The 105,317-nt window shown below is 44.8% G+C and overlaps 2 protein-coding genes across 2 annotated transcripts; one reads left to right on the top strand and one right to left on the bottom strand.

The window, feature by feature from the left end:
* Positions 1–12,839: 12,839 nt before the first annotated feature.
* LOC144112361 (TATA-box-binding protein-like) lies at positions 12,840–50,623 on the bottom strand. Its single transcript, XM_077645210.1, has 6 exons — positions 50,545–50,623; positions 42,603–42,782; positions 38,929–38,992; positions 35,859–35,962; positions 14,245–14,339; positions 12,840–13,305 (listed from the first exon to the last, which is right to left on the bottom strand). Coding segments are annotated over exons 1-6 (522 nt in total). The 5' UTR covers positions 50,547–50,623; the 3' UTR covers positions 12,840–13,228.
* Positions 50,624–80,959: 30,336 nt separating this feature from the next.
* Positions 80,960–96,565, top strand: LOC144131809 (uncharacterized). The gene is made up of 4 exons (XM_077664464.1): positions 80,960–81,011; positions 88,009–88,086; positions 91,116–91,257; positions 94,650–96,565. The coding sequence occupies exons 3-4, from the start codon at positions 91,130–91,132 to the stop codon at positions 95,044–95,046; spliced, it is 525 nt and encodes a 174-aa protein (XP_077520590.1). The 5' UTR covers positions 80,960–81,011; positions 88,009–88,086; positions 91,116–91,129; the 3' UTR covers positions 95,047–96,565.
* The last annotated feature ends 8,752 nt before the right edge of the window (positions 96,566–105,317 follow it).

Genomic DNA, 105,317 nt, shown 5'->3' on the forward strand with positions numbered 1-105,317 from the left:
TTGTATATTTCAAACGCGTTGCCTTCCGGTGCCGTCCTCATAAACCTAAGCCTCCCACCTGCACCCGTTGTCTCACTCTAGGCCACCGCGCCCACCAATGCCCCCAGCACAGCGTTCCGGCAAAGTGCCGTCGCTGTGCTGCTCCTCTACCCGCTGACCCTTCCACTCATGTGTGTGCCCAGCCCTGGTGCGTTCATTGCCAGGTGAACACCCACCCCTCCCTCGACCCCACTTGCCCCTTCCTCCTTGCTAAACAACGCGAGTGTGCTAAAGCTGCATACCTCCGACGCCTAGCTTTGCGCCGGGCCACTCAACCCACCACCCCCTCCTCCTCCTCCTCCTCCTCTAATCATGAATATCCATCAGCTCCGATCACGTCACCACTAGGCTCCTTCGCCGCCATAGTTAAAGGATCCTCGGTGCCAGCGTCCCTCTCTTCCACTACACCACCCTCTCCATCCTTGACTGACGCGAGCCGCTCCTTCGACCTCCGGCTCGCAATGCTGGAACGCCAGCAGCGAGAGCAGCAGCGCATTTCCCACGATCTACAACAGCAGATACATGCCTTGACTCAAACCCTCCAGACAACCACCTCCTCTCTTACCTCCCAGCTTAGCAAGCTAAATGAGCACCTTGCCACGTTCCCCACTCCCTCCTCCAGCGCCCAGGTCGCCCCTTTGGCTGACCTTGTCGAAACCACCACACAGGCACATCACACTCGCTTGGTTCAGCTGGAAACTTCGGTTCTCCAGATTCTTACCACCCTCCAAGCACAATCAAAGCAATTGGAATCTTTCACATCTATGCTCCAATCCGTCCATGAGTCACTGCCCCCGGCAAAAAAGAAGGAACGCGTACCATCGCGTTCCTCTCCACTCTCATAATGGCGTTTGGCGAGGACCTCGAAATTGTGCAGTGGAACTGCCGAAATCTTTGCCACAATAAGACCCCCCTCCACCAGTACCTACTCACCCGCCCCTCTCTGCCTCATTTTCTCCTTCTCCAGGAGACACGGACGGCCCGCAATGTCCCAGGCTACCGCGCCTACCATGCCACTACGGCCACGCCACTTGCGTCTATTTATGTACGCAGTGACGTGCTCGTAGAGCAAATTGACATCCCCTCCACCCTCCTTAAATATTTAGTTTGTGTGGTTTATTACCACCCTTCTTCCCGCATCTCACTCGTCCTTTTGTCTTTTTACAACCCCACTGTCACTTCCTCTTTATTCTCTGCTCTGGGCAAATTCCTTCACTCTCTTCCTTCTACCTCCCATCTCCTCTTTGGTGGTGACTTTAATGCCCCTCACACACTCTGGGGCTACCCACAAACCCTCAAACCCGGCCGCCTCCTCCATTGTCTGGCCCAGGAACGCCACCTCACCCTTCTTAATACTCCTGGCTCTCCTACTCGAGCGGGCATTGCCTCACAACGCCCCACGACACCCGACCTCACTTTCTCTCGGGGTTCACTTTCCTTTCACTGGCAGTTGACAGCCGAAACTCTTCTAAGTGACCACTTTCTCATCCATATCACCACCTCTCTTTCCCACATCCCTCGCTGTCATCCGGTTATTCACACTGACTGGCATGCTTTTCGCACTAATCTCGCCTCCGACTCCTTTCAATCCTACGACGACTGGACGTCGCGCATCTCGGCAGCGCTCACGTCCAGTAGCCGTCGCGTTCGCTCTCGTTACCCAATCCAGGACCCAGATCCACACCTTATCCGTTTATGGCGTCGCCGTAAACGTCTTCAACGCTCCTTTCGCTCCCAACCACACAATGCCCAACTTTCCTCCCGGATCACTGCTCTGCGGGCTGAGATCGTCGCCCACTGCGCCTCCCTCGAGCACTCTCGTTGGAGTGCTCTTTGTGATGGCCTTGATTCTGCATTGCACTCGCGATCCGCATGGTCTCTCTTTAAATCCCTCCTTGGCAATAAGCCTGCCCTTGCTCCCACTCTAGCTAAAGCCCTCACTCAGGGGACTCCCTCCGAAGTTTTTGATCAACTCGCCTCTCTCTACCTCCCGCCCCCTCTGGCACCCTCCTACCCGGTGTACTCAGGTGGACCTAACCCCGATCTGGACCAATGCTTCACTCTCCGGGAGCTCGAATCTGCTCTGGCCGCTAATTCTACACGCTCGGCTCCCGGTGAGGATGCCATTACATACACCACACTTCGTAACCTTCCTGACTGCGCCAAAGAATTCCTCCTTCAAACCTACAATGAGGCCTGGGAGAGCGGCTGCTTGCCAAGCTTCTGGACATCCTCCCTTATTTCTATGATTCCAAAGCCGGGCAAACCTCCCTCTCTCTCTAACCTCCGCCCAATCTCCCTGACGTCGTGCGTTGGTAAGACCCTTGAGCGAATGGCTCTGACTCGCCTCTCTGATTTTCTTGAGGCACGGGAGTTCTTCCCCCATTCTCTCATTGGCTTCCGACGCCGCGTCTGTGCACAGGACATGTTTCTGATTCTCCAGCAAACGTTCCTGTCCCCTACACCCACTCAAATTTACGCACTTGTGACTGTCGATGTTCGCAAGGCCTTTGACGGTGTTTGCCACGATCACATCCTTTCTCAACTCGCCTCTTTGGATTGCGGCTCCCGCATGTACTCCTATATCCGCTCATTCCTCTCTAAACGTGTGGCTCGCTTTCGAGTAGATACCCACTTGTCTAACCCACACCACCTCACCCGTGGCACTCCTCAAGGTGCTGTTCTCTCTCCTACCCTTTTCAATCTCGCTATGGCCCCTCTCGCCTCCCAGCTAGCTGAAATTCCCGACCTGCATCATATATTTTACGCCGATGACATCACTCTCTGGTGTTCATCTGGCTCTCCCGGTCACGTACAGGACACCCTGCAACGTGGCCTAGATCTCATCGACTCCTTTCTCACCACCGCTGGCCTCTCTCCTGCTCCTGAGAAATCCGAGCTTCTCCTTCTCAACCATTCCTCCTACCAGCGCTCACACAACCACTTCGTCTCTCTCCACACAGTGCAAAGTTCTTGGCTTCCCTTTGCATGCGGCTAAGAATGTGCAAGCCCTCCACCGCGCTGTCACCACCTGCCACTCTGTAACTCACCTCCTGCGGCGCGTGGTCACTCGACGCTCAGGTCTCCACGAGGCTCACGCGTGCCGCGTTGCCCACGCGCTGGCCCTCAACAAAGTCTTGTACTTTGCACCCTACGCTTCCTTCAATCAGACTCAACTTAACGCTCTCGAGACTGCCCTTGTGGGCCTCTACAAGGCAGCTCTCAACCTCCCTATCACTACCTCTACCACTAAGCTCTTTGCCACAGGCCTCTTCCATCCTCTTCGTTCTCTTCTCAGTCTCCATCGTGACTCGCAACTTGCCCGGCTTTCCCTTACCCGTCAGGGTCAGTGGTTATTGACTCAAGCGGGTATCTCGCCCATTCCAATCTCCCCGTTTACCTCTCCTATTCCCACCCCGCTCCCAATCTTCGTATCCTTCCCCTCCCGACCAACATGTCCCCCGTCCTGCACGCCGGACGTCGTCATGCGGCCGCACAGCACCATTCCCCTCTCTTTGATACGCAGGGTGTAGCTTACACGGATGCCTCCTTCGTGGCTCCTCGAGGTTCCTGCGGCTACGCCCTGTACCTTCCACACCTCCCTGCTCCTGAAACCCACACCAGCGGGCCGTATCTACACCCTCCAGACGCATTGTCCCTCGAGGTCCTCGCCATTGCGCATGCCCTCCAGTCATTTGCCCTCCTTCCCTCTCTCCAAGAGTACACAGTCTATTCAGACTCACAAGCCGCTATACACCACATACAGAAACGCACCCTGACCCCTTCTCTCCAACAGGAGGTCGAACGAGCGGTCTCCGCACTGCAGCCTTCCATCGTTTTCCTCCGCTGGGTCCCTGGGCATTCAGGGATTGACGGCAATGAGCTGGCCCATCAGCTCGCCCGCGACACACTTTTCCGGGCACCGTTGATCCCCTGGCCCAAGCCCTCGGAGGACGGTGGGAGGCTCACCCTTCGCCGCACCATAAAAGAGGTCTACCTTGAGCTCCGCCTCGACAAACGCCTTTACCCTCTTCCTCATCCATAACTCACGGTGCCGGAGTCTCGCCTTCTTCGGCACATTCAGATGAATGCAGTTATCACCCCGTCCCGCCTCTTCCTCTATCGCTATCGATCGGACCCTTCCTGTCCCAACTGCCCCTGCATCTATGCGGACCTGGCCCATTGCCTCTTCTATTGCCCGGCTGCTCAGCAGTCGGGTTCCTTCCCCCCACCCTTTCTATCCATCACCACCTGGCTCGACTGGCTTGGCGCTGAAGGGGAAGAAGAACAGCGGCTTCTGGTCGCCCAGGCGGTCGACATGCTCGGCCTATAAATTATGGTCGAATAAAAGTCTTTACTACTACTACTGTGATGCGCAGTCGCAACTTTGTGAGTTGAACTGTATTATTGATTCTCAGTCTCGAGCGATCAAGCTTCTTTGAGAAAAGCGCTTACATTAAACTGAGTGTGGGCCAAATTTTAAAGACTTTCGATATTCGGGTGGTTTAGGGGGATCAGATCTTTTATGGATAAGGGATGAAGTTTCTATTCAAAATTTGCTGGCTTTGACACACCACCGCTTATCGTACAACGTGGCAGTCTGTCCTTGGCGACCTCAGATGTGACGGGGACGCTCGCTTTGAGCCTAGATTCGGGCAAAATTTACAAATCATTATTGTCGACCAGGATTTTGTTTGGCATTAGAAGGAAGCCTGCTAGGTCTTGAGTGAATTCCGGGCGCTTGCGCGTGGGGCAGTGCTTTGTTGTTTGGAACTTCCTGTCAATGCTTTCCTTTGTTAGTGGTTTGGTGCTTTCGTTTTGCCTTTGGAGTTGACATTGCAAGCCAGGAAGTCAACGTGGACGCAAGCCAATCTCTTCATGTCCAGCGGTTAGGAACGCTGGCCAGTTGAGATTTTCCGGGCCGTGGAGGTACTGTTCCATTCGGGCGTCCGCCAGTCTGTATTAGCGGCGTCGTCGGCAAGGCTCACCTGTTGGAAACCAACACTAAGCTTCTTCGCGATGGTTCCGAGCCAGGCGATAAGAATCGCTCCCACGTTCCCGACCCGAGTACCGGAGAGCCTCGCCCGGGTGGATTCCGGGAACCAAGTAAGCGAAACGGAAGCGCCACACAGCGAACCAGCGGCAACTATTGTTCCCAAATGCCCGTGACTAAGCTGAGGGAACTAATGTGGCCTCATTCCTGGTAAAAGACGTTCAGCGTGCGGATACGGCAGCGAGCTGGAGGTCGCCGTGCGCTAATCTTCGCAGGCATGGCAAATGACGAAGCGACTCCTTCCGGCTTCTTGACCCGACTGTGCGATCTTGCCCGGCGCGAGGGCTGACATCTAAAGAACGGGTGTTGGCGGTGCATGGGATCTTTCGGCTGGCTACGAGGTCATCCGCTCAGCAGTTGGAGTGGACCCGCGGGCATCCTCCTTTCTACCTGACTCGACACCCGACGAGGGCGTGTCTCTGTGTGCGGTGGAGCCTGTTTGTACGCGATAATACGTTTTAGGCCACTCCCACCCTGGCGGAGACGTCCTCTGCCTGGGGAATCTAAGGACGGAGAACTATATAAAAAATGGATGGCGAGAGCAGTGAATCATGCTTCCCTTGTGTGCTCCTTCTGGATGCTCCATCATGCTCTATTTTGGGGTCCTCCATTATGATCCTACCTTGAGATCCTCTCTTCGGAGAGCTGTTCATTTTGATCTCTATCTAGTAAATAAATGTAAATAAACCCTCTCGTAACCTTCCTCCCATCATCCAACTCCTTTAACTCGTCGGCAGCCCTGTCCTGGAGGCGGTGGCGGTGTTCGGAGCAAGCGTCGTTTCTGACCTGTGGTTCCGTCTAGAGCGACTCCGAATCCCTCATCCAACACCGGACTGATAGTGTCAGCGTGATCAGCTGACGAATAGCCTGTACTTTCGTTTACTGATGAGTAATGTTCCCATAGTTTTCTAAGCAGTTACCCTAGTAAATACCTCGTAGGCAGCGTTCAGTAAGCTGATCGGTCTGTAATTTACTACGTCCTTGACGTCTCTTTCCATTGTTAATGTGAGCTTTCTTCCAAGATCTCGATACGCTCCAGGTCGTGGGACACTGCCTATACAGAGTGGCTAGTTCTTCTAGCACAACCTCCTCGCTACCCTTCAACGTATCTGCAGTTACCTGATCCTCAGCAGCCGCTTTCCTTCGTTTCATTTCTTGTAAGGCTTTGCTTACTTGCTCTTTCGCTACCAGCGGAATGTACAGTTCATCTGTACCACTGCTTATGTCATGTCATCCTTATTATTTCGGGTACTGAAAAGATCTCTTTAGAGTTCCTCGGCCATTTTTATTCTCTGAAACATATAATAGCCTTGCCCTGTTTGTCAATTTTTGATATATTTGATTTTTTTACTGCCTATAGCCTCAACTTGACAGCTTTTATGCTACTTACGGCACATAGAGCATGCCAGCTTCTCTTTGCATTTAACTTTCTCACTCAGTTGCTTCATGTTTACAGATTTCTTTCGTCAGTTAAGTTCCATGTACGTGTCTAACGGTCTCATAACTTGCAGTTTCTAAAATGCATAATTTGCCCTCCTTTCTGAGCGCTTACCACTACCCTAACTACCCCAGCGCTTACTTCTTTTGCACGCTGCGTAATATTTGCAATATTATAATGTTTCGCTTGCAAAGGCCCTCGTCCCTGGTTAAAGAGGAATACCTCTTCTGCAGTACCATTGTGCTGTCCACTGCATTTTCTCTGACCCCTAACTCATAAATGTTATTCTTATTAGCTTCTTCCCCTCTCCAAACCCAGGCCAATTCCAGAAAGCTCCCTCCTTTGGCTGCCTATTAAAGCCCGGCACCGTACTCACCGACGAAGCACAAACTCTCTCTGCCCTACAGGTGTCACCCACATGCCCAATCCAGGCGCCAACCGCCATGAAGCTGCCGCAGAAATGCGCCCTCCCCTCTCAGTTGCCCTCCCGGCGGGCGCGAGTCCTGCCGCAGATACAGAATGGCTGGTGCTGTGCCGGAGCATCCTTTTGTCAGAAATTCCAGCCGATGCAAGAAACAATGCTGTCATGCTGCCACGGGCATAAAACAAGCCCGAAAGAAAGGAGCCGAGAGAGCAAAGCATTGAAAGGGTCTTCATCGATCGTTACCGAGAGAGCCCCTTCTGATGAAGCCGTAATGCTGTCGGGCTCAGTTCCGAGCACTTGTACTTTAATGTTAAAAGTACTCTGCATATAGCTGTTTCGTGTGCATTGCCGTAGGTTTCTTCGGCTTGTGTGCCTCTGCGTGGGAGCTGCGCCAACTGCCAGAAGGCTCGACCGCACTACTGTGATGACACATCGCCTATCACTTGTGTGTACCAAGTTTTTCCCTTACGAATTGCGGATTCCACTTCCTTGTAGAGCTTTTCGACTATCTCATGCATGAATGCACAACATTCAGCTTGTTGCTCTTATTCAGCATAAGTACGATACTTGCCACTCTGTCGTTAATGCTGCAGAATTCCTCTACCTTGACAGTTATATCTTTATGGAACAGGAGCCCCCATCCAGCTGACTCCTGGCCACTAAAGCACCCAACTGATACCTTAGATTTATTTGGCAGAAAGGTATGTGAATGATATAGTCAGTCTAATAGGATGGTCCAGAAGACCCATATTATTACCAATTACATTTTTGCTGTCAGTTTTCATGTAGTTAAGGAACGTAACTGCAGTGGTACATCAAAATAGTGAGAACATAACAGATAGAAATATAATAGTACTCATACCTTTGCTTCGTCTGTCGCGTTCTCATTTGTTGTTTTTTTTAGGCGGGTGGTGAATGCGCGGTACTATATTGTCGCGCTACTACGCAGAGCAGAAAAACGTGATATCTCTTCTTTCTCCCAGTTGCTGATAGTTCGCTGCAGGAGCCATTCAAATTTGGCTATCAGTATCTTCACTTTTGTGTATTACAAGAGTATTTAGCACTTTAATGAGCAAAAACTGCTACAATATTTTTCTAGTGCAATTCATGGGAAGAACTGCACGCACAAGTGCGTCATGGACACAAGAGAAGTGAGTCTGAATGAGCGTTTGGGCACAGCGGCTGGAGTTGTTCTTCCCGACGTGATATTTCGCACACTAATGTCGCTATCACATCGGAAACCATACTGTCACTCTAATCAAAAGGCATTAGATGCACCTGATGTTATTACACCTCTTTTGGTGCTGCTCAGTAAAAAAATGTAATTCTGAAACGATAGCAATGATGATCAAAGAAACAAAACTATACAGTCAAGAGCATTAGTGCTCTCAATAGGTGTTCAAAATTGTTCAGTAGCATTTTTAATGCAGGAAAAAACATTTCTGTGCAATATCATAGGTGTAAAATAATATTTCTGGCCATGCTGCAGCCTTTTTGTCACCACAACAATGTAAAAAGTCGACCTAAAATTGCATAAATGTAAACAAACAATATTGCTGACACGGTGGAGAAGCACCAAGCATGAAACTTCGAAAAGTTGAAGTGCATAGTTAGTTTTAAATATTTGCGAGCTTAACACACGTGGAACGCCAAACAGCAAGAAACGCAGAACCCAAAATATTCTATGGCAGCGGTCAGGGTCGTGCTTCATGCTCGGCCGCTGCCTTCAGTTTGCTGCTAAGCTGATAACAGCAATCTACGACAGCCTCCATTGCGAATAGTTTCACAACTATAACATTTTTATACCGCAACTCAATAGTTAAAGCTTCATACCTTCGCCAGACCCACTGCCTTTTTTGTGTTGCTTGTTTCTTGTGCACATCTGGTGTCCACAGTGCACATTCGGTTCGAGCTCGAATACAAATGACTTCCCTAAACTCACTCGGTGGCGAAAGTCATTAGAACCTAACCACATAATATGGTCCTGTGTATGAGACGGTTACAGAGGTTAGATGGCAGTGCCATTTGATTCAAAAGAGAGATAAAATTGCCTAGTGTGAGGGCATAAGTAGACTCCATCGAGCAAGCCGCCCCGAGGGATCCTTCAGGTTCGCCAACCAACAGAGTGAATGGTGGTCGCTCACGACCCGAAACGGGCGGCCATACAAGTACGGACGAAATTTCGTAACGGCCCACAGCACAGCTAGACATTCCTTTTCCGTTGTGGAATAATTGACTTCTTAACGGCACAAAGTGCGACTGGCGTAAGCAATCACGCGTTCTAGACCATCCTGCCGCTGAACAAGGACCGCGCAGAGGCCAACGTTACTAGCATCAGTGTGCAGTTCAGTGTCGGCCTCTTCGTCGAAGTGGCCAAGCACAGGCGTACACTGCAGACGGGACTTGAGTTCTGTGAAGGCGCTGTCCTGGTCTTGGCCCCAGATGAAGGGTTCAGAATCCTTCGTCAGGCGGGTCAAAGGCTCTGCTAGCCGGGAGAAATTGGGAACAAACCGGCGATAGTACGCGCAGAGGCCCAAGAAACGACGCAGGCTCCGTTTGTCTGTTGGCTTAGGGAAGGCAGCTACGGCGGCCGTCTTTTCGGGATCTGGACTAACACCTCGTGCGCTGACAATGTGACCAAGAAACTTCAGCTCTTGAAATGCAAAGTGACATTTCTCTGGCTTGAGAGAGAGACCAGCGGAACGTATGGCCTCGAAAACAGCACGCAAGCGTTTCAGGTGCTCATCAAACGTGTCAGAGAAGATCACGACATCGTCAAGATATACGAGGCATGTCTGCCACTTCAGACCGGACAGCACGGTGTCCATCATTCGTTGGAACGTGGCAGGGGCCGAGCACAAGCCAAATGGGAGTACCTTAAACTCGTATAAACCGTCAGGCGTAATAAAGGCGGTCTTCTCTCAGTCGCGTTCGTCGACCTCTATTTGCCAATACCCACTGCGGAGGTCAAGGGATGAAAAGAAGGTGGCATGGCGCAGGCGGTCTAGGGAATCATCAATGCGGTGCAGAGGGTGCACATCTTTTTTCGTGACGGTATTCAGGCGCCTGTAATCGACGCAGAATCTGAGGGTGCCATCTTTCTTCGTGACGAGAACAACAGGCGATGCCCAGGGGCTCGTGGAAGGTTGGATGACGTCGTCCTGGAGCATCTGTGTAACTTGGCGGCGGATGGCATTGCGTTCTTTGGAAGACACGCGATAAGGGCGCTGGCAAATTGGTCTTTGGTCGTCAGCAACGACAATTCGATGCTTGGTAAGCGGCGTCTGTCGGACCTTGGAAGTTTCCGCAAAACAGTCGCGGAAGGAATAGATTAGGCTTTGCACGCAGTTTTTCTGACTGGCCGAGAGGTGCGGGTTCACGTCAGTCAGAATGGCTGTAGCCGTCGCGTCGGCGAGGTCTGACGTGGTGGATAAAGAGCACTGCCTCGTACACTCTCCAAGCTCGTCAAAATAAGCGACGACTTCTGACTTCGTCAAATGTTGCGGTTCACGGGTAAAGTTCGTGACTAAGATTTCGGTACGACCATTGGCAAGGTCTACTAGGCCTCGGGCGGCACAAACTTGCCGAGCGAGTAGCAGGGACATGTTCGCTTCAGCAATGCCAAGAGCGCCGGTGCTGTCAGTACACTCGACTGTGACGAACTTGCTGGCTCGCGGAGGGATTGTTATGTGGTCGTCGCATATGCGCAGCATTACTTTACAGGGCTCGGTGGTTGTGTTAACGGCTCACTGGGCGGAAAAAGATACCATGAGTTCCTGAAGGTTTATGATCGCACCATACTCGTGAAGGAAATCCATGCCCAGTATGAGGTCCTTTGAACAGTCAGCTAACACGGCAAAGGAGCCGGTGAAAGTAAGACCACGGATTTGGATGCGGCAAGTGCAGACGCCGATTGGTGTCACGACATGGCCACCGGCAGTGCGGATCACGGGTCCACACCAAGGCGTCAGAACCTTACGGAGTGTCATGGCTAGCTCCCTGCTCATCACAGAAAAATCAGCGCCGGTATCGACGAGTGCGGTCAGTTCATAACTGTCGACGGTTACTAAAATTTCAGCGGAAACTAATCGTTCGCAGCACGTCGGTGAGGTCGTCGGATCGGGTCGTTGACGCTCGGGCCGTCGCGTCCAATCGTCGGGTGGAGGCTGTTGACTTCGTGCAGCGGCGGCGGCCCTACCCCCGGAGGACGCCGTCTTCAGTTTTCCCGCCGAGGGGACGTGCCTCCGAACTGACCGGAGGTTGAGGGCCGACTGGGCGTAGCAAAGAGCCTCGGGGATGGCGATCGCGACTGTCGCCGCTGTGAGGTCGGGGGCGGCACTTGAGAGTTCAGGTACTCCTCTATGTCCCGCGGTCTTTCACCATAGCGCGGTCGAGGCGCGTCCGGTGGGAATCCTCTGACCCGGTACGGGCAATTCCGCAGAACATGGCCGGGCTCCCCGCAGTGGTAGCAGAGCGGACGATCGTTGGACGTTCGCCACACGTACGCTTTGCGGAATGGAGGGCACGGGTCCTGCTGCTGCTCGATGGGACGCACGTAACGATGGGGTGGTGGTTGTTCGGCAACGGGCGAAACGCTTGCGGCGCCGAGGCAGGTCGGCGCAGGGCATCGCTGTAGGACATTACGTGCGGCTCCGAAAGGGGTGCTGGGGGTGGCTGCACCGCTCGCCGGATTTCGTCACGGAGAACATCGCCTGTCGAAGGTACGCTTTCTGACGGAGCACTCAAGTGGAGGTGTCGCAGTTCTTCGCGGACAATGCTCCGCACAAGCGCTCGCAGCGCCTCATCCCCGGGGCCTGGCAAGGACGCGCAGTACTGAGCGGCCGCTACATTTGCCTGACGGCCGTATTGGGCACTCCGTTCCTGCAAGGAACGTTCTATGGTCGTCGCTTCCTTGGCAAAGGCGGCGACAGTTCTCGGAGGGTCGCGCATGAGGCCAGCGAACAGCTGCTCCTTTACCCCACGCATAAGGTGCCTCACCTTTGTAGCTTCGGGCATGGCTGGGTCGGCCCGATTGAAGAGGCGGGTCATGTCCTCAATAAACATGGCCACGCTCTCGTTGGACTGCTGTGACCTGGAGCGAAGGGCAAGTTCGGCATTCTCCTTTCGTTCGCTCGAACTGAACGTGGCGAGCACCTCGCGGCGAAAAGCTGCCCAGTTAGAGAAGGACGCCTCGTGGTTCTCGAACCACGTTTTCGCCGAGTCTTGCAGTGCGAAGTACACGTTCAGCAGCTTTCGCTCGTCGTCCCATTGGTTGAACGCGGCCACACGGTCAAAACCGGCCAACCAATCTTCTACATCCTCGAACCGGTCGCCGTGGAAGGATGGTGGCGACCGAGGTGCAAGAAAGACGAACGGCAGGGCACTGCCGAAGGACTGACCTGTCTGGCTGCCAGTGGCGGAAGTCATGGCCCGAGCAGGAATCGTGAGTGGCTCAAATTCGGGTTGCAGGCCTCGCAGGCGACGGCTCGCTTTGTGGACAGGTGTGGCGTCTGCTCGTCGGGGAGAAGCGTCAGGGCTATCGTCCCGGTCAGCGTACATGGGATGATACCCAGCGCCTCCACCAAAAATGTCACCGGCGAAAATACAGAGAACAAAGCTGTTCACTCGGGCGAGGTTTGCCAACACCGCCGCGCTCGTTCTGGACAAAAAAAGACGTTCGGCCACGCGCTCGGGAACACAGTTCGACCTCCAGGTGGCGCCGGCAGAAAGTCAGCAGCGTGGCAATATAATGAGATTTAAGCGTTATTCTGCAAGTCCCCAACATCACATAGTATAAGTTTAAAAATTATCAACTCTTTGTACGTGCTCTTCATCGGAAAGTTCACTACAGTAGTACATCAAAAAATAGCTCAGAGGAGCATGTCTAAAGGTTGATGAACACGTTTATTAGGGTGAAAAAACACAATAGAGTCACACACATAGCACATTTTTCGTTAAAGTAAACAAAGTTTTTTAAATTCGACAGTGCATGTTTCATTGCAACTTGCAACAATCATGACATGGAACATGAAGGAGATTACCAAGGCAATTATGCGTACAGGTTGAACACTGAGCACACAAAAAATTAGCTGATGAAACAAAGAGTTTGACGAAAACTTGTCTGGTCGGGGTGAATCACAAAACTTGACATTCCGGCCAGAAACTTCACATAGAGGATGCCATTGATTTTACCATGCGACGGGCCACACCAAGTGCGTTGGAATTGAGCTGCCGTGACACTCCTCATGATAGTGTGGGCTCACAACTCGCAATCTCAACCAATGCGACATGTCTGCAGAATTGGGTAAATGTCCTTGAAAGCTTCAATAACTTCTTCCTCTGTTTTGCTGCCTGCATGAAAAACAAGGTTTAGTCAGCAGTGATCACCTTGCGGCCTGCAATTATATTCAGCGGTGCTGGCAAGTGGGCACGCAATGCAATGCAATATTTTGTTATAGCCGCTATGTCGTTATGTGCTCTCTCGCTAAAACTTGTGTGTCACAAAAATCGCCTAAAACAATGAGGCGACTATCCTGCGGCTTTCTAAACTATACTTGCCGCCATATAATGAAAGCTTCCACAAAATGATATAAGCCCCCTTACTTGCCCGTCTTGAAAATGTGCTCCACGAAAAACACGCCCAATAACGTCACTACACTTGAATTCAGGTATATTGAACTCAAAGCAGATCGCGAAACAGTTTGATATATGATAATTCGATGCATAAAAGCGGCAATAAACATGTGTATCTGTAAACTACAAGCAACAATACACTGCACAAAACTAGTGAGGTGTTTCTAACAGCGACGTGCGGCCCACCAGCATGCGGGAAGTGCACTGCTCCGTAGGCGTTGCTAGGCCTAACCTGCTGCACATCGAAGTCGCAGCAGACGGCGCTTTGCAACAAGCCATTGCCTTTCAGAGGTTGTCTGACCCTCTTAGCAGTAAACGATAAACAGAATATTTTCATCGCAAGAATGGTATAGTTCGTTCCAGCAACACCTTCGCCAACCAGGAGACCGAAGCTTTCTTAGGTTGTCTTAACCGCATGAAAGCACGGTGATAGAAGAGGTCCATTAGTAGAAGCACCACTCGCCACGCGTTCGATAAATGCGCAAAACAGTGGTACATTTTTGCACGGGGCTTTCAAAGCATTGTCCTAACTGTTCAATATGCAGAATAACGCATTATTTCCTCAATACTGTTTGTTACCTTATTACAAAAGTGCATATGATCGCAACCTCAAGGGTATAAAAAGCAGAGCGAAAAAGTACAGGACGGAGGCCTCACCTGTGAACACTATTTTGCAGGAAGGAAATAGGAGAAGAGTGACGCGGGGGTGCTCTGGGCGGTAGGTCAGTCCCGGAGAAAGTTCAGGCTCGTAACTGAAAAGACAAAGTGCACTCTATTGCTGAACCGCCCCAAACACGAAGACAGATTTCAATACCAAGCACAATATCATTGAAAATCCTCACTTCCATGCGCTCCGAGAGCGTTGTTGGAACCAACGAAACACTTGCGCAAAGCACCTACAAAAACAAAACTTTACTCAGCCTCTAAAAAGCCCCTGCCCTGTCTGCAAAAAAACTCACCCCTCCTCATCCCCCCGTCTAACCATTCCTGAGTATGCCGAGTGCTTCGAAAATGATCCTGGTTACGCAGTCCCGGTGCTAAAATTTAAGTGTATTTGAAGAGCCGAGCACAGCCACAGTCAGCCACAATGTTTGACAACCTTATGTTACTTAGCGCCCAGTCTGAACGACATGATTCTATGGAAAAACAGGCCTCATGAAGAAATCGTTTCTGACACGAGCAAAATTTAATCGTGCGATCAATAGTGCAGCACCCGCTACCTCGACGCTAATCACAATCACCGCGGTCTTCCCACCACCGCGCCAAAAAAATATGACGAAAATGCAAAACCAACACCGCTTTCCATTCCCTTATTCTTATGGAAGTGTTGCGGTGATTTAGTGCAATAAAAATAGTTATTTAGAGAAGAATGAATATTTCGGCACAACAAAGCAATCCGATCATCTAACCACCCGGAGGCTCTTTCACTGCCAATTGGGTGAAACACAATGGAAACAAGAATTTTGAACGGCTGGTTTCAGTACAAACAAAACCATATCCATCTCCACCACATCTTGTGCGCTAATTGAAACACAAGAATTCGGTCAACCTAGGCTAATACCATCAAACCGCATGCTCGTTCGGCAAATACACCAGTTGTTTCAGTACAAACAAAACCATATCCACCTCCACCACACCTTGCGCGCTAACTGAAATACAACAAGAATTCGGTCAACCTAGGCTAATATAATCAAACCGCATGCTCGTTCGGCAAATCCACCAGTATATCCCCGAATAATTATTCGCATTTGTTTTCTTGTCTAGTTCAGATGAAAACTCTCTCTCTCTGGAGTGCGTGTGCTAGGGACCACGTAATTTCGGACAGACAAATGACTCAGTTTGCTGGGTCACTTCTTATCCCGCCATATACATGCAGTAACTGCACAGCGCTTGAGCAGGAAGAGAAAGGAGCAACGATTTGCTGTGTAATAAGGCGATTCGTAGGATATAGAGCTCAGCAAAATACAAGGCAATAGGTCGAATCATGGAAACAATGATGTAAACACCTGTCACCAAAAATATTACGCTTGTTGCGCAACTAGACACTGAGCTGTGCATAGCCATATATTTTACGTGGTTAAGCGATGCGCCACTGACCTGTGATGACAGGTGCTGCCACCGGTCCCGAGCAACCTCTCGCAAGCAATCATTAATTTAACTGCCACCTGAAATGGTGGGCAGTTTGCTCACAATCCGGTGGACATTGCAATAAGACCGCACAGCCTAGGCGGCCTACCTTGGTTCCTTCTGTGAGCATTGTTCGATGGATTTCTCGCTAATGTTATGGGACGTTAGCATTAACACAGGCTTTTCTGGACACGGCCTCCTTAATGCCATCGAGTTAAAATCGCATTGATGGTGGCACCAGCTTCTTCACTAGGTAATGTTGATAATACGTTTTTGAGCGTGCAAGATACATAAGTGTTTTGAGGAGGCCGTTGGGACGTTGAAAGGGGAATGGGCAGCTAGGATTAAAGAACTCCAAAGGGACCTGAAGGTAGAGCGAGAAGAACGGATTAAGCTAGAAACTCAGGTTGCCGAGTCACTTAAGAGGGAGGAGGCTAATGCCGACCTGTTGGAGCGAATTGTGGACGAGCTGAAAGAGGAACGGGAAAAGCGGGCCAAGCTAGAAGAGCAGGTAGAAGCACTCAGGTCGCGGCCGGCAGGGTACTCCGGTTTGGAGCAGTGTCAGGTGGGGGACGAGGCTCGCCGATCCTACAGTGCTGTAGCGCAGCAGGCTTTGAGTGGGGAAGACAGAGAGATAAAAATGGGCACGGAGACTCGCGACAGTAGCGTACAGTGGCGGGAAACATCTAGTGCGATCCGGAGGGCAACTGTCGCAGTTAGGAAGCGAACGGTAAGAGCGCAGGAGGATTCTGGTAGTCGGTGACTCAAGCGTAGCGAGGGAGGTATTTTGACGACAGTGAAGGCAGACAGGCGGGTGCAGGTGGAGGCCCCATCAGGGAAGTGCATGGTAGACGCAATGGCCAAAGCCTAGGAGGTGATGGGGGCAACATGGATGGCAAACACCTTGCCGTTATCCATGCTGGTCTCAATGATATCCTGAAAGGGAGGAGCCAGAATATCGAGAAGCAGTTAGAAGTGGGGATGCGTAGCCTAAGAGGCCTCTGAGGGTTTGCATGTGGCCATATGCACAATCCCAGAGGTCCAGAGGGAGGCTAGCGAAACGGAAAGGAGGATCGTTGAGGCTAACCGTGTAATTAGGTTAATGAGTCGACGACTAACATACGGGGTAATGAAAGTTAACAGGGAAGTGTACGAGGTCAGGCCCCACCCTTTTGCACAGGATGGCATTTACTACGGTGGTGCCACTGGAAAGAGGGTGGGTGGTAGGATAGGTCACCAGGCAACAGCTTTTTTGGGGGGACCCAGAGCTCTGAGGGAACCAGTGTAGAGAAGGAAGAACCAAGATCGAAGGGACAATGGAACCATAGGAGAAGAAATAGACACAAGCGCCAGGGCCAAGTTAATTCAGATATGTTGCATTAACATGCAAGGTGGCAGGAATAGACTGAAATGGGAGGAAATAGAACTTAAAAGGGTAGATGTGTAGGCCAGTTGGTGAGACATGAAGGAGCTAGACACCACAGCGGACACGGGACAGAGAAAGAAGACGACACCGCCCTGTGTCGTCTTCTTTCTCTGTCCCGTGTCCGCTGCGGTGTCTAGCTCCTTCAGGAAATAGAAGAACAGTTAAGGTGGGAGGAAATAGTGGTATATGGTTTAGTGGAAACACATCTTAGGAGACATGGAGCAACCACCCTGTAACCCAGACTACGCATGGGAATATTGCAATAGAACAGAGGGCACCAGAAAGAAGGGGTGGAATTAGGGCATTCATTCATAAAAGTATGAATTTTCAAAGGGTTAAACTGGGATGCAAGGAACATTTATGGCTAAAAGTAAAAGTGGCAGGGGAGCAAACACTCCTTGGGTTTGTATACCTGTGGACAGGAGCTAATGCAAAAGAGGAAAACAGGAACATGTTAGAATGTATTGCAAGCGACATTGATGAGCTAGAAGGACAGGGCGATATAATTATATTAGGCGGCATGAATGCATATACAGAAAACCTGGATGGGTACACGGATTCGACAGGAAGCATGCTGCTGGATGTGTGTGACATGCATGATTTTGTTCTATGGAACAATACTGAGAAGTGTGAAGGGCTTATAACATGGGAGGCAGGGAGTTTGCACTCGACGATAGATTATGCACTGATTTCACAGATGATGTATTATAGATTACATGTAATGAGCATAGATGAACATGCTTCCAAAAGTCTAGGTAGTGACCACATACGTATCAAGTTAAGTTTCAGAAGAGAAACCAATGTAGGACTGAAGCAACATGATCCATCAGAGGGGAATTTTTATTCAGAAAAGCAAGTGGAAGCAGCAGCCAAATAAATTGAGAAAGTAATTTTTGAGGATAATTAAACAGAATGGACTTATACTAAATGAACTCGATTAATTGAGCTAGAGCTAGCTAAAGTGCGAGTAAAGCAAAAATGGAAAAGGCGCAAACCCAAGGGTCGGTGTGATGAGGAGGTCAAGAGGGCGATATAGAAACGTCGGGAAACGTGCAGGGAACACAGATATTCCAAGAAGAGAGGAGAACCAGAAGTTGAAGTAGACAAAAAAATGGGATACCTTCATAAAGTTTAGAATGCAAACATCCTATATGATTAATGAGAAAATTAGAAGAAAGGGTGCCCAATGGATGTCAAAAGTAAATAAAAAGGATAGAAAAGCAGCTCAAAATTTCTGGAAACATCTAAATGCAATGAATAACAAGACTAGACTGGAGCAAATGTTTATTGTTACAGATCAGGGTATTTACATAGAAAGGGATGAACCAATGAAACCCATAGGAACAAGGATGACAGAAAAATTTTAAGAAATGTTGCACATAATTTATCAAAGCAGAATGAACCAGTTACTGCAATTGCTTCACTTGAGCAAAGAGAGTGGGAAAGGGCACAGAAAAAGGTTCCTAGTGGCACGTCAACAGGAGCAGATGGTATTCTGATTATGTTAATAAAGAAGCTAGGACCAAAAGCCAAGCAAACATTAATACAGGCAGTGAATAAAATGGTAGTGGATGGCAAAGTCCCCGATGAATGGCAATTAAGTAGAATGAACATGATATATAAGGGAAAGGGGGACAAAGCTGACTAAGTAACTATCGTCCCATAACAGTGACATCTGTGGTTTACAGAGTGGTGATGCAGATGATAAAGGAGAGACTGCAGGCTTGGGTGAAGAATGAGGGGGTGCTAAGGGAGCTACAAAATGGGTTCCGGAAACAAAGGAATTGGAGGACAATCTGTTTTCAATGACGCAGTGTATAGAGATTTCTGAAAAGGAACACAGGCCCCTGTGGCTAGCATTTCTGGATATTAGGGGAGCCTACGACAACGTTATTCAAGAGTATTTGTGGGACATACTGGGCACATTGGATGTGGAAGATGGAGTAATTAATCTTTTAAAAGATATATATAAAGGTAACAGAGTGCTTATAAAATGGGGAAAAATGTATCAGGGCCTATAGAGATACAGCGGGGCTTAGGCAAGGATGTCCTCTGTCTCCTTTGTTGTTCATGTTGTACCTGCAAGGGTTAGACACCAAGCTAGAGAAGAGCGGACTAGGCTTCAACCTTTCTTTTTTCAAGGAAGGGGAATGAATTAAATAGTCATTACCGGGACTAATATATGCGGATGATATAGTGCTAATGGCTGGCAGCAAGGATGATTTGCAGAAGTTGATAGACATAGGCGGTACACAGGGAGATAGAATAGGTTTCAAGTTTAGTAAGGAAAAATCTGCAGTCATGATATTTAATGATGAGGGCGTCGAGCATAGAATAAAAGAGTTCACGCTAGAAGTAGTGGATGAGTACAAGTATCTTTGGGTGTGGATAAATAACAGTGCTGAGTATCTGACAGAGCATAAAAAATATGTAATGAATAAAGCTACTAGGAATGCAGCTGACATGAAAAAAAGGGCACTGTGGAATTACAATGGGTATGAAGTGGTAAGAGGGATCTGGAAAGGGGTGATGGTTCCTAGCCTGACTTTCGGTAATGCGGTTCTGTGCATGAGACCAGATGTTCAAGCAAGGTTAGAAGTCAAACAATGCAGCGTAGGGAGGCTAGCTTTGGGAGCACATGGCAACACACCAAATCAGGGAATACAGAGTGATATGGGATGGGCGTTGTTTGAGAGCAGAGAAGCTAGCAGTAAGATAGCATTTGAGGAGTGATTGAGAAAAGTGGGGGAAAAGCAGTGGGCTAGGAAAGTTTTCAGATACCTGTACATAAGGAATGTTGACACGAAATAGAGAAAGCCAACTAGAAAATTGGCAAGCAAATATATGGACAGCAGTAGGGGGGGGGGGGGCAAATCAGCAATTATCGGTTAAGAAAAAGGTTAAAGAAAGAGAGAGAGCTCTGTGGAAAACAGAGATGCTGACGAAATCGGCACTTAGAACATACAGGATCATTAAGCAGGAAGTTGCCAAAGAAAATACCTATTATAATTGTAAGGGAAGCTCTTTGTTGTTTGAGGCCAGGACGCGAGTTTTGCGGACTAAGACACATAGTCAGGTACCACGAGATAGACACGTTGTGTGTTGCGTGCGAAGAGAAGGAAACAGCTGAACACTTGGTACTTTTCTGTAAAGGGCTTCACCCTACAGTGGAGAACAGCGGGGCTTATTTATCCAAGGCATTGAGGTCTAAGGACAGAGAAGAGAAAGTATATTTTAAGCGGATAGAAGTAACGAAGCAAAGGTTATCTGATTGGTGGCTAAAATCAAGACAAGCGTAAAATTTCATAAGTCATGGATAGGTGGCTTGAGCCACCGCCCGATTTTAATGGTTCAGACTTATCTATCCATCCATCCATGAACATCCAAACAACTACTCAGTACCACAAAGCGCCTTCTGTTGAATCATGTCTACAGTAACTCACCCTGCACGACAAACAACCTGTAAGAATGTTCCACGAGGAATCTGAGAATATATAGGCGATGCACCTGGTTATGGAGGGTTCATCTGTTCGGTCTGCCACAGTAATGATTGTGGAAACTTGTAGCCATCAGGCTTCACAATGAATATTTCGAGTCGTGCTAAAGTGAACTCTAGTTGTGTTTTGTTCGGACAGCATTATCCATCACTGCGCGAGTTAGTTTTGCTGGTTGTTGGCTACGCTCTCAAGCGCGGAAACCGTGCTTCGTGCAATGGATGAAGTAGTTATTCCTGAAATCAGCCAGCTTTTGTAGCGTTTTCCACAGCTTTAAACAATTAAGAAAATTTAACCCACTTTTAAAGAATGCCATAATCATCATCATCAGCCTGACTACACCCACTGCAGGGCAAATGCTTCTCCCATGTCTCTCCAATTAACCCTGTCCTTTGCCAGCTGCGCACACACTATGCCTGCAAAGTTCTTAATCTCATCTGCCCAATAACCTTCTGCCGCCCCCTGCTACCAAATTTCAAGAAACTTTCTGGGAAAATAAACTGTGTTAAGTCGGCAAGTACATACGATAGCACTTCCTGTGAGAGCTAAAACTCTTAAGGGCCAAAATTCTCTATTGCAGCATCCTGAAATCTTGAAGGTGCTTCACTGCATTCATGGAGACGTTATAATGATGAAACGAGTTTCTTTTCTTAAATGAGCCAAAGTTTGCAGTAATAGAAAGTTCAAACATAGGTTCTACTTTAAAAAAAAAACTGTGAGAGCCAAGCAAAAGGTTAAGCCTCAAAAATCTGAGCACAAATCCTTGTTTGAATAAAAAAATGAGGCAGATCCTCCTGATGCACCGAATAAAATGATGATGCACTGATCAAAATTTTGACGCACTTAACAAAATGCTCTGGAAAAAAACCACTCAGAAGACGGAACACAGCGAAGAGACGAGGCACACACACGACGAATGGACTAGCAACTGCGCTTTATTGAACGAAACAGTCTCACGGAAAAGGTGGCAAATCTTGCCCAGCTCAGTCAAACAATCTACATCTAAAGATAAGCTGTTCTCCAGCTCCGTTGCGAAAGGAAGCTCAGTTCCTTCTGCATAAGGTAGAAAGAAGGATTCCTGATGCAATCATCCCCTCGCATACTAATGAGGAACGCTTCGAGAATTTCGCGCTCAACTTTTCCCTTGCCTCTGCCAACAATACTAACATTTGAAAACAGCGTGTAGCAGCCGCATTCCAGGCAATGTCGAGGCAAGTTAGCGCCGTCAGTAGAAGAAAGAGTGTTGTGGTGCTCTCTCAATCTTTTACCGGCCTGTTTGGCCAATGTATACTTTTTCGCAGGCCAGCGGAATTCTGTATACCACACCTATGGCACAGGTGACGTAGCGGTTTTCATGCTGCGTTGAACAGACCGGATGATAAGTCCTGCCACATCCAACACGTGAGAACCGGCGTGAGAGCTTGCAGGGTGCAGAAAACACAACATTAATGCCCTGCTTTCCAGTGACCTTTTTTATGCTATGGGATACTTTATGCACATAAGGCATGACTTCAATATTTCTTCAACTGTCATTCGGTCCACCTCTTAACGTCTTTAACCTTGATCTTTTGCAACAGCATTTCTGACACTGCCCTCAAGAGCTCTTTCCGAAAACCTGCCGCCTCCAAGCGTTCAAACTGGTTATCGACACTTGCCTTCACGCTGTGGTGGCAACTCTTTTGCAATGCATTACGAAAGCAGATCATAGCAATCCCTCTCTTGACAATCTTGGAGTGAGCTAACAAGTACGGTAATAAGGACTTCTTAGTTCTAGGCATGAAGCACCAGAAAACATGGCCATCATCACGAAATTTTATTCGAAGTTCTAATAATCTAATCCAGTGGTTAGTGGGTAGTTCATATGTAAAACTAAGGGCACTCGAGCAAGCTTTAGAAGCTGTCAAAATCTGGTTTTCATCCATGTGCAATGAGGCACTGGGCAAAAGATTCAATAGAATCAGGAAATCATCAACATATCTAAAAATTCTGCTCACACGTTTCTCAAAAAGAATGCCTTGCAATGTGTTGTCAAACTTTGCTATAAATATCTGGCACAATACTGGTAGTACGCTTGCCAAAATACAGATTCCTTTTTTCTGAACGTACATGACATCCTTAAAATTAACAACAGTGGAAGAAAGTTGTTAACATCTCAAGGAACGTATGCAGAGAAACGCCGCATGCATTTTGAAAGGAAACTTGGCCCTCCTGTTCAATCAGCTCACTCACCGCAACAAATAGATCGCCACGGGGAATGCTGTAAAACAAGTCCTCAGTGTCGTCGCACTGTTGGCTCCAGGGATGCCTTTCTCGAAAATGTCAATCACTGCAGCCGCGCTCGCAACACAGTAACAGTCCTGAACAGTAATGGACTAGATGTCGCTGCAAATACTGGTCCACTAACTTCTGCCAAGTGTCTGCCTCTGTCACAATGGCTCTCAATGGGCAGTCAGCCTTGTGAGTTTTTGCAGCGAAAAGCACCTGGAGTCAATTCCCTTTGCTATTCTTCACCCTTTGAGACAGGTTATCCATGTTGTTGGCCGAAAGTAGTCTCCCAGCTGCGCACTTCAATTTTGAGGGGTTGCGCTTCACAGGCTTGAAGTTCTTGTCAACGGCTACCCACGTGTTCTCCCCAAACGCACTCGTGGGAAGAACCAAAACTTTGCCTTCTTTATCCGCCTGAAGAAGTGTCAACTCGGTTTCTGTGAACTCGGTGAAGAATGTGGTTGTAGAGAATATGGCGGTATACAGAATTCCGCTTACCTGCGAAAAAGTATACATTGGCCAAACAGGCCAGTGTATTAATGAAAGATTAAGAGAGCACCACAACTCTGTCTCCTACTGACGGTGCTAACTTGCCTCGACATTGCCAGGAATGTGGCTGCTACCCGCTCTTTTCAAATGTTAGTATTGCTGGCAGAGGCAAGGGAAACGTTCAGTGCGAAATTCTTGAAGCGTTCCTCATTAGAACGCAAGGAGATGATTGCATCAGCAATCCTTCTATGTACCTTACGCAGAAGGAACTAAGCTTCCTTTTGCAACGGCACTAGATCGGAGCTTATCTTTAGATGTAGGTTGTTTGCCTGAGCTGCGCAAGCTTTGCCACCTTTTCCTGTGAGACTGTTTCCTTCAATAAAGCACAGTTGCTAGTCCAGACGTCGTGCGTGTGCCTCATCTCTTCGCTGTGTTCCTTCTTTTGACTGTTTTTTTTTTCCTGGACATGTACCAACTGACCTAGATTTCAACTCTGCTGCAATGCCTTTTTTCTTCGCTGGATATCTTTCTAAGTGTGCATGGTCCCGAGAAACAGGCAACGGTTTGTGTCAGCGCAATTGCCATCACTTGCCCAACGCGTACTCTGTCCCATTCCCTCGGGGCGAATTCGGCGCCAAAAGAGCTCGTCGCTTTCTTCGGCTTCCTGGAGCCATCTTCGGGGAATTGGAAGCGGATAGCCAAGATATAGAAATTCGAGTGTTGGAGGCAGGTGAGACTACTGCGTGACTGGCTCCGAGTTTTGTTCTTCACTGAACGTGGTGAACTCCCTAGCGTTTGCTGCCTTCAGGAACACCGACGCTTGGCTGCCCAGGCAACTGAGGCTTACTGGAATCTGGTACGGTGGCACTTGCCTAAAAAAGAACGGCCTAAGGTGCACAGAGGTCCTGTCGCTTATCTCACTGGAGCATCAGTGCCCGAAGAAATCGATCACCTCCTACAGAAAGGGCCAGAGTACAGTTTGGAACCAAGTGTCAGCAGCCATGAACTTCTTGCTACTGTACGTCGTGTAGCAGAGAAAGCCGACAAAGATGAGAAGCAGAGCTGCCTTTCTGAATGTATAGACGCCGTTTGCAATGCAGATGGGAAGCAGGAATGGCACAGAAACCACATTCTTCACTGAGTTGTGGACTACTTCACAAAAAATGACTTGACACTTCTTCACGTTGATAAAGAAGGCGGGTTTGTGGTTCTTCCCACAAGCGTGTTTGTTGAGAAGGCCTCGGCAGCCGTTCTCAAGAACTTCAAGCCTGCAAAGTGCAACCCCTGGAAATTGAAGTCTGCAGCTGTGAGACTACTGTCGGCCAACAATCTGCATAACCTTTCTCAAAGGGTGAAGAATAGCAAAGGGAATCGACTTCAGGTGTTTTTCTCTGCAAAAATGCACAAAGCTGACTGCCCTTTGAGAGCCATTGTGACAGAGGCAGGCACTTAGCAGAAGTTAGTGGACGAGTATTTGCAGCGACATCTACAGTACATTACCGTCCAGGACCCTTACTGTGTTGCGAGCGCGGCTGCAGTGATTGACATTTTCGACAAAGGCATCCCTGGAGCCAACAGTGTGTCGACATTGAGGACTTGTTTTAAAGCATTCCTCGTGGCAATCTATTTGTTGCGGTGAGTGAGCTGATTGAACAGCAGGGCCAAGTTTCCTTTCAAAATGCATGCGGCGTTTCATTGGATATGTTCCTTGAGCTGTTAACAATTTATCTTTCATTCATTGTTGTTGATTTTAAGGATATCATGTATGTTCAGAAAAAAGGAATCTGTATTTTGGCAAGTGTAGCACCAGTATTGTGCAAGATATTTATAGCAAAGTATGACAACACATTGCAAGGCGTTCTTTTTGAGAAACGTGTGAGCAGAATTTTTAGATATGTTGATGATTTCACGATTCTATTGAATCTTTCACCCAGTGCCTCATTGCACGTGGACGAAAACCAGATTTTGACAGCTTCTAAAGCTTTCTCGAGTGCCCTTAGTTTTCCATACGAACTACCCACTAACCACTCGATTAGATTTTTAGAACTTCGAATAACATTTCGTGACGATGGCCATGTTTGCTCGTGCTTCATGCCTAAAACTAAGAAGTCCTTATTATCGTACTCGTTAGCTCACTCCAAGATTGTCAAGAGAGGGATTGCTACGAACTGCTTTCGTAATACAATGCAAAAGAGTTGCCACCACAGCGTGAAGTCAAGCGTCGATAACCAGTTTGAACGCTTGGAAGCAGCCGGTTTTCCGAAAGAGCTTTTGAGGGCAGAAACTCTGTTGTAAGAGATCAAAGTTCGAGACGTTAAAATCGTTGACCCAAAGACAGTTGAAAAAAGAAACCTTTCGAAAGCGCTGCGACAGGGGACACCAAGAGAAAGAGATGAAGGACAAGCGCTACTATCAACTGAAGTTTATTGAAAAAATCACAAGGTTAAATAGCTCACACAAGGCAGCCAGCAGCACATGTCCCTACCCCCAAAATGACAAAACAAATCACCGTGTTGAATTAAAATACCGAATTTCACAATCATGGATTACAACAGATGGTGCACTGATGCACATGTCGGAGTTTTTGTAAATATGATATGCCTCAGATAATTCCCTTGTTAGCTGATTGGAATGCCTAAACAGAATTTTTGTGCTATTGCACAGAGGTACACATGCATTTTTGTCCAGCAGGTTAGAACTTTTAAGTTCGCAGTCTCTGTAATGCAGGGCCAAATTAGAAATAACTCTTGCCGCATGTGAACGGTACATCATATACCACTCCCTCGGCACAAGGGAATCAGCTAACAATCAGCTAACAAGGAAATTATCTGAGGCATACCATATTCACAAAAACTCCGACATGTGCGTCAGCACACCATCTGTTGTAATGCATGATTGTGAAATTCGGTATCTTAATTCAACACATTGATTCGTTTTGTCCTTTGGGGGGTAGGCTCATGCGCTGCTAGCTGCCTTGTGTGAGCTATTTAACCTTGTGTTTTTTCCAATAAACTTCAGTTGATAGTAGCGCTTGGCCTTCGTGTCTTTCTCTTGGTGTCCCTTGTCGCAGAACTTTCGAAAGTTTTCAAAGGTGTACCAACTAGCTCAATTGTCTATGTTACTCAAATTTATTGAAAAAAGAAATAGTGAAGTCATGCCTTATGTGCATAAAGAATCCCACACCTCCAAAATGTTGCTGGAAAGCAGGGCGTCAATGTTGTGCTTTCTGCACCCTGCAAGCTTTCACGCTTATGCTCACGTGTTGCATGTAGCAGGACTTATCCTCCGGTCTGTTCGACGCACCATGAAAACCGCTACGTCACCTGTGCCACAGTTGTGGTATACAGAATAACGCTGACTTGTGAAAAATTATACATTGGCCAAACAGGCCGGTGTGTTAATGAAAGAATGAGAGAGCACCACAACTCTCTGTCCCCTTTTGACGGCGCTAACTTGCCTCGACATTGCCGGAAATGCGGCTGCTACCCGCTGTTTTCAAATGTTAGTATTGTTGGCAGAGGCAAGGGAAACGTTCAGCGCGAAATTCTCGAAGCGTTCCTCATTAGAATGCAAGAGGATGATCGCATCATCAATCCTTCTATCTACCTTATGCAGAAGAAACTAAGCTTCCTTTCGCTATGGCGCTAGATTACAGCTTATATTTAGATGTAGACTGACTGAACTGCGCAAGCTTTGCAACATTTTCCTGTGAGACCGTTTCCCTCAATAAAGCACAGTTGTTAGTCCAGTCGTGTGTGTGCCTCGTCTCTTCGCTCTGTTCCGTCTTTTGACTGTTTTTCCTGATCACGTGCCAACTGACCCAGATTTCAACTCTACTACTCGTGTCAAAATGCATCGTGATGTAGAGTTGCTCTAACATGTAATGCTTATATGAACTGGGATAGCACTGCAGTATGTGCCAATAACAGACATGCATTTTTCACGGTTTGTGTTCAGGTTAGTTTGGCTGGTTTCGGATAAAAGCTCATTGTGCATCAGAGCAGGAAAGTAATGAGACCCATAAGCAAAACCACTATGCTCCTAGGCCGATGTCCAGAATTGCTGATCCTGACCCGCAGCAGGAGCTTCCAGTGTACGTGCTCTACAGGGAACATGTAGTCGAAGTGACCAATGAGTGGACATGTGCACTGTGGTCTGGGCTGAATGACTGCAGACCCAAATGTTCAGGCGTCGGATGCTTTATGGCAGCTGCACACTTTTGCTTGTTACGTCATCTTTGCTGAATCTCTTCACTAGCTATTGCATCTGCGACTGAGGCAGAACTGGGAATGTTGCGAAACATAGGCCGTGAATGCTTACCATTTATATTCTAGGACGAAAAGCATTTAAAACAGACACCTAGGGCTGCGTTTGGTGTTAAGAAGGTGCATACTTCCGCGCCATTAACTCTTTCCTTACCGCACTTAATCAAGTCACTAAGTTTGGATGATTACGCCAAATGGCCCATTCTGCACCACCTGAGCCACTTCGGGGCAAGTAACGCTACTCAGTATGAAGAAAAAATTGTAGTCCTATGTGAATTATGTTTTTCGTTGGCCATATCAGCGATTATTAAAATTCCCGCGAAACAACTCAACATGGGGAGATCACGGCGAGCATGGCATTCAAAGTGCCCTTCTTGCCCCTCGCCGACACTGTTCAGCAACGGCCATGTTCTCACCATGGTGTAGCGCTCACACGTGACTTTGTAGACGCGACCGAAGCTTTGTTCTAAAATATGGCGTCCATTTGTCTGATTTCAATCTGGACAAAGGCGACTGCTCCGCCCAGCCTGGGCTATCGAGAGGTGCCCGTCTGTAATTTCTGTTTTCAGCACTGCTGAGGAGATTCGCTGCTAGGAAGGTGCTGTACATTTTGTGAACGATTCCGTACCACCAGCAGCGTATGAGACCGAGTTTTCACAAAGAATACCTGCAGTTTAACTTTCCACTGCACTCCAGTGCAGCCCAATGAGCTTCGCACGAGAAACTGATAATTCTTTTTTAATTATTGGAAAGGCTGCCATGAAGAGTGCTGTAACACTGAATACTCCTGATTGAATATATACTGACATTATAAAGTACGAAACGCATATCTACATTTTTTCTGCCCCAATTCTAACTGAATATCACATTTTTTTTATGTCTGTGTGAGTGTCTCATGTAATGCCCAAGTTTGTTTTCTTTGTAAACTATACATATCCTCTTTTTTTTTTAGATCATTAAAAAGAGAGCTCAATTAGCTACACTGCGAAGTGCTGCAAAAAAAAGACATTCTTCATATCGACAGACAAATATTCGTTACGCAGACCACGCTGCGAACACCAGTTATCCCGCAGTAAGAAAGACTTAGCGCTATCCGAGCTGGTAGCAGCGGCTCCTGGGTATGTCTATGCCGACACTTAGAGGAATATGCGTCCAAAGGTAAACATGTGGATGGTCATATACTCAATAAAACTATAGACATATGATGCACCGCTAAATCGCCATACAGCACAAGGTGTTCATAGCTCGTTCTTCGAAAATGCGGCGTCAACAGCCATGGTAATCTGCGGCCCAAAACGCCAAATTTTCTGCATTAAAATGACATCACGCGTGACGGTAATCTGCGTAGACAAATCAGCGCGTCAGCGCATGCAGCATGTCAACCCGTACAATAAAATAAAACCCGAGCATTTTCAGTAAAGACGAGGACAAAACATTCTGGAAAAAAACGACCAAAGTCGGGCAACTGCCGTGGGCAATTCGGCTTTCTATGATCTAGAAAACGGCTCACGTCCTCTCGTAACTTACATTCAATAGTTATGTCGCCTAGAGAAGCTATTCAAGTGGTTAAATTAATTGCCATAGTTCTGCAAAAGCGGTTCTCGTCTTTACTACCTTTGCCACAAATGTTTGCGCCAGTGGCACCAAATAATTGTCTCTAAAGTTAATCTATCGGAGCTTTCACAAGTTGTTCAGAGGTTGCCAGCTGCTGCTCCCAGTCCTGATGGTTTCACTACAAACATAACCAAGACTCTCTGAGGAGTCTCCAGAGTCCTTATAACACATGGTAAGCTGTTCTATCAAACACGCTTGGATACCTTCCGAGTGGAAGCTGGCCAAGGTGATCCCTTTACTTAAAAATCAGGATGGGGGCTATGAATAGGGTAATATTAGGCCTGTTTAGTTAACATGAAACGTGGTAAAATTAATAGAAAGGGTGTTACTAATTCGGGGTTCAGCATTCGTGGACCATAGAACTCTTCTCAGCCCGTGTAAACTCGGTTTCCGACTACGATGTTCAATATCGAATGCACAAGCTGACCTTGAGAGCCGAATTATCTTTGCTCGTCGTGAACACCTGAACGCTGCTTTTATTACACTAGCAGTCTCCAAAACTTATGACAGCGTAGAACACTCCATCCTAACACATACTTTACAGTCTCTTCAGTTTCCAGATTATTTAGTAGCTTGGTTATCTGCATTTCTCTATAACAGTAAATTCTGTTACGTCCATAATGGTGTTCATTCAAAGTACAAACAAACGACAGGCGTACCGCAAGGAGCTGTTCTATCTCCAGTGCTGTTTAATATTCGGCTGAGCTCCATTACTCTCCATCGCCATGTTCACACTTGCGTCCATGCAGAAGATGCTGTGTTTTTTGAGGCTGCACCTGATATACATTCCCTCTATGATCAGTTGTAATCATATTTGAGCACTCATGAGCATGGTTGAGCAGCTTGCACCTGAAGTTAAATGTTAACAAGTGCACAGTCTTTGTTTTCCCTCTACAGGATCCTGTAGTGGTCTCTCTTACATGTCAATTACAGCCAATACCTCAGGTTCAATCCCTAAAATATCTAGGAGGCATTTATGATGAGAAACTCGCCTGATGGCCCCACAATGACCATGTCGCAGTGAAACGGGCTTGTACCACAGGCATGTTCCCCAGATTGTGCTGTCACCAGGATAGCATGCGCAGATGCGCTATTAATGATTTGCATATTATACATCAGGCCCATTTCAGAATTCAGATCTGTGTTGTTTTCAGGCTCAGCTACATACAAACTTCGTCCTCTTGTCTTTCTGAGGGGGAAGCGCTTCGAATGTGCCTTGGCCCCCACAAATTTGTGGCTACCAATGTGGTGCACCTTGAAGTCTGCATTCCTCCTCTCTTATCTAGACTTCACTTTCTAACTGTGCAGACTTACATAGGATTCTAGGAAAAGGCAGGTGTGGGAATATTCTATTCGCGTTGACACTGGTCCTTTTCTCTGCGCCTTCCAGGTTTCACTCCTATTTTTCAAGCAGGTTATGGCAGTATTACTTGTTCTATGGAAGCTAGACCCCTAATTACGACAGTAGCAGTCATTACCTATTCTTTACCTTTGTGTTCGTTCCTCGCAGCACATGTTGACGCTCCCACTTAAAACACGTTAAACCTGCTTCCTTCACATTTGAGCCTTGTTTATTTATTATGGGTTTCCAGTCACAGCAGTGTGACAGTAAATGAGATACCTGATAACCTCGCAAAGCTTCCCTAAGTGGCTCTAGGTTGCCTATCCTCCTGGCTACAGCCTATATCACAGCATCTGGGTTTTGGCGACGTGCGTTATTAAGCGCACAAGACACAGCACTTTTAGCATCGGCGGATTATCAGCACCTGAGGTATTGTTGAAGCAGCAAAGTTTGCCATTCTTGGCAGCTTAAGTATCAGTTACGAGACCGCGCTGCCGTATCTCAGCTCTAAATTTCTATCCACACAGGTTTGGTTTGGCGCTATCTCTCTGCATTTTGCCACGAGCCTGAATCTTCATTTTTGGCTCTATGGTCGCCGTTTCACCTCTCTGAGAAGATGGTTGCTGGAGGAGCCCTTGCAGCATATTGACCTTAGTTTGAGCAGCCCGCTCTAGCTACCATTTGGCACCACCATACGTGTTTTCAGCCACAAATCTGTTAGTACCGCTGTTCAAAATTTCTTGCTAGTCTCATCGACTGCCATGGCAAGTGTTACAATATTTTCTTTTCCGTGCATTATTACAGTTTGACTTACTTATTCTTTTTTAATACCACTATCTTTTTTATTCCAAACTCTTATCCCTGCTCAGGCTATGCCCTTCTTGAGGTAGAATTCACCAGTGTTGCTTTCCTACGTGCTCTTCTTTTGCCTATATTGAGTACAGGTGAATAGCAACCTCTGCCTCCTGATTCTTGGCCGATCCCCCAGTGAAGGTATGTGCCATCTTTTGAAAGGCTAACGACAACATCCAACATGCACATAAAGTTATTGTCCCGTCTTCAATCTCCTAGTTAACAGGTCCCATCATTTCGGCATCCAATCTGTCAGCCTATGCCCTATTACTACTATTTTCCCCTCTAAACACTCCTATTCCCAGCAATTCATTGACTGTGTCTTCGCCCCGTAGTGAGTATCTGCAATCTTTATTTGAGGCCAACCAACCAACACGACCACACGCTACCTTGCTGCAGTGTCTCTGACGATCCTTGCTGAAATGACAGAGAAAGCAAGATCTTCAGTGCCTCTAATTAGGGACCTGGAAAACTTGAGATCCAGACTGAAAATGCCTAGCCCACTAAAACAATCCAGCCTTATGCACATCCCATGCAGATGGCAGGAAAGCGACGTAACAGAGAAGACTCAAAATCTCTGGTAGCAGAAGAAAAAACAAATGCAACTAAGGCACGATGACTCTGTTGTTATTGTTGCTCTAGTTACGTAGCACATACCCACGACGGGGGTTAGGCCAGGGTTCAGTAAAGAGGGCCAAGAAAAAAAGGTAAACTGGTGCCAGGCTATTGGTTGTTCCTTGGGTAATAAGTCAGAGGTTAAAGTGGAAATTAAAAAATGGGAAACAAGATCACAGAATTTAGTACATTAAAATTACTGAAAGAGTTTTAAATTAGGAAATTTTGCATACAATCAGCAAGGGAATCTACCAGAAGCTCTTAAGTAATTGTGGAGGTATCAGAAAACTTGATGCAATGCAAAACCTTCGGCTCTCGCACCGAAGGAAAGCAGAAGCGGGACCGACAAAGTAAATCCCAACTTTGTAATGGGAATTTCTTGATGGGTCCTTCTCTGATGCGTGAACCTCCGGCAAGATGGTAGGAATTGTTCCAATATTTCTACTTCCCCACAAGTCATGCAAAGGTTTGTGGGAGACTGAGCCCGCATCTACATAAGTAAAGATTTAAGCGGGGGATCCTGCATTGCATGAGAGTCATCGCTACCTCACACTGCCGGGATTTACACGCACGAGCCTTCCACGGGTACATGAGATGTAGGCAGTCAGAGGTAAAGAGCAAGGGATCGTTGCACGTGGCTTCTATATACAGAAAAGTCTGAATATGAGACATTCCGAACAGAATGAGATTAGGAATGCTACAGGCAACAGGTGCATTCAGGGCTGAGTTTGCCAAGAATTCTGCTGCATCATTTTGAAATATATCACAGTGACCTGGAATCCAAACGAAGCGCACCTCTTTCACACATCACGGAATAAAAGACCTTGTGAGCGGCTAAAAAGAGTGTTCCTTGTGGACACCAGTGCCAACAAAACAGAGAGACAATCTGAGACGAATATCACCTGGGAAACATTGGAGAGAATTTTCAAAGCAGCCAGCCCAAGAGCCATAAACTCCACTAGAAATATGGGCGCGTAATCCGGGACTCGAACTGAAAAGCTCAAAAAAAAAGATTTTCAAGATACCAACCACTGCCTTCTGGCCAGCCCTAGACGCATCTGTAGCAATCCCAGTGTGACGTGGAAAATTCTCAAGGTGATCAGAGTGGAGACCAGTTAGTGCCCTGGCAGACAGATGCTTTGCATTAGGTGGGAAAATAAAACCAAAACCAATATCCACAGGGGACGTTGCGCAAACAACTCTACATACAAATTTCAGATCCACACCAATGTTCGATAATAGGTTCTGAGTAAAAACAACGTGAGGGAGGCTGAAGCTTGGCCAATGGTGAGTGCGAAAGAGAGCTGTGTGGGAGACAAAAATAGGTGTAGCCATACCAGGAGCAGACTCAAATGCCTGCAAAAAAGTCCTGACTGTTGAAAGGTGGAAACGGGAGTTAAGGTCGGGATTACGAGCCTCCAGGTACAGAACTGCGGTAGAAACTGAGTAAGGGCGACCTAGGCAGAGGCGCAGTGCGCACCTTTCTGACAGCAGCAACGGATGAAGCTTATATTTAGGAGATCTAGAAAAGAGCATGCAGCCAAATTCCAAATTAGATGCATTTGTAAAAAGAAGCGTGCCCCGGCGCATGCCAAGAGAGTGAGAGAATGATGAATGGAAAGGCAGGGAGGTTAACAAGGTGACGCCCAGTATGCTACCCTACATGTGGAAAGGGGAACGGAGGGAGAGACAGAAAAAGAAGAGAAGAAAGGGAGATCACTTTTCCACACCGTTGGCCATTACTACAAGGCCAAATTCTTATTACTTGTTCACAGTAGCCTACAGAGTGCATGCTCACCTTTCTCAACATTAGTCTTGATGTGGGGCCGCCATTCCATATTAGCATCATAAGCAATGCCTAGCTACATCAAAGGTTCCACCTGTGGTATGTTGTTCGAGTGATAGTGTAACAAGATATATAAAGGCATGTTGGACTGAAAATTGAAAAACTAGCACGCAACTTTTGCGCACATTTAATACCAAATTAATGTTATCCAGCCAAACCTTGCGTGCACTGAGATAAGCCTGGGGAGAAAGATATAGGGCATGAATGTCTGTTGCAGACGCAAAGAAAGCTGTGTCGTCTGCGTAAACATTAACTGTAACGTCAGGGTGTACAGGACTCTCGCACATCATTATATAGAAAATAAGTGCACAGAACTTTGTGGCACACCTCTGGTCTGGGCATAGGTGTCTGAGTTGAAGCAGCCATCAGTGCAAAGGAACTGCCGTCCTGTTAAGAATTCCTAGATCCATGCATACATGTAGAACGGCGGGTGTATCAATGATAATTTGGTGAGAAGCATAGAATGTTCAACACTGCCGTATGCTTTAGCAATGTCAAGCGTCAATAACGCTTATACTTCGTTGTTGCGCATAGCAAGACGGATTCTGCTCTCTAAATTGACATGGGCAGACTATATTGAGTATCCGCAATGAAAGCCATTCTGGGCAGAGCTCAATGCATGTTTTGATAGGCGACTGTGCAGAAGTATTTCTATGAGCTTTACCAAATTGGATGTTATAGCTATTCTACGAATATTATCAATATGAAAATCTTTCATTGAATCTTTTAGGAGTAATATTATTTTCACCACCTTCCAGGACTGCGGCACCAATGTTTCCAATGATTCATTGACCAGATCGAGGAGTTCGTGAGTGAACTCTTGGGCTAAGATTTTCAGCCCACCGACAGAGTCAGAAGCGAGGTGACGGAACCAGCAAGCCAAGGCAGCAGTCCATAACGAGGCTCCAACAAGGCATTCACGAAATAGATTCAGGACAACCTGCTCGGCTACAGCTCCTCGATATGGGACTGGTTGTGGCTTGAGAACCTCTCTGCTGTGCTTGCGTCTCAGCAGCCGATGTTCTTGTTGCAGCTTCCAGACAGCAATCTCTCGGCGATAACTTTCGACCATATGCGTTACAACAGTCGTAACCATCCTCTGAGTTTTTAACATGATAGGACTAAGGCTCCCGTTGCAGAAAACTCACATCAGGGGTGTATGTCAGGATTGAAAATAAGTGAAAACAGTACTTGTAATGTAAATTAGAGGTACTTGATTTTAATGCAAAGTAAAAGTGCAAAATTTCATTCAGTTTTTGAAAACATGGCCCTTGGGTCGCTAGCCACGCTACGGACTCTGTCACGTTGGACTGTCCATTTGCCTGAGATACAGCGACGGGTGATGTGTGGTAGTGGTGACTTAATTTGAACCTTTTTAATATTGTAATTAGTGGAACAAACTAGAGACGTGAAACTTGCTTAGATACGAATTAAAGTAAGAATATATGCACACAATGCAGTGTGGAAGAGTTCAAAGACAAGAATAGGGAAACTGCGTTATCTGTAATAAATGTGTGAATGTGAACAAAGAACAGTAACTGTGTGTAAACAGAAACCGCTGTTAAAGCTGTCGCGTCATACCCTTAAATGCGCAGTTTAAGTGTCTTCCTAATTTTTCTACACTGGACTATCCATGAACACGAAATACCTCTGCGTTTAAGAAAAAAAAGTTTTGGTTGGAGACATCTCAGAGACGTATAAGGAACTGACAACTGCTTGCTGCACTCCACTGAAATGGATCTGATTGTTAGGCGCTACTCCAAAATATTTGCATCAAGAATTCTTTCTAAAAAGGTTTTAACGGAATAAAATTAACAACATGCACACGATCACACACACACAGCACCTAAAAAGCTGCTCAATGCAATAAGATGCTGTACTTTTCATAGATTTCATGGCATTTTAGGACAAGGTAATAGAAAGCAAAAAATCGTACCTCGCGAGCCCTCTTCTCGCCAGGAGGAGGCCTTCAAGACGTATCATAAATCCAACGTCACAGGATGCCACAATATTCACAATCTTGAAGTTGAGGAAATGTGCCTGCAATGTTGTCAACAAGCATAGATCGCCGGTCACCAGCAAAATACAAAGCGGTACAGCCACAGTTCTCTCATACTTTAAATGATAGTGAAACTCAAGCTGAAGTTGTCCGGAGTTAAACAATTACAGGATTGCACTCAGGTCTGCTTAAGAGCGCAAATGCGAAAGCCTTTCCCTGTCCTCATTCTCCTTTCATTTTTCATTTTCTGTTTTACGCGACAGCGTATGCAGCTCGTTCGGTCGAAATGCCGTCGGCGTCGTAGTAGTAGTTGTAGTTGTGGGCACCGCCCGTCAGAAATATTCCTTCCCTTGTGGCATGGTTTGTGTCTCCACCGAGTGAGACAGGCGTCATTACACCTCCTTAAATTGTTCAACGGGCAAGGCGTCGTGCCGAATGGGCCGATGGCATTCTGTGGACAGGGCCCTTGGCAACACTGCAACACAGTGTCGCATCCCACTGTTAAAGACGAAGCTTAAGCGTCCTGCAATTTTTTCTCTATTTTTTGTTTTCATACTTTCTTGTTTTTACTTTTTATTTATTTTTATTTCTGGGTTATTTCATTACATATGCGTTGCTTGAGAACTGTTGCTTAATCAACTTTTGCACATTTATTTCATTTAAAACACAACTTAAGAGTGACAGTTTTTGCGAAAACTTTCGTCTACACTACAGTTTTTGCGAAAACTTCCGTCTACAACTTCCGTTACTGCTTCTGTCTACAACATCAGTCCACGCCACTCATGAGCCAAGAAAGTCTTTCGCCTTAAAACGGACGCTACCAGCACCCCCGCCGACCAAAATACTATGAGCGGGAACCCGCACAAGCTATGTGTATTACCGGTTGTGAAACGGAATACTGAGATACCTTTAGCGTAGCGTGTACCTTTAGCATAGCGTAGTGCTTATTGCGAGGCGCCACTGCGCATACGCACATGCAGCCCTGAGGACAGCAGATGGCACCACGTTCTCATAGAGCCCTGAAACCTATCGCTTCGAGACCAATCAGCGCCTGTGCAGTGGAAGGGCATGGTATATTAAGCGGTAGCGGTACGCGCTATGCTAAAGGTACAGTCTCGGTCAAAAGTCTTAAGGCCAAAGGCTTTTCGTTTCAGCCGCATAGCAGAGCCATTACAGCACTCTTAAAGACCGAATGACCTTGAAATGCTAGCAGAAGGTTCCTTCTTGTGATAGAGAAGCTTCCTGCTTGATTTATGTTTTGAACGGAGCTACAGCTGAACGCTGCTGCCTTAAGACTTTTGACCAAGACTGTACCTTTACGTGCCCATGGCGTTTTCCTTGAAGGAAAATGCAACCGTGGTATCGCACCTTTATTTGCTACTGCTAGCCGCACCGCACGAAAAAAAAAGTGTCATGGCTGGCATAATGCATGCCTGGTTACTTCTCGTAGAGGCCTGTCAGGTTTACACAACACACTATAATCCAATTAAAGGCGCACCGAGGACAAATTGAAAGCTGCCCTGTTAAGAATATCGTCTAGTTCTGATCATTAAAAGGCCACTCTAACAGGGCACGGAGTATCTATAAGGTAGCAAAAAGGCAAAAAATTAAATAGAGGTCTCCCCATCAGCGGCCAATTTCGTACACCCAAATTTTGGGCGCGGATCCCGGGGGCTGCGCCACATGGCTCATTCACTTGAAAACGATGGCAACCCACCCTTTTCGGTAAAGACATCAAGAGTTTGAATCGACCAGCGGGAAGATTCTCACAACCAATTTTCCCCGCAATTGAAGTGTTTTTTGATGCCGAGAAAGTGTTGACATACCCAGAAAGAGCCAAGGAATCAATTGATACTTGAACTAATAATTGCCCGGAGTTCACCTCAGCGTCCCTTCAACCGCGGACTGTGCTCATCACCCTTTGGTACCAATGCAAACAAGCTCTACACGACAAGTTGCGCTAGTAGAAGGCAATTAGGTGCATCGTGTTTGTTGCTTGCCAGCCTGCACTGGAGACAATATCAGATCAAATTTATTAGACTCTCATTACCAGGGTCTATCACTGCTCTTACTCTTCGACACAGAGCAGTCTATTCCTATATTACTATACATACACTGCCTACTTATGCTCCAATGGCCACATGTGCTCACCTGTCTATAAACCTTTATCTGCAAAGGGCTACAGGCCTTTAGCGGAGGGAGGTTAGATCATCATGAGTGCACCCACTACAGTACAAAGGCCTCTCTCATATATCTCCAATTCACCCTGTCCTGAATCTTCAGACCGTTGTGCCTTACATGCAGGCTGAGCAACATTATTTTTCTTTCTTGTTTCTCTGTCTACACTAATATATTGTCCTGAACCAGCTGCGGCCACCCCACCTCCGCAAATTAAGAAACCTCATTCACCCATCTAACCTTCTGCGGCCCTTTGCTACGCTTGCTTCTCTTGGAATCCAGTCTGTTACCCTCAAGGAAAATTGGTTATCTTGCCTTCACATTACATGCCCTCCGAAGACCATTTCTTCTATCTTTATTTCGACTATCATGTCTAGCCCTTGTTTGATCCCTGACCTACTCTGCCCTGTTCCTGTCTCTTAATGTTACACTTATCATTTTTCTTTCCACAGCTTACTGGGTTGTCCTTAAGATGACTCCTTCCCGTCAGCCTATATGTTTATGCCCCATAGGTAAGTACTGATAAGACGCAGCTCTTATATGCTCTTCTTCTGAAGGATATTGATGAGCTGCCATTGCTGACCTGAGAGAATCAGCCAAGTACGCTCCACCCCATTCTTATTCTAGTTTCTTAACTAGAATAAGAAAGAATAAGAAAGCGCTGTCTTGTGTGTAGCAGTTTCTCTGCACAAAGTAGGTTCCCAGACCGCACATTTTCCTGTAGCGTATTTTGTGATGGTGAATTTTTTTAGAGGCGCGGGTACAACTGTAGTTTAGTTAGATATTAGTAAGCCCATTATCCTACTTCTTGTAAAAAAAATGTCCTTACGTCAAAGCCCAGTTTCTGTATGATTCGGGCAAACTTCCTTGAAGCAAGCTTGGCCTTCATTTCACTGCAAAGCAAAAGGCATATATTTACGTATTTGGCTTATGTTAATTTCACATATTAGCATGCAATAAACAACTATTCCATGCCAGTGCTTCAGTCTCCGATCATCACTGCAAAACAAATAACAAATAATTTTTCTCCTCATGCTTCAAGAATGCCAATTCCTTTCTCTTCCAACTCAAAACATTCATCATCGTCATCATGACTACGCCCACTGCAGGGCAAAGAGGCCTCTCCCATGTCTCTCCAATAAACTCTCTTCTTTGCCAGCTGCGCCCACCCTATGCCTGCAAATTTCTTAATATCATCCGCCCACCGAACTTTCTGCCGCCCCTGCTACGCTTGCCTTACCTTGGAAACCACTCCGTTACCCTTAAGGACCAGCGGTTATCTTGCCTTCACATTACATGCCCTGGCCAAGCCCATTTATTCCTCTTGATTTTGACTAGGATGTTATCAACCCGCGTTTGTTCCCTCACCCCCTCTGCCCACTTCTGGTCTCTTAATGTTACACCCATCATTTTTCTTTCCATGGCTCGCTGCCTTGTCCTTAACTTAAGCTGAACCTTTTTCATTAGCCTCCATGTTTCTGCCCCGTACATGAGTACCAGTAAGATACAGCTGCTGTACGCTTTTCTCTTGAGGGATATCAGTAAACTGCCATTCATGATCTGAGAGAACCTGTCCTAAGTAGACATATTCCTTTAACAGTTCCAGCACCTCGCTACCAATTGTGAACTGCTGTTCTCTTGAGAGACTGTTGAACATTACTTTGGTTTTCTGCACATTAATTTTTAGACCCACCGTTCTGCTATGCCCGTGTAACTCATTGATCATGCTATGCAGCTCATCTCCTGAGTGACTACGGAAGGTAATGCCATCGGCCAATCGCAAATTAGTCAGGTATTGTCCATTAACTCTCATCCCTAACAGTTCTCTATATAGGCCTCGGACCACTTCCTGTAAACACATGGTGAATAGCCTTGGCGAGGTCGTGTCTCCCGGCCTGACATCCTTCTTTGCTAGAATTTTATTCCTCACTTTATGAAGGACTATAGCAGATGTGCAGTTGTTATAGGTATCTTGCAGTATTTTCACATAAGGCTCTTCTACGCCCTGATTTCACAATGCCTGCTGTGGTTTCCACTGAGTCAAATGCTTTCTCGTAATCAATGAACGCTACATATAGGGGTTGGTTATATTCTGAGCATTTCTTCATCACCTGACGTATAGTGTGAATATGGTCCATTGTCGAGTATGCTTTACAAAATCCCGCCTGATCATTTGGTTGACTGAAGTGTAAGATTCTCCTGATTCTATTTGCAATTACCTTAGCAAATACCTTGTAGGCAATGGACAGAAAGCTGATCAGTCTGTATTTTTTCAAGTCCTCACAAACAGTCGCAATGGTAGGAAACGGTGGCACCAAAATAAGGAGACTTTCATTATACACGAGATTGTAAAACCGCTTTTTCTTTCTAAGATGCATATTCGTCAAAACAATTGATTGACGCTGCCTGTCCACCATTGTAGTTTTCAATAAGCATGTGCAGTTCAATCGGGAAAAACATATAATGAGGTCCAGAAACATACTGCACTCCAGTAAGATATCGTGTGGTATCAGAAGTTGAAAGAGACAACAGAAAAAGTTTTGTCATCAGATGAAATTTGTTGTAATGTTTTTGCTCAAACACCATTAGTAACGGCAGAAATGTTTGTAATGAGAAGAAAATTTTGCACATTTACTACAGAAAATTACTATAACTGCAGACTGCAGAAAATCACTATAGAAAAAGTACAGCAGTACAGAAAAATACTACAAAACAAAATTTTGTGGTTGCGTCAAAACTGAAAACTATTTTGTCGTCCTTTTGACATGATTCTTTTGTTTTCCGGACTAAGTATTACGCTGCGAAAACCTATCAGCATGAAAATGGTTGAAGACAGGCTACCAAGCTCACACCTTTAAGGAATATTATTTACTTTATTCACAACTTTCCATGAAAGCCTCCTTGCTGTGATATGAAGGATGCTAAACTGCCCTCAAAACAAACAAAAAAGGTGCATCACACTGTCATGCGAGTTGCTGAGTACTCTATTCTTTATGCAATGAAAAAAATGGTCACTGGAAAGCTCTGCGACAAGGAGATGTGCGGGTGCCTGCTTAGCTTCCTTGACACTCCGTATCACTTCGCGGCCGGATGTGTAGGCTGCATAATGTGTCCCTAGAACAAGCGCAGAGATCCCACAGAAAGATTCCGGTGCAAGCCTGGAAGTCAACTCCTTTTACAGTGCATGTATTTAGAGCACAGGAAATGAAATGCCGCAAATGAAAGTTTGCGTGATGCTCCCCACACTACGAAGTACCTGGCTTCCAACGCAAGCCACCAGTGTTGCGCACAATGACAAGTGGGCAACCAGCGGAGACAGTTTCGGTGTAAAGCAACATGAAAATCTGGAATCTGCCAGATTTGTGTGCACCCAGAGCACTAAAATAAAGCTCCATTATCACCAGCATATGGATTTTCCCGGTTTAACATCAAATTGCATGTTATGTAGCCAAGGATAACAAATGGCCAAAGGATCCAAAAGTCCAGACATCTGTCCTAAGAATCTTGATGTCCTGACTAAATGCCTCTGTCTTGATCAAAGCAACCCTGTGCCTCCTAGTGCAAATACTGCCCTGCACAGTGACCAGCCAATTCAAGATCTGGCCCCACCAGATGTTTGGAAACGTAGAATATTTTACTTTTTTTCCTTGATGGAAAAGATATGTGGCTCATGAAAGCGTTCGTGCCATCAAAAGCTCATTGCTGTTAGAATGACAGCAGTGGTGCGCGTGTGCATCCCGCAAAACCGAATACCAAAAAATATTGGTTTTTGATTTTCGGCTATTAGATTATTGAAGTTACAGGTCCATTAAGCTAGACGTCGAGAGTTTCTGCTCTATGAAATGCGCCATTCAACATCCTTCATTTCTGGCTGGTCCTAGGCAATAAAGAGGTGAAAAAAATTACCGACGGTGCTGTTCTCTCACAGATAATTTTATCGTTTGAGTCCATGCTTTAAACCATGACTTGAAATCATTAGAGACACATGAAATATCACCGGATGTACATCAATCGAAGTCAATACGTTGAATCCATAGCGGTTCTCTAGTGCCAGCAATCAATAATCGAGTCTACGCTCCGCACTATACACTGTCTTTTCAACAGATGCACTCGGGCACCTCACCCAACAGCATTGCAAAATCAGAAAGCATAAGATAGAAGAAAATTCACTGAAAGTTTACCCAGCCGGTAATGCGATTTTCAACGACATCTAGGTTGGTGCGAAATGCTCCTACCATCCCTAGCGTTCAGTAACACTGTGCGGGGAAGGGTGTGGGGAGAGAGTCGTCGTTATGCTACTTGACCAGCAATAGTGTAGGCGTAATCTCTAGGGAATTGTCTTTGTAGAGAGCGTTAGAGTATATATGAACAGTAACCAGACATGGTGTGGAGCAGTTGTGTTCAGGGGTACGTGCGAAAAGAAAGACGCCACCGACAATGTGATTTCAACGGGCGTGCCACATACAGGTATCACTGCATGCATGAATCACGATTTCATCTCACTCTTTGGCTCCGCTGCACAATATTTTTCCAGATCCGAAGACAAGAGCCATGGCCCTGGGCTCCCCAATGCGCATGACAAGTGCCGGGGTGCGCTTCGGATCGTACTCCGTGTTGGGGGCATGCAGGGCGATCTTCCTCAGGTCCAGCCTGCAGCCCAGGCTTAACGATGCCATAGTGTTCCTGTGAAAAGTTGTAGCTGGGATGACTGACAATTTATGCATCATTAAACATCACTCCTATTGTTTCAAAACGACACTTGCACAGATTGCGGCAATATGATAAAGGCAATGCGTTCAGAGCCATATTAATCGTTGGCTTCATCTTGTTCCAATATACTAAGTACCAATAAAACATGTTAAATATGAATTATTCATGAACCAAGTTAATTCGCCTGGAATGACAAGTGCACTTACAAAACCTTTCGCAACAGACAGCTGACGGAGAACGTAATGGACACAAGCTGTTGATCCCAGACGAAAAAAATGACAAAACCGTGTCATATTCACATTTCACACTTTTTGTTTTCATTTTATATTTTCCTGTTTAATGTTATTTCAACTTCGTTTTCTATCAATTTTGTGTTCCTTTCGTGTATTTGCCTTGTACCGCATCTGTTATACCATTATTATGGTTTATTTTTCTCTATATTCCTTAACTTTGATATGCCCTCACACCCAATGCTGTTCGTGGAGAGTGAGGTAGAAAGAAATAAATAAGTATACAAAATACGATAAAATATTTTGGAATTGTGTCCTAACAACAGCTTCTTGTGATGTCATAGCGTTTTTCTGCAGTACTATACTTTTTTCTCTAGTAATGTTCTGTGGTAAATACACAAAATTATGTTGTTGATACAAAATTTTTTTGTTTTATTACTATTTTCTTGGCAAAAATGCTGCAGAAAATTTTTGTGACAACAGAAACTATTCTCTTTTTTGACTGGGATACGCTGAAAATCGGAAATCTGAGCTAACAATCCCACGTTTCGACGTTATTAGTATCCACGAGTGATATGTTGCTCGCTAAAAGGTCACTATCTCCAATAGCAATTCTCTCTCGAGCAACGAAGTTGTGCCACAATGACCCATCATTCGTCCAGCAGTAGCATGAACAACAAGGAAGGGAGTTCGCCTTGAAGTGAATACCTGTCATCCTTTTCATTGGCTAGAAAAGAAGTACCTTCTCTTCAGGGCGAAAACTGCTAAATGCTTGGCATGAGCAGAAACCCTGGTCTCCTGACTGCCTCTTTATTCTGGTAAACGCCGGCTTTAATTTTGTAGGTAGTGTAAGTTTTAAGATGCTGTTTCACAAGAATCATGACAATTCGTGCCTTTGCCTAATATTTATCTTGTGCATAAACATGTTTTTTAAATAAAAACTAAAGGTAGCGCAATAGAAACAGACTGGTCCTTCGAGGATGTTTACAGCTACAAAAAATTTGCAACAGCAAAAGCTCATGCATCACTGCATGAAGCAGATCCTCATTGTTGGAAGACACGTACATTCATCTAGCCAGCACAGAAGAGCAGCAAAATTATTTGTGGACAATAAACAACCTGGGAAAAAAAAGATCAGAATGCATGTTGGCATAGCTCCAATGTGCACCTTTTTATAGTTCATCAGGTTCAGCTGACGGTTATTTTCTCAGAGTGAACAGCCCAGCATACTTCTTTGTGTGGACTGAGATCTAATTACTGCTGTTGAGAAAAAGAGCCTGATAAATCTTTTCACCTCATACACTCTCTGGCTTCATCCCACGGGTGTCATTGCTTTCACAGTACAGTTTAATGCGGGAAGGAAGAAGCAGGTTCTTTTTTTGGCAGAACAGCGGTATCAGCAGAAATGACGGTACCAAATATTTGACATTTTTTAGCATAGCGCGTACTGCTACCGCTCACCGCCCACTGCGCTGCACAGGTGCCGATTGGTCCCGACGAGGCAGGCTAGTACGGTGTTGACATGAATGTGGTGCCATCTAGCTTTCTCAGCTCAATTTGCACGTCGGCAGTGGCGGCCCGAAGTACGCGGTAGCAGTAAGCCCTAGGCTAAAGGTATTTATAGTCAACATAACTTACGAAGACAAAAAATAGCGGCCAAAGCTGTGAGAACGTTCACAAGACATTTTAGGAGAGACAAAAAAATTACGGGACACTTTGGCAAATAAAGTGCTGAGAGGCGAAAGCCGACCATTCTGTGACAATCTTCAATATGCCGTGACGACATTTGGTGGATGTGACGTCACACCATTCCCGTGGCTATATCGATACCCAAGTTATACATCTTTCGGAGATCTTGAGTATTAATTATTACTTGCTAAGCTTTCATGATCGCTGCGTGAATGCTAACTGGAGCCTGTTTAAAGAAAAAGTTGCTGCGCTCACTGAAAAATATGTTCCACGCTTAGTCATCACCTCTAACCGTCAATCACCATGGTTCACTAAATCGTTAAAACGGCTCTGTAATAAGAAAAAATACATGTTCCGCTCTGCAAAACTAACCGGTTCCCAAGAACGTTGGACTGCTTATCAGGCCGCGGCCCTTGAATATAAAAGTGCACTGAAGGATGCCAAAGATTTGTTTTTCAATGACACATTACCTTCCCTTTTGATAAATAACCCTAGGCAATTTTGGAGCGTAGTTAACAAAAAAGACAATTCATCCATCAGCCTTAAAGACTCCAGTGACCAACTAATTCATCCTAATGAATGTGCAAATGTTTTAAACAGTGTATTCATTTCAGCTTTTTCCAAAAATCAGTGTTCGGTAACCCCTGCATATAACAGTGCTGACTTTTTACCGATGGATTCTTTGATCCTGCTGGAGTGGAAAAAATAGTTGAAAAACAAAAGGTTTCTTCATCATGTGGTGTTGATAACATTAGTTCTAAGTTCTTGATTAAAACCAAAGTATACAGCGCAATAATACTCTCTAACCTATTTCAGCAATCTCTTGAAACAGCATGTATACCTGATGACTGGAAGGTTGGGAAGGTGATTCCCTTGCATAAATCTGGTGATCAACATTCCCCGCATAATTATCGACCCATCTCACTTACCAGCATTCCGTGTAAAATCATGGAGCATATTAGTTACTCTCACCTTGCATCGTTCCTTGATTCTAATGCCTTTTTTACGGACAGTCAACATGGATTTCGGAAGTGGTTTTCTTGCGAAACACAGCTTTTAACCTTCACACATGATCTAAATTCATTCCTCGACAGGGGTTCCGTTGTCGACTGCATATTCCTCGATTTCTCAAAGGCGTTTGACAAGGTCTCTCATCAACTGCTTTTTTTTAAACTTAGTAAACTTAACCTCGACCCTAACATTCTTAGGTGGCTGCATTCGTTTCTCACTAATCGTTCACAATTTGTCACCGCTAATAATGTTTCTTCCTTCACTTCTCCAGTTGGATCTGGAGTACCACAAGGCTCTGTTCTAGGGCCTCTGCTTTTTCTTATATATATCAATGACTTACCTGACAATCTATGTTCAACAATAAATCTTTTTGCTGATGACTGCGTCATATACCGCGAAATTAACAGTGACTCTGATATAGCTCTTCTTCAATCGGATATTGATCATGCTCTTGAATGGACTAACAAATGGAACATGGAACTAAACATAAAAAAGTGCAAGTACATGCGGGTTTCTCGTCGTAACACCACATTCCCTTCATATCGTCTTAATAATTGCAGCCTTGAGTCTGTGCCTTTTTACAAATATTTAGGTGTCTTCATTTCCCATAATCTTTCTTGGAAAGTACACATAGACTATGTAAGCAATAACACTAACCGCATGCTGGGCTACATACGCCGTAACTTTAATCTTTCTTCTAGCTCCGTAAAACTGCTTCTCTACAAGTCGTTGGTTCGTAGTAAACTAGAATATGCTGCATCTATCTGGGACCCCTATCAAGAGACACTAATATACCAACTCGAATCTGTACAGAACTGTGCGGCCCATTTCATTCTCTCGAATTATCACCGTAACTCGTGTCAGTGCCATGAAATCAAGCTTATCACTCCCACTACTGTCGCAACGTAGAAATATATCCCGCCTTTGTCTATTCCATAAGATTTACTACGATAACCCCATCCTTAAGAGAAAATTTATAACGCCACCTTGCTACGTTTCAGCTCGGATCGATCATCGTCATAAAGTTGGTATTCTTTCATGCCAAACAAACCACTTTTACAACTCATTCATCCCCAGCACATCGGCACAATGGAATCACCTTCCCCGATCGGTCGTCGAAATAAGTAACCGTTCTGTGTTTAAATCGGCTTTAACTAACTTGATGGTAACATAGTACATGTAATTCTTGCGCCCTGCCGTTTATTCTTTTCAGCTTATGTGGTAGTTAAAACAGACCTGGTCTGCGTGGTATGCTTACTTTTATGCTTACTTTTATTCTTTGCTCATAATTTCGTGTTAAATGACTGTTAATTCGTTTGATTGTATTTGCTGTAACCTACTGATTTGCACGAGCCATATTCTTGTTCACATTTTCGTGTTACTTGTGACTGCTGTTCCTTTGTTATTTTGTCTATTGTACCCCACTCCCCTCTGTAATGCCCTCGGGCCCTGAGGGTACTGAAATAAATAAATAAATAAATAAATAAATAAATAAATAAATAAATAAATTACACATTTTTCATCTAATTTGACACAAATACGTTTTTCCGACTATTCACTATGCCGTGACGACTTCCGGTGGATGTGGCGTCAAACCGTTCTCTTGGATATATCGACGTCCGTGCTATTTCGACGCAATTTTGACATTTTTGCCTATAATGAATTAACTAATTATTCTACAGTCATCAAACTTGGCTTCTAGAGAGAGAGAGAGAAATAACATTTATTTGCACGCATCAAAAGGTTGATCGGCATCCGAGGCGCCACTCGGTCCCAAGCCATGTCCTCCCCCTCAGCCGTTGACTGGGATCTCTTGGATCTCAGCAGCAGCAATGGCGAGACGGATAACTTCACGTTGTTTAGTTTCGTCCTCGTTGTGAAGCAGTGCCTCCCAGGACTCATCCATTCTATCAAGTTGTCCAAAACTCGGACATATCCACATCATATGCATCATGTCCACTATGCCCTCGCAACGTTTGCACCTGAGGCTGAAAATCTTCGGATGTCACCTGCTGTAAAGCTGAGGGTTAGGGAATACTCCGGTTTGTAGCTTGCACCACGCAACCTCTTCGTTTTTGGTTAGCTGCTTACTTGCTTTTGGAAGTAGCGCTCTGCCTAAATTGTAATGATTTAGGATTTGCTGATACGTATTAAGATCGTCATCGAACTGTAGGAGCTCCTCATCGCGCAAGGGGGACAGGGTTGTGCACAAGACACCACTGGGATTCCGGAAGGCAGCTAATCCTGGGCCACTACGTGCGCTTTCTCGTTTCCCCTCAACCCTCGGTGCGCGGGTGTCGAAATGAGCGCTACCTGTTCTGCCGGTGGTGGACTACCGGCCGACACCCGTGCAGCTGTGGCTGAAATGCAGCCCGCGTCAGTTTCTAATAGCTTATTTGGCTTCTAGGTTTATTTTTTCCTCCTCTATCTGAAGCAACCTTTTTTTTCTTTTTTTTTTCTTCCCGAGATAAACGTGACACCCTCTGCGAACGGGACGATATTATGAGCCATTAAAGGCTGTCGCCTTAACCCTTTGATGCCCAAAGCTTTATTTCAATATGGAGCATCACAGAAAATTTAGCATGCATATAGGACGGACAAAATATGCGAATTTTGCTGTCAGAAAAAAATCATGTTTATTCATGGCTGCATAATGAGGTGTTGCTCCAGAGCAATATTGGGCATCTGTAGTCCTACTTCACATGGAATGCCTTGAAGCAGTTGCGGCTTGGAAGGAGACATAGGTGCATGCTACACTTTGCACAGTATAGAAAAGTGTAGCCGGATTTGCAGTACTTACACCGGTTCTTCTTTTCACCATACTGAGGCCAGTGATTCATGCCATCATACCTCATGTCCACTGTGGGCCTTGGTGTCACTGGACAATGGATCATCTGTTTTGCACGCAGAATTCCAAGGCGGCACCTGATCTTCTTTTCAATGGGTTTGACTTCACAAGTGCAAGGGTCTGGGCAATTTGAGCTCGAAAGTTCAGGAGTGACAACTTTCTTTGGACGGACAGCTGAGCACCGTGACGTTTGTACAGCAGTCACCCATTGACAACTGAAACATCAATCATCCAAAAAAATATCTGCATGTACCATCTTTTGGACTTGTGGTCCGTGCGATACAACTCAATGAGCATGTCAGCGAGATCAACACCTCCCATGAAGGCATTATACTCCCTTATGGCAAAAAGGCGTGGAACATCGACGATGTGCTTTTCCTTGCTGTTCCAACGCTTACTAATGTCGCTTAGTTGGAAGCCAGCATAGGTGGACACAAGGTGGGCAGAGCTGTTATCGAACCATTTGATGATTCCAATATTAGACTCCTCATCCAAGCGAAAATCCACGGAGCCTCTTCCTTGCGCCTTGAGAGCTGCATCAACAGCCAGTGGGCACTTCTCTGTCCTGTCGGCCCTGAAGGTGCCAACACACAGGAATCCTTTGCAACTCAGTTCCTCCACAAGGTGCAGGCTGGTAAACCAGTTATCAAAAAGTAACTTATGGCTTTTGTGCTCTGGAAGATCTTTCACCAGATCAATGACTATATCGCCGGAGATGCCGAACCCATGGTCGTGCACAGTGCCTTTACCTGATGATGAAGTCATGCATCATGCCGGAAGAATCTGCCCTCGTGAAAACTTTATAACCCCACTTGTGAGGCTTGGATTTCACGTACTGCTTTAGGGGTGACCTCCCCTTGAATGGAATAATTTGTTTGTCAATGCTTTGCCGCTCCTCTGGAGCCACAACATTCATGTTCTTCTTCAGTCGGTCCACAAGTGCACACCTTGAAAAGGCGGTCGTGGCCCTCGGAGTCCCGTGGTACTGCCTGCAAATTGTCATTCATGTGTAGGCACTGATGTATGGCCTCGAAGCGATTCCTCGACATGAGGTCCGCCACAGGCGCAAATCTTGTGCCGCGCTGCCAAAACATCTGGTAATGAGGTACTGGTGACTGTCCCTGAAATCAACAATATGGAAAGATACTTCATTTCCTCCTCGGTGATGTTTGCACAGGTGCCTTTCTTCTGGGTAGAATACAGATTTGATTGATAGCGCAATATGTCTACCATATCTTCATCAAAAAACGAACGAAAGTATTCATAAGGGCTTAGCACCTCGTCGGGCGGAGAGGGCAGCTCCCCCTTCCAGTCAGTGTCATCAACGGAAAGGTCTTCTTTCCTCCATGTTCTGCGAACTTTTTCTTTCTTTTTCTTGCGCGGAGCCACCGAGTGGGCACGAGAAGTACCCGGCAAAGCTTCAAAATTACCGCCTGACATTCCTTCGTCATCCTCTACGCATGGCTCTTTGTCACGAAGATTGGTCACTATTTCTAGTGGACAGGTATCAATCAATTTTCGAGCATCTCTCGGATCATAGTCGGGGTCATCCGGGTCGCTGTCGAAGTCAGCGTCGGACAATTTACCGTCCGGAAGAAAGATAAGCTCCTGAATTTCTTCATCAGTAAGCCACTTTTTTTTTTTATTTGACATCGCACAAAATATGACCTTATGAGGAAGGCGTATCCTATTTGGTAGAATGAACATTCTGCTATTCCTTTGCTTTACCTTCAGCACAGCAAAAACTCCCACAAACGATATCTCCCTACATGTGATCATGCCTCCGCATATGCCCGTTGTTGCTCCTGGGCAACACCACTTTTGGCGCGTAAAAGTTTGTCGTATAAATTGCGGAAACACCGTTTAGCCTCCTCGTAGAAGACCTTATGAGCTATTCTAAATCTGACAGTTGTCATAGTAGTGCCCTATACCGCCGTAACTGAACAAGTTTACTCACATGTGCGGTCCTTGTGCTGGCACCTGTCAGAACCGTCCAGAAAAACAACAAAGAGCCTGTAAGAGCCTAACTAGGCTTACAATATGCTTAAATAAATAAATAAATAAAATAAAAAGGAGCAGTGCTGCCATCTCTATGTATTTACTTCAAGCTCAAGATGCTCGCTAGTCTTAGTACATTCCACAGATGGCGCCAGCAGTATCGTGCAGCAGGGCACGTTCAAGAAAAAAGTTTTTAGGCTGTTGCTCTTGGGCAACAGTGGGCACCAAATGTCTTCGAGCAAAGTACACGGAGGGTATGAGCACGACGTGTCAACTTTGCGGAGGCGCTGATGAAACCATCGAGCACATCGTGTTGGAATGTGCAGGCCTCCACCCGTCGGTTTCGGATGCACAGGACAATTCCTCAATAGGCCCCATGCCACATAACGCGATCAGCGGTCCCAACCATGGTAGATGTATACTGGTAGCGAAGGCTCCATAGACGCCCATTGGTCCAAAAAATGGCGGCTCATGGGCACTCCAGCGCCTCCTGGATTTTGGGGGGCAAACTACGCAAACGTGACGTAGAATGACGTCACGCATACGTATGCTTTTGGCGCGAATTATAAAGCGGTCTTTCTGTAGAAACCGCGTTTTCGAGCCCGTATCTCTCGAAGGTTGCTGCATTTCAGCGCGCCCCAACCTTTGCCAGTCAAATGTGCTCGAGTTCCTGCTAGTTATGGCCTTGTTAAGGTGCAATTGGGAACGCAATGAAAGTGACTGGTAAAGGAGGGGCAGCATAGAAAGGCAGCAACACTTCCAGACACTGGCGAAGCATGCATGATTCGTAGTGCAAATACTGGTGCTAGTACTTTTGAGAGCTTTTGAGTACAGCAAGGTATGATGCACAAAACACTGGCTCAAGTGCACAGTTCGCAATAGAGTGTACGGCAAGTATGGTTTTCATAGTTTCATATTCATTGTTTATTGCAGCAACCAAACAAATACAGTCACAAAGCACACCCTTGGCACACAAACAAAAAATACATGTCACAGGCAGCACAAGCAGTATTGTTTAAGTTGGCTAATCATCTCAATAGTCACAGTGCAGAGCCTTGGTGCAGATAGGAAAAAGCCCTGAAGTGCCACGAACGTTGTCAGTTAGGAAATTGAAAAGTATAGAAAACAATGCTACGACAGCTTCAATTGAAGCAAACATAACATGACATAAGTAGGCGCATCAACACAGACCATAGAGCACACTGGGATTATTCTTCACATTTAATTTCTTCAGCTGAAAGAATATAGCAGGTGCGTTTACATCTGCAAGGCAATGTTAAAGCCAGCTTTAGCACCCTCAAACGTGCTCAACGTAGGAGCAAATACCATACATTGAGCCATACCATACATACATCTCCATACCATACCATACCATACCATACCATACAATACCATACATCTCCAGAGTACTTCTAGTCGTTAGCCGGATAAATTTGAAGTAATTTTACGTCAACAAAAGTACACATGAAGTACAGCGTACAGTGAAGTGCAAGGACATTCACGGGGCAGTAAAGCATGTAATCAGTGTACTGTACGCTACAATATAGCCAGATAAAAGTCCAGCGCTGTTCTGTTCGTTGCGCTGACAAAGATCCTACTAAAAACTCTGAGATGCAACTAGCCTGCTAAAAGGTGGCCTGGTAGCCAGTGGTGCCGAATGGTAGTTATGATGACAATGGTTGATTTCATTATACCTGCCAGCACGGAACTGCAGGGGGGGCGAGCAGGTGGAAAAATTAATCCCAGCGCCACGGAAACTAGGTTAATCCATTGCCTAGAAAGTCTCCTTTCAGAGGCATTCGCTTTATCGGTATGGCGTTTTATCTGACAATATTGCACAAGTACATAGGTGACACTTGAACAGGCTGTACATGGCATAAAAGTACCCTAAAAGAGCGACATAGTGGAATGAACGATGAAAGATGCTACATTGTTAAACCATTGCCCCTGTGAGCAACCACGTCACATCGTAGCAAATCAAAATACACAAGTAAAAAATAAAAGAATAAAACTAGGCTGTGAACCAGAAAAAAACCCTTTGCAACCGTTAAACCAGACTAAGCTGATTTGTTGCAAAGGCTGCATAATAGCCTGCAACTTCACAAAATATTCAGCCAACAGCTCGGGAATTGCATCCTTTTCATTTGCTTAGCCTCAGTGCTTGCTTCGTGGCTTTCCGTTTAGTAGTTTGACTGTGCAGTTCAAGATTTTTTCTGCGTGCAAGCCAATGCAGCCTCACCCTGACGAACAGGGCAAACAAACCATCATAAACGTCATCACCACACACAGTCAGCGATTTTTCTACCTTGGCATGAAGCAACATGCACAGATCATGCCCTACTTGTTCTTTTCCCACAATATTGGCACTAGATGCGACAAAAACCTGCTCGCAAGCATTGATGAAAGCTACAAACGAGGGTGTAGGAACTGACAGGCTCCCAAAGTCACCTTCTCCAGGATTTTTGACACTTAAGTACAAGAGAACTTGGCTCTGATTGGCAAAGGCGGCATTTTCTAGCCTCACCTCGCACGTATGTGGCCCTGTAACACACCTGTGATCATTCATAAACTTGTAGGCAAGCCAGCCAGCAAAATAGACAATGTTGTTCTCTAGTATTGGAGACTGATAATCATATGGCAAAACTTCTACTGCAACTGGCAAAGATGTGGCAGCTGTACAGAGAGAAGGAGCAGACTTAGATAAACAAATTGGGAGAGTGGCTAGAAGGCTAGACATGTCTTCAGCACAGTTGCTGCTTTCCGACAGTTTGAAAAGGTTGTTAACTAAAAGATGCCTAAATGCTGCTTGAAACTGCCGGCAAGACGAGTTGCTGTTTGATCCAGATTTCCACCTAACAATTGAAAAGGTGTTTTCAAGTGCATCCTGGTTCAGGTGCCTGGTAAGGAGGTATGTTAAACCATAGCGAGAGGCCAGGTGGTTCCATAACAGCAGCACAGCCCTCATAGTTTGGCAGAAGCCACGGATGCAAAGAGGCTGCCGCGCACAGCCTAGAACTTCGATGTTTTCGAAAACTGCAATACACTCTTCCAAAAACTCTTCATGCACAGATCCTGCACAAATTGCAGATGCATACGGAGACTTTCCCCGCTTCTGTGAAGTATTTAGACTGTCAAAGAGTCTATCAATCCTCTCAACAAATCTGGCTGTGTGGATAGCCTCTGATGGCAACTGTTGGAATGTTACCAATGAGCACAATGCAGCAGCGCAATGATTGCTGAATACCTGTGCTGCGAGTTTCACAGACATCTTCGAAGCAAAAGTTAAATTAAAGTGCCGGGCACTCAACTTTGGGATGGACCGAATTTGCATTTCTCGATCCTTCTCATAAGCCTGTCGTATGTACGAGCTTTTAATTGTGTCACTGCCTACCCTGAAGTCATACTTGAAGAGCATATTGCGCAAGCACTTGAGCAAATGTGGTGGATCAAAAATAAAGAAAAGCGGTTCACCATTCACACTTAAGTACGGCTTTTCAGGGGTCACAAGTTTCGAAAACAGAGAAACATTTTGGTTCCCCTGATCACAAACCACAGCCACAGGCTGCAATCTAGCTCCAACCAACATTTTGTGGCATTTGAAGAGGAGGTCATAGAGAACAGTTGCAGGCGCTGCCTTATCTGCAAAGAAGTAGCCAAGAGGCTGCTTCCACGGCGTACATATTCCTTTGGCCATGAACACAAGCGCCTTGTTTGCAAGATTTGGACCTTGTGCTGCACTGTACTCTTCAAGGCCTTCAAATCTGTCCGACACTGGATTGTACGACAGCTCCTTTGAAACATGCATTTCATCAAAAATTATGGTGCAAGCCCTGTCTTGCCGTGGAAAAGACGCTGCCCGTTTCTCGATCAAATCAAAAACTTCAGGATAAAATCCAACCCTCAATGGTACGCGTGCAAGCCACAGCTGCAGTGACCTAACAGATGGAAGTTTCAGGAGTTTCCTGCAATATCTGTAACCTTTTGGGCTGTGGAAGTATAAACCTAAAGCAAAGGTTTTGTTTTGGCTGCACCATCGACGGCCAAACCTGCTGACATTGTGCATCTTTAACTGAGCTTCAACAAAAGCAGCAACAGCTGGTGTTAAATGCTCACGCAGACTATCTACCAATTCGGCAGTGGTCTTCATGCGACGGCGCTGAAGCAGCAGTCCTTGCAGCCTCTTGTTGCGGTTACACAGCTGCCTGAGCTTGGCTCGAAGTTTCTGCAGTGGCCGCCTTTCATTGATGGGGCTGGTGAAAGATCCTGCAACGTACAGAGTCGACGGAAGAGCAATAAGTTGCTACGTCGGGTTTAGTCATAGCTGCATGTAGTCCTGTAGCACCAAAAAGTGCGCAATATTGCGAAAGCGTTGTAAAATTGCTAACCTTCATAAGAAAGAGGCGAACTGCTGAACGGAGCTCCTGGTGACAGATCAGTACTCGCTGACAGTGTTGCGGCCACCCCTGCCGTGCCAGGTTCCAGAGATGAAGCGCTTGCTTCAGTGCTTGGTCCTGCATATGTGTGGTCAGCTGCGCCCACAGAATATAAAGAACAAAATATAGTGACAGCACAGTTCTGACAGGGAAGCCAGCAACCCAACAATGCACAAATAATAACTAAGCGCCACAGGCGGAATTAACACTTACACTGAACCATTATGAAGCCAATGGCGTGGGAACAATCTTGGTTCAGCGTAGAACCAGTAGGGCTGGCACCATCTGCATCTGCACAGCGCACAGACAAGGAATTGTAGCATATTTCTGAGCCATACCTCCTCAGGCTGTTCGAGCAGATACGAAATAACAATCACCTTCTTGGAAGAGTAGCAGCGACTGGGACGACCGACTCTGGACGTACCCCTTGGAAACAGGTTCACCGGAGACAGCAGCTATCATAGGAAGCAGTCCAATGAGCTTTCAGTCGTCACCATTTTCAAAAGATTTATGTCAGTTATGCATACAACCCTGCTCACCTGGTTCTCCAGCCCGGCGCACTGATGCCGAAGTTTCGCTCAGAGATTGTGAACAGTTCATGTCGCTGCTGCATTCGCTTGAGGTGTCTGAAATGCCAACATTATTGCGGAGAGAAAAGAGAATTCAGTACCTTTATAGTAAATAATTTCCAAAGAACTATAGCTTCCACAGCATGCGGTTCACATTGTCATCACTCTAGAAAGAAAAATGCTTATCCAATGAAATAAAATTCTGTTTACCACCCTTAATCGTTAGGCACATTAGTTTGATGTCATCAGCAGCTGTGGAGTACCAGTAAATCATTTGCAATTTTCATATGCTATGTTTTACTTTGAAGAGTGCGAAATTCGCCTGTCACACAAACAACGATAGCTCGCAAATCAAGTAATGTGCCCCATATTGTTTACAGATTTATGCAGGTCAGCCTATGGCCTACGCAATGAGATGCAACAAGATGAATTCTTAAGCAATTATCGCAAAAAATAAAAACCTGTACAAACATTGGCTTTCGCTAGCATATTGAGGAAAAAGGCAACAACACAAACAATTTAGTGCATTTCTATAATCGTTCAGTGCATGCTTTGATACATAACACATGAGCACACAATATCTCGAGAAGCTTTTCACCAAGCGTACCTTGCCCAAGTCGGCATAAGATTGCATCCCGATAAGACTGAAGATGAAAAAAGAAGCTCTGCATACAAGAAAGCAAAGTTCTGGAGTACTAAAATTCATCAAACATTTAGGAAGGCTCACCCTTTTTTCCCCCTCACTTCTTTTGAGCTATCAAAGGAAGGACGAGAATGCCCTCTGGACACGACAGGGACCGTTCATGAGACAAGGTTTCACGGTGAATATGAAAGATTCAACTCCAACTTGCTGCAAAACATGTAGAGTCGCCTGGTTTCCGTTGCTGAAGTGGCTAGCGGCATCAAACAGCCTGAACCGGAAGACTGACAGACTCACGTTAAGATCCTTTGGAGCCCTTTGCCATACCAGACTATCGAATATCCCACTTCCATTATCCTTTTTTTTACCGGAAATATCAGGCAAGAGTATTCACACCGTCAGTGTACTTTTTCCGCACCCGTGCCTAGAAATTCGCTTGAGCACCCTTCGCCTACTAAGCTTGTGCCATTAGCTTACCACAAGCACAAACCTAATTCTATGCTATGTTGGACATTTGTCACGAACCTCACATACAGTGTACAGTGCATACAAGAGACGTAAAACGAATATTATATACATACATACATACATATACATATATATATACATACATACATATACATATATATATACATACATACATACATACACATATATATACATACATACATACATACATACACATATATATATATACATACATACATACATACACATATATATATATACATACATACATACATACACATATATATATATACATACATACATATACACATATATATACATACATACATATACACATATATATACATACATACATATACACATATATATACATACATACATATACACATATATATACATACATACATATACACATATATATACATACATACATATACACATATATATACATACATACATATACACATATATATACATACATACATATACACATATATATACATACATACATATACACATATATATACATACATACATATACACATATATATACATACATACATATACACATATATATATATATATATATATATATATATATATATATATATATATATATACGATATGTATATAATTATATGTGCTCACGTGAAAGCGATACTTCCATTTTCGTTTTCGCTTAGCAGGGTGCAGGTAAAAATTTACTGTAATTTTTAAAGCCACAACACAGATACATAATTCGTTTTGCAAAAGACGCTAGACTGTTTACGGTTACGACAAAAAGGAAAAATTTCATTTTTTCACAAAACCTGACATTTCAAGGGCGGCGAATGCCTTAAAAGTTTGATAACAAAAATTACCGGCAATGCTTGCTCGAGTAGGCAAAGCATCGTGTCGCAGCCTTCCTGACGTCAGATACACAGATGGTTCGAAGTGCCTCGAGCAAATCCTGAGTTCTCGTAGCTGCGACGGCACCTTCTCCAGGCTGACGTTGCGGCAGAACTGCACCCACGCTCGGCACCTGGCCGTGATGCAACATGCACGTTAGATACAACTGCGCCAAAAGGAATACGCATACTCGAAACGCCAATGCGTCATTATTCCTGTCACTGCTAACTGCAGTAAATTATACTTGCATTACATCTGAACTATGCTCGCGCCAAGCTCTCTGCGCCCCAGAGTGCGGTAACGCTCATCCTCATGCCACGCGGCTAGCTGCTTTTCTAAGCTCAACGAGTGACGAGAGTGAAGTGCGTTTAAAATTACCCTGACAGTCATGTATATGTAGGACAGCAATACCAAGGCAGGCAATAACTCCTGCTGAGCGAATCCAGTTAAAGCCTCCTCAAAGCCGCGCACATACACGAGGCTGAGTTTCGATACTCCCAGCTGCGAGGGGATCCTCAAATTGGCTTCATGGTTTTGCAAAACTAAACAATGTCGTACTCGGAGCTGTCAGGTAGCAAACTTTGTTCTAAATGGGCCTCCCGGTCAGTAGCGTGCACGTGGTTGCTCCTGAGAGCCCGGTGTGAATGTTCACGTTGGTGATAGTCAGCTGCATGAAACTCACTATAAATTAGAAAAATGTGGGCCTCTTTCGCACACCTCAGCACTGAAAGTGTGTTGCCCTGCAGTGTAGTACATAATATCCCCGAAAACATGAAGCCAAGTACGCACGAACGGGTTATAGCTATGAAACACGAGCGAACAGCCCGGCGAAACCATATCGAAGCTATCGTGCATACCTAGAGACGACGACACTGTCAAGAGCTCACCTGTGAAAGTCCAGCGGGAATCGGTGTAGCTTGACACCAGTGGTTACCTATCCACGCTGTTGCAGTGTACCACGGAGCATCGTTTCTTCACATGCCGCAAGCTCATCTTGAAATGAAGCGCTAAGCGCTTCAAAAGAAGAGCGCGAAGCGTGCAAAGACGGAAAAAGACTGCGCACTGGCCGCACGCCGAAGGAAACGACAAAACCGAGAAAACTGCCGCAGCGGTGCAGCGCGGTGCAATCTTACGAACGGTGACAAAGAAGCGACGTGCAAGGACGACGAAAACTTCGCAAAAGGAGCATTTTGAGACGGCGCGAGCTAAATTTATAACGCTTTACCAGGCGCGCCATCGCAGACAGCTGGCGATAAGAAATCGCTTCGTAAGCTCCCGCCACTGTGGCCGGGTTAGCCGGGTATCGAAACAAGGCCTGCAAAGACGCGCTGTAATGCACCGCACACTCATGAATAGGGAGCAGGTCAAGAGTGTTGCAAAAATACAAAATTTGCCAGGTTTTAATAAAATGACTTACCTCTTTCATAAAACAAGGTGCTAATATATTTTTTCTTTTCTATTGGCAGATTACATTTCAATTTTGTAGTTTTATTATTTATTTATATGAGTGTTTTGCCCCCCCATCCTCTGGTTGTGCTGCAGTCGCGCTAAACCACTTTTCGGCCCAGCTACAGTGCTCTAGAATGTAGCCCAGCCTTCGCCACAATCCGCCTTGGTCCCAACAGCCTCGGGGCACTAGCGATGGCACTCGGTTTTCGCCGACCCGACGAGCCACCGCAATGGAAGCTGGTTGAGCGAACCAAGCGACGTTTGGAACATTGGTGGCGCACACGACACGGTCACGCTCCTTGAAGGCTCAGGGGACCAAAACGTGCCATGAGCGTGTGTTAGGTGTTTTTATTCTTTAATTTTATTGCGAAAGCAATACTGCTCGAGGTTTCCGCTCTTGGCCGTCGTCCCGGATAATCCACCATTGACCTTTAGCGTGACCTATGTGTAACGTCATACCAGCTGTGGAAAAGCGGGTCCCCAACTCGGCTCGTCGCGATCGTCCCAGCGAATCCTCCATGGTAGAAAGGCTAGCGGAAGTGTGTGTGCCGAAGGTTTTTGCGTAGAAATTTTGGAAGGCTTTTACCTTGCGTATTGCTGAAAGTTTTTGGTGTAGGATTTTTGGCGGGCGTTTACGTTGCGTAGTGCCGAAGGTTTTTGTGTAGGAATTTTGGTGGGCTTTTACGTTGTGTAGTGCCGAAGGTTTTGTGCGTAGGAATTTTGGCGGGCTTTTACGTTGCGCAGTGCCGAAGGTTTTTGTGCAGGAGTTTCAGCGGGCTCTTACGTTGACTAGTGCCGAAGGTTTCTTCTCTAGGAATTTTGGCGGGCTTTTACGTTGCGTAGTGCCGAAGTTTTGTGTAATATTCTTGGCGGGTTTTTACGCATAGGAATTTTGGCGGGCTTTCACAAGGCGTAGTCGGCCGGACGATGGGTCGGCAAGCTAGGAAAGTTAAGGAGGACAAGGACGGGGAGTTAGTACAGTGCCAGGAGTGCGACCGTTGGTGTTACTTAGATGAGACAGGGTTCGGGAGCTTAGCCGCGGCGGATGAGGCTAGCTTCGTGTGTAAGATGTGCAAGCGGTTTGGGGACGCCGTTCATGCGTTAAAAGGGGAATGGGAAGCTGAGTTTAATGCACTTAATGCGGACCGGCAGGTCGAACGAGAGGCACGGATTAAGCTGGAAGCTCAGGTCGCCGATTTGATTAAAAAGGAGGAGAATAATGCCGCCCTGTTGAAGCGAATGGTGGGCGAGATTAAAGAAGAACGGGAAAAGCGGACCCAGCTAGAAAAACAGGTTGAAGCGCTCAGGTCGCGGCCGGCTGGGCACCCCAGTTCGGAGAAGTGTCAGGTGGGGGACGAGGCTCGTCGATCGTACAGTGCTGTAGTGCAGCGAGCATTGAGTGAGAAAAATGAGAACGAAATGAAAAAGGTTAAAGCGGGCATGGAAACTCGCGACAATAGCTTACAGCGGCAGGAGAGTCAGCTAGAGCGATCCGGAGGCCAACAAATGGAATTAGGAAGCGAACGTTTGGGGCGCAGGAGAGTTCTGGTGGTCGGGGACTCGAATGTAGCGAGGGTTGAGGGAGGCGTTCTGACGGCAGTGAAGGCAGACAGGCGGGTGCAGGTGGAGGCTCAGTCGGGAAAGTGCATGGTGGATGCAATGGCCAGAGCCCGGGAGGTGGTGGTGGGCAGCATGGATGGCGAACACCTTGTGGTCATCCATGCTGGTCTCAATGATGTACTGCAGGGGAGGAGCCAGAATCTTGAGACGCAGTTGGAGGTGGGGATGCGTAGGCTTCGAGAGGCCTCTGAGAGTGTGCATGTGACCATATGCACAATCCCAGAGGTCCAGAGGCAGGCTCGCGAAACGGAAAGGAGGGTCGTGGAGACTAATCGGGTAATTAGGCTATTGAGTCGACGACTAAGATACGAGGTGATGGAGGTCAACAGGGAAGTGTACGAGGTTAGGCCCCACCCTTTTGCACAGGATGGCATCCACTACGGTGGTGCCACTGGCAAGAAGGTGGGTAGTAGGATAGGTCGCCAGGCAACAGCTTTTTTGGGGGGACCCAGAGCTCTGAAGGAACCAGTGTAGAGAAGGAAGAATTAAGATCAAACGGACAATGGAACCATAGGGGAAGAAAGAGACGCAAGCGCCAGGGCCAAGTTAATTCAGATATTGGTTTCATTAACATGCAAGGTGGAAGGAATAGACTGAAATGGGAGGAAATAGAAGAACAGTTAAGACAGGAGGAATTAATGGTATATGGGTTAGCGGAAACACATCTTAGAGACATGGAGCAACCACCTTGTAACCCAGACTACGCATGGGAATATTGCAATAGAACAGATGGCAGCAGAAAGGGAGGTGGAATTGGGGCATTCATTCATAAAAGTATGAATTTTCAAAGGGTTAGACTGGGATGCAGGGAACATTTATGGCTAAAAGGAACAGTGGCACGCAAGCAAACACTCCTTGGCTTTGTATGCCTGTGGACAGGGGTTAATGCCAAAGAGGAAAACAGGAAAATGTTAGAATGTATTGCAAGCGACATTGATGAGCTAGGAGTACAGGGCGAGGTAATTATATTAGGCGACATGAATGCACACATAGGAGACCTGGATGGGTACACGGATTCGACAGGAAGCATGCTGCAGGACATGTGTGACAGGCATGATTTAGTTGTATGCAACAGCACCGAGAAGTGTGAAGGGCTCATAACATGGGAGGCGGGGAGTCTGCACTCGACGATAGATTATGCACTAATGTCACAGAGGATGTATAACAGATTAGGGGTAATGAGCATAGATGAAGATGGTTCCAGAAGTCTAGGTAGTGACCACAAGCGTATTAAGTTGAGCTTCAGAAGAAAAAGCAATGTAGGACTGAATCAAGATAAACAATCAGGGGAAAATTTTTACTCAGAAAAGCAATTGGAAGTAGCAGCCAAACAAATCGAGAAAGTAATTTTTGAGGATAGTGAAACAGAATAGACTTATACCAAATTAACTCGATTACTGGAGCTAGAGCTAGCTAAGGTGCGAGTAAAGCTAAAAGGGAAAAGATACAAACCCAAGAGTTGGTGGGATGAGGAGGTCAAGAGGGCAATAGAAAAGCGCAAGGAAGCATCCAGGGAACACAGATATTCCAAGAAGAGGGGGGAACCAAAACCCGAAGTAGACAGAAAATGGGATACCTTCATAAAGTGTAGAAGGGACGCATCCTATTTGATTAATGAGAAAATTAGAAGAAAGGGTGCCCAATGGATGTCAAAAGTAAATAAAAAGGATAGAAAAGCAGCCCAAAAATTCTGGAAACATCTAAATGCAATGAGTAATAAAACTAGGCTAGAACAAAGGTTTATTGTTACAGATGAGGGTATTCGACTAGAAGGGGATGAAGCAATAAAACACATAGGAACAAGGATGACGGAAAAATTTTCAGCAAAGCACGTGGTACATAATTTATCGAAGGAGGATAGACCGGTTACAGCAATAGCTTCACTTGAGCAAGGAGAGTGGGAAAGGGCAGAGAAGAAGGTTCCTAGTGGCACATCAACAGGACCAGATGGTATCCCGATTATGTTGATAAAGAAGTTAGGACCAAAATCCAAGCAAACATTAATACAGGTAGTGAACAAAATGATAGTGGATGAGAAAGTCCCCGATGAATGGCGATTAAGTAGAATGAACATGATATATAAGGGAAAGGGGGACAAAGCAGACGTAAGTAACTATCGCCCCATAACAGTGACATCTGTGGTTTACAGGGTGGTGATGCAAATTATAAAGGATAGACTGCAGGTTTGGGTGGAGAACGAGGGGGTGTTAGGGGAACTACAGAATGGGTTCCGGAAACAAAGGAGGTTGGAGGACAATCTATTTTCATTGACACAGTGTATAGAAATTGCGGAAAAGGAACATAGGCCCTTATTGCTAGCATTTCTGGATATTAGGGGAGCCTATGACAACGTTACTCAGGAGCATTTGTGGGACATATTGGGCACATTGGATGTGGAAAATGGAGTAATTAATCTTTTAAAAGATATATATAGAGGTAACAGAGTGCTCATAAAATGGGAAAAAAATGTATCAGGGCCTGTAGAGATACAGCGGGGGCTTAGACAAGGATGTCCTCTGTCCCCTTTGTTGTTCATATTGTACCTGCAAGGTTTGGAGGCCAAGCTAGAGGGGAGCGGACTAGGTTTCAACCTATCTTTTTTCAAGCAAGGGGAATTGATTAAACAGACATTACCGGGACTAATATATGCGGACGATATAGTGATAATGGCTGACAACAAGGAAGACCTGCAGAAGTTGTTAGACATATGCAGTACAGATGGAGATAGATTAGGCTTCAAGTATAGTAAGGAAAAATCTGCAGTCATGACATTTAATGAAGAGGGCGGCGAGCATAGAATACAGGAGTTCGTGCTAAAAGTAGTGAATGAGTACAAGTATCTTGGGGTGTGGATAAATAACAGTGTTGAGTATCTGACAGAGCATGAAAAATATGTAATGAATAAAGCTAGTAGGAATGCAGCTGTCATGAAAAATAGGGCAGTGTGGAATTACAATAGGTATGAGGTGGTAAGAGGGATCTGGAAAGGGGTGATGGTCTCTAGCCTGACCTTCGGGAATGCGGTCCTGTGTATGAGGCCAGATGTTCAAGCAAGGCTGGAAATTAGGCAACGGGGAGTAGGGAGGTTAGCTTTGGGAGCACATGGCAATACACCAAATCAGGGGGTACAGGGTGATATGGGATGGGCGTCTTTCGAGAGCAGAGAGGCTAGCAGTAAGATAGCATTTGAGGAACGATTGAGAAGGATGGGGGCAAAGCGGTGGGCTAGGAAAGTTTTCAGATACCTGTATATAAAGAATGTTGACACGAAATGGAGAAAGCGAACTAGAAAATTGACAAGCAAATATCTGGACAGCAGTAAGGGGGCAAATCAGCAATTATCGGTTAAGAAAAAGGTTAAAGGAACAGAGAGAGCTTTGTGGAAAACAGGGATGCTGACGAAATCGGCACTAGAAACATACCGGACCTTTAAACAGGAAATTGTCAAAGAAAATATCTATGATAATTGTAGGGGAAGTTCTTTGTTGTTTGAGGCCAGGACTGGAGTTTTGCGGACTAAGACGTATAGAGTCAGGTACCAGGAGATAGACACTTTGTGCATTGCGTGCGGAGAGGAGGAGGAAACAGCTGAACACTTGATACTTTTCTGTAAAGGGCTTCACCCTACAGTGGAAGGCAGCGGGGCTGACTTACCCAAGGCATTGGGGTTTAGGGATAGTGAAGGGAAAGTGGATTTTAAGAGGTTAGAAGTAACCAAGCGAAGGTTATCTGATTGGTGGCTAAAAGCAAGACATGAGTAAAATTTCACAAGACATGGCTAGGTGGCTTGAGCCACCGCCCGATGTAAAGGGTTCAGCCGTATCCATCCATCCATCCATCCAGGCACCCTAGTGACGTCTAGTGTTTTTGCATATGCTACCGCAGGGAGCCCTGCGGGAGCATATACGGGAACACTAGTGACGTCATGCCAGCCGTGGAAAAGCGGCCCCCTGGCGATCGTCCCAGCGAATCCTCCACGCGCCGCTGCCGTGGGGGAGGCGCTCGCTGTACGTGACGTCATGCCAGCTGTGGAAAAGCGGCCCCCCAACTCGGCTCGTCGAAGTCTTCCCAGCGAATCCTCCACGGTATGTCGAATGATGTGTATAAGGTGAAGCTGCAACGATGTGCTGCAGCTAAGAAGAGGCGGCATGGGGAAGAAACGGATGAAGAGCGGGAACAACGTTTAGCTAAACGGCGTGCATATTGTAGTCGTTATGGAGAGCGCGAAAGAGACGCAACAACGACAGAACGAAGCGAGCAAGAGACAACGCGCTCAAGAGACGCCAGAAGAACGCGCCGCAAGGCTCGAGAAGCGTCGTAACGCAGATGCGGCTAGAAGCACGGTGGAAGAAGACTATTCTATTCTTCCACCGTGGATAGAAGTGGCACCTCCCTTAGTGTCTCTTCAACTGCGGAAGAGACTGCTTTGAATTCTCGAGAGCGTCGGAATGAGACGCTGCGTAGACGATGTGCCGAGGAAACAAAGCTTTCGCAATTCGACTTGGGTTAACCAGAGCTAAACCACGGACAATTTTTTTATTTTTTTACCTTCTTGGCTTGATCCGGTTTTTAGTGCCGTTGATCTCCCGATACAAAGGGATAGCCAGTATCATCATCATCATCATCATGCTTGCCTGGGGGGCTCGCGCGGCGGCACGGGCAGACGACTTTCACGGCTCCGCGGAAGTGTGCCCATGACGTCGTGGCTGCCGTGGTTCCAACTAGCGAATGACAGCGTATGGTGGCTTGCAGACGTCAATCAACTAGTGATGTCTATTTTCTCGATTTTAGTCGCAAAATCTGTCACTACGAGCACAACAATCGGCCCGCAAATTAAAAAAAAAAACACGGCTTTTAAAGGTTCATAATGAATTGCTGGCTAGCCAACGAAGACATACTTAATCTGAATGATTCTTAGCATCACTTCTAAGCGCTGAAAACAGATACAAGTGGTTTTTTATTCATTGCATAGTCCCCTTAAGCAAGGGAAATGTGAAAAAAAGAATAAGACACGAATTAGAAGAGCACAAGGTTGGCGCAGTGTCTTTTTGCTTATGTACGACCGCCTCGCCCAACAACGTGCACTCTTAAATTTCTCTGTTGTTATAGAGTTAGAGTTGCGATGGACAGTTCCAGACCATTTGGAGGAGAGTAGATGTCTTTCCACAAACCTGGCACTCGTCTGAAGGATATTTGTCTTGAAAAATTTTTGTGTATCGCGCGAGGTTTGGACATATCCGTGCCTGCAAGTTTCTTTAAACTGTACTGTGGCGGGAGTACATACTGGGGGGGGGGGGGGGGGGGGGGCTAAACATGTTCTGAGTTGCGGCCCCGCAAATACTGCCGCCGTCAAAGTAGGCCTTTCAGGCGTGTTTAGAACCGCTCATGATCATGACGAGATTTCGAGTGTGGTTGGCATGTTTGACTGCGAGGGCTATCGCGACCTCCTCGTCGAGGTGGCAACCTATTCTCCGGGACGGTAATGACTGCGGCTCCTGCCGCCGCTCGCTTCGGGTACGCGCTGGCGACGGTGTACAGAATGTGGACGAGGCGTTGCACGATGTTCTGAACTCGTCTTGCTCGATCTTTTCGGCGGCAGGTGATGTCGGGGATCCATATTGGTCACAAATGGTTAGCACTCGGTACTTCCCCGTGGTCTCCAGGGAGAGGCGGGTCCTAGGTGTAGTGGGGGTTTGGATGTCCTCTTGCGGTGGTTGTCTGCCCAGGCGCTGCAGCGTGCGAAGGCCGGCCTGGCTAAGTTGGAGGCGCCGCTCCTGACCCAGCAATGTCGTTTCTTTGTGTTCGGCGTAGATCCCAAAGGCTCCATTGTCCTGGATGATGTCTGTGGGGGCACACCTGAGGAGTCCTAGAGCGATCTTGTACGTTTTCCTAATTTGAGCTTTGATTTCACTGTGCTCAGTTTTGGTGGTATACTGTGAAAGGGTAGACTTGTCTGTCCACCTGTGGATAACTAATGCTGTCCCAATACAGAGTACATCTCGTTCCTTGAGGCCGGCCCGCCGGTTCGTGATGCGCCGTATCATGCCACAGATCTCGTCTAGCTGCTACATGTTTGAGCTTGATGATTGTCGTCATTCCCCGTGGCTCTGGATCCACATTCCCAGTATTCTGGTCGTTAGGACTTCCCTGAGTTCTTGTCCTTGGAGGTAGAGACTTAGTGATTTTTTGAAGATTTTCTTGTGCACCCGTATGTACTCCGCATTGTCCGGGCCGCTGGTCATGCCGCTCCGCCGAGCAAGATCTTCCGTGGTGTCCATGGCTTCTGCAGTTTCTCTTCCTTCTCGTAGGCGAGCTGTTGATGCTCCAGACAGTGACATCGTTGGCGTATAATGCATGTCGAATGCCAGGCTGGTTGGCTGGTTCTCTCAGAGCGCTGTCTTCAACGTGACTTTGCGTTTGCTCTACCCGCAAGATATGCACCAACCACTGTTAACCGGTCGGCTAGCTTTCATTTTAGGCCGACAAAAAAAGATCTACGTAAATGGCATCCAGCCGCAAATATTTATGTGCCCTGTTTTCTCAGCACGATATACAACTTCTGACGTTACAGTTTTCCCGAAGCCAATATTTACAATGTTAACAAACTTTGGAGAACGAAAAAGTAACGCAGACTAGACGCCACAGCTCCCAATCGTAATTGGTTGGTTTCACTCACCTAGCTAATACATCTTTGCTTATTTATATAAACCTGGTTATATTCACTTCACTTCACTTTAATACCTTAAAAACCCTCGTTAGAGGGTATTACATAAGGGGTGGGGCACACAGAAATGAAAAACAGAAAGACTAACAGATAAGTTGAAAGTTATACAAATATAAGATTATCACTAAGCAAGTACACGCGTGATTTCTTCGATGAACAATGATTGGCATGTGATAGCAGCAAGTTCACGGGGAAGGCCGTTCCAGTCGTTCGCGGTCCGGGGGAAGAATGATTAAGAAAATGTAGTGGTGCGGGCGCGAGGTCGTGACACTTGCTGCTGATGGCCGGTGCGGAGGGAGATGCGTGGTGGTGGTGCGCAGATGTAGGGTTCCTGTCGTAGCTCAGAGAAAAAACTTGTGAAACAAACATAAACTAGCAATGTAGCGGCGATGAGCAAGGGTAGGTAGGCTGGACTGTGATTTGAGGGATGATATGCTGATATCAAAAGAATACGATGAATGAATGAATCTAGTTGCTCGGTTTTGAACTGCTTCAATTGAATTACAGAGATATGCTTGCTTTGGAGACCAGATGGGAGATGCGTATTCTAATTTTGATCGGACTAATGATTTGTATGCGAGGAGCTTGACATGCTGAGGTGCAGAGCGTAGGTGACGCTTTAAGAATCTTAGTGTTCTGTTGGCGGATGATATGATGTTAGAAATATGCGTATTCCATGTAAGATCATGACAAATATGAACACCAACGCCTGGTATATACGCCACGTAAGTCAGGAATTTATGGTGCCATTTAAAAAAATGGCTGGGGGTTTAGCAAAGCACAAAATACTGTGTGAAAGCACGGTTTTTGAAGAGGGACCCTACCGCCACGTACGTCCAAGTGCGATTGAAGTGTCCACTGACCCACAGAGCCAGTAATGTGCCATTCCTTTCCTCAAAATCAGCGGACCCTATACCTTGAGGTAGTTTTGAGGAAAGGAAACGCGCATGACGACCTCAATTTGTAGGTGGACGCCACTGCCTACTCACAGGGCAACTGAGGTGTCCGCTGACCGAGTGAGCCAGTTACACTTTCTGCTCAGAGACTTCACACAGACAAGCCGCTGAAACCCGCGCAGTGCGGCTAGAAGTGCATTAGAAAGCGCGGAGCCTTGCGAACGAATGAACAGGAGGCAAATGCCCGGAAATGTATGAGTAATCACACCACACGAGGGAGATCAGTTGCTCCAAGCGCGGGAGCGCTCGGCCCGACGCATGGTCCTGTCATCGAGTCGGAGACCGAGGAAGCCGTTGGCAGAGCATCGGAGGTGAAATCATTCTGCACAAAAGCATAGGCAGATAGCGCGATGCATAACGCTGAAGACGTTTTTTCTTCTATTCGCTAAACATCTTTGTCGTGCAATCCGGAGAACATACATCCTTAGAACTTCCCTTTTGTCACTACTATGTGTGCATACGGATAACGGAAGGATAAGGTGATAGCGGGGGGAATGCACCAGAAAATGAAGCAATGCTAAAACTTACCCCGAATACGAAGAAACAATTGGTGAGGTACAGTTTCTAAGCTCATATTGCATGGAAAACAGGCGCGAATGTCCGTGTCAGCTTTGTAAAGGGTTTTTCTTCCATAGCAACGACAGGAAGACTATACCTCCGCATTTATCTTCAATAAAGTTTGGTCGAGAACAGGTACCGCGCAATACTGATTAATACAAAGTTTTTATGGGAGTGCCCAGCTGCAGAATAAGATTTCACATAAGCGACTAATTACTCGTTACTGTCTCACCTGTCTTACCTCCACCTCGTTTGTTTACAAACATGCAGGAGGTCTATGCAGGAGGTCTATAGACCTCCTGCATGTTTGTAAACAAACGAGGTGGCGCTGCAGTCGCTAGCGAGCTCGTGGCAGGCAAAAGGTCGGGGAGTGGCGTCGCGGATAGGTGTTGAGCGCGGGTTTTCAAGGCTTGTAGGCGCGTTTCCAGTTTCTGCGAATCATAGCAATGGTCGATGCTTCCAACTTGTAATTTGTTGAAGTACACGAGCTCGCGTTGGCCACGTGCGGCCTATAAAGAGAAACAGTTTGCCACTGTATTGTATATATGGTTGGTAGTAAACATGTAGAAAGCGTTCCTGCCGTTTATTTATGCGCTAGGCATTGAATAAAACAAGTTTTGACACTCTGCACTAGTGTCACTGCACTAGTCTTGCACCCTGCACTAGGACAATAGTGAGGGGAAGCGCTGGCCTTGTTTCGTCGGAGCAGACATGCGCTCATCGTCTGCTGACATACGTACGTGTCGCGCTGTGCAAAAAGTGGGGACAGCGTCGTGTCCCTGATCCCCTGTCTCACTTAGCGCTGTTTTTAGCCGCATGACCACGCACCAGCCAGGCCGACTTGTCCTCTTGTTAAGCTGGTCGATTTGGTGAAAAATTTTTATTTCTAGAATTATTTTCTTTCCTAGCCCTGAAGTCCAGTTTCGTGACGAAAAATTATAGCAAAATATTGAGTACAAATTTATAAATTACGCTTTTTAGAAGTGTGGTCGTCAAAAATTGTCAGGTAATTTCTTTGATTTCAGTGCCGCATTTCTCTGACCAAAGCGAAAGCGAAGATGCCATAAACGAGGGAATAAACTTGAAGGTTCGTTTTGTGACCTCTCACATTTTCTGCGACTGGATCACTCACCTTCGTAATTCGCATGAAAATCAAATGATTACATTTGTCGCAAACTGTTCCTGAGACGTTTAGGAGCGTAATAAATCTCGTTTTTTTTCCCTACACGTGCAGTAAGTACTTTGTTAGTTATTTCATGTAAGAAGCGTTTTCATGTAACTATGCATGCATAAGTACTGATCATATAGAAAAAGAACTAATCGCGTCATCGTACAGAACAGGGCTTTATGTACATGCTGGCTTAAAAAAACTGCGCACTATCTACTCAATTATTTGAGACCTTGGGGGGACTTGACGACGGTGTTAATTATAAATACCCAGAACTGCACCAGATATAGCTATAAATAAAAGGAATTACTGAAACTAGCGTAGGAATTTCATATTTGCACCAAGTTTAGTTACATATCGCATGCATGAATAACGAAAACACTTTTCATTGCCGCGTCCCCTCTCAATCTCGCCACGTGTCTGTTAGTAGCACGCCTGCGGCTGCTTCTGTCCAAACAAGCTTCGCGATCATGTACTACCTCATGAAACATGACACATGCATGATGCAATGAAAAAGCATATGGCGTTTAGCACACTTAAGGTACGCTATTCTAAGCACAGCAACGCGACCGCGCAAGATTGACACAACTTACCAGACTTCTTTCTACTCGAATGAAATAATTACGTCGTCATATCAAGAAACAGTTTCAAGTAAATATTAAATGTTATAAAACGTGCCATTAAAACATGGTGTGCTATTAATAAAAAAAAACGCATTCCTTGGGGGCGAGTGAACCTGTCGGCGCCCCGTGCACTCCGACTCAACGTGATAAGTACGTGTGCAGCTGCATATGTCTTTTTTTTTTCCTTGAGCAATTATCAGCCTACTATCCTGAAGTTCAGGTGAATGAACGCAGTAACTTGCAATTAAGTGCATTGAGTGGAAGTGCCTATCGACTCCCAGACTTCGAGCTTTACTACCGTGGCCCAATGCCTGTTAGCCAGTTTCCAAATGCGGCATTTATGCGCGAGAAACCTATCGAGGCTAATTTAATATTTTTTATGCTACTGTGCGGATCCAGCAGTGACGCAGCTGGTCAATACATGCTGCTTCTGCAGTGCACAGGCTTGAAGCAGCCGCCGGTAGCTGCGGCAGCTGCGGAAGGCACGGGCAAGCGGAACCTGTTTTGCCTACCATGCGAAAGTCGCTGCTGACATCAGCGCCACCGCATCTTCGTGACGTCGCGGGGTGAAGGAGGTCCATAGCTTCCCTCTGTAGCCGTGAGGCTGCACATTGGTGGATACTCATTTGTTTACAACCTTGCTTAAATCGTAAATACATATCAGTCAAGTTCATAAATCCAGTTAGGTTGTGGCAGTTTCTAAATCTTGGAGAAAAAAATTACTAAGATAATACAATTTGATATCAGTTCCAACCTCAGCGAATACTACTGGAAATGCGGCATTGCATATACAACATTGAAAATGGATCCCACAAAAGTCATATCACAGAGATACTGCATATATACCAAAAAAATGGCTGGGGTTCAACGTGGCTTGAACCTATAGATATACGAGCGATAGCTCTGTTAAGTACGGTCTCCACTCTCTCAAATCAACTGGCAAGGTCAAGTATCAAGGTTGGAAGTTAAATTCAGGTGCCCAATGTTGTCATATGATCACGTGGTCATGCTACAATAGCTTGGGCCGTACGACCACGCAGTTATGTTCGGTTTGATTTTGAGGCATTGAAGGTCATTGTCGATGTGATGCCCACTGTATCAAATCAAATGTCAAAGTCAAGGTCAGGTACCCAATGGCCATGGTCATATGATCACGTGGTCATACTACCATGGCCATAGGCCATACAGCACCATGCAGTTAAGCTCGGTTTGACGTTGTAATGAAGTTAAGCTCATTGTCTCATCCACATCGAAATCGGAAGTTGTAGCCCGACGAGTAGAGCTCTTGCTCTAAAACGCATACTGCATATTGCGCCTTACCCGCCGAGGTGGCTCAGTGGTTAAGGCGCTCGTCTACTGAGCTGGAGTACACGGTTGCGAACCCGGCCGCGGCGGCCCCGTTTCGCTGGGGGCGAAATTCTAGAGGCCCGTGTGCTGTGCGATGTCAGTGCACGTTAAGGAACCCCAGTGGACACTTACCCGAGTAACAAAACCTCGGTAACCAGGAGTAACTCTTCGAGAAAGCACGGGCAGCAGCGACAACCATTGAAGCTCCGGAATAGGGACACCAACCACATCGGTCCCTCTCCCAAACTGTCAAACATTTTCACCACCACCGGCAAGCCATTCCAAGATGTGTGGTCTATACGGCTAGGTGATCGTGTGGCTGATGACGACACTGTGTGCGATCGACAGGGCCAGCCAACAACTTGTTACAACTGAGGCTGAGAAAACGAGAATCTGCGTCGCATTGAGTGCGGATTGATACATTTGACTAAAAGTATGCTTATGACTCCAGAAACAAATTTCATGCCAGGAAATCTGTTCTCGAGGATTGCTTCAAGGAAACATCATATATGAGCAGCTGAATCCATGATTTAGCTCCGACACACACATCGGGACCTGCTACGTTTCCAGTTACCAGCTATTGAGCGGTGTATGAAATACCGAGACGGAAGTTTTCCCTCTAGCCTACTGCGTGACTGTTCACTCCTCAGGTGTTCGAAACTGCTCGTGGTTTCTTCTGCCATGCATACGAAGTAATCCCATGCTGTCAGTGAAAACAGGACAAATATACAGTGTTTTCGAGAGAAAACTTACTTTCAAAAATGGGGTTTATCAGATAAAACAATTCGTTCACGACCATATAGCGAAAGCATTGGACGTGAAAAAGCATGCGAGGGAAGTAGATTGCTTAGGTAATTGCCAAAAATCTGCGAAAGCGTTTAGCACATAGGCGCTTGGTTGCAATTAGAAAACAGCTGCGGACCATCGGGGTAGACAACATGAATTATTAGATCTAACAGATAATAGCTCGGCGCCCTTAGCACTACGAAGCTAGGAATTTCGGTCGTCCCGACGCATAGACGTAGCGCGTTGCACCTGAGGAGAAATACTGAAAATTGAAAATTGGTTGTTGGGGAAAGGAAATGGCGCAGTATCTGTCTCACATCTCGTCACAAACATGAACCGCGCTGTAAGCGAAAGGGTTAGAGGAGGCCGCATAGCCATGCTCACGGAGTAACGTAGCTAGGAGCGCGCGCTCCACACTGCATTCGCGTTTTCTCTCTAGCTATATAAAGGACTAATGTGACGCGCCAATCGAGCTGACGGGAGTGGCCATGGTTATGCTCGCTTTGCGCCCGGCGAGTCCCTTGCTTGCATCTGAACAGCCGAAATTCCGACATATCATAATCATCATCAGCCTGACTCCGCCCACAGCAGGGCAAAGGCCTCTCGCATGTCTCGTCAATTAACCCTGTCCTTTGCCAGCTGTGCAAACAGTATGCCCGGAAGCATCTTAATCTCATCCGCCCACCTAACCTTCAGCCGCCCCCTTCTACGCTTACTTTCTCTTGGAATCCACTCCGTTACCCTTATATCTTGCCTTCGCATTACATGCCCTGCCCAAGCCCATCTCTTCGCCTTGATTTCGACTAGGATGTCACTGACCCGCTTTTGGTCCCTCACCCACTCTGCCCGCTTCCGGTCTTAGTCGTGTTTTCTAATGGCATCTGAGTCGAATAACATTCGAGACTTGTAGGGGCATTCGGATTCGACAGACTCCCGCGGTGCTACATCACACTTTCCAAGCGCATTCGAAAACTTCTGCGCATTTTTAGTGTACAGAGACGAGGGCGGCGGTCACCGCGGTTGCACTTGTCCAACAGCGGCACCATCACGACTACGAGCAGCATATCATTACAGTGTGACGTTTTTTTTAGGCTAGCGGTACCGAGGAATCCGATCGGCGGACGGTCAGTCCTCATATGTCCTCGGCAGGTCGGCGGCTGGGCGGGAACTGACGCTGATGAGGCAACGGTGTGGATATATTCGCGTTTCTACCTCATTAGTAATGAAAGTAATGCGAAACGACGGGCTACATTTCACATGTGGACATACGGACGCTCACCAGCGATAAACGCTTGTCAAATTCTTAAATTTGAAACAACGAGGGCACCTCTTCCGCGACAAATCGGCCTAGCACGTCCGCAGGGCTCGGTCTGTGATTTCGGCGGATGTGGAGAGCGAATTCACAACGATGCAAGCATTCAGCGAGCTTAGTTTTGATAACAGTGACCTTAAGTCGACATCGCAGGGCGCTCATATAATGAACGGGATGCGCCGGTGTGACCCCGACTGCCGAGCAGTGCTTTACGGCCCGCAGGGGTCGTCGCGGTCGCCAGCTTCAGGATAAAAAATTAGGCTGTTTCAATTGTTTCAATTAACGCGAAGGGTCACTGAATATACATCTGGATAAAGTGGTATGAAATCAAGTGCTGGTCTGATTAGAGGAATCATGGACAATTAACCGAGAAGCAGTGGACCTACACGATGTAAACAACCCAGCCGTCAAGTTTTTCCCTTAGGAGTGCGATCGTATCGGCGCTCTCCACAGATTGTCGCGCTACGTAAACAAGCCCATGTAACACCGGGATAAAAGAGGAGAGATTACCTAATAGAACTAAAGCGCAGATTCTGTTTTATGCCACGCGAACGAGCACTAGATGTTGGTACACAGCGATGCAAAAACAAAAAACGGAGAGCAGCCTCATCGGCTCCCCGCGGGAAATTCCACAATCATGCGGTAAACGCTCAGTGGTGCACTATTATCTTCAAGTACTCCTTTAGTGAGTACATGAGCTTTTTCCTAAACAAGCAGCACAATAAAAAATTGGCAGTGGCTTAGCTCGGCTATGCCAGGATCGATATACGTAGAGAGTGGTACGTTTCCCTCGCTGAGCTTGTTTTTCGGAAACTCGAGCAGTGTGATCAGTCACACGACGGGCCTTCACATCCTCTTCTGTTGGTTCCCGTTTACCGGACGCCCTCCATAGGCTCCATCGCAGCGCCTATGCGCCGTCTATTACGCCCGGCAGTCTGGCATCTCAGTTTGGCAAGCCGTTCCTCTTTCTGTTCGGGCGTCTCCGCTGCTCTCTTCGCCTTCTGACGCTCATTCTCTGTTGAGAAGCCAACTGCCAGACGATAACCTCAGGATCGGAAGAGTTAATATTCTCTTGCAATGCCGGTCGCCGTTTAGCAGCGGCTGGACTCTCCTTCTCTGCTTGCATGTCCTTGAAGTAAAGAGAAAGCTAAGGCTTAAATTTTTTCATAATATATATTACAATAGGAGCGCTATTGCTAAGGAAAAGTACATTTTTCATGCACACTACAGATCCGAGCGGGTTTATCATAAACATAAAGTGCGCGAATTCAGGTCAAGAACCGATATGTTCAAGATGTCGTTTTTTTCCTCACACAGTTCGAGAATGGAATACTTAGTCTTCTTTTCTTGTTAATATTACTGACAATGAATTGTTTGCATTGTCATTGTGACCGCCCTTGTAATAATTCTTTTTGCTTTGTAAAACCTACCCCCTCCCACACTGTAATGCCACTGTGGCGCTGTGGTTAAATAAATAAATAAATAAACATTGGCATACAGATGCCCCTTACATGTCCGCCTTTTATACACAATGCTGCGCGTGCGACGCGCGGTTCGGGTGATAGAGCGGCATGCGGAGAGGCAGTGACGAAAAACGCGGCGCATCTGTGGGGCTCTCTGGCTACCATGGTATCGGTGCATGCGCACAACTGCTCATCCGCGTGACGTCACGCTCTGCTCCGACGGTGGAGTCGGCGCGCGACCGCGCACGCCGCACCTTGCTCTTTCTGGTTGCCATGGTAACGGCGCATGCACATAGCTTGCCTCTCCCATGCACCGCGAAATGCTCGACTAGTATCCCAGTGTATGGTCACATGTTGCAATATATATATATATATATATATATATATATATATATATATATATATATATATATATATATATATATATATATATATATATATATATATGGTCACAAGCAAATTGCTGTGCTTGTCACCCTTGCATGGGCCCCCTTGAGCACATGGGTTTTGGAGGGAGCGTTAATTTCGTAAAAGAAGTTCAGTTTCATTGCCCATTGTAGATATCTCGGTTCGCTTACTTTTCAAAGATTGTAGTGGTGTTTTTTTCTCTGCATTGTCTTGTTTCCACATCAAGTGAAGCTTCCTCAACAGCTGGTGATGGCTTTGTACTTGATCCCGTGCCTGTCTGAACTGCGTGATCCAGCCGCCACTTGGCTGAAAGTGAACGCTAGAAGAAAGGCAAGAAAAATGAAAGGCAAAATGATTCACCTTCGCTGCCAGAATCGGCCTCCTGATGGGTAGATTCATCACTTGGTCCCCAAGAAATGATTGATATAAGGCTTCTTCCACTTTTTTGTAGGTTCCCTGTCGAATCTTTTTTCCACGCATTGTCCTTTGAACTACTCCATTCTTTCTCAAGCAGCTTGCTTGTGGAGCAGATGATTGCCGAAATTGATGGTCGAGGCCGTCCGTATTTAAAATGCCAGGGCTGACACTTTCTGGTCATGCTTGTGGTTCTTTACAATGTTGCACTTTGTCTCCAGCATTATTGCCATATGCTTTCTTTTCACCAGCAATGGCATTGTGCATGCCTGTGGGGAAAGCACTGTAGGTGCTTCTGCCATTGTTCTTAATTCTTCAGTGGGACAATGGCTCGCCGGAAGCAGAGAAATGTGGCACTGCAGCAATGCAGTCACACCATCCGCCATCCAACTGCACTCACACCATTGATCATATTAGCACTGGAAATCATATAGCTGCCTGTTGCATATCAAGGACACTCCCTAAAATAACAATCAGGTTCATCGGCAAGAAAAAGGAAGTTTTCTATTTTGCAACCGCATTCATTGTCAGTTTCTTAATTTTCCCTGCATGGCATTACTATTGTTCCAGGTTATGCACTTACAGTGTCAACATTAGTTTGTGCAAAAGAATGTGCATAGACAATGATGTGTAAAATTTTTATCATCATTGTCTATGCAATCACTCTAAAATTATTTAGGCACTTTGGGTGATAGGTTTTGTCGCAGCACATAAAACAGGGTCGTTAAAGATCGGTTGCTGTTTAGTTGCGAATGATTTGCATTTATATGGGTTTGTGCGCTTGAACTTCTTAATGCAAAGTAAAAGCTATAGTGTTAGATTTCACCACTTAAAAATCATAACAGACTCTCCTGCAAGAGCAGCAGCAGTCGAGAGGCCGGGAGCCTGTTTCTGACATATAGCCGCCGCGGTGGCTCAGTGGTTATGACGCTCGGCTGCTGACCCGAAAAACACGGGTTTGACCCCGGCTGCAGCGGTCGAATTTTGATGTAGGCGAAATTCTAGAGGCTTGCATACTGTGCGATGTCAGCGCTCGATAAAGAACCCCAGGTGATCGAAATTTCTGGAGCCCTTCACTACGGCGTCCCTCATAGCTTGAGTCGCTTTGGGAAGTTGAATCCCCATAAACCATAAACTATTTCTGACATATAGTGGTACTGTGCCTCACTGTCTGCGTAATTTATGGGGTGCACTTATCGTCTTACAACACAAGTATAAAAGTACAAATGGCTGTTATTAGCTGTTTGGAATATTGCAATTGGAGAAAGGTACTTTCTAAAGTTCCTACCTGGACACTGCAGTTATAGTGCAGCCAGCCACTGTGACCCCTTAGTTTACCAGGCTGCCTGCCAATAGCAGTCTGTGGTTATATCGACCAACAAGTCAGTGCAGAAATCAAACTTTTTTAAAGAATTAGCACTACGCTACTGCCGCCACAAGCCACATAAATTTAGTTTGTCTGCAGGGTAGTTCCAGGCAAGATCAACGAAAGGGTGGATGGACGACCTATTAAATTTACTTTATATTTTTATATGTTATTGCCTGAAGACTAGCAGAAAGAGTTCTACAATTGGGTTTGTTCCAAAAATTTTTTCAAAGTGCAGAAAATTTTCTATGAAGAGGTAGTGTGTCGCACTTTCGCACTCTGCTGTTTTGGTCAAATTTGGTTACGAATAAATTAAAATATAATAACAAAAGATACCTGAAAATTTTTAGAGGGAAACTATGGACTGGGGAAACTATGGAAACTGTGCCTGGCTATTTTTGTCTGTTTGAAGAACTCGGTCTTTTTACTGAAATTTGTAAAACTTGGCCGAAGTAATGATTGTTTTTTGTCTACTTTAAAGGTCTGTATTTCAAGAAAGGAGTGTGTAAGAGCTGCCATAATTGTACATTCTGTTCTACACAATTATGTCTTTCAAAGTGAAGGCAGTCATATTTATAGGGTTTATGAATAATGAGATATGGTCGCGCAGAATTTCAAAAAAACACAGAACAACAATAATTTTCGACGACATGCAGTTAAAAAAAAACATTTTGATACTATTAAAACTTAGTCCACATATTCGTCTTTGCATCATTGTTTATAATCGTCAAAAACATGTTCTCTATAATGTTAACACTGCAGCAGTTTCAGCCTTTTAATGAGACCCTGCGCAAGGCTCAGTACATCATGTATAGCTCTGAGGAGACTCCTTGTATGCGACTACTGGAGAATGTGGGCAATACTACGACAAAAATTATTGTGGGACTACAGAAAGAACGAAAAATAAAGTGTCTCTGCCCATTCCACTAAGTATAACGGGCTTGCAATACTAGGACAAAAGATATTGTGGGACGATAAAAAGAACGAAAAGGAAAGTGTCCCTGCCCGTACCACTAAGTATAACAGGCTTACAATACTAGGACAAAAATTGTGGTAGGGCAAGAAAAAAGATTGAAAAATAAAATACCCCAGCCCGTGTCACTAGGTGTAACGGCCGGCTACAATACTGGGACAGTAAATAGGTAGCTAAATGAGCAAAATATTCCAAACAATTCCCAGTCTATGCGCAATTATTGGAAGCAGTGCCTGAAATAAAGCTGCTGAAAGCATGTCGTACATCTGCAGGCCGCCATGCAATACAGAGGAAAGCGCTCTTTCAAGGACATGCTGGGAGGTTCTTGTACTTTGGATGTATGGGTGACTTGAACTACCTATCTGCACAAAACAGTCACTGAGAGCTGTTCTTCCACCTCCATGGGGTGCACGTGAACAGCGGAGTAAGAGGAAAATTCCACTACAGAGTCTCAGCTGTCTCGCTGATCTGTGACGAAAGTGAATGTCAACAACTGCCAGGAGGCTTCACCCCGAGTGTGAGGGGGAAAGGGGAAGCCTACATGTGTTGTCTTCTCTGCAACAAGGACTGGAAGCGTTTATTAACATAGCATTTGTATAGTTAATTTTTGAAAAGACAAGGTACGTGGCTGCCGAGGGCAGACAAAAACAAGCCTTGCAGGAACACGTTTGCGCTGCGCAGTCGGCTTTGAAGTTTGGGGGGAAGTGTACACCCTGTTTGTTATGTCAGTATAGCTTCCGGTGCCTTAGATTTTTCATCGAAACCAACACAGTTGGGAGAACAAAAACAGCCCGGAAGGAAGGTTTGTTGCTGCCAGAGCGCGATGCACCGTGTGGTGTTATCGTGGTGCGCAGCGCAGGGGGAGCATCCGCGTGCACTAAAAGAAAGAACTGGGAGCCAAGGACTCTTCGCTTTCACGAGCATTGCTGTAAGAAGTCTGTGCTGTGTCACCAATACATCCGAAGCAAGACAACCTTCCAGCCCGTCCTTGAAAGTGCGTTGTCCTCAGTCGCTTGGCTGCCTGCATACATAAGACGCGCTTTTAGCAGCTTTATTTCAAGCGCTGCTTGAAATTATGTCTGGATTGGTAATTGCTTGGAATATTTTGCTCATTTACCTACCTATTTACTGTCCTAGTATTGCCCACATTCTAAAGTCGCACACAACAATTAAGGAGTCTCCTTGTGCCAAGCCTTTTACAAGGGTCTCATTGGAGGGCTGAAATTACTACACTCTCAATGCCGTTTTATATGCTTTTGATCATTATAAAGATTGGCGCAAAGAAGAATATAAAAACAAAGTTTAGAAATATCAGAAATGTTTTTCTAAATGGTAATCAGAAGTTTTCACTGTTCTGTGTTTTTTCGAAATTTGCATGGCTGTATCTCATTATCCATAAACCACATAAACATGACACTCTTCACTTGAATAGTCTTGTGTAAAACGCAATGTATAATTGTGGTAGCTCTGCCACACTCCTTTTTTAAGACACAGATCTTCAAAGTCGATAAAAAATGTGACTTGTGCCAAGTTCGTCAAATTTTAGTAAAAAAAAAGACTGAGTTCTTGAAACAGAAAAAATAAGCAAGGCACATGCAGGCAAAATCATCTATAGTTTCGTTCTAGTAATGTTAAGGTACCGATTGTTATTACATTTTAATTTATTCATAACCAAAATTTACTCATAACCAAAGATTTCAAGTTCAGTGCATGGAAAAAAATTTTGGAGGCAAAACCAAATTGCAGAACTCTTTATTTTAGACATCAATCGACAACATACGAAAATATCAGGTAAATTTAAGAGCTCAGCCTGTGGCAGCTGCTTATTATTGGATATAGAAAAAATACCCTTGTGTTGAATTCAGTATGTCCTGATAGAAGAAATGTTCAAGCTGTTTGATGCTTCCTATGGGTATATGAAATCCATATGGTTTATTTGGCAGAGGTTTCTCGTTTTGAAACCTTTAAATGTGATGTGCTGATGCTGCTATTCTACTATAAAAAAATGTATGTATTATTGCACATCGTCAAAGCCCTTGTTGACACAGTTCATGTTTTATTGTGTATGTGTAATCTGCTGTAAACATTCTTTTCCTTTGGGATAAAATAGGAAGGCTCATGAAAACTTCCTGTGTGACTTATCTGTGAAACTATTTTGCTAGCGAGAAAGGGGCTAACTTTTCCGTAAACTTTTTCAGGGATGTTATGTGTGGAACATTGCACTGTGTACACCTGCATGAACGACTGGAGTTCGGCATAGAGTGAGCTTCTTTTGTTATGTATTGGATACTACTCCCCTGATTACTGTCAGCACATTTCTTCAGATCATGGTGGTTTAGCCATATACTACTGGTGTAATCGCCATATTTACTGGTATGAAATATGAGTGAACTGAAGGTTGGGCTTTTGCTTGAGAGTGAATTTCAGTGAGTGTTTGGATAGAAATTCATTGCTCAGTGTTTGGAATAGACGTTTTGTGTTTGGTTGCATGGACCAATGGCAGAGTTCCAGAACAACGCAAGCTTAGTAGTCAAGTTTAACACAAACATTGCTATAATAGGGTTTCAGACAATGCTCCAAGAAAGTTGTCTCAAAATTCAGACTCAAAGTTTACTTTAAAAAATGTAGAAATCTTGAAATTTTTCTCCTGCTAAGCATTTCTATTTTCGACCAAATCGGCATCATCCACAGTTTACCTATTGGGACGCAAGGCATCTCAATACCTGAATGCCTGAAGAGAGAAACTTTTTCGGCAAGGAACAGTTCCTGAGCAATAATTTTCTAAAAACACCCAGACTAAGGCAATTTCTTGCACTTTGGAGCGAAATATTTGGAGAGAAAGTTTTTTTTTCTTCAAAAGAAAGTCTCTACACTTCTGTTGGAACTTGTCTTAACTGATATAAATTTTTTCAGCCAAATCTAAGATGTCGAGGATTTGGCACGTCTCCTTTTGCATGGAATGACCCAAAGTCCACATGTCACAAGTACTATTACCAGCTTCTCAAAGGCTTATCTTTAATCATCCAAAGTTCCATCATTTGATAACTTTCTTGTGTTGGTCGTATATTACTTTGCTAATCGATGCTCAGTTGGCTTTTTAGTACATTCTGGTCCATTAATAATAACTGCTAGACTTCCGGCACATCAGTAGTATTATGCCAAGAGAACAACTTTATTTTATAACAACTCTTGGCTGATGCAAGGCTTGATTAAGGGTCTACATATGAAGGACAACTTGCACAGGGAAACTAAAAGACAACTATTCAAAATGCAGAAGCTACAGTAATGGTACAAGAAGTATGGTAATGCCTTGAACGTACTGTTAAAAAATGCTACTATGAAAATGAAATTCTTTGCTCAGACTCTAATCAGCAATGGCGCCTAACTCTTCCTCAACAAGAAATCTAACAACTTTTTCATACCAACTATCACTCACGGCAGAGTAACTTTTTGTAGCCCTCTGGAAATTACTATTACCTTTAGTGCTAATCCTCTGCTTCAGCTGCTCTTCTAATGACCATTGCCAACTGTTCTGCAACTGTCCCAACTGTCTGTTGTCAGCATTGAATCTTCCTCTTCCTCACATCATCTGCTGAAGTGAGAAGTATATTATAAATAAAAATTTTCACTTCTGGCCTATATAATATCTAAGAAAATGGTATGAAACTGATTGCAGATGTCATTGCTTATATGTTCACACTCGTAACGAGCATAATTTTTAATTAGGTGTGGGTTCCCAAGAGAGAAAATTTATTTGTCTGTTTTCAAGGGAGGGAATAAAATCTCATCAGTAATTTTTGGGCCACCTCCAGTCTTCCTCTATGTACATATCTAAGATTGTTTAATCATCTAGAAAAATTTAATGTGCTGCACTGTAAACAATTTGATGTTTGGCAAAATTGCTGCGCTGACATTCCTTCGATTTCAATCAGTCAGTCAGTCAATCAATAAATCAGGTTTATTCCACACCAGAGATGTGAAAGGCAGGGACAGAAAGCCTAGGTATATCTTGACGTGGGGTCCTCGCCTCCTACAGCAGCTTAATTGAGTACAGAACCTAAAAGTACACAACGCTTCAATCAACATTATAGCAAATAATATGCCTATCAACATGTTTATAACAGAAAAAGAATGTTATTTAATAATATGCATCGACAAAGCAATAATGCAGGATATAAGCATCATGTTCAAATCAAGAGAAAAACATCATAGCAATGTTCAACTTATACCTATAGAATTTAGGATAATGTGACAAAAGTACAAAAGTTGCTAATGCATATAATGAAGTCTGCAGTGAAAATGGAAGTGAACATTACTGTTTAATGCAAATTAGACATTAATAAATTAAACATTAAATTAAATAATAAAGCTTACTACATAGGTTGTTAATGTCTTACTGCATTAGTGGAATTCCTTTAATATTTTTCTTTAGTTGCTTATCTAATGTAAAAAAGTGGGGCACCTCAGTTTTCTTATTCAATGATTTTCCTAACTGCCTGTCCCCTACTGATAGCATTCTTTGTGCTGATGATGCAATGCTTACCTCTTCATATAAATGTTTGAACATGTTAACTTCAAAGCCTAATTTAGATTTTATTAATGTTAATGTTTATTGATTTTTTAATGTTACGATGGACTCCTATTCAATCAAGCTAAATGCAGTTAATTACATTATTTTCGCTTCCAAGCATGTAACAACACTCATGTCCTCTATCAGTTCTTATCCCACATGCCCTTACCATTGTTCATTTCATAATGCCAGACCAGATAATTGATTGAGAATAAACTTGTATATTCATCAGGTATGAACAAAAACCTTTTATAGAATTACTTCTGTTAGATACGATATTAGTTCGGTTTATACACTTTAATTATGCTCTATACACACCTCCATTGAAGCTGCCATGGCGGCTAGTGTTTATGGTGCTCGGCTGCTGACCCGAAATACGCGGGTTCGGTCCTGGCCATGGCGGTCGCATTTCGATGGAGGTCAACTGCTAAGGTTCTTGTACTGTGCATTGTCCATGCACGTTAAAGAATCACAGTTGGTCGTAATTATCCGGAGCCCTCCACTGCCGCATTCCTCATTGCCTTAGTTGCTTTGGTACGTTAAACCCTATAAACCAGACCAAACCAAACCAAACCATTCTTTGTATCCCGGAGCTAAAAAAATTTAATCTTGGTGTGTTTGCATATCGTGTGATAAATAATCATATTGACATGGTAGGGTTAAAGGCCCTATTGTCCAGAAAATCCAGTGTCTGTGTCGGCATCCGTGTTAACGTCAGCATCGGCATTGTGAGCAAAAAATCACGGGCATGGCTCTGGCAGGCGGTCCCCAGAGAGCAACCTAGGAGCCAGGTGGGCCACCAAGGTCACATGACCTTGGGGCCTTATCACAACCTGGTCACCAGATAGTGAGCAAACTGCCCACCATGGCAGGTGGCAGTTTGCAACCAACTAATGATTGGTTGCTCGGGAAGAGCAGCCAGAGCACAAACCCCACAACTGGGAGCACCTGCCATTGCAAATTGTACTGGCACATTGCTTAACCTCTGCACCACTGTGCAGGAGGAGGGGTATGAAGACTCCTGGGGATATATATGAATGTAAAGTAGAGAACGAAAATTGCATATATGGGAATTAATTCATTACACTATCACGTCATACCCTTAAGGCAGAGCTTATGTGTCCTCTTCAAATTTTTTCTTCAGCGCATTCATATGTGAAGACTATAGTAACCATAATCCTGCTAGATTTGCATTGCAGAGATATTTTGTACTCCTCTAAGTTTGTACTGACTACAGAATTGAAATGGTAGAGTTTTCTCTAACCAAGTTGTGGAATACTTTACAGTTTGTAAATTACTCGAGCATATTATACATACTCAGGTCATCAACTACCTTGAAGATCATAACATTATCTTCGATCATCAGCACGGTTTTCGCAAGGGCTACTCATGCGACACCCAACTTGCCGGTTTTATTAACGATATTCATGCACTGATTGACGCTGGTTTCCAAGTTGACGCAATATTTTTAGATTTTTCTAAAGCATTTGATCGCGTTCCACACCAAAGGTTGTTGCTTAAACTTTCCCAACTGAACATTCACCCTAATATTATTGCATGGATAGCAGATTTTCTCTCATCTAGAATTCAGTTCACATCAGTTAACAACTCTAACTCATGTTACGCTAATGTTACGTCTGGAGTTCCACAAGGCAGTGTACTGGGACCTTTACTTTTCCTTATCTATATTAATGACTTACCCAATTGTGTGACGTCCAGAATCAGACTATTTGCTGACAATTGTGTGCTTTATCGACGTATAACCTGTAACACTGACAGCCAGCCATTGCAGTCTGATCTTGAAGCGATAAGCACATGGTGTTCTAATTGGTTAATGCCTTTAAATCTTTCCAAAACTAAGCTCATGTCTTTCACTAACAAGCCACGTATTCTTACCGCCTACTTTCTTGATAACAATAGTGTAGAATTCACCACAAGTTACAAGTATCTTGGCATTAACCTACAATCCGACTTATCATGGAATCATCATATTAATCTCACTCTTGCCTCCGCTAACCGTACTTTCGGACTTCTCAAACATAATTTAAAAGAGGCCGCGACACATGTAAAAAAACTAGCGTACACCACATTAATCCGTCCGAAACTCGAATACGCGTCTGCCATTTGGGATCCTCATCAAAATTATATCATCAGTAACATCGAAGCCCTGCAAAACCGTGCTGCGCGATTCATCGATGAATGTTACACCAGCGTCACCTCATTGAAGACTAAAGCCGAGTTAGATAACTTAGCACTGCGCCAAAAAATTTCCCGTCTGTCACTTTTCCACAAGCTTTATCACCATCCTTCCCTTCATGATGAATTCTTTCAGCCACCGCCAGTTATCTTTCCACGTCGCGATCATCCTTACAAAGTTAAACGCATTAACTGCCAGTCATTCCATTATGCCTATTCTTTTTTACCACGCACAATAACCGAATGGAACGCTTTGCCATCAGAAATTGCCACTGAATCTGATCTAAATAAATTCCAACATCTTATGCACTCATGTTTCAACAACTAAAAAGGTATTTTTTGAGCGTTATTTTCTTCCGCCTTGCATTCTTTTTATTTTATATTTTTTTTTTGTACTTCAGCGCACCTTTTCCAGTGTTGTCTTTTTCTTTTTCTAGCGGTGCTGTTATTTATGCTCAAATTTTGCTGTTATGTGCATTGTTGCGACCCTTTCTGTGAATGCCTATTTATGATTAAAATTTTGTGATTTCTATTTTATTTTAGTGCAATATCTTTAACCTTATAACAATGCTTTGTACTTATTCCCCCCCCCCCCCCTCATGTAATACCCTCAAATGAGGGCCTTTGGGGGTATTTTGAATAAATAAATAAATAAATATCTAAGCCATGTCATCCCCATCCTCCTTTAAATGTGAACTTCACTGGTTCATTTTTAACTGTTGAAATTCATTATTTTTAAAGCCTACTGCACTAAAACCACGTTGAAATGTTAAAAAAAATGCCATAAAAAAACGCACGATCCAGAAAAATGTATGTTCCAAACCGCTGAATTTTTGAAAATTTAACTGTTCAGTGAGGTACAAATTAAACTTTTTATTGGCATTTTTACATCATAACAATCTCTGTTAGCATTCCTAGGTCCAAGGTCTGAGCAGCTCCTTTTAGAGTGCCCACAGAACTGATTGCATATTTGCGTTGTTCGTGGCAGGGAAGAAACTTCATAACCCATCCGGTCTATTTACGGCAGTGGCAAAATGAGCAGTCTCTTCGTTGTTTACGGATGATTTGCCTTCTTGCATGAATGCACTGCGAGAAAGCCGCCAAACAGCTGACTGTCGCAGCATCCTTGGTTTGCATTCCCCAGACCCAGCCCGCTCGCATGTAAGCGCATCCATGTAGTTCTCAGATATTGCTTCACCTGCTTGCTCTAAAACACTCTGAAGAAGCTGCTGCATTTCTCCTCTTCATGTGGCGTCCTCGCGGGAATGACCCGTTGATGCGTAAATGCACTTTACTTTTTAATTTTAATGCTTCGCCCCTTTTCATTAAGGCAGTACAGAGAAAAATGCCATGGCGGGCAACTGCAGTTGAATTGCAGCTTTTCATGTCGCGTGCCCCCAGGTTTGGGCCACTGGTATGTTTGCACATGTGTAGCTGCTTGCTAAACATACTATATACAACCAGGATTTGCCAGCATTTTCAGTGCAGTTGCAGGTATCTGTGACATCTGGAATTTACTAACTGAAAGAAAAATAGTGAACTCTGTGAAACAATTTTAATGCCTGGGATTATGTACTTTTGAACCGGGAAATTGTATGAACTGGGAGGGTATCAACAAGATTTTACTGTGTTTGTTCGTCTTCTGTTTTGTCCTTGGAATTTTCACATTGGATTTTTTCATTGATTGGGTATTTTATCTTATGCTTTTCTTCAACTGTCACAGAAATTTTTGTATTGACATGTACAGCGGTTTCATTTAATTACCTCTGCATTTCAATCTAAAAGGTCCCACTATAGTGGTCAAATTTGGAACCTCTTTCTGCCTCTATGTCTCTCTTTTTAAGCATTTCTCAAACTTTCTATTTTTTTTTAATTTGAACCTGCCAGAAAAATGAGTTTACTTCTCTCACGAGACAGAAAGAGGTAATTCTCCTTAGTTTCTGTCAATTCTCTGCCAGGATGGTCAAAAAGCTGTTGGGGAATCTTGCTTAAATACTACTCCACCACTGTTCACTTGTGCAGCTTTATATGTTGGTGATTTCTATACACAGTGGAACGTACCCCACCATAGTAATTTTGCATATAGCAAAAACACTGGTGTGGTCCAGTGAAACTACAGTCTCATTTCACCTTCCGTGGATGATTGTGCATTTTTTTCTTTTATTGTAATGGCAGCTTTAATAAAAAAAGTTATACTTAAGAGTGTTCACCCATGCAGTGTACTCATGTAATCATGTCATTGCAGCACACACACAGTCTAGGACGCCCCGGAGCAACAGACCCATAACAGCATAATAGCAAGGCAAATTAATATTGATGACAACCGTACCCTTTTACTGATACTGATATAGACACTGATATAGCAAATATTTTTGCTGGGCAAAGCAACTTTACTATAGAATGGTTCTACTTAACATAGCACCTGTGTTGCCAAAGAGGAGCAGGTGGTGCATAACTGTGCTAACAAAAGCATTTTTTTGGATGCATTGCAGGCTTGTATGAACCAGAAGTGCGTTCCTCTTGAAAAAATCTATCGAGTCAAATGCCCTTATGACTGTTATAATAATGGGGTAAGTTGTTCTTTATCATTTTGTTAATTATCTTGGTCTGCTTTCACACTAGAGATAGGTTTTTACTATTCATTCTTTCTATTTGCATATTTAGTTTTTATTCTTTTTTAGCAGCAGGCCTCTTTATTAAGGCCTCAATAAAGAGGCCCGCTGCTCGAAAGGATAGTGTCACAACATAAGGCCTAGCAACATGCACCAAGCTGAGAAATTTCTGAAGCTATTTTTCTCAGCTTGAGAATATTTCTCAAGCTGAGAAATAAACTGCCATTAAAGCTCTATTTGTAATGGTGTTGCACAAATTGTTGGCAGCATGATGACCTGCTGTTTGTGCAGGTTTGCAACAGCCGTGGCAATTGCCATTGCATGGTGGGCTATGCTCCTCCATACTGCAATTACCCAGGACTCGGTGGGAGTTCAGACAGTGGCCCAGCTTCAGACCCATGGTGTACGCACTGATGTGTATCAGTGGATAACTTGCGTGATAGTTGTGCAGTAAATGCTCATTGGGAGTGTGCATGCTTTCAACAGTGTTATAGAATCATACATTGTCTTTATTTTTTGGTTCAGCTTTCATACTCTTACTTGAATCTTGTTGTGGATGGTATGGACAGCTGTATTTTGGGAATATACAGTGGGATCCTTATGATATGATTCTCTGATAGAAAATTACACTATGATATATCATAAAATTCCCTGTCCTGTTTAAAGCTCACATTATAATTTGCCTTAATAATTGGGCTTTACTGGATAGCATGCACGCTCGAGGCTGTGCCATAGTTACTGTGACTTACTTTGTGTCCAAAGTACACGTGTGACTTTTTGGTATTCTTTTTGTCAACTCTTCACAGTTTTTAAGCTTTATCCAATTCGCAATGGTGGTGGTCAGGAACTGTTTTCATAAATTTGGACATTGCAGTGAAATACCACTGTCCTTTACAAATAGTTAGTCAACCATTTGCCTTGCGTTCCTACATGCCCCGGTGCTAGGACGAAAATTTGGCTTTGTATAGAAGTGCTGAAAGCGTTCTGGGTAAAGTCGCCATGTTTGCTACTTGTCTTGCACTAAAACACCATCTTTTTTCTGCCACATTCAGCTTCATGAGAGTATAGGATTAACTCTATGTCTTGTAAAGAAGGAGCCCAATTGCTCTCTAAATTGCTTCCGAACTAGTCCAAGTCCCTCCTGTAAAATGCGAGCATCAAGAATATTGCTTTGAGCGACCATGGTGTCAAAGTATGCCAGTTGACTTTGCACTTCCCTCTGAGAAAGAAAGCACAAAACAGAATGGTTAAAAGCATATGTTTGAAGAAAATTCCAGCGATGGTACTACATACCCAGCAATGAAAGCAGGATAAAGCTAGGAGTTTCAAATTGAACAGGCAAGAAAAAGCTTGCCATCTGCTGCCTGACATCATGGCTGGAGTGGCAATTCTGACATGTCAGCTGGGATGAGAGTAATGATCACCAAAAGTTAAAATTTGCATCAGCTTCCTAAGCACATGCACACAGAGTTTCAAGCCTATTAGCATAATTCTCAATGTGTGTCACTCCATCACTTGCACGAGGTCTCATCTCTTGTCAAAGAAAGCCAGGCGTGCTTCCCTTAAGACTGCTAAGCTGCTAAAAATTACTATTGCCAGATTCTTCACAAAGCGAGCACATTCAGTAAAAGATGATGCACAGGTTACCTTGTCCTCTTGGCTTCTGCTCAGCTAAAGGAAACTGCAAAGGGCAGGAACAGACATTTTGTAAGGAGTATCAAAAATGCAGCCATGGTGAATAGACTTTATGCCATGACAAGGAGTAGGCCATGACAAGGTGTAGAGCAGTGAATAGTCTTGATGTGCTTGTTGTTTATTGAGCACTTCGGCAGTACAAGCTACTACTACTACTAAGCTGCTACCAAAGTAAAAGGTGGTGAATTGAAATAAAATTTTTGTAATATTTTCGAACTGCTGTGGATAAATGTGACAAAAACACAGATCACTATTTATTTCAGCTTGAATACAGAAAAAGCTAATTAATTCGAACTTCAATGAACCGGAAAAATTTTTGTTATCCTAAAGTTTGAGCTATCAGATTACCTCACAAGGAATGTTAACTGCTTGCATCATGGTAAATTTACTCAGTGAAAGACTGGGCAATGGCTGCCTGTTTTTGAGATAAGAACGACGCAGCAATGACTATTTTTCACGTTTTCATCAACACTTTATTTCATGTGTACTCTTGGGAGTGGCGAAACAGAACTGCTCCAAAATCCTAAGGGCCTCCCCATCATTCCTTCACGGTGTGACGCGGTGGAGCTCCACTGCTACCGCAACACGCCCATCATAAGTGGCACCGTCACGTGTGAGGAGGCTTCACTGCATGAATAGCGAACAGCATGTGTCGAGTGTGCAGTTTCTATGCACTGGAAGAACAGGACTGCACAGACGGAAGTGAAGGAAATGCTCGGTTGTGCTGAAGCAGGGAGAGAAAAAAGGGGGAAGGGGGGATACCAGCGATGCGTCAATCAGCGTCTGGAAAGATGATTGGCTGAGTGATGCGGGCTGCGTGAAGCTCAGAAAGCCAAATATGATCAGTTGGACTGTTTATGGAGATGAGGCCGTCCGTCCGTAGTCAACGCCTTCACTCCTACCATTGCACGTCATTGTCAGAGGTGCACGAGTGACTCTGCAGCATGGAATTCAGGTTCCAAGGAGGGCTATTTCAATCATCTCTTGCCACGCCAGTCATACCTGGACGGGTCTTCCCTTTGGGAGCCCATTCAAATTAACTGATGTGAGACCCGTAGCATTGGAAGTAGCAAGTGTACAATGCCATAGACTTAAATGGCGGTTGTTGGCCAGGACTGAGCCAGCAGATCAAATTATCCTGATTTCCAATTTAACTGGGGTCAAATTAACGAGCTTTTACTGCATACGGAAAACTAACGTATTTGCGGTACACACCATATTTATAAATTAAATGTATGTGTAGTGATGAGCAGATAGACTAATGTATGTTTCACTCTGATTTTTTCTTACAGCCGGTTACAGTTTTATGGTGTCCATGTACATAATTTTCCTATGCATTGTGCCTCTGGCAGTGATCATCAGTTTCTCCACATACTACTTCCAATGTCACCTGAAGACATGGTGGATGACAAACGCTCGCAAGGCAGCAATAAAGTAAGCCAGATTTTTTTATATTGTAGTAGGCATGCAGTAACGAGTCTAATAAGTGAATACTTTTGCTTATGCTACACCGTTATAAGAGCATGTTTTGCACTTCTTTGTGTTTGGCTTTTGTGCCATGATATGTTGGGGTATATGGTCATTTATGCTCTTATCGGAAACATTGTGCCCAAATCCAATGTTAGCACACACAGGATATGTGTGCTAACACAGGATTTGGTTGCATGGTAAGTAGTGTGCACAATATTTTTCCACACAATTGGTTTTTGTTGCTGATATTTCAGCTGCAGCCTAGTGCATTTGCACTGGTTGTCTGCAACTGTATGCATGCTCCTTGGCTTTGACAAGTATGTCTCCTTTATGCTGTTAAACTTGGTCAAAGCCACCGTGGTAGCTAAGTGGTTATGGGGCTCACTTGCTGACCTGAAAGATGCAGGTCACGGCATTCTTATTTCATTGGAGACGAATGCTAGAGGCCTGTGTACAGTGTGATGGCAGTGCATATGAAAGAACCCCAGCTGGTTGAAATTATACAGAGCCCTCCACTACGGTGTCCCCCATAGCCTGAGTTGCTTTGGGACATTAAACCCCATAAACCATAACCTATATGGGGTCAGATTGGGTTCCAATTGTGTCGAGTTAAAGGGACACTAAAGACAAATTTATTCAATTTTAATGCAATAGTGTTAAGGAGCGTGTGTCACAGAAAAGCTGTCGTTGGCGTCTGTGGCGTCTGCATCGTTGACCGCGAGCGAAAAATCCGCGAAAAATCTCTAGAGAAGAAACCTAAGAGACAGGGCCAGATAATTCACATGCTGTATGGCATCATCACAACCTGTCCACTGGATTGTGAGCAAACTGTCTACCATGGCAGGTGGCAGTTAAATTAATGATTTGTAGTGAGAGGTTACTCGGGAAGAGCAACCTGGGTCGCATAAGGCCCATCGGTGGCAGCACCTGCCATCTGCAGGTTAGTGGCACATCGCTTAAAACCACTGCACCAGGAAAGATATGGGGACTCTCAGCAGTCTATGACTGTAAGTACGGAATGACTAATTCTGCATAAATGGGTATTAACCCATTAACGCTATCACGTCATACCCTTAAGACAGAGCTTAAGTGTCCCCTACAATTTTTTCCACCTGCACTTGGAAACCACAGTTCAGAGCATTCCCATGGCTCATGGAACCATTGAACTTGGTTCAGAGGACCTATTCCACTACATTTTATGCATGTTTAGACAAATTCTTTTCAAAAAGGTCACTTTCAAGGATACTCTTTGTATTTTCTGTGCTGATGGTGGCGAGGTTGTTATGTTAGAACTTTACATTCAGCATGTTGGCAGTTGCTCCACCTGTGTCTCAGTAAAAAAAGAAGTACCTTCTACCACTGTTGCAGAAGGCCAGTGACCTCTAAAAGCTTCAAGGATAGCTTTCCTACTGCATGCTTCTCGGTTTGTAAATAGTAAATTTTTGACATCATCATTGATGTCATTATGAAAGTTGTCGTAGTTAAAATTAGCTTTTGATACAATAGAAGCCATCTGTTTGCTTTGACATGGTTATTGGGGCTTATCCAATAGCATGGTTCACTGGTTACGAGCTCGAGCCAACATGGCAAAGATGGACATGCGATCTATTTTGATGCAAGCAGTTCATTCAAGCACTGATATTGTTGTGAGGTTTCCTCTCAAGTCTGCATTTTTGTAGAAGTCTTGAGTATGGCTGAATCGTGCAGTGCAAGTTTACGTAAATTGTTCTAGAACATACCTCCACAGTCATAATTTATTGTAGTGTCCTTTAGGAATCCGCCTTTTTTACAAGATATGGTGCTTTCTGGGGAGTGGCAAAAAAGTTCGTCTGCTACTGGTCGAAAACAAATGCACGTGTGAGACGTAGGCAATATTCGGTTGCGCGAGTTGCCATGGCTGTGAGGTGGCAGATGTGCTTTACAGCTGTAGTCTGTCGCATGCGCCTGTTACTAACTTAAACTGCACATGCACAGGAGAAGCTGGAGGAGGAGTGGCATGTAGGTGCAGTGATTGTGATAGTGTGTGCTGACAGGAGATCAATTCCGAGCACCTGGCAGCGTAACATGCATTAATGCTATGCAGCACATAAATTACCCTGAAAGCCAAGAATTGTGAGCAGGTGCACGTTAAATGCTTCAGATATGGTATATTGCACCGTAGTAAGTCGAGCCTTCAACTTGCAGCCCTCGCCGACTAAAAAGAAAAAAGTTGACTCCAAATATAATCTAACACACCCCGCCCTCCACGGAATGGCATCGCAGTTCGCAAAGAGCAAAGTAAAAAACGCGTAACGATGCAGTCTCAAGGCCAGGACTCTGAGGCAAATGGATGTCAAGGGCGGTCAAACGGTGCCACATCGTGCCTTCCATGCTTGCATGTGGCCGGCTGACTAGCGGAAAACCGAGCCAACGATCCTGTGCTTTCGGATTCCTGCGCGACGTGCACATTTCGGAGGTTACCGGAAGCTAGCTCTCGTGTTGTTCATTGCTCATCAGGGAAAGTGGCAGCCAGCGTGAGTGTGCCAGGTAAATGGTGCGCATTTCGAATTTTCATAGTGAAACTGATCTGCACATGAATTAACATTTTTTTTCACACATGGCGCTCCATGCATCATGCCAGGAATGGGCACTGGCCCGAGACGCGTACTACCCGTGGCTCTGCCATGACTACCTTAGACCCTGCAGATAGGTAGACTCCGTCTCCCAATTCCAGATTGCCATTTTTTGAAGAGAAAAAAGGTATGGACTTAATAGCAGCAACGTGCAGACTTCTGTGCCTTGCGTATGTAGCTCCGCTGAGTGAACATACTTCCAACCTGTTGCAGCACTTTGGCCAATTCTCTTAAGTTCCTTGTTACATTATTGATGGAAGAGATATTTGTAAATAATTACCAAAAAATCTAAAGCTCAGCAATGAACAGCTGACCAAGAAACAAAAATTAGCCAGTATTGTACATGACAGTGCTGCTATAGGGAGTCATTATGGTGCATCTATTTAGATCACAGATGGTTGGACTTGGCCTGATTTCCTGCTGCTTTGTCAGCTTTTTTTTGTCAAATAAAAATTAAACAGTAGTGCCCTTTTAACAAAGACGAAGGTGAATTTAGCTCGCTGGAGCTGAGTTATTGATAACAATATATTGATAATTTTGCAGCAAAAAAAAGAGCACAGGCTTGGAGTGCACTGGATGTACGAGTTGGCACTTTTCCAGTGCTATAGCTGCAGGCTGTGGAAAGCTGGAGAACGGTGTAGTTCAGTTTGGATTCTGTTTGGTGTTCTTGAGTTAAAGTGAGGAGTTGTGCACTGGTGGGTTGCTTGGACCGTGATGTGGACATGCGCCTCTTTCATTCTTCAGGAGTCATGCCCAGCAGGTGGGCCTTGATCGGCGTGGGGGCCGCCCCCAGTCCAAGTTTAATATAGATGCCGAAACCATCAAGGCACTCAACATTTCGGCTCCAGTGACCCAGCCCATGGTCCCACAGCAGCCGCTAGCACCAAGCACACCGCCAATGCCACCTTCGCAGCACCAAAAGTCGCACCGCAGTGTCAGCCGTGTGCGTGGCAGCTTCCGTAATGTGGACATCTCGGGGCCATGTGCTGCAGAGCTCAAGCAACAGCCATGTGGCTCGACACGGCCAGCACCTGCCAGACCCGCACCTGCCCGGCCTGCCCAGGGCGGCCCGCGGGTGTCCAGAGGGCTCATTTGTGTCCATCACAAGTCGGTGTGCTTGATTATTGTTCACGGGGCCTAATTTTACAAAACTTTGCCATTGGCTATGGCCATCATTTGGGGTCTGGGGCTTAGTCAGGTGGCAGCAAACAGTATTTTTTGCTATTTTTTAAATTTTGACAGCATAAGAGAATAAAATACAATGGATGTTAATCAATTACTTTGAAGTTAATCAATGTGTTTTTGGATTATTTTTGGATTTATCGAAAGCATTCGATACCGTGGAGCACTCCGTTTTGTTACGTAAGTTGGAAAGTATTGGATTCCGTGGTCCATACCAACAATTTTTTGCAAGTTACCTTTCGCACTGTAAACAAGTAGTGAAAATTAAAGAATCATTTAGTACTTTTTCTCATATTCAGTACGGCGTTCCACAAGGTTCTGTTTTGAGACCCTTTTTGTTTAATGTTTATGTAAATGATATGGTTAATCTAACATTAAATGCAAAATTATTTCAGTATGCTGATGATACAGCTTTATTGATATCCCATGAATCAAGCCCACTCGCACTGAAATTACTTGAGTACGATATAAATAAAATAGTAGACTGGTTATCTGGAAATCAAATATACATAAACAAACAAAACTGTTTTAATGTGTTTCAGAAATCTGCACAAGAATGTTGATCTTACCCAGTCGGTTATTCTGCATGGTAGCAACTGTGCTAAATGCGAATGTTCGCCACTACCCTACTCGAGCAGTGTTAAATATCTTGGCCTATATCTTGATTCCAACATGTGTTGGTCTTCCCAAATTGACTATTTATTAAAACGACTCCGTGCTCTTTCTGTGCAGCTTTATCGTATCAAATACACTACACCTATAAACTTGCGTCAGACTGTGTATAGATCTTTAGGAGAATCTATCCTTAGATACGGTGTTTCAGTGTATGGTTCTTGTGCACCTTGTAAGATTAAGAAGGTAGATAGTTTCCTGTGCAGAATCTCCACTAATTTATTGTATGGCACTGCTTACGAGAAGTCCGACCAGAACACCAGAATGGTTAAAGCAGCAGTTATTCCTCTGCATGACTTGTACTTGCAGGTGGTAGTTCTGAGAAACTACTTTTCAGCACAGTTTAAACAGCCAGATAAAAAACCAGAGTCGCTTAGGCACATAGCGCGTTATAAAGTTCCAAGGGTTTATACACATTATGGTAAAAGGACACGACAGTTTTATATACCCTACCACTTTAACAAACTACCTGCAAAGGTGTTTGATTGTGATTCATTGACGGCTGTGAAATCTGGACTGCAAGCGTGGTTTGAAAGGTTTAAAGAAAGGAAATACTGAGTTGCTTTCTAATTTCTATCTTGTTTGTGTTCTATTTATTAACTCCAGATTTTCTTTGCGTTACATAATTATCAATCGCTAAATTTGTTGACTGAACTATATGTAATATTTCGGCTTTGTGTTATTGCTATTCTTTTTCTTCTTCTTTTTGCATTGTAAATTGTGCAATTTCAGCGTTTTGTATTGACCGTATGCTGTTGTGACTGCCGTGGCCCGCCCACAAGCGCTTGCGCTTCTGCGGGCACACGCTACGTACTGTATATACATATCTTGCAATAAAATTCCTGTATTCCTGTAAATCGAGTTTTAACCAAAAAAGGTCAGTGTCCTTGACATGCATCCTTTGACAAGGTACGTGGGGTGCAGTGAGACATAGTACCGTTAGACTAAGTAGTGCAGTTGTGCATTTAGAGGTATTGTGTTGCTACCTTGCACACATTTGCAGACCAGGGTGCTGCATCTCCATGCCAAATATTGTTTGCTACTGTAGCACTGTTGATTCACTGTCATCACCTGCTTTGGGCAGTTACTTGGTTAAGTGGGTTCCTTTGCTGTGTGTAACGATACTGAAGCAGAACCATGCTATACGCGTCTCGAAAAATTATGTTCTGGCTACCGCAACGGTTCAGCTGCAGTTCCACCACAGCAGTCAACACTAAGGTCACGTACGTGATACCTTATGCCCTCGCTCAATCCAGGCCAACATCCCAACAAAAAACAGAGAATTCCAGCTTTTAGAAATAAAGTTCCACTTGCATTTTTGTGTGATGGCTCCATCTTAACTTATATTTTTTTTCTTTTTAAATGGTGGCATTTCCTTCTATAAGCGCAGCTGTGTCCCAGACAATGCTGAAGTGTCCTGAGGACATACTGAGGATATTTTTTGAACATATTCTTTATCCTAAGGACATACTGAAGATATTTTTTTGAACACATCCTTTATCCTAAGGATGTCCTCAAATGATCCTCAATAAGTATCACCGAGATCCTCGTGTCCGGCCTCAGGACAGCCTTAGAATAGCCTCAAAAGGACAATTTATGATGTCTTGAGTACATTCTGAGGAGGTTTTAGCTGGCTGCTGCTGCGCTGTGTGTGGTGTGCTGTGCTGGACTCTTTACATCTGTTTTGAGCTGCTGTATTCTGTGCTGCCTAATGAAATATAAATGGAAAACCAGCAGCTAAATATGTGTAATTCAGTTCAAGCACACAGTCCTTTATGCTGCTAGTGCAATAAGGGGCTGCAAATATGACTTTCAGTGTGGTTATAAGTGTACACATACTGAACATATCTTACAACTTACAATGCAACACTGCTCTTCAGCATAGGCAACTGCTATAAAAATTAGTCACTATGACATGTATTCATGGGTTCATATTAGAATAAAATGACCGCATGCACTGAAGTAGTGTTTTTCCATAGCAAAATAGTTCTGCTGCACGACTTTACAACATTAAGAAAGACCTCCATTCAAAGTTTACATCAGTTGGGCTTAGTCAGAAAGTCACCTTTGTGCAGGACTTTTGTCACTTTTGCTTCTTTTTTCTTTGGCTTTTCATCCGAGTGGCGACACCACACCTTCACTACATTATGACGTTGCACTGCTCGGTGTCAGAAAAATTCTTCTTCATGGCCCGTGAAAAAATATCACAGCAGTTATATTTTTTCAATCAATTTGTTTTCCCATCTAACAGTACAGAAGGAGGGGTTGTAGAAAAAAGCTGCCAATGAGTAGCTTGACAAGTCTACAAACCTAATGTTCAGCAGAGAGGCAGAACTGAAAGTTACACAATTATAAAACGAAGACAAAGACTTCAAAGAATCACCAAAGACCATACAAAGCAACAATGTGTACACAGAAGTAAACTTAAGCCTTGTGACTTAAATACAATGTGTGAAGTTTTCGGCGCAAACCGGAAGACATCGAAATTAATGAGAGCATAACTGTTAAGAAGAGATGAAGGAATGTAATGAACGCATTGTTTCCCTAGGTTCAGTCGAGGTGCCGGCACTATCCATTCCTCGCCATGTCTTGTTGGATAGCCTAATGCTTTTTTCTTAGTTCAGCTAATTTCCTTAGGTTGGCTATACTGTTCCTAATTTGTGTTTTAAAGATGACACTAAGGCGATATTGATACACAACATGTACTTTTATCACTCTAGAACGGCTAAAGAAGGCTGCGCTCGGATGTCAGTACAATGAATTATATGCATGTCGGAGATACCTTTTTTGGATTAAATAAATACATTCAAGGTTAGTGAATGTTGTAGTGCCTCACACTAACTGGCAATAATTGAAACGAGAATTGAAGGTTGAGTTGTAAATTATCATTTTAGTTTGTGTAGGAAGGATATATTTTAAACGACCTATTGCACCAGTGATATGAGCAATTTTTTGTAACATGTGATTAACATGATAGTCCCATGGCATACTTGAGGAAAATATTAGCCTGAGACATTTTAACTGCTCCACTATTACAAGACGCAAGTTTAAAATAATATTTTGATGCGGTGGTATGAGTCTATTTTTCGGCCTGAATATGACCACTTTAGTCTTACGCTCATTTACCTGGATTAAATTATCTGCGGACTAATCCTAGAGAGCTTTCATTGTGGTATTACACTGATAGATAAGGTCATGGATGTCATTACCAGCAAAAAATAGACCTGTACCATCAGCATAGATGACAAACTTTGCATTATGGCTGATATTGACAATATCATTTTTGTAAATACTAAATATTAAACAGTAAAGACCCCAGCGTACTCCCCTGCGGGACACCACATAAGAGAGGTTTCGGTTCAGACTGCATGCCATCAATCAATACCACTTGCTGTCTAAATGATAAATAACAGTTCATTAATGATAGTGTTTTTCCTCGGATACCATAGCACTGCAATTTATTTAGCAAGATTTTGTGATTTACCAGGTCAAAAGCCTTCAGAAAATCTACAAAAACTCCAACGACAATGCCTTCGTTTTCGAGCTGTGCTAATATGTTTTGTTGCAAATCCACACATTAGTTACATAATGCATCTACACCATATATATCTGTGCCATAAGCATTCATGGGTATAGCAATCACCTGTCAAACATCATGGAGATATGAATGTTACTTAATGTGTGATTTACCTACTAAACCCAAAAGAAGCATTGTTATGACCACTGCCATTAAGTTTAACCTATGGTCAGCTAACATGGGCATTTTCAGTGGTAACATGGGCATTTTCAGTGGTAAAAATTTGCAGCCTTAATGTTGCACATGCGATCCTGAGTACGCTACTATTATTTAGTTTTTCTGTGCATTGACATCCCTGTTACATCGGCATTTTCAGTGGTAACTGAAAATGCCTGTAGCCCAGTACCACAAACTGGCCGGGTTGTCATGCGAGAGAGAGGCCCTGCTGGTGCTGTTGCTACTTGCATGGTGTAACGGTATATACTGTGATGGCGCAGACATTTCTCATGTCTGCTGGTGCTGTTGGGACCATCACACCTAATATTAAAACAAACTGGGCTTTCCCCATCATTTACTTGGCTGAGTGGAAGTCAGGCTGACGGAATTTCTCGCTACCTTTGGCGGTGTTCATTGATAGTGTGCTCGTACAGTGTGCTACAATGTAACCCAGTGATGCACTTCTGAAATGTGCACACAAAAACATTATCCAGACAAACATGTGACCCGAAGTGCCCAATTTTGAAAATGTAACTGGTGACTGTGGCGCAATTTCAGCTCGTTGAAATGGCGAATGGTGTGTCTTTGCATAAGGTTTCAATGGCTTCTCGAGCTTGCAGAAATCAGTCCACATGTGCATTGTCTTAAGTGCGGAAAGAAATTTGCAAGACATCCGGTCTGTCGGTAGTAAAATGAGCCAAAATCTCTTTCTGGTCATGCTCAGATGGTTTGTGCCTTTGCATATATGCGGTGCAGGGTGGCGCTGTGGCAGCTGACTGTCTTAGTGCCCTTGCTTTTCATGCTGCCTTCTCTGCACTTCACCTGCTTGCATGTAAGCGCGTCGTAGTTTATTTATTTATTTGATATTGCAACCCCGGAGTTGGGATTTTCGCAGGGTGGGGACACAAACTAAGCAGTTTAACAAAACAGGCAAAAGTAAACAAAACAGTGCAAGTTGAAGCTGTTGTGTACCATTGGGAATACAATAATTAAACATACACAACAGAACAGTGAAATAGCAAATGCAATAAAAACTAGGTGACAGTTGCGAGAACAGCGTCAGCGACGGCTGCTGCACTTCATTGTTAGTGAGGTTATTCCAATCGGAAATAGTTTGTGGAAGAATGAGTATTTAAAGCAGTTATTTCGAACCTGAAAAGGAGTTAAAGTTAGCTGGTGTCATTGTGGCATCGCATATCCGGACGAAAGAACAAATCGGTAAGCTCTGTTCTGTAGTCTTTTGATTAATTGATACATAAATTTAAGTCGCGCGCAACGGTTTCGCACAGTTACTGTCGGGAAGCCAGCTTGGATTAAAAGATGTGTTACTGATGTACGTCGGTAATTGTTATATTTGTATCGTGCCGGCCTCTTTTGAACCTTCTCTAATTTATTTATGTTAGTTTGCGTGAATGGGTCCTAAATAATAGCATAATCTAAGGTAGGCAGAAGAATACATTTGTAAGCAAGTAGACGTAGTAATTTAATCAAGCAGTTTAACGTTGTGGATTAACACATGGGCTGCGAGGGACGCTGTATTGTAGGGCTCTGGATTAGTTTAGACTGCCTGGAGTTTTTATAGCACATGCCAACATCGCACACCACACTGCCGCTTTTTGCACTTTTTCAGAGGTGTAACGCGGCCTCCTCTTGTTGCATTGCCACAAAAATGGTCTGCTCGCATGTTTCAGCACCTTTGTCGCTTTTCTGGTGCTCTGCACTTGGGCACTGCACAGAAGCCACTGCAGTAGGTGGCTGTTGCTGCATCCTAGTTTTTCATGTTGCATGCCGCTATGTTTGGCCCGTTTAAATGTTTGCACAGCTACGGTTAGTCATTAAACATGTTATACGACCAGAATTCGTAAAAACTAAATTTAGGAACAGGGAAAATGTGTCACATGGTGTTGTTTGTAATTCTAGGAGGAGACGTTTCTGTTGTTCGCGATTTTGAGCGTATGAACTGGCAACATATTAACAAGGTCTGAATGTATTCATAGTCTAAGCAAGTGACACAAACTGGCCAGGTTGTCATGCAAGCAAGAGGTGCTGCTAGTACTGTTGCCACTTGCATGGTGTGAACAGGTGTATTGCTATATGCTGGTCAAATGTTTAGGGGAATCCCTCAAGGTGGAGTAGATTTGTAAGAGTAAATACTCCCTTATTACAATGCTATATGCTGTGATGGCACAGACATTTCTCATGTCTGGGGGTGGTGGGACCATCACACCTAATACTAAAGCTGTGCTTTCCTAAATCTACTTGCCCCAGTGGAAGTCAAGTGGATGGAATTTCTCACTACTTTTGCCAATTCTCTAAATATCTATGCTCCAGTCGTTTTGATTCTTTTAAGTGCAGAACAGTTTTGGATAATTCTGTAGCTTGCGGTAACTGCTTAATAACCAGATGTGCAATGCCTGGCGTCACTTCATTTTTCGTCATCTCCAAGTTTTTTTTCTCAGATTTGGTCCTTTATTTAAGCACATTTGTCTTCCAGTTGCATATTCACGGCTATCTTGCACACCAGCGAGATATGGCTCTGGCATGAATCAATGCCTCAGTCAAACCAGTTCGTGATGTTCAATTATCTTGGTACCGATTAAAACTTTTACAGCCTTGTTTTTCTATGCATGTTGGTTTCCTTCATGTTTCAGAGGATTCTGAAATTTCTTCCTGCTGTTATATCGTTTTACCTTTCTATTTCCTCCTTTTGGCTATGGTAATTTTGTTGCTGTTTTTTTGTATACTTGTTCTTGTGTGGTGTTTTGTAGCCGCTATATGATATTACTGCTTCATGTTTTTCCCTTTCTGTGTATATATTATACATTTCTCCTTACACTGTTTCCTTTTAACCTAATTGTGGTGTTATTGTGCACAGTTATTTGTGCTGATTACATGATCTGTTCTTTTTCATTGCAGAGTGCTTAAACATAACTGCCTTGCCAGGACCTCCCTGTCAGGGACCTGTTTTTGGTAGTATCAAATAAAGGAGGGCATGATCACATATTTTTGTTGTATTATTTATTTGCACAGATCCAGGTTTGGATGTCCACAATAGGACCGAGAAGACAGCAGCATAATTCTGTTTCCTTAGCAGCACAGTTCCCCAATTTCCGGTTTGACTCTGCTCTTCACTGATTTCGGGTGAGAAGTGTTCAATGTAAACATGATGAAAACACAAGGTCAGGGAGAATTGCGTGCTGGTGATTCATGTAGACAGCAAACATGTCGTCCCGCAGGACCAACAGCATCAAGTTTTCTGTTCTTGCCTGTTTTCATAAAGTTGCTCCCGTTACCACTGGGCGGGATATCGTGCTTCACAACCACATGATCATAAAAATACTTCTGCACACTGCACCCATTGCAAGTCTGCTTTACAGGTGTGAAAAGAGCACATATGCCCAGGTGTTTTTATTGGTGATATTATTGTGCTGTCATTCTGCTGACCAGCAAGCAGTTCTACAGTTATGCTTTGACCTTTATTTGAACTCTTTGTTGCAACGCACAGAAGAGAAACTCTGCCATGTTGTCGCAGTTAGCTAGTCACAACCTTATTTTGATTTTGAGGTCTAAATGGCAACAGTAGAAACAGGAAGACCTCATGCAAATGGATGAAATGACTGCACTAGGCATTTTTGTACAAACTTTCTACACATATGCGTTTATATATGCATACACACAAACTTGGTATTTCAAATTATTCAATAAAGATTTTTATTTGAAAAGCTGCGAAAGGTACGTCTATGCAGGTTGATTATACAGCAAGGCGGACATTACGTACATAACAGAATATAACGAAACGACGAGTATTAACCAATATAAATGGAACCTCTTAATTTTTTTTTTTGGTTCAGGGCACAAGATTATACTGACAAATTGAAGGCCTTCAACATAGCAGGCAAGCCGTTTAAAAAACTTCTGAAACAGAATCGTAATTCGAGATATGGACCACAGAAAATTGCATTTGGCAGCTCGTAAAAATTGCCTTTCCCGCATTACACATTCACAAAAAGGGCGTTGCACATGGCATCGTTACAGGAATTGCGCCTACATCACCTATGTTCTAAAACCGCCCATTTTCGATATGCAACGCGAGAAAACCCAACTTGAGCTCACTGAAGCTATTTTCATGTTCGATATCTCGAGGCTTGATACAGGTTCTGAAAAGGTATGCTTGCCTCTGATTTTGACACCCTTCAATTTCGCAATATAGCCCCGTACCATGCCATTACACTCTGAACAATGTTCCCATAGAATCAGTACCCACCATCAAGTATTTCAGGGTTCACATAACATCCGACCTTTCTTGGAACAATCACATAGACGCAATTATTAAAGGGGTCATGACATGTTCTAGCAAAAAATCATGATTTTACGTTGCTGCCACTAGCCACGGCATTATTAACTATGCATAAAAAAAGGCGTACGGCCCTATGTGCACATTTCAGCTAGAAAGCTAGAAATTGCTTCTAAGCCCCTCCCCCTGGCAGTGATGGCCATACTGATGCAGCCTGAGTGACGTCATAAATCAATAGCACTGTCATCAACTCCGAAACTGCCATGCACGGTCGGTGTGGAGCACAAGCACCTACTCAAGTATCGCCGTGGTACACTGCAGTGAAGTCTCCAAGACAAGAAATGAAACGGGACACGGGCCTTTGACCCTTGTTGTGGGGTGTGGGCTCCTCATTCTCTCACCAACATCCCCCCTTCACCCCTAGCCTGAGCAATAAACAACCCACTGCCCTACCCTCTTTATGCGCAGTTCCGTTGCAGGCTAGCACGTGACTGTTGGTTTATGGCGTCACAGATCGAGGGTGCGCTAGTGTTGCCTGACTCCCACACAGTTCAGGATAACTTAATTACAAATTACTTGCCGCACCAAAGCAGCTTATATTTCGCCTACTTTTTCGGATATGCTTAGCAAACTACATGCAATGAAGTTTTAGTCAGAGAAATGGTACCATGACCCCTTCAACAAGGCGGCACCGAAAGCATCTGGATTCCTTCGATGCAACCTTGGTTTAGGAAACCCAGACGCAATGCTTTTAACGTAGAATTCATTAGTGTGCTCAAAGTGGAATATACTTCCTTGATTTAAACAGATGCACACATGCTAACAAAACCGGAGTCTGGAGAATGAGCCTATCCAATTTATATCTAAGAATTACTGAGTATAAAAGAAATGAAACAAATATCTGAACTTACCTCTGCTCAAAGGACAGCAAATATTTTACATTCCCTCCTTTTTCACAAATAATACCATAGTCATTCTTCCTTTGCTATATGCCATATCACGCCGACCTGTCATGTTTTTACCTGCATTGATCACCAACTGAAAGACGAACGTAGCTTTCCTCAATTTGCTTTTTTCATTCACCACTCTTCCACCCCATTCGTCAATGGATTCAACTGCCTAGTACCACTGCATGCACCATTGATCATGATAAATTTGAAGCCAGTCTGAAATGTTACCTCCAGCTATAGTCGTGACCCTTCCATTTTTCTGTACCTTTTGTGCAAAAACAATGCACTCAAATGAACAACTGTCTACTGCTATCTGTCTTTATATTAACGTGATAGCGGTAATGGCCCCATTCTCCAGAACATCTGGTGTGAGCGTTGTGACCACAAAAAAACACGGGTATGGCTCTGGCAGGTGGTCCCCACATAGCAACCTAGGAGGCAGGTGGGCCACTTAGGTTACGTAACCTTGCAGCATCCTCACAACCTGCCCACTGGAAAAGAGCAAAGTGCCCACCATGGCATGGGCCAGTTAAATGAATGATTGGTCGCTTGGGAAGAGCAACCGGGGCTGCAGAAGGTGC

The sequence above is a fragment of the Amblyomma americanum genome, chromosome 1 (assembly GCF_052857255.1).
Source record: "Amblyomma americanum isolate KBUSLIRL-KWMA chromosome 1, ASM5285725v1, whole genome shotgun sequence".
Lineage (NCBI taxonomy): Eukaryota > Metazoa > Arthropoda > Arachnida > Ixodida > Ixodidae > Amblyomma > Amblyomma americanum.

Coding starts and splice junctions, on each gene's coding strand:
- LOC144112361 (XM_077645210.1), bottom strand. Junction 38,993..42,602: donor TTGTGCAGCGGAGCCAAAGA/GTGAGATGAAAT, acceptor TTTGCTTTGCAG/TGAAATGAAGGCCAAGCTTG. Junction 35,963..38,928: donor TACAGAAACTGGGCTTTGAC/GTAAGGACATTT, acceptor ACAACATTGCAG/GCACATTTCCTCAACTTCAA.
- LOC144131809 (XM_077664464.1), top strand. CDS start 91,130: ATGGTGTCCATGTACATAATTTTCCTATGCATTGTGCCTCTGGCAGTG. Junction 91,258..94,649: donor GCTCGCAAGGCAGCAATAAA/GTAAGCCAGATT, acceptor TTCATTCTTCAG/GAGTCATGCCCAGCAGGTGG.